The sequence below is a fragment of the Melanerpes formicivorus genome, unplaced genomic scaffold, assembly GCF_026170545.1.
Source record: "Melanerpes formicivorus ecotype bairdi unplaced genomic scaffold, bMelFor1.0.p_v2 SCAF_129, whole genome shotgun sequence".
NCBI lineage: Eukaryota > Metazoa > Chordata > Aves > Piciformes > Picidae > Melanerpes > Melanerpes formicivorus.
The window spans coordinates 691,319-795,716 of NW_027142481.1; the positions used below are offsets into that span (position 1 = coordinate 691,319).

The following is a 104,398-nucleotide window of genomic DNA, read 5'->3' on the forward strand; positions in this document are numbered from 1 at the left end:
GCTGATTGGCTGTAGCGCCTCCTGCCTATTCCCGCCGGGGGCATGCTCGCCCCGCCCTTCCCCTTCTCGTTTGGCGCCAGCTTGGGGCGCATATGGCGGTGCTCCAGCCAAGGCGCCCTCAGACTCCGATTTCCCCTCGGCACCCCAGGCCTCCTCGGCTAACCCACCCCAGAAAGATTTGGCTTGATTCTGTCCCTCCGCGAGCGGGTCGGGGTTCGAGGATTCGGGGGGCGTATCGCACTGCCGCAAGTCTCCAGGCTCGGCAGAATTGCCATCGTCTGGGGGGCGCGAAGTCCGCGTGGCTGCCCCGACTCCCCGCCTCGGGGTGACCAACAGACAGTCCCCTGCCGCCCTCCAGCTCTCCTGCTCTTGTATGGCCTTCCGCAGAGCCCGCAAGACTCTCCCCCACGACTTAAGATGTTTCCCACAGCCCGAGGACATCGTCTCCTCGGCTAAGGCTGCAGCGCATTTGTACCACATCTCTGGGTGGAGACTGTCCACCGGCTGGTCAATGACCGCCATCCGTAATAGCCTCGCCACTACGAGAGTAAAATCTTTGGGCTTACAATCAATCCCCCACTGCTTATGTAACTGCGACACGACCTTCACAAAAGCTTCCATCCTCCTTGTTGGTCCGGGAGCGTCCTCCCTGCCGGGCTGCTCCAGCCGCTCCGGCCGCCGTTCACCCGATTCCAGGCGGGTTCCCAGGTTCCGGCACTACTTGTTGCCTGGCGTAGGCGCGGCGACCGGGTTCAGGAACGGCACGGCGGTCAACCCCAGGCCGCTCGGTCCGGCAGCTTGCACACTGCAACGCAGTGCGCGGCAAATGGCATTTATTAGTGAGCGACGCAGCACTATATAGCTGAGGTTTACGTCACTTCCGCCTGCTTCCACTGTAAACTAAACGCTATTGGCCATCAGGAGAGGGGCCCCGCCTTCCCGTACAGCGCGAGATCTTCCGGCCGCTGGACCCTAACTACCTACACCCCAGCAGCCCCTGCGCGGCAGGAGCCGTGGCCGGCTCACACCTGCCCACCTCAGAGCCGCTGTTCCCCCAGCAGACCCTGCGCCGCCGGGGCCATGCCGGGCACAGGGCTCACACCTGCCCGCCCTAGAGCCGCCTCTCTCAGCAGCCCCTGCACAGCCAGGGCCATGCCGGGCACAGGGCTCACACCTGCCCGCCCTAGAGCCGCCTCTCTCAGCAGCCCCTGCACAGCCGGGGCCATAGCGGGCACAGGGCTCACACCTGCCCGGCTCAGAGCCGCCTCTCTCAGCAGCCCCTGCACAGCCGGGGCCATAGCGGGCACAGGGCTCACACCTGCCCGGCTCAGAGCCGCCTCTCTCAGCAGCCCCTGCACAGCCGGGGCCATAGCGGGCGGAGGGTTCCCACGTGCCCGCCTCAGAGCCGCCACATCTCAAGTCTCTCAAGTCAGCAGATCAAGTCCCAGTGACTCATTGTCTGGCGTGCCATTATTCCTGTAGGTCAGCTGGGCTGTGGCAGATGAAGTGGCAGCTTTCCATCCATCCGTCCTTCCGAGGGCACGGCCAGATCACAAGGGAAGCATTGTGGAGGGAGCTGTTATTGCTCAGGAGTTACAGGAAGGGCCAGGACAGCCCCAGGGGACCCCAGACAGAAACACGCAGCTCTGGGCCCTGCGGTGACGTGCCAACGCAGCTGTCTGAAGTGACTGTGCCAGTGCCCTGACACAGAGAAGCACCAAACTGTCTGGGCTGGAAGGCACCTCCAAAGGTCATCCAGGCCAAGCCCCCTGCAGTCAGCAGGGACATCCTCCACTAGATGAGGGTGCTCAGATCCTTCTCTAAAGAACATGTTAGTTAGCAGCCTTCCAGCATTTGAAGAGGGCTAGAGAAGAGTTGCAGGGGGACTTGTTACGAAGGCATGGAGTGACAACACGAGGGGCAACAGTTTCACACTGGAAGAAGCTGGACTGAGGTGAGACGTGAGGAAGTGATTCTTCCCCATGAGGGTGATAGGATAGGATGGGATAGGGATAGAGATAGGGAAGGAGGGGAGAGGGGAGAGGGGAGAGAGAGGAGAAACCAGCTTGGAAAAGACCTTTGAGATCATCAAGTCCAACCTCTCACCCAACACCATCTGATCAACTAAACCATGGCACCAAGCACCCCCTTCAATCTCTTCCTAAACACCTCCAGGGATGGTGACTCCCTGGGCAACCTGTGCCAGTCTCTCACCACCCCCATGGGGAAGATTTTCTTCCTCACATCCAATCTGAGTCTCTCCATTTCTATTTGTTTTTATAGAATCACAGAAGGAGGTTGGAACTGGATGAGCTTTGAGGTCTTTTCCAAACCAAGCCAGTCTGTTGTCTGTGTCATCATCGCCAGAAGCGTGTTCCTGTGAGCACAGCAATCCCCTACAGAAGAGGTTAACCAGCTGGGGTGATCGGAATACAATTCTCAGAGGAATGCCTGACCCCTGGCATCATGCAGCTGGAACAGGCAACAGGGAGAGTGCTTTGAACCCGTTTGTCCTGCCCCAGGAATGCTGCCTGAGGCTGGTGTCAGCACTTTAACATCCAAGGCACGTTGGCTCCCTCCAAAGGAAAGCAGAGGGAACTGCATTGCTGTACTAAAAGGTATCACAGTCTCACAGTATAACTTAGGCTGGAAGGGACCTCGAGGATCATCGAGTCCAACCTATCAACACAGACCCCATGACTAGACCATGGCACCAAGTGCCACATCCAATCTCCTCTTGAACACCTCCAGGGCTGATGACTCCACCACCTCCCTGGGCAGCCCGTTCCAATAACGAATGACTCACTCAGTGAAGAACTTCCTCCTCACCTCAAGTCTAAACCTCCCCTGGCACAGCTTGAGACTGTGTGCTCTTGTTCTGGTGCTTGTTGCCTGGGAGAAGAGACCAAGCCCCAGCTGGCTACAACCTCCCTGCAGGGACTTGGCGAGAGCAAGAAGGTCTCCCCTGAGCCTCCTCTTCTCCAGGCTAAGCAACCCCAGCTCCCTCAGCCTCTCCTCACAGGGCTGTGCTCAAGGCCTCTCCCCAGCCTCACTGCCCTTCTCTGGACACCTTCAAGTCTCTCAATGTCCTTCTTAAACTGAGGGGCCCAGAACTGGACACAGGACTCAAGCTGTGGCCTAACCAAAGCAGAGTACAGGGGCACAATGACTTCCCTGCTCCTGCTGGCCACACTACTCCTAATGCAGGCCAGGATGCCATTGGCCCTCTTGGCCCCCTGGGCACACTGCTGGCTCATGTTTAGGCAGCTGTCAATCAGCACCCCCAGGTCCCTCTCTGTTTGGGAGCTCTCAGCCACTCTGACCCCAGCCTGTAGCTCTGCATGGGATTGCCGTAGCCACTCTCCTCTGGTGCCTCTCAACCACAGGCTGCTAGAGGATTAGTTACAGTGCCACAGCTACTGCTGCGAGGAGCGCCCTTCACTCACAGACTCACAGCTTGAAGCAGGAGGGAAGGGATCCTCCAAGCTCATCTTGTCCAACCCTTCTGCAGGCAGCAGGGACACCTCCAACCAGATCAGGCTGCCTGGGGCCATATCAAATCTGATCTCAAATGTCTCTAGGGATGAGGCCTCCACCACATCCCTGTTCCAATACTGCTGTCTACAACTCCCTGAAGGGTGGTGGTAGCCAGGTGGGGGTTGGTCTCTTCTCCCAGGCAACCAGCACCAGAACAAGAGGACACAGTCTCAAGCTGTGCCAGGGGAGGTTGAGGCTGGAGGTGAGGAGAAAGTTCTTCCCAGCAAGAGAGATTGGCCACTAGGATGTGCTGCCCAGGGAGGTGGTGGAGTCCCCATCCCTGGAGGTGTTTAGGAAGAGCCTGGATGAGGCACTCAGTGCCTTGGTTGAGTTGATCAGATGGTGCTGGTTAAGAGGTTTGCCTCAGTGATCCCAAAGGTCTCTTTCAACCTGGTTAATTCTGTTCTATTCTTTCCCCCCTCCCACTGTGCAGAACTTCCTCCTGATGTCCAACCTGAATCTGCCCTGCTCCAGTTTCAAACCATTGCCCCCTGTCCTGTCACCACAGGCCCTTGAGAACAGTCCCTCCCCTGCCTTCCTGTAGGTCCCCTTCAGCTATTGAAATGTAGCTCTAAGGTCTCACCCACAGCCTTCTCTTCTTCAGGCTGAACGCTTCACAGGCCCCTCTGAGATGATTTGGGACAACATGCTTGGGTGTCCTCTCTGGTACTTGCAGCCCCCAGTTCAGATGAGTAGCAGCTCATTCCTAAAGTGAAGGCACAGGACAAGCATCCATGTCCTCCTCTCTGGGCCCCTGGCATTAAGGGGGTTGGGGATGGGGTTTGCATTTTCCTTCACAGAAAATGGACTCATAAGGGCTTTGTCTGACCTCCCATCACAAATTCAGGCTACTCCTAGCTAGGATTCCTCTCCAAACCTAGTGAGCCTGAACAGATTCAAGTGCCCCAGGGATCCTCATCCTTGACTGTAACTTTTGGCTGGTTTTGTCCCTTGCCTTGTCAAAAGAGATCTCACAACTGTGCTGCTGCTGCTTTGTTCCTGAAGAGGGACTAATGGAAGAGCAAAGATGCACTTCTGCCTCCAGAGCCACTCAGACCTTGCTCTGAGAAATGTTAAGCCCAGAAGGTGACAGCAGGGACCAGCACAACTCAATAGTTCACCCTCCCATGCCCAAGAAATCCCTGGAGGCAGTGCTGCAGGTGGGCTCTGAGCAGAGCAGAGGGGCAGAATCCCCTCCCTGTGCTGCTGCTCTCCCTGCAGCTCAGCACACAGAATCCCCTCCCTGTGCTGCTGCTCTCCCTGCAGCTCAGCACACAGAATCCCCTCCCTGTGCTGCTGCTCTCCCTGCAGCTCAGCACCCAGAATCCCTTCCCTGTGCTGCTGCTCTCCCTGCAGCTCAGCACACAGAATCCCCTCCCTGTGCTGCTGCTCTCCCTGCAGCTCAGCACACAGAATCCCCTCCCTGTGCTGCTGCTCTCCCTGCAGCTCAGCACACAGAATCCCCTCCCTGTGCTGCTGCTCTCCCTGCAGCTCAGCACACAGAATCCCCTCCCTGTGCTGCTGCTCTCCCTGCAGCTCAGCACACAGAATCCCCTCCCTGTGCTGCTGCTCTCCCTGCAGCTCAGCACACAGAATCCCCTCCCTGTGCTGCTGCTCTCCCTGCAGCTCAGCACACAGAATCCCCTCCCTGTGCTGCTGCTCTCCCTGCTCTCCCTGCAGCTCAGCACACAGAATCCCCTCCCTGTGCTGCTGCTCTCCCTGCAGCTCAGCACACAGAATCCCCTCCCTGTGCTGCTGCTCTCCCTGCAGCTCAGCACTCAGCTGGCTCTGGGCTGCCAGGGACCAGTGCTGGCTCCTGGGGAGTTTATCACCACCTGACACCCCCAAGGCCTTCTCCTCCAGGCTGCTCTCAAGATGGAAATCCACATTCTGCCACCTGACCCACCTAAGGCAAAACCCAAAGACAGTGCCTTGCAGTGAGGTTGGCACCAGTTCCTCTCTTGTTCTGCTCCCAGGTCCCAGAGGAGCCACTGGCTAACAGGCAGAATAAGGTGCAAGAGCAGCTTGCTGTGTCCTGCTGAGGGCCTTCCTCCTCCCAGTGGAAATTTCCACCATGGGGCCTCAGCTGCTCATTAAGGAAAACCACTCAGGAAAACCATCCAAGGAGTGGAGGTGCTGTGCAGAGCTGAGCTGGCTGTGGGGTCACCATGCAGAGCTGGCCCTTTGCAGGGAAGAGAAAGGCAGCAGCATGGAAAACATTAATAAAACATGTGCTGTGCACAGCCTGGAAGAGCAGCCTTTATCACCAGCTCAAACAATACCTCCCAGGACTTGCTGCTTGGAGCCATGCCCCAAAACAACCTCAACTGGTTTAAAGAGTAACTTCTTTATGGGGGTGCTGATAGGAGAGTATTTTGAGTACCAAAACTAAGGCCACTCCACAGCAGGCATTTGTCTGCACCACTGACAGGGTACTCCTGATGGTCTTGACCAGCTTCTGCTGCACACACCATAAGAGAATCACAGCATGTGAGGGGCTGGAAAGCACCTCAAGAGCTCCTCCAGCCCAACCCCCCTGCCAGAGCAGGGTCACCTAGAGCAGGTCACACAGGAACACAGCCAGGCAGGTCTTGAGGATCTCCAGAGAGGGAGACTCCACAGCCCCCCTGGGCAGCCTGCTCCAGTGTTCTTGTGATCTGTTTCCTTCAGGGATGACTGCTCAGAGGGCAGCTGTGTGCTGGGCTGCAGCCAGAGGAGTGTGGGCAGCAGGGCAAGAGAGGAGATTCTGCCCCTGGGAGCTGCTCTGCTGAGACCTCACCTCCAATCCTGCCTCCAGTTCTGGTGTCCCCAGCAGCAGAAGGACACAGAGCTGCTGGAGAGAGGCCAGAGGAGGCCACAAAGATGATCCAAGGGCTGGAGCAGCTCCTGAGGGAGCTGAGGAAGACTCTGGGGGGACCTTAGAGCTGCCTTCCTGTAGCTGAAGGGATCCTCCAGGAAAGCTGCAGAGGAAGTTTTCCTGAGGGTGTCTAGAGCCAGGCCAAGGGGGAATGGTTTGAAGCTGAGGCAGAGCAGGGTTAGAGTGGAGCTGAGGAAGAAGTTCTTCAGTAGGAGGGTGAAGAGACTCTGGCACAGGCTGCCCAGGGAAGTTGTGGCTGCCTCCTCCCTGGGGGTGTTCAAGGCCAAGGTAGATGAGTCCTTGAGCAAGCTGAGGCTGGTGGGAGGTGTCCCTGCCCATGGCAGGGGGGGTAGAAACTAGATGGTTTTTGAGGTCCCTGTCAGGGGTTGTGTTGAATCTGCTGCTGATACTCAACCCCATGTTGCTGTCCAGGATTAGACTGGAGCTGAGGAAGAAGTTCTTTAGTAGGAGGGTGGAGAGACTCTGGAATAGGCTGCCCAGGGAAGTTGTGGCTGCCTCCTCCCTGGGGGTGTTGAAGGCCAGGTTGGATGAGTCCTTGGGCAACCAAATCTAGTTGAGAGGTGTCCCTGCCAATAGCTGGGGGTTGGAGCAGATGACCTGTGAGGTGCCTTCCAAGCTGAGCCATGCTAGGGTTCCATGATTCAGCAGCTCCTCATTTCATACAGGCAGCCTTCTGCTGCCTTTTCCACTCTGTGCCCCACCAACCCTCTGAAGCAGGTGACTGGGATTTATCAGCATGCACTGCAGCCTGCTCCCATGCCCTAGGTCAATATTCAACTTTGCTTCTCAGTTGATGTGCTCTGTCTGGGTTCTTTGTGAGCTGGCTGGAGACTGTTGAGATCTCAAACAACAAACAAGCAGTCCCAGTGGCACTGGGACTCTAGGCCATTGCAGGCTCATGGTGGGGGTTCTGCCAGCCTAACACTACACACAACTTATCCACAGTCACTGAATGGGTTGGGTTGGAGGGGACTGTAATGGGTTTACATAGAAATGAAGGGAAGTAACACAAAAAACCCCTCTGGGTTGAGATCAAGAGATGAGATCAGGAGGTTTCATGAGAACAAATGAGGTAAGCCAAGGCACACTGACCTCAGCCTACCTGCAGAGACAGCAGCAGCAAGCAGAAGCCAGGAAGCTAACCCTACCCCTCCCCATCCTGCACCCCACACCTGAGACCCAAAAGCAGCAGCTGGCACAGGAAGCCTCTCATGTTACCATCAGAACTCCAGGCCCCAGGGTGCTTTGCTCCAGCCAGCACTTTCCTTTTGAAGCTGGCATGACAGCAGCATGGTATTGAGTGACAGCAACAGGGGCTGCCTGTATGAAATGAGGAGCTGCTGAATCATGGAACCCTAGGAAGGCTCAGCTTGGAAGGCACCTCACAGATCATCTGCTCCAACCCCCAGCTATTGGCAGGGACACCTCTCAACTAGACTTGGTTGCCCAAGGACTCATCCAACCTGGCCTTCAACACCCCCAGGGAGGAGGCAGCCACAACTTCCCTGGGCAGCCTGTGCCAGAGTCTCACCACCTTTGTGCTGAAGAACTTCTTCCTCAGCTCCACTCTAACCCTGCTCTGCCTCAGCTTCAAACCATTCCCCCTTGGCCTGGCCCTAGACACCCTCAGGAAAACTTCCTCTGCAGCTTTCCTGGAGGATCCCTTCAGCTACAGGAAGGCAGCTCTAAGGTCCCCCCAGAGTCTTCCCCAGCTCCCTCAAGAGCTGCTCCAGCCCTTGGATCATCTTTGTGGCCTCCTCTGGCCTCTCTCCAGCAGCTCTGTGTCCTTCTGCTGCTGGGGACACCAGAACTGGAGGCAGGATTGGAGGTGAGGTCTCAGCAGAGCAGCTCCCAGGGGCAGAATCTCCTCTCTTGCCCTGCTGCCCACACTCCTCTGGCTGCAGCCCAGCACACAGCTGCCCTCTGAGCAGTCATCCCTGAAGGAAACAGATCACAAGAACACTGGAGCAGGCTGCCCAGGGGGGCTGTGGAGTCTCCCTCTCTGGAGATCCTCAAGACCTGCCTGGCTGTGTTCCTGTGTGACCTGCTCTAGGTGACCCTGCTCTGGCAGGGGGGTTGGGCTGGAGGAGCTCTTGAGGTGCTTTCCAGCCCCTCACATGCTGTGATTCTCTTATGGTGTGTGCAGCAGAAGCTGGTCAAGACCATCAGGAGTACCCTGTCAGTGGTGCAGACAAATGCCTGCTGTGGAGTGGCTGAAGAACTTCTTCCTCAGCTCCAGTCTAACCCTGCTCTGCCTCACCTTCAAACCATTCTCCCTGGTCCTGTCTCTAGACACCCTCAGGAAAAGTTCCTCTGCAGCTCTCCTGTAGGATCCCTTCAGCTACAGGAAGGCAGCTCCAACCTGGCCTTCAGCACCTCCAGGCAGGAGGCAGCCACAGCCTCCCTGGGCAACCTGTGCCAGTGTCTCCCCACCTTCCCTCTCAATTTCTTCCACATCTCCACTCTCAGTCTCTCCTCTCCAAACCCAAAGCCATTGTTCCTCAGCCTGGCACTCCCAGCCCTTGTCAGAAGCTCTCCTGGAGCCCCTTCAGGCACTGGAAGGCTGCTCTGAGGTCTCCCTGAAGCCTTCTCCAGGCTGAACAGCCCCAACTCCCCCAGCCTGTCCCCATAGGGGAGGTTCTCCAGCCCTCTGATCATCTTGTGACCTCCCCTGGCCACACTCCACCAGCTCCATGTCCCTCTTACACTGGGGGCCCCAGACCTGGCTGCAGTGCTGTGGGGTGTGTGTGTCTTGTTTTCAACCAGGCTGCAAGCCCCATGGTCACGTTTGCTCCCTCCCTGCGAGTTCAGTCCTGTTCTTTTCTCCTCTGGAGCTGGGCAACCTTTCTGGTACCAAGGGGCACAATTAATTGAAGTACAGCAGCACACCCCCTGTCCTTGTGGGAAGCAAGCTTTAAGGCTCAGCAATCCAAAGGGCCCAGAGGCTGATTAATTTGTTTTGCTGTGCTTGCCACGCACGAAGAGTTTAATCACAACGTAAAGCTGGGAATGTGCTGGCAGCCTGCCACAGGAGCTGAAGCCTCTGCACCACTTCTCTGTGTGTGTGTGTGCAGCTCTCCACCTAGTGGGGAGCTGCTGGGTTTGGTCTCAGCATCAGGGCAAGCCCCAGCTTGAAGCAGAAAGGATACCCTGGACCAGAAGCAGCAGCCTGTGGGCACTGTCCTGTCCACATCTTGCTATGGCTCACCATGAAGTCATCCTGGCTTGGAAGCCAGAGCAAGCCACTCAGGTTCCTCCTCTCAGACCTGCTTACTGCTTTCCAGAAGTCACTCCTGGGCCCACAGAGAGAAGAGATACTCCACAAAGCACCTGGGAACATACCCAGGGGAAGCAGAAAGGATACCCTGGATCATCAGCAGTGTGTGGGTGCTGTCCTGTCCACATCTTCCTTGGGCTCACCATGAAAAGTCATCTTGGCTTGGAAGCCAGAGCAAGCCATTTGGGTTCCTTCTCTCAGACCTGGCCCACAGAGAGAAGAGATACTCCACAAAGCAGCTGGGAACATACCCAGGGGAAGCAGAAAGGATACCCTGGACCACCAGCATCGTGTGGGCACTGTCCTGTCCACATCTTCCTTTGGCTCACCATGAAAAGTCATCTTGGTTTGGAAGCCAGAGCAAGCCACTCAGGTTCCTCCTCTCAGACCTGCTTACTGCTTTCCAGAAGTCACTCCTGGGCCCACAGAGTGAAGAGATACTCCACAAAGCAGCTGAGAATATACCCAGGGGAAGCAGAAAGGATACCCTGGACCAGCAGCTGTGTGTGCACACTGTCCTGTCCACATCTTCCTTGGGCTCACCATGAAAAGTCATCCTGGCTTGGAAGCCAGAGCAAGCCACTCAGGTTCCTCCTCTCAGACCTGCTTACTGCTTTCCAGAAGTCACTCCTGGGCCCACAGAGAGAAGAGATTCTCCACAAAGCAGCTGGGAACACACTCTGAGGACTTTGTAGCACTGTCTTCTGCCTCAAGCATCAGAGTGAAACAGCAAATGCCTCTAGCTGGGAGGCATGAGTGGGATACCCACAGGATGGCACAGCTACAGCCAGCATGCTCCCAGGAGAAGGGCTGTGCCCAGAAGTCAGTGGCCTGCTTTCCAACACCAACCAAAACATCTGGAAGGCAAGTAAGAAGAAAACCAGCAGGTGCCAGACTGATAGTGACTGTGTGCACTGTGTCTCTGGCAGGCAGGGAAAATTCTCAGCCACTACCACCTGGAACAAGTTACAACTCCCCTTAGACATCCAAGGTCCAAACACCCTGCAGCCTGCACAAGGAGCAGCATTTATGCCACCACTTTTCTCTGCCTTTGCTGAGGCTGTTAAGACCAACATGCCAGGATGCTTGCATAGTGACAACTGGGGCTAAACTCACCTGTTTCTTACAGAGCAGTACTGGCTAAGTGTCTTCAAACCATTGGCATTGAGCTGCTGGAGTGTGGCCAGAGAAGGGCAGCAAAGCTGGGGAAGGGTCTGGAGAACAGAGCTGGGGAGGAGCAGCTGAGGGAGCTGGGGGTGTTGAGTGTGGAGAAGAGGCTGAGGGGAGACCTCACTGCCCTCTACAGCTGCCTGAAAGGAGGGTGGAAGCAGGTGGGGGTTGGTCTCCTCCCTAGCAACAAGCAACAGGATGAGAGGAAACAGCCTCAAGCTGCCCCAGGGGAGGCTTAGGTTGGCCATGTGACAATGGCTCCCAGTTGGTAGCATCCTTTGGTTTCTCTGGGTGGGGGAGTGGTGACAGAGCAGCTGTGGGAGCAGGAGGGAGCTGCCCACCTCTGGACAACCTGAATGCAAACTTACAGAGATTCAGTGTTTTCCAGATCCCTGTTACAAGTAGAGAGGTTGGGTGGCTGCTGTCCTTCACTGCAGGCTGGCAGATTGCAGCATGAGGGTCTTTGGCACCCTGGATTGCCACCTCTCATAACCACCAGAGTCACCTGGATTAGCAAAGAGGTGCCTGCATCACCCCCTGACAGCAGATAGGAATAACTGATTGGCTGCAGGAGAGGTCATCAACTCATGGAACTGTTCTGGTTGGCAAAGCCCTTTCAGCTCACCCAGTCCAACCATTCCCTGCCTCTGCCCAGGCTGGGGCTAAGCCATGGCCCTCAGCACCACAGCTCTGCCTCTCTGAAACACCTCCAGGGATGGGCATCCAACCACCTCCCTGGGCAGCCTGGGCCAGTGTCTCCCCACCCTCACTCTCAACAATTTCTCCCTCATCTCCACTCTCAATCTCCCTTCTTCCAGCTCAAAGCCATTGTCCCTTACCCTGCCACTCACAACCCTTGTCCAAAGTCCCTCCCCAGCTCTCCTGGAAGGCTACTCCAAGGTCTCCCTAGAGCCTTCTCTTCCCCAGGCTGAACAGCTCCAACTCTCTCAGCCCACCCAAGCTCCTCTGGATGCCCTCTCTTCCCTCCAGCACATCAACCCCAGCACAGTTGAGTGTCATCTGCAAGCTTGCTGAGGGTACCTCTATCCCACTGTCCAAGGTCCCTGACAAAGATGTTAAGCAAGTTCTGGATTTAGAGGATCCACAAGTTGTGGGTGAGGCCAAACCCTTTGCCTTGTGAAGTCTTCAGCATTCTCCAGATGTTGAGACCAAAAGACAGGATGAGCACAGAGTGAGGAGCCAGCAGCAGTCTGACTTGGCTCAAACTATGCAAGGAGCTAATAAGGTCATTCACTTCACAGCTGGAACTTCAACCTGAATGAGATCACCTCAGACAACAGCACTGGACAGGAGCAGCTCTTGCTGGAACCCTGCCTTGGCTCTCCAGCAGCAGAAGAGCTCCCTGTGAAACCCCTCCCCTACACAAATCACACCCCCAGACTCTTCTGTCTGGCAGACCACAAGGAGGGGGTGTGGAGTGCCCACCTCCAGACTGAGGAGCACCCCAAGGGCCACTCTGACACTCTGCTGCTGTGCATCAGCATTCCAAGGCCTACCTCAGAACACCTTCACCTAGTCACTCCTCTGATTAGAAGTCTGTCCTCCAGCCTCCCCACTTTCAGAAGGTGCAGAATCCCTACAGGTGCTCTCCTGTTACACCTCCAGAACCCCACACCTTTGCCCATGAGCAATTCATGCTGACCTAAAAATGCACCAAGGAGCATGCCTGGCTTACCTCACTTGGCACCTGCTAGGTTCTCAGCACTGCAACAAGCTCTCCTGGGACACTGCTCTTTCCCTCACCTCTCAGCACTGCACCCTGCTGCATCAACACAGGGGAAGGCTCAGCAGTTCCTTCAGTTAACATTCCAGACTTGGCTTTTAGAAAGAGAGAAGGGGGAAAAAAAAGGCTGAGTTTGATGTGACATAGTCAGGGCCTGAGGCTGACAACTCCAAGACTCCCAACTCATTTTTAAGCTACTAAGAAGTAGCTTAAGAAGTAACTGAAGAAGTAACCAACCAGGTCCCTTAAACACTTGACCTCCAGGGGCTTATTCCAGCCTTTATTAGAATAATTACAACTAAAAGAGGGATGGCACTGACATTTGCACAGCAGGAAGGGATGGGCTAACAAAGCTACAGCAGTGCAGCTGGGGGAGAGGGGGGGGGAAGGAAATTAAATAAACCAAACTCAAAGCTTGCTGCAGACCTCACAGCTTCTGTGTGGAAAGCACAGCCCTCAGGACAGCAGAGCAACACAAGGCAGAGGCAGCAACAGCATCACCCTGTGCTGGGAGGACTGCCATGGCCAAGTTGGGATCCCCCCAGCTGTGCCCTAAGCCAGGGTGAAAGCAGAAGGTGGGGAAATGGAAGTGGGGGATTTGTTTGCTTCACAGTCCTGCTCAGCTCCCCTCTTCCAGCACAGCAGGCAGGTGGTTGCCTCCATTCAGACAATGGCTGGACAGTCACTGAGCCATCTGGGCCTCCATTGCCTGGGCTGTCCACTCTGGGACTGTCTGACTTATCTTCTCCAGCAGGTTGTTGACCTGGAAGCACAGCGACTGAATCTGCTTGTCCCAGGTGGGCAGAGCTTCACGAGCTGCAGGAAAAGCCAAGAACACAGAGGGCCCAATGAGCACACACAGCACAAAGCTCCCAACACACACTCAACAAGCCAGGGGCTGCACTAGGGCCACAGCAACCCCAGGCAGTGCCACAGACTGGGGTCAGAGTGGCTGAGAGCAGCCAGGCAGAGAGGGACCTGGGGGTGCTGGTGGAGAGCAGCTGAACAGGAGCCAGCAGTGTGCCCAGGTGGCCAAGAAGGCCAAGGGCATCCTGGCCTGCATCAGGAAGAGTGTGGCCAGCAGGAGCAGGGAAGTCCTTGTGCCCTGTGCTCAGCACTGCTTAGGCCACACCTGGAGTCCTGTGTCCAGTTCTGGGATCCTGAGTTTAGGAAGGACATTGAGAGACTTGAAGGTGTCCAGAGAAGGGCAATGAGGCTGGGGAGGGGTCTGGGGCACAGCTCTGTGAGGAGAGGCTGAGGGAGCTGGGGTTGCTTAGCCTGGAGAAGAGGAGGCTCAGGGGAGACCTTCTTGCTCTCTCCAACTCCCTGCAGGGAGGTTGGAGCCAGCTGGGGGTTGGTCTCTTCTCCCAGGCCCCCAGCAGCAGAACAAGAGGACACAGTCTGAAGCTGTGCCAGGGGAGGTTGAGGCTGGAGGAGAGGAGAAAGTTCTTCCCAGCAAGAGGAATTGGCCACTGGAATGAGCTGCCCAGGGAGGTGGTGGAGTCCCCATCAAAACAGGCTTGGCTGTGGCACTTGGAGCCATGGTTTAGTGGTCAGGAGGTGCTGGGTGACAGCTTGGACTTGCTGAGCTCTGAGGTCTTTCCCAACCTTATTGACTCTATGAAAACACACATGCCCCAATACACACAACCCAAACCAAGTCTCAGCAATTCCCTTGCTTTTTCAACTGGGCTGTGGGGATGATTAGAGGACTGGAGCACTGCTTTATGAGGAGAGGCTGAGGGACCTGGGGCTGTTCAGTCTGGAAAGGAGAAGGCTTAGAGAGGATTTAATCAATGTCTATAAATACCTCAGGGCTGGGGGTCAGGAGGGAGGGAACAGGCTGTGCTCAGTTGCTCCCTGTGATAGGGCAAGGAGCAATGGATGTAAGCTGCAGCACAGGAGGTTCCACCTCAACACAAGAGGGAACTTCTTTACTGTAAGGGTCACAGACCACTGGAACAGGCTACCCAGAGAGGTTGTGGAGCCTCCTCTGGAGACTTTCAAGGCCCATCTGGATGTGTTCCTCTGTGACCTGAGCTAGACTGTATAGTCCTGCTCTGGCAGGGGGGTTGGCCTCGAAGATCTCTTTGGGTCCCTGCCAAACCTGACAGCCTGTGAGCCTGTGCACTGCAATCTTCTCCTCTGCCACTGCCCTTGACTGCCTCACCGAGGAAGACTTCCTTGCCACTACATCACAGCATGGCTTGGATTGGAAGGGACCTTAAAGGTCATCTAGCTCCAATCCCTCTAGCATGGCAAGAACACCTCCTGCCAGAACACTTTGCTCAAGGGCCAACCTGGCATTCAACACTTCCTGACCTGGAGCCTCCACAACCTGTTCCAGTGCCTCACCACCCTCATGGGGAAGAATTTCTTCCTCATGTGCAGTCTAAATCCAGCTTCTTCCAGCTTGGAGCCATTGCCCCTCACCCTGTCACTACAGGCTCCTTTCTGTACTTCAAAAGCTACAATGCTTTTCCTGTGACAAGCCTGCATCACAAAATAAGAGAGAAACTTCCTGGAGAACCTATGCTCCTAGGAGGAATTCACACTTCTCTGTGGGTAGGGGAATGCACAGTAGGGAAGGTGGGTGAAGTGTAGGTCTTTAGGCACAGATGCAGGCTGGGAGAGTGGCTTGAGAACACTCTGGAGAAGGACTTGGGGGTATCAGTTGATGACAAACTCACCAGGAGCCAGCAATGGTCACTGCCAGGCAGCTGAGTGCTGAGCTGCAGGGAGAGCAGGGAGAGCAGCAGCACAGGGAGGGGATTCTGTGTGCTGAGCTGCAGGGAGAGCAGCAGCACAGGGAGGGGATTCTGTGTGCTGAGCTGCAGGGAGAGCAGCAGCACAGGGAGGGGATTCTGAGTGCTGAGCTGCAGGGAGAGCAGCAGCACAGGGAGGGGATTCTGTGTGCTGAGCTGCAGGGAGAGCAGCAGCACAGGGAGGGGATTCTGTGTGCTGAGCTGCAGGGAGAGCAGCAGCACAGGGAGGGGATTCTGTGTGCTGAGCTGCAGGGAGAGCAGCAGCACAGGGAGGGGATTCTGAGTGCTGAGCTGCAGGGAGAGCAGCAGCACAGGGAGGGGATTCTGTGTGCTGAGCTGCAGGGAGAGCAGCAGCACAGGGAGGGGATTCTGTGTGCTGAGCTGCAGGGAGAGCAGCAGCACAGGGAGGGGATTCTGCCCCTCTGCTCTGCTCAGACCCCACCTGCAGCACTGCCTCCAGCTCTGGTGCCACCCAGAGAGGGTTCAGAGGAAGCCACAAAGATGCTCACAGGGCAGGAGAAGCTTCCCTGTGGGGACAGGTTGGGAGAGTTGGGGTTTTTCAGCCTGCAGAAGAGAAAGCTCCAGGGAGACCTCAGAGCTGCCTTCCAGTACCTGAAGGGCTCCAGGAGAGCTGGGGAGGGACTTTGGACAAGGGCTGGGAGTGCCAGGCTGAGGAACAATGGCTTGGAGCCGGGAGAGGAGAGATTGAGAGTGGAGAGTAGGAAGAAATTGTTGAGAGTGAGGGTGGGGAGACTCTGGCACAGGCTGCCCAGGGAGGCTGTGGCTGTCCCCTTCCTGGAGGTGTTCAAGGCCAGGCTGGATGAGTCTGAGCAACCTGGGCTGGTGGGAGGTGGCAGGGGCTTGGAAGTGGACAATCTTTAAGATCCCTTCCAACCCAATCCATTCCACGAGTCGTTCAGTCAAACCTCTGCCACCTCCCAACAACAAGCAAGGCACAGCAAGCTCACTTCAGAGGGAGGAGACCCAGAAACATAACTTCTGAGTGGCCCAGAATAGAATCATAGAATCAATAAGGTTGGAAAAGACCTCAGAGATCATCCAGTCCAACCTATCACCCATCACCTCCTGACTAACTAAACCATGGCTCCCAGTGCCACATCCAGTCCCCTCTTGAACACCTCCAGGGATGGGGACTCCACCACCTCCCTGGACAGCACATTCCAGTGGCCAATTCCTCTTGCTGGGAAGAACTTTCTCCTCACCTCCAGCCTAAACCTCCCCTGGCACAGCTTGAGACTGTGTCCTCTTGTTCTGGTGAATAGAATAGCAGAGAGCAGCCCAGCCGGGGCGGGGGGGGCAGCCCAGCCTTAACCTGGTTGGAAGAGACCTTTGAGATCATCGAGTCCAACCTATCACCCAGCACCATCTAATCAACTCAACCGTGGCACCAAGCACCCCATCCAGGCTCTTCCTAAACACCTCCAGGGCTGGTGCCTCCAGCACCTGCCTGGGCAGGCCACTGCAGCTGCCTGCCTGGTGCTGGGGCAGTGCCTGTGTGGCTGGACTCACTCTCGAAGTGCACGATGCCGTCGATCTGGTCGATGAAGCCGTTCATGCGCCCCTCGGTGATCATCTGAGAAGCTATCTTCTCTGCCTGAGACAACACAGAGAAAGCTGTCAGACAGTTCCTCCCCCTTCTGCAAGAGGTTCAAAATGATTAAGCCTCCCCAGTCCCCATGGGGTTTTCAGCATCTCCCCACACTGGGGCCAAGCCTCGTTGTGAAACACTGTGGGACTTTTAGGCTCGGCCTTTAAAGTCTTTCCACTGATCCTGAGCACAGAAGCAGTCCAAATGTCAATAAATCACTGCTGGGGGGAAAGAGGAACGATCAAGATCATTCTAAACCATCCCCACTGGAGTGCTATCTACCACAAGACTGTTTGTGGCAAACCAATTTTTCTTCTCTTCCTGCTGCTTTGCTCTGGAGGGATCCTAACTCGCTTCTGCTTGACCTGGGCTGCGCTGTTTTGGTGTTAACTCCTCTGCTCCTTCCTCCCTTCTTTTGTCCAGGGGGCAGGCAGGGAAGGAGAAGCCAGTAGCTTCCTTTGGTCTCTGGACCAGGGGGGTTCTTGTGCTGTTTGTTAATTGTAATTACCTGTCAATATTGTAAGTGCTGTGTATTCTGTCCACATTCCTTGCATCCCATTGGAGAGTGTGGCTCTGCCTGGAAACGCAGCTCTCATTTCATACAATCACAGAAGCCACCAGCTTGGAAAAGACTTCAGAGATCAGCAAGTCCAAGCTATGACCTAACACCTCCTGACAACTAAACCATGGCTCCAAGTGCCACATCCAATCCCCTCTGGAACACCTCCAGGGATGGGGACTCCACCACCTCCCTGGGCAGATCATTCCAGTGGCCAATTCCTCTTGCTGTGAAGAACTTTCTCACCTCCAGCCTGAACCTCCTCTGGCACAGCTTGAGACTGTGTCCTCTTGTTCTGGGGCTGGGGGCATGGGAGACCAACCCCCACCTGGCTACAACCTCCCTGCAGGGAGTTGGAGAGAGCAAGAAGGTCTCCCCTGAGCCTCCTCTTCTCCAGGCTAAGCAACCCCAGCTCCCTCAGCCTCTCCTCACAGGGCTGTGCTCAAGGCCTCTCCCCAGCCTTGTTGCTCTTCTCTGGACACATTCAAGTGTCTCAATGTCCTTCTTAAACTGAGGATCTTCCAACTGCTTCCAGCTGGGCTGGGTCTGGCAAAGTTCATGTTGGGAAGGGAATTTCAACACCCCACCTAAATGCTCAGCCATACCATCAAGGGCATCTAATTCCACTCCACACCTTGTACCTTTCCCTCTCCCACACTGTGCTGGATATTGAATCTCCCTCATAATTACTAAGAAATAAGGAAAGCTGCCATATTAACTAATTATTTCTTAAGAATTAACTATTTGTTTCTTAATAGTTATTTCTTAATTATTAACTAATTAATAGTTTAGGCTGGAGGTGAGGAGAGAGTTCTTCACAGAGAGAGCTGTTAGCCATTGGAATGTGCTGCCCAGGGAGGTGGTGGAGTCCCCATCCCTGGAGGTGTTCAGGAGGGGATTGGCTGTGGCACTTGGAGCCATGGTTTAGTTGTCAGGAGGTGTTGGGTGTCAGCTTGGACTTGATGAGCTCTGAGGTCTTTCCCAACCTTATTGATTCCATGACAAGGTCTCCTTTTCTGGAGACATTCAGAACCTGCCTGGCTGTGTTTCTGGCAGGGGGATTGGACTGGATGATCCTTGCAGGTCCTTCCCAACCCCCACTGCTCTGTGGGAAACTGGAATATTCCTAAGGCTGCCCTCAGCTCCCTGTTTGAACAAAGGAAGGCAAAGATTGATACCTTGGCTGCAGGGATCTCCAGCAGTGCTCCAAGCTCTTCAAAAGTGATGTTGTTGTAAAGCTTGCTCGCTGACAGTAAGTTGTGCTCAATCACAGCCCTGTCCAGGATACTGGAACCTGAAGGGTTAGATGACAAAACAATCCATCACCCCAAGGTGGAAACAGATGGCAAAAGCTGCTCTTCCCCAGGGTTAGCTGGGCAGGAGGTCCTGATGCATCTGCTTTTGGATCAGGGTTATGCTACACAGAACAAAGTGAATAAAGGGAGGCACTGTAGCTGATGTGGGGACAGGCAGACTAAAGCTTTCCTTTTAGTCCTACAACAACCACCTTGGATTTGCTACAACACCCAGGGGCCAAGAAGGCCAAGGGCATCCTGGCCTGGGTCAGGCAGAGTGTGGCCAGCAGGAGCAGGGAAGTCATTGTGCCCTGTGCTCAGCACTGCTGAGGCCACAGACTTGAGTCCTGTGTCCAGTTCTGGGCTCCTGAGTTTAGGAAGGACATTGAGAGACTTGAAGGTGTCCAGAGAAGGGCAACAAAGCTGGGGAGGGGTCTGGAGGGCTGTGGTCCAAACCACTCTCCAGCCTTGCTGCCCTTCTCTGGACACGTTCAAGTCTAACATCTCCTACTTCCAAGCAGACTAAAGGTAAAACAGCAACAAACAAACCAAACCAGAACATTTCCTTTCACCTTTTCATCACTTTTTCAACAGCAGAAACCAGCCCCAAAGCTGCAAAGCAAAACTGCACAGGGGGCCCTCTGATCACTGAGCATCCTGGAAGTGTTCACTGCCAGGAACAGTCCAGGACTGGGGCTGGTAGATTCCTTTACCTTTAAGGAAGCATGCCTAGCCTCGTGTACTAATAGCCTCACTGATCACCTGGAGGAGGGGATGGAGTCCATCAGCAGTGAATGTGCAGCTGACAGCAAGCTGGGGGCAGGAGCTGAGCTGTGAGAGGGGAGCAGAGCTCTGCAGAGGGACCTTGCCAGGCTGGGCAGATGGGCAGAGGCCAAGGGCAGGAGATTGAACACATCCAAGTGCCAGGGGCTGCACATTGGCCACAGCAACCCCAGGCAGTGCCACAGGCTGGGGACAGGGTGGCTGAGAGCAGCCAGGCAGAGAGGGACCTGGGGGTGCTGGGGGACAGCAACTGAACAGGAGCCAGCAGTGTGCCCAGGGGGCCAAGAAGGCCAAGGGCATCCTGGCCTGGGTCAGGAAGAGTGTGGCCAGCAGGAGCAGGGAGGTCATTCTGCCCCTGTGCTCAGCACTGGTTAGGCCACAGCTTGAGTCCTGTGTCCAGTTCTGGGCTCCTCAGGTTAGGAAAGAGGTTGAGCTGCTGGAAGGTGTCCAGAGAAGGGCAACAAGGCTGGGGAGGGGTCTGGAGGGCTGTGGTCCAAACCTCTCCCCAGCCTTGCTGCCCTTCCCTGGACACGTTCAAGTCTAACTCCTGTGGATGAACACCTAGTACCAGGAGGCTGTAGCCAAACACCTACCATCAGCTGTGGTTGCTTTCTGGTGAGGCATCAGCATAGCTGCAAACTCCTGCAGTTGATTCCCACGGATAATCCTGTCCAGATACATCTTCTCCAAGATACCATAGGCTGCAAGCTGCTGGCACCTCTCATCCTTGAAGAGTGTAGCAAGCATACGAGAGCGCTGCTGGCCTAGGAGAGGCAAGGAGAACCCCCAGCAACAGTCATCAAAGCTCTGAGTATGCAGAGCTGAACCACAGATGGGCAGAGGCCAAGGGCAGGAGATTGAACACATCCAAGTGCCAGGGGCTGCACATTGGCCACAGCAACCCCAGGCAGTGCCACAGGCTGGGGGCAGAGTGGCTGGAGAGCAGCCAGGCAGAGAGAGACCTGGGGGTGCTGGTCGATGGCAGACTGAACATGAGCCTGCAGTGTGCCCAGGCAGCCAAGAGGGCCAAGGGCATCCTGGCCTGCATCAGGAAGAGTGTGGCCAGCAGGAGCAGGGAGGTCATTCTGCCCCTGTACACTGCACTGGTTAGGCCACACCTGGAGTCCTGTGTCCAGTTCTGGGCTCTTCAGTTTAGGAAAGATGCCTTCACAGAGAGAGAGATTGGCCATTGGGATGTGCTGCCCAGGGAGGTGGTGGAGTCCCCATCCCTGGAGGTGTTTAGGAAGAGCCTGGATGGGGTGTTTGGTGCCATGGTTGAGTTGATCAGATGGTGTTGGGTGATCAGTTGACCTTGATGATCTCAAAGTTCTCTTCCACCCTGATTAATTCTATTCTATTCTTTGTTCAATATGTGCAGCTAACCAACCATGGAAACCACTCGGTTCAGTTAAAAACAGGAGAGTGGATGAAGGCCAATGGCATCCTTGCCTGCAGCAAAAGAAGTGTGGCCAGCAGCCCAGGGAGGAGATTCTGCCCCTCTCGTGAGATCCCCACCTGCAGCACTGCCTCCATTGCTGGGCCTCCCCACACAAGAACATGGAACTGTTAGAGCTGGTCCAGAGGAGACCATGAAGATGGGTCAGAGGGCTGGAGAACCTCCCCTAGGGGAACAGGCTGGGAGAGGCAGGCTTGGAGAAAAGAAGGCTCTAGCGAGACCTTAGAGCAACCTTCCAGTATCTGAAGGGAGCTACAGGAAAGCTGGGGAGGGACTTTGGAGGGGGTGAGGGAGGAATAGGACTGGGTGTGGTATGGAGCAGAACTAGAAATGGGGAGATGGAGATTGGCTGTGAGGAAGAAGTTGTTGGCCAGGAGGGTGGTGAGAGCCTGGCCCAGGCTGCCCAGGGAGGTGGTGGAAGCCTCCTGGCTGGAGGTGTTTGCAGCCAGGCTGGAGGTGGCTGTGAGTAACCTCCTGTGGTGTGAGGTGTCCCTGCCTGTGGCAGGGGGGGTTGGGACTGGCTGAGCCTTGAGCTCCCTTCCAAGCCTGAGAGTTCTCTGACTCTGTGTGTTTTACCTGCTGATGCCAGAATGGTGCAGTGCAGAGCATGCTTGAGTGCCTCCAGCCTCTCTGTCTCGTGGACTATGCTCTTGTAGGAGAGCTCATTGTACCTCTGGGCAGCCTCAATGAACTTCCTCCTGTAATCCAGGACTCGAGCATAGCAAACCTGCAAAGCAAAAGCTGCTGCTGAGTTACCACCCTGGGAGTCAGCTTCTGTTAGCACTGGCCTCAGAGGTGACTTTTCCCCCTCTCAGATTAACAGCCCCTAGTGCAGGCAGCATTTTCAGCAGCACTGCAGATGGTTTGAAGCCTGCATTTTGTTTGCAGTCAGCAAGGCTGAACCTGTCTAGACTTCTCTCCCAATCATAAAGGAGATACTTTGATGATTGAGTCTAGAAGACTTCTTACAGGGAGCTGCTGAGCAAACTGGGGGTGTTCAGTGTGAAGAGGAGGCTGAGGGGAGAGCCCCTTGCTCTCTACAGCTCCCTGGAAGGAGGTTGCAGTGAGGTGGGGGTTGGGCTCTTCTCCCTGCTGTCAGGTGAAAGAGAGGAAATGTCCTGAAATTGTGCCAGGGGAGGGCTAGGCTGGAGATGAGGAACAATTTCTTTGCAAGACTGGACAGGGATTGGCAGAGGCTGCCCAGGGAGGTGGTAGAGTCCCCATCCCTGGAGGTGTTCAAACAGTGTGTGGCCATGGCACTTGGGGGCATGGTTTAGTGGCCATGGTGGGTGTTTGCACTCAATGCTCTTACACTTCCCTTCCAACTGAAACAATTCCATGATTGTCTGATGGTTTAATTAAACAATCACAGCTTAGTCATTGCCAAGATGTGACTCTCAAGCCCCCACAACCACCAAGAAGTTTTCCCCTTTGTCTCTTTTCTCATGATGAAAGTTTCAGTGGCCTTGCCCAAAACCAAGCCTCCCTATGTGGAATCCCCTCCCCTGCAGAAAGAGAAAGCAGGAAAGCAAGTTGGACAACCTTGTAATGGATCTGCAGCTGTTCATTAGTTGATTCATTCTGCAGCAGGGAAGCTCTGTTAATGTAAGCTTCTGCCTGAACTGGGTCATCATCCTCCAGATACAGCCTGGCAATCTTCAGGTAGGTCTCCAGCTTGTAATCTACGTTGTATTGTCTGCAGAGAAAGAGAAGAGCAAGTGCTGAGAGCTGCTCCACAGCTGCCCTTGCCCTGAGCTGTTCTAAACAGCTAGCAGGGCTACTAAGCACCTGACAAGGCTTGCTCTACCAACACCAACACGAGTGCTCTCTGCTCAGGGTAAGGAAGTTGGGAGATGAATGCCAACATAGAACTGGCTCCCACAAACAGCAGGAGGAGTAACACTGTCCAGTAACACACCAAGGTATGTTCTAACCATCATGTGCTGCTCTGTTAGAGGGTAGATCTCTGCAGAGGGACCTTGCCAGCCTGGACAGATGGGCAGAGGCCAAGGGCAGGAGACTGAACACATCCAAGTCCCAGGGGCTGCACATTGGCCACAGCAACCCCAGGCAGTGCCACAGGCTGGGGACAGAGTGGCTGAGAGCAGCCAGGAAGAGAGGGACCCGGGGGTAGTGGTGGACAGCAGCTGAACATGAGCCTGCAGTGTGCCCAGGGGGCCAAGAAGGCCAAGGGCATCCTGGCCTGCATCAGGAAGAGTGTGGCCAGCAGGAGCAGGGAAGTCCTTGTGCCCTGTGCTCAGCACTGCTTAGGCCACAGCTTGAGTCCTGTGTCCAGCTCTGGGCTCCTGAGGTTAAGAAGGACATTGAGACTCTCTTGAAGGTGTCCAGAGAAGGGCAACAAAGCTGGGGAGGGGTCTGGGGCACAGCCCTGTGAGGAGAGGCTGAGGGAGCTGGGGTTGCTTAGCCTGGAGAAGAGGAGGCTCAGGGGAGACCTTCTTGCTCTCTCCAACTCCCTGCAGGGAGGTTGGAGCCAGCTGGGGGTTGGTCTCTTCTCCCAGGCCCCCAGCAGCAGAACAAGAGGACACAGTCTCAAGCTGTGCCAGGGGAGGTTTAGGCTGGAAGGGGAGGAGAAAGTTCTTCCCAGCAAGAGGAATTGGCCACTGGGATGAGCTGCCCAGGGAGGTGGTGGAGTCTCCATCTCTGGAGGTATTTAAGAGGAGACTGGATGGGGTGCTTGGTGCCATGGTTTAGTTGATGAGATGGTGTTGGGTGATAGGTTGGACTGGATGATCTCCAAGGTCTTTTCCAACCTGGTTAACTCTATTCTGTTCTATCTCATTTTAGTGGACTGAAGTTTGCCTGTGAGCCATTTAAGAAGCCAACTTGCAGTGGAACAAATGGGTGCTGAAGAGGCCAAACCTATAACAAGGTCTCTTCCAACCTGGTTTATTCTATTCTAAATCCTTCCACAGGCATCCAGAGAAAGGTCAGCCAGGGAGAAGTACCAGCAAGAGTTCTTGATCTAAACAAACCAAACCAATCAACCCTCCCACCAACACCTCAAGTGGATTTGTTAATTCCCAACTACCCCTACTTACTGCCATGCACAGTCATCACGCTGTGCCTTTCTCATCTGGCAGTAGTTCTGGGATCAGCTCCTGCAACCCTGGGACACCACACAACCCCCAGATCCTTCCCTTGCTGCTTTGCACATGCAGTGCCCAGGGACACAGCCAGGCAGAGCTGTGCCCAGCAGCACAGTACCTACTTTTGCCCTGTCTCCAGAGGGATGCCCACCAACACCTGTGCTGCATTTCTCCAGTCTTCTTCTTTCTCATAGATGGATGCAAGATGTTGCCTTATTGAAGCCACCTGAACAACAGCAAAATAATACAATCAGAGGTTGTGGAGTCTCCTCCTCTGGACACATTCAAAACCCCCCTGGATGCATTCCTCTGCAGACTACCCCTGGGTGACCCTGCTTTTGGCAGGGAGGTTGGACTGGCTGGTCTCTGGAGGTCCCTTCCAACCTCTAGCATTCTATGCTCCTGTGTTATCCCCCCAAAGCCTGACTGTACAAATGCAACCCAAAAGCTCAGGCATGCAGAATGGTTGGGCACTGCTGAACCTGGCCCCTTGCCCACTGTCTGAGGCAGATGATTGCCTCCTGTGCAGACAGGAAGGCAATTGTTGTGTGGACTGCAGTTGCCTCCTACCTTCAGGATCAAAGCCCCTTGCTCTTGTCAGTGTAGAACAAGAGGAGAAAGCAGCACCCTCAGGAGAGCCTGTGGCCATGGAACCATAGAATCAACCAGCTTGGGAAAGAGCTCAGAGATCATCAAGTCCAACCTATGACCTAATACCTAACACCATCTCATCAACTCAACCAGGGCACCAAGGGCCTCAGCCAGGCTCTTCCTAAACACCTCCAGGGATGGGAACTCCACCACCTCCCTGGGCAGCACATCCCAGTGGCCAATTCCTCTTGCTGGGAAGAACTTTCTCCTCCCCTCCAGCCTAAACCTGTCCTGGCACAGCTTGAGACTGTGTCCTCTTGTTCTGCTGCTGGGGGCCTGGGAGAAGAGACCAACCCCCAGCTGGCTACAACCTCCCTGCAGGGAGTTGGAGAGAGCAAGAAGGTCTCCCCTGAGCCTCCTCTTCTCCAGGCTAAGCAACCCCAGCTCCCTCAGCCTCTCCTCACAGGGCTGTGCCCCAGACCCCTCCCCAGCCTTGTGCCCCAGACCCCTCCCCAGCCATGTGCCCCAGACCCCTCCCCAGCCTTGTTGCCCTTCTCTGGACACCTTCCAGCAGCTCAACCTCTTTCCTAACCTCAGGAGCCCAGAACTGGACACAGGACTCCAGGTGTAGCCTAACCAGTGCTGGATTCTTTTCCCATTGGGAGTTTCTTAACCAAGATGAAGAGAAAAAGCTTTGGCCACGTACAGCTCCCTCCCTGACAACACTCAGAAAAGGACTGAGGTCACAGCTGAGCAGTGAGGGGCAGGGAACTAGCAGCTAAGGCTTGCCAGCACTGCCCCCTGGCAGAAAGCAGAGACTGCTTGCTGTCCCCTGCAGCATGCATAGCACAACTGGAGAACTCCACTGAGGGCACCACAGCACAGAACCTGCTGCAGCCTTCAGGGCCTGAAATACCTCCCCTCCTGCTTGCACTTCACAGCAGCCAGCACACACAGCCCCTGTTTTGAAACAAAAGCTACTTGTCAAGGTGCTTGTCCCTTTGCATCACCTGCCTGTTCCATGGGTTGGGCAAAATGCAATACCATGAGCACCACTCTGCTGCTCAACAGCAGCTCCAGCAGCTCCAGTGTGATTTTTCTTCATTGTAAGAAGCCCGTGTCTGGTAGGAGGAGAATTACATCCCCAGCACCTTGACAAGGAGCCAAAGCTTGCACTCCTTGCAGAGTTTTAAACCCTCCCTGCAGTTAGCTCAAGTTTTGCCCATCCAGGAGCACAAACCTGGACTCTCAAGCAGGAAGTAGCAGTTTTGAGCAGCTTTGGCAGACTTCAAGCAGCCAGCAGAGAAGAAAAAGATAACCAACCCAACCCCCCCACCAGCCCACTGATCTCTCACCTGCTCTTCAAATGAAATCACTCTGGGCTGTATCTTTTCCAAGGTGAAGTGGTAGATTTCCTTAGCAGTGCTGTCAGGAAGGCTTGGCAGGTGGGTACAGAAGTCTGTCAGCAGCTGACGGGAGATCACCAGGCTGACGTTTTCATTCACCACTGGTTCAGAGGGGCATGGAAGGAAGAGAGGAGATGGATGCAGTGCTCAGCAGTGCCTCCACTCACACTGCTCATTTGTACTGCATCCAACTGCAGCACTCACAATCAGAGAATCAGTCAGGGTTGGAAGGGACCACAAGGATCATCCAGTTCCAACCCCCCTGCCATGGGCAGGGACACCCCACACTAGATCAGGCTGCCCACAGCCTCATCCAGCCTGGCCTTAAACACCTCCAGGGACAGGGCCCCAACCACCTCCCTGGACAACCCATTCCAGGGCTTCACCACTCTCATGGGGAAGAACTTCCTGCTCCACTCCAGCCTGAATCTCCCCACCTCCAGCTTCATTCCATTCCCCCTAGTCCTATCACTGCCTGAGATCCTGAGCAGTCCCTCCCCAGCCTTCCTGGAGCCCCCTTCAGATACTGGAAGGCCACAATGAGGTCACCTCAGAGCCTTCTCTTCTCCAGACTGAACAGCCCCAACTCCTTCAGTCTGTCCTCACAGGAGATGTGCTCCAGCCCTCTGCTCATCCTCCTGGCCCTGCTCTGGACAACTTCCAGCACCTCCAGATCCTTCTTGTCATAGGGGCTCCAGAACTGGAGGCAGGACTCCAGGTGGGGTCTCAGCAGAGCTGAGCAGAGGGGGAGAATCACCTCCCTTGCCCTGCTGGCCACACTTCTCCTGCTGCAGCCCAGGATCTGATTGGCTTTCTGGGCTGCAAGTGCACCCAGAGAGCTCCTGGTGAGCTTCTCCTCCCCCAGCACCCCCAAGGCTCTCTCCTCAGGGCTGCTTTCCAGCCAGTCCCTGCCCAGCCTGGGTTTGTGCCTGGGATTGCTTTGACCCAGCTGCAGGACCCTGCCCTTGCTCTTGTTGAACCTCCTGAGGTTGGCTTGTGCCCACCTCTCCAGCCTGTCCAGGTCCCTCTGGATGGATCCCTTCCCTGGAGGTGTTTAAGCCCAGGCTGGATGAGGCTCTGGCCAGGCTGATCTAGTGTGGGGTGTCCCTGCCCATGGCAGGGGGGTTGGAACTAGATGATCCTTGTGGTCCCTTCCAACCCTGACTGATTCTATGATACTATTCTTACCTTCTGACACTATCACCTGGACAGGTTGGGAAGTTATGACTTCCAAATCTCAGAAGCCATTCTGCCTCAACTTCTGAAAGTGACATGGATGGCTCCCCTCCCAGCTGTGTCTGAGCTTCCACAGGAGCAAAACCTCAAGCACTCAGGCCTGACCAACATGCAAGCCCCCAGACCTCTAGCCCTGGCTGGTGTGTGCAGTCCAGGATGCCAGCAGCACTTACTTGCTTCCACAAAAGCTTTCAAAGCTTCAAGCTGCTCTGCCCCCGACAGCTGAATGGCTTTTTCCAGTATCTGACGATACCTGCCCACAGATCAGAAGACAAACAATCAGAGAGCTGTTCCCAGGGCACCTTTTGATCACTCAGCTCCACTCCTCTGCCTCGGCCTACCTTTTGTTTCTTTGAGGTGTCTGATTATGCAAAGTCTTTGTGCTCAAATGTCAGGAGCATTAACCTGGAAATTGGCTCTTGTTACATCCCAGGAGTGGATCCACAGTCTCACAGTACCTCAGAGGTTGGAAGGGATCCCTCCAGAGATCTCCCAGTCCAACCCCACCCTGCCAGAGCAGGATCACCCAAGGTAGTCCACACAGGAATGCATCCAGGTGGGGCTGGAAAGTCTCCAGAGCAGGAGACTCCACAGCCTCCCTGTGCAGCCTGTTCCAGCAGCCTCACTGGAAAGAGGTTTCTCCTCATGCTGAAGTGAAATCTTCCCTGTCCAAGTTTGTACTCCTTGTTCCTTGTCTTATTACTGCACACCACCCCACAGAGCTTGGCCTCCTCCCCGTGCCCCCCACCCTTCAGATATTGACAGACATTGATCAGATCCCCTCTTAGCCTTCACCTCTCCAGACTAAAAAGCCCCAGGGCTCTCAGTCTCCCCTCACACATGCTCAAGTCCCCCAATCACCTTTGTGGCTCTCCCTTGGATTCCCTCCAGCAGGTCTCTGTCTCTCTTGAACTGGGGATCCCAAAGCTGGACACAGTGTTCCAGGTGTGCTCTCCCCAGGGCAGAGCAGAGCAGAGGGGGAGAGAAACCTCCCTCAAGCCCAGACTGCCAGATAACACAGCTCACCAGTTTGGTGTCTGCAAAACACCTGTGCAGTGCTGAAGGTCACCAAACAAACAGGTCCCTACAACACTGCACAGGCAAAGCAGTGAAAACTCCACACCACTCATGGCTAAAGGTTAACAGCAAAATCCTCCCAGGCCCCTATTCAATGAGGATGAGAAACAGTGCTATGAGTGGGGGGGTAAATAGCATATTCTGGCCACTTGGCATAAGCACAGGCACAGAACATGCATTTTCTTAAGGCATTTTTAGGTGTTGGTTGCTGCAAAGTTTGCAGCTCCAGTTTGTATGCTCATTACAATGTGCCTGGGCCACCAGCTCAGTGTGTGCCATGGTGAAGGATGGGGCAGGGCAGAGTGGGGCAGGGCAGAAAAGACCTTTGAGATCATCCAGTCCAACCTATCACCCAGCACCATCTCATCGACTCAACCATGGCACCAAGGCATGAACACCTCCAGGGATGGGGACTCCACCACCTCCCTGGGCAGCTCATCCCAATGGCCAATCTCTCTTGCTGGGAAGAATTTCTTCCTAACATCCAGCTTAAACATCCAGCCTAAACCTCCCCTGGCACAGCTTGAGACTGTGTCCTCTTGTTCTGGGGCTGGGGGTCTGGGAGAAGAGACCAACCCCCACCTGGCTACAACCTCCCTGCAGGGAGTTGGAGAGAGCAAGAAGGTCTCCCCTGAGCCTCCTCTGCTCCAGGCTAAGCAACCCCAGCTCCCTCAGTCTCTCCTCACAGGGCTGTGCCCCAGACCCCTCCCCAGCCCTGTGCCCCAGACCCCTCCCCAGCTTTGTTGCCCTTCTCTGGACACCTTCCAGCAGCTCAACTTCTTTCCTAACCTCAGGAGCCCAAAGCTGGACACAGGACTCAAGCTGTGGCCTCAGCAGTGCTGAGCACAGGGCACAAGGACTTCCCTGCTCCTGCTGGCCACACTCTCCCTGATACAAGCCACATTTTTAAGGGAATCCTCCCAAGTTTTCGCAGGAAACACTTCAAAGGGAAGCAAACCTTCCCGTAAATAAACACCTGGAGTGGAGCTGGAAGAATCCCCCTTGACTGATCGACAGCTGATCAAACCCTCGGGGGTAGAAGGCGGCATCTGTGCGGCACATTGCACTGCGAGCGGCACAAACCCCGAGGCTTGCCACCCAAAAGCGCCACCGAATCATAGCAACGACGACAAGAACACCGATGATAGCGGAGTTCCCTATCCCCAGCCGTTCCCAGGCCCAACAGCTCCGCGCAGCCGATCCGAGGGGAGGCAGCGAACACGAGGGAGCTACGGCCAAGGGCTACAGGCCCCGGCTGGAGCCTGCGCTGGGACAGCAGCAGCAGCACGGAGCCAGCGGGCGTTAGAACAGACAAGACGAACCCACGGCAGAAGCCTGAGGGGAAACCGTTCGGCCTTGCTTCTTTTCCAAGTAAAAAAAAGCGCGACCGCGGGGCCAGAGCCGCTTCGCTCGCCCGCGGGGCCAGAGCCGCCTCGCCCGCCCCAGGCCCCAAGCCTCCCCGCCCCGGTCCCCCCCCGACCTCCCTGCACGGCCGAATCCCCCGCGACCGCCCTGCCGGCCCGGACCCGCCACGGGGAGGCCACTCACTTGCCCGCCAAGTCCTTGTGCGAGCCGCTGGAGTTCATCAGCTGCGCCAGGTCCTGCCTCACCACGGCCGCCATCTTCCCCGGCCCTCCCCTCTACCATAGAGCGGCGCAGGCCGGCGGGAGAGAGCGGCGGCAGCGGCGGCGGCGGCCGCGCGCCGGCGTCACGTGGCGGAGGGCGCCCGCCGCGGGCAGAGCCGGGCCGCGGACAGGGAATAAAGGCTAGAGCGGGCCCCTCACCCGCGCCCCGGGGGGCGACACGGGGGAGTGCAGAGGGACGGATCACGGAGAGAGACACGGAGAGAGAGAGAGCAGACCGCGCGAGACGCTGCCGCAGACCCGGCCGGCCCCGGAAGGCAGCGGCCTGGCGCGGGGCGGGCCCGGAAGCGCGGGGCGGGGCGGGCGCGCGCCGGCGGTTGCCAGGGCGGCGCGGCGCAGTATTATGGGATGCGGCGGGGGAATGGCGCGGGGCGCGTGATTTTGAACAAACACGGCGGCTTCGTCGCTGCTGCTGCTGCCGCCGCGGCCGCCGGGAGCCCCAGCGCAGCGGAGGGAAGCGGCGGCGGGGCGAGGCGCGGAGGACGTGAGGGCGAGACGGCAGCGAGGAGAGGTGGTGGCGGCGGCGGCGGCGAAGGAGGAGGAGGAAGAAGAAGAAGAAGAAGAAGAGGAGTGCCCGCCCGGTGAGTGCGAGGGGCGGGAAAGCGGCGGGAGGGTGGAGAAAGGAGGGGGGGTGCGGGCACGGCCCCGCTAGCGGGGAGGCAGCGGCGGAGTGCTGGCAGCTGCCTCCCGCCGGGAAAGCGCAGGCCCGGCCCCACTGAGCGCGCTCCCCGCGGCGGGATTGGGCTACCGGGCGGCCCTGCAGACCTCCCCGGGCAGCCGTCCCGGTTGCTCCCCTGCGCCGCGGGAGATGCCCGCTCGGCGCGACTGATCGCTGCTCGCTGACATCAGCGGGGCGGCGGGGTTAGAACGGCCCGGGGGAGCCGTAGGAGGCCGGTGGTGAGGCTTCCTCCTCCTCCTCCCCCGAGCGGGGGTCCGTGCGGGACCCGCCGCCGCCGCCCAGCTCCCTGCCGGTCCGGAAGCAGTTTGTGTTTGGCGGCAGGGCAGCGGGGGGGAGCCCGGCGGGCGGGGCGGGGCGCGGCGGCGGGGCGGCGCGGCGGGGGCAGGTGCGGCGGGGGCGGGCCGCGGGGGACGGCGGTGACGGGGTGAAAATGGCGGATCTTTCGAAATACGGCGGCGGCTGCTGGCGGAGCCCGGCGGCTCCCGGCCGCCCCCGCGCCGCCCGCCGCTGAGGTGAGGCCCCGGAGCGGGGGCGGCGTGAGGCCGGCGGGGGCGGGGGGCGGCCGTTGCCGGCGTCGCGCGGCGCCAACGGCGGCGGCCGCGGCTGGCGTCGCTGGGCCCGGGACCGGCCGGGCCCGGCCGCCTCGGCCCGCGGGACACCACGTCAGGCGATGCGGAGCCCTCGGGGGCGGGCGGGCCCGGGCCCGCTGGCCGCGGCGGGGGGACGCGGCGGCGGCGGCTGGGCTGGCTTAGGCCCCGGAACGCGCTCCCGGCCGAACTTGCGGGCGCGGGGAGCGGGCCGCCCCTCGGAGGATCCGCCGGGGCCCGGCCGCGGCAGCAGGCGTCCTCGCCTTTGTCTGCGGGGATGCTGGCTCGGGCCCCGTCCTGCCGGGAGGGCCCGGGGGGGCACACGGCGTGAGGCGCTTCCCGCTGCGAGGCCGCGCTCCTGCCCGCAGCCTGCGCCGCCCCCAGCTGCGGGGTGCGGGGGCAGGGGGGGCTGGGCTGGGATTTCGTCCTTCGGGATAGCCCCCAGCTTCCCTGTCCCTTGCGGCCGCCGGGGGTGAGGGATATCGGCGGTTCCGAATGTGTTCCTCGTTCCCCGTGGCCTTGACTTTGAAGCGCATCGTGTGCTAATTACGTAACAGCCTTTGCTGTCGGAGGGCGTTCGGGGCTCAGCGAAGCGATCCGCAGGGACGGACTCTGAACAGGAGGAAAGCCCTCAGGCTTCGAGGGGAAGAGAGGAGAGATACTTGAGCAGCCTTTTGTTAGCTTCAGTCTGCTGAGCCATGGCCTGAAATTGATTAGGTGTTGGAGGGAAAGTATCGAATAGGGACAAATAACGCCAAGGTGTGCTTTGCAGTGTTTGTGTAAAGCTGATACTGACAGGTAATGCCTTGGGGGGCCGGGGGGGGTGTAGCTTATTTACAGTAGCCTCGAGTTGCAGCAGGGGAGGTTTGGCTTGGACATTGGAAGAAACCCTTTGAAGGGGTTCTCAAAGGCTGGAGCAGGCTCCCCCAGGCAGGTGGTGGAATCCCCATCCCAAAGAGGCAGAGAGGTGGTACTGAGGGTCGTGGGGTAGCGCCAACCTTGGTACACTGAGATAATGGCCAGGGTCAGTGACCTTCCAGGCCTTTTCCAAGCAAAACAGTTCTATGCTCCTGTGTCTTTTTGGCTTGTTGGAGGCCCTAAGGATAGTGAGTTACCAGCTGGATGTTTCTTATGCCAGGGCAGCCCTTTTGTGAGATAAAATGGACTACATTTGTCTTTTCTGACTCCCTGAGACACGCTGCTTACATGTGAGCAAGTGGTAGGTGTTGGTTCTGTGCCTCCTACAGGCTCGTGTCAGCCTACAGAGATGCTTGGCTCTACTGCTCTGTAGGGCAGGCACTCAAAGCCTGGCTTGGAGAGGGTTAGAAAGCACAGCCCAGCTTCCATGAGGAGATAAAAAGGTGCTTGGTGCCTTTGGCAGTGCTGTCAGTTTCAAAAGCTTGGACCTGGGGGTGCTGATTGACAGCCACCTAAACATGAGCCAGCAGTGTGCCCAGGGGGCCAAGAAGGCCAAGGGCATCCTGGCCTGCATCAGGAAGAGTGTGGTCAGCAGGAGCAGGGAGGTCATTGTGCCCCTGTACTCTGCATTGATTAGGCCACAGCTTGAGTCCTGTGTCCAGTTCTGGGCCCCTCAGTTTAAGAAGGACGTTGAGAGACTTGAAGGTGTCCAGAGAAGGGCAACAAAGCTGGGGAGAGGCCTTGAGCACAGCCCTGTGAGGAGAGGCTGAGGGAGCTGGGGTTGCTTAGCCTGCAGAAGAGGAGGCTCAGGGGAGACCTTCTTGCTCTCTCCAACTCCCTGCAGGGAGGTTGTAGCCAGCTGGGGGTTGGTCTCTTCTCCCAGGCCCCCAGCAGCAGAACAAGAGGACACAGTCTCAAGCTGCACCAGGGGAAGTTTAGGCTGGAGGTGAGGAGAGAGTTCTTCACTGAGAGAGTTGTTAGCCATTGGAATGAGCTGCCCAGGGAGGTGGTGGAGTCCCCATCCCTGGAGGTGTTCAAGAGGGGATTGGATGTGGCACTTGGTGCCATGGCTTAGTCATGAGGTCTTTGGTGACAGCTTGGACTTGATGATCTCTGAGATCTCTTCCACCCTGGGTGATTCTGTGATACATAATCTGAGCAATCTGCTGTTGCTCTGCTTGCTTACACACTCCTGTGCTGTCTGAGCTCACAGAGTTGGTTACTAAATGCTCTTCAGGGGCTCAGCCAGAAGCCTCAAAAAACTTTAGCAGGTTTCCCATTGAGTATCTGTTAAGCACAGGTACATTTGAAGCATGGAGAGATGAAAAGCACCCCAGTGTAGGAGATCTCTTCATCTTTGGTTTTCTAATGCAGCCAAAGCCTCTCAGATTCTTTTCCCTTACTGTTGTGGGGCAGAAGTTGTTAAGGTAGATTAGGGATGGGTGTTTTGATTTCTGCTTCAGCAGCAGTCTGTGCTTTCCTGCCTGCCACACTGCTTCTTCCCTGTGTGCCCTGTCTGTGCTACAGAGGTGGTGCTTTATTATTTCACATAGAATCAACAAGGTTGGGAAAGACCTCAGAGATCATCCAGTCCAAGCTGTCACCCAACACCTCCTGACAACTAAACCATGGCTCCAAGTGCCACATCCAATCCCCTCTTGAACACCTCCACCACCTCCCTGGGCAGCTCATCCCAGTGGAAAATTAATCCTTCTGGGAAGAACTTTCTCCTCACCTCCAGCCTAAACCTCCCCTGGCACAGCTTGAGATTGTGTCCTCTTGTTCTGGTGCTGGGGGTCTGGGAGAAGAGACCAACCCCCACCTGGCTCCCACCTCCCTGCAAGGAGTTGGGGAGAGCAGTAAGGTCTCCCCTGAGCCTCCTCTTCTCCAGGCTGAACCCCCCCAGCTCCATGCTGCTGTTACAAGCACCTCTTACTGTCCTACAGAGCTGCTGTACTGCAGGGGTGGGATTCATAACCAGTACTTGGGAGACAAACTCATTGTGGGGTTTGTGGGTTGGGTCTTTGTTTGTTTGTGGGGTGGTTTGTGGTGTTGTTTGGTTTATTCTAAGCTGCAGGAGTACCCAGTGAGTGTCACTCTTCATAGAATGGTTTGGCTTGGAAGGGACCTTAAAGATCATCTAGTTTCAGTCCCTCTGCTGTGGGCAGAGAGATCTTCCACTAGGCAAGGTACTTCAAGGCCTCATCCAACCTGACCTTGAACAGTTCCAGGGAAGGAGCATCCGTGACCTCCCTGGGCAGCTGCTCCAGTGCTTCCCCACTCTCACTCTCAACAATTTCTTCCTCATCTCCACTCTCAATCTCCCTTCTTCCAGCTCAAAACCATTGCCTCTCATCCTGTCACTCCCAGCCCTTGTCAAAAGTCCCTCTCCAGCTCTCCTGGAGCCCTTTCAGGTACTGCTGCTCTAAGGTCTCCCTTCAGCCTCCTCCTCTCCAGGCTGAACAGCCCCAACTCTCCCAGCCTGTCCCCAGAGCTGAGCTCTTGGCTCAGGGGTCTGTATTTTGCCAGTCCTTACAGGAGTAGCTTGGTTTCCTCAGTTGCTTCTCAGCCCAGTGAGCAGCAGGTGGCTTTGAAAGCAGCCTGTGATTAACTTGCTCACCTGGCAACACTGGAAAGCAGGATGAGACTTGCTGGCATAATCCCTTGATCCACGATGGGGGCACAGAGCTGTGTCACCTGAGGGGCTCAGGTTCCTCCTGTGCCAGATCTGGCTGTAGATTAGTGGCTCCCTAACTCTTCCAACCTGTGTGGTGTGCCCCTTCCCAAGCCAGTTTTCTGCTACTCATGGCAGAGCTGTGTCTTTGTGGTGGGCTCTGATCTCTCTCCCATGCATACCTACTCCTCAGCAATATACAGGAAGGCTGGGGAGGGACTTCTCAGGATCTCAGGTAGGGATAGGACTAGGGGGAATGGAATGAAGCTGGAGGTGGGGAGATTGAGGCTGGAGGTGAGGAGGAAGTTCTTCCCCATGAGAGTGGTGAAGCCCTGGAATGGGTTGTCCAGGGAGGTGGTTGGGGCCCTGTCCCTGGAGGTCATAGAAGATCACAGAATCAATAAGGTTGGAAAGGACCTCAGAGGTCATCAAGTCCAACCTATCACCCAACACCTCATGATTAACTAAACCATGGCCTCAAAGATCATCAAGTCCAAAACTAAACCATGGCACCAAGTGCCACATCCAATCCCCTCTTGAACACCTCCAGGGATGGGGACTCCACCACCTCCCTGGGCAGCTCATTCCAATGGCCAGTTACTCTTTCTGGGAAGAACTTTCTCCTCACCTCCAGCCTAAACTTCCCCTGGCACAGCTTGAGACTGTGTCCTCTTGTTCTGCTTCTGGTTGCCTGGCAGAAGAGACCAACCCCCAGCTGGCTACAACCTCCCTGCAGGGAGTTGGAGAGAGCAAGGAGGTCTCCCCTGAGCCTCCTCTTCTTCAGGCTAAACAACCCCAGCTCCCTCAGCTTCTGCTCACAGGGCTGTGCTCAAGGCCTCTCCCCATCCTCATTGTCCTTCTCTGGACACCTTCAACTGTCTCAATATCCTTCCTAAACTGAGGGGCCCAGAACTGGACAGAGGACTCAAGGTGTGGCCTAACCAATGCAGAGTACAGGCCAGGATGCCCTTGGCCTTCTTGGCCACCTGGGCACACTGCTGGCTCATGTTTAGGCAGCTGTCATTCAGCACCCCCAGGTCCCTCTCTGTTTGGCAGCTCTCAGCCACTCTGACCCCAGCCTGTAGCTCTGCCTGGGGTTGCTGTGGCCAAAGTGCAGCCCCTGGCACTTGGACTTGTTCAATGCCATCCTGTTGGCCTCTGCCCATCTGTCCAGCCTGGCAAGGTCCCTCTGCAGAGCCCTTCTGCCCTCTCACTGACCAACATCTGCTCCCAGCTTGGTGTCATCTGCAAATGTGCTGCTGACTGACTCAATGCCCTCATCCAGATCATCAATGAAGATGTTAAAGCGCACAGGGCCCAGCACTGCTCCCTGGGGCACAGCACTGGTGCCTGGCTGCCAGCTGGCTGTGGCACCATTCACCACCACTCTCTGGGCTCAGCCTCCAGCCAGTTCCTAACCCAGCTCAGAGCTGCTGTCCCAGCCAGGGGCTGACAGCTTGGCCAGGAGCTTGCTGTTGGGGATGGTGTCAAAGGCCTTGCTGGAGTCCAGGTAGACTCCATCCACAGCCTGCCCCACATCCACCAGGCAGTGCCCTGGGCATGGAAGGAGATCAGGTTGGAGAGGCAGGACCTGCCCTTCCTAAATCCCTGCTGGCTGGGCCTGAGCCCTTGTTCCTGTGAAAAGCTTTTTGGGCTCTGTTGGGGTTTTTTTTGTATCACTTCTATCAGAAAGCTCTCAGTGGTGTCTGGCCTGCCTGCATAACCTGATCTGCTTTCCCCTGCCAAACATTGGAAGGAAACAGGAGATAGTCTGCAACCAAGTGAAAGCTTTCTGGTTCCAGATGTAGTTAATATTGGAGTGTCTGGGCAGAGCTTTCCTGGTAACCTTTTGTGCTTTTGTGCTTTCTTTCAGTGTGTTTTTCATCCCAAGTGTTGCTCTCCCATGGCATTGGGAGAAGATGTGGCTATGCACTGCTACAGTCCCAGGAGCTCTGCTTGCCTCTTCCCTAGCAGTGCCTTCCTTTTTCCTGCTCTCCCCCTCCTCTTGTGCTTTGTGAGCACTCAAGTAGCTACCTGGAGAGCACAACTAAAGGCTTCCTGTGGAGTAGTCTTCTGCCTGGGTTCAACACCTGTGTCAGCAGTGCTGGCAAAAGCAGGACTGGGATAGTACCCAGTTTGGTTTGGGTGGCTTACTGTGGCCCCCTGGGGTTCCCTCCTCTGGGCTGCCCTTGCAGCAGGAGGAGGAATGTTTGGAGAGGACCAGGCAGACTCCAGAGGAGGACAAGAGAGCTTTAGCAGTAGCACTACCTTAACACATGTGGGGAGTGGAGTGTGAGGGAAGCAGTGTTGCTGGTGGTGTGGTCAGAGCAGCAAAGGATGCTGCTTGAGATTAACAGTGCAATAAAGATAGGGCAGAATGACCTCCCTGCTCCTGCTGGCCACATTCTTCCTGACCCAGGCCAGGATGCCCTTGGCCTTCTTGGCCCCCTGGGCACAGTGCTGGCTCATGTTCAGGCAGCTGTCAACCAGCACCCCCAGGTCCCTCTCTGCCTGGCTGCTCTCAGCCACTCTGCCCCCAGCCTGTGGCACTGCCTGGGGTTGCTGTGGCCAATGTGCAGCCCCTGGCACTTGGATGTGTTCAATCTCCTGCCCTTGGCCTCTGCCCATCTGCCCAGCCTGTCCAGGTCCCTCTGCAGAGCTCTCCTACCCTCTAACAGCTCAACTCCTGCCCCCAGTAAATCCTGAAATATGGTACAGGGTGCTTGTGCCAACAGTATGTGAGCAGCAGTTTGACAGATAAGGGTTTTCAGCTGTTAGTCTTCCCTTTGAAATGATGATGGAAGCTTTAAATTACCCAGAACTTGCCAAGGGAAGAAGGATCTCCTCATAACTGCTATGTGGGCAAGTGGTTGGTTTGTTTTGCCTTTTTTCCTCCATCCATTCCTAAAAGGGCTTAGCACCTCTAGTAGAAGATGGAAATGATGGCATGAGCTTCAGCTTTCTTCTTATGGCAGAAAGAGCCAGCAATAAAGGCAACAAGGCTGGGAAGAGGCCTTGAGCACAGCCCTGTGAGGAGAGGCTGAGGGAGCTGGGGTTGTTTAGCCTGGAGAAGAGGAGGCTCAGGGGAGACCTTCTTGCTCTCTCCAACTCCCTGCAGGGAGGTTGTAGACAGCTGGAGGTTGGTCTCTTCTCCCAGGCACTCAGCACCAGAACAAGAGGACACAGTCTCAAGCTGTGCCAGGGGAAGTTTAGGCTGGAGGTGAGGAGAAAGTTCTTCCCAGAGAGAGTCATTTGTCATTGGAATGTGCTGCCCAGGGAGGTGGTGGAGTCCCCATCCCTGGAGGTGTTCAGTAGGGGATTGGATGTGGCACTTGGTGCCATGGTTTGGTCATGAGGTCTGTGGTGCCAGGCTGGACTCGATGATCCTCGAGGTCTCTTCCAACCTTAGGGATACTGTGACACTGTGAAAGACCCTTACCTGTGCAGTACCAAACTCTCATCTCCATACCATTGCTAACCATTACAACCATAGAATCAACCAGCTTGGAAAAGACCTCAGAGATCATCCAGTCCAACCTATGACCTAATACCTAACACGTCCTGATAACTAAACCATGGCTCCAAGTGCCACATCCGATCCCCTCTTGAACACCTCCAGGGATGGGGACTCCACCACCTCCCTGGGCAGCTCATCCCAGTGGCCAGTCCCTCTTGCTGGGAAGAACTTTCTCCTCACCTCCAGCCTAAACCTCCCCTGGCACAGCTTGAGACTGTGTCCTCTTGTTCTGGTGCTGCTTGCCTGGGAGAAGAGACCAACCCCCAGCTGGCTCCAACCTCCCTGCAGGGAGTTGGAGAGAGCAAGAAGGTCTCCCCTGAGCCTCCTCTTCTCCAGGCTAAGCAACCCCAGCTCCTCAGCCTCTCCTCACAGGGCTGTGCTCTAGACCTCATTGCCCTTACTTTTACCACAGGCCCAGAGAATGTTAGTGGTTGGAAGGGACTTCCAGAGATGAGTCCAACCCCCCTGCCAGAGCAGGACCATGGAGTCTAGCACAGGTGGCACAGAAAGGCATCCAGATGGGGCTTGAAAGCCTGCAGAGAAGGAGCTGCTGCGTTGTGCATCTCGCCAGTTGCTCTGATGTGCTGCACCCGTTGGGTGGTGTCACAGAGAGACCCTAGACAGCAGAGGATGGGAAGGGTGTGGGGGGTGTTGGCTGAGGGCATCATGGCTCTCTTGGGAGCTGTTATTTAGCACCTCTCCTATGAGGACAGACTGAAGGAGCTGGGGCTGTTCAGTCTGCAGAAGAGAAGGCTCCCAGGTGACCTCATTGTGGCCTTCCAGGATCTGAAGGGGGCTCCAGGAAGGCTGGGGAGGGACTGCTCAGGATCTCAGGCAGTGATAGGACTAGGGGGAATGGAATGAAGCTGGAGGTGGGGAGATTCAGGCTGGAGGGGAGGAGGAAGTTCTTCCCCATGAGAGTGGTGAAGCCCTGGGATGGGTTGTGCAGGGAGGTGGTTGGGGCTCTGTCCCTGGAGGTGTTTAAGCCCAGGCTGGCTGAGGCTCTGGGCAGCCTGATCTAGTGTGGGGTGTCCCTGCCCATGGCAGGGGGTTTGGAACTAGCTGATCCTTGTGGTCCCTTCCAACCCTGACTGATGCTATGATACTATGACAGAGAGACCCTAGAGAGCAGAGGATGGGAAGGGTGTGGGGGGTGTTGGCTGAGGGCATCATGGCTGTCTTGGGAGCTGTTCTTTAGAATGTTGTGCCTACAGACAGTTCAACTTGTGGGGAAGACCACCTGGTAGTGCTTGGGGGTTGGTCTCTTCTCCCAGGCACCCAGCCCCAGAACAAGAGGACACAGTCTCCAGCTGTGCTAGGGGAGGTTTAGGCTGGATGTTAGGAAGAAATTCTTCCCAGACAGAGAGATTGGCCATGGGAATGTGCTGCCCAGGGAGGTGGTGGAGTCCCCATCCCTGGAGGAGTTTAAGAAAAGTCTGGATGAGGCACTTGTTGCCATGGTTGAGTTGATCAGATGGTGTTGGGTGACAGGTTGGACTTGATGGTCTCAAAGGTCTGTTCCCAGCTGGTTAATTCTGTTCCATTCAATGAGGAAGGGCTGGATGCTTACACCAGTTATGGAGTCAGCACTTGGTAAGGAGTGAGCTTGGAGTTCTCTCCTGGCTACACTTTGGCCTTGGTATTGCGTTCGGTGAGCACAGAGCCCTGACCCCCTGGGAAGCAGGCAGGCTGCCTCCATGTGTTGTATTCTGCACGGGAAAGGGAAGGGAGATGATTTTGTCTGTGCTCCACAGGCATGGTTTTGTCACTGCCTTGGAGTGATTTGCTCTCACTCTGCTGTCCTCCCTGCAAGCATGGGCAGCAGCCCTGGCTGCTTCATTTCTCCCCTTCCCTTGGTGAATCGTAGCTTTCCTAGGGGTTCATCTTTTCTGGTGTCATGTCTCTCTTTGTCTCTGTGTGTGTGTGTGTATTTTTAAGGCCAGCTCTAGCTCTGTAAGCTGAAACAAAAGAGCCTCTGTTGGAAAACTGCTGTGCTGAGTGCTTTTGTGGCTCTTTGCTCCACGACAAACCCAACCTTTCCATTTGGTGGAGACAAAAGGCAGAGCCTCCGGAGGGCACTGGGGAGTGCAGACAATGCCTGGCCCTGTTTGGCCCATCGCTGAGCTGCTAGCAGAAGGGAAGGGGGGGCCAGTGAAAGGGCAGCTGTAGCCTAGCAAGGGCACCTGGGTGCAGCTGTGGCCTTTGATAACATGCCAGCAGCATGGAATGGATCCTGGGTATCCACCTAGCACAGAACTGAGGTGACCTTAAGCTGCTTGTGGGTCATCCAGGCAGTGGCTGAGTGGCTGAAGCATCACAGGGGGCACTCTGTCACCTCAATGCTCACCTCTGGTCCCTCCAGCAGTAGCAAGCTTCCCCCTAGTGCCTAGAAGGCTTTCACAGGTAGCTGGAGCTGGAAGCTGAGGCCAGCCCTAGGCACTTGCTGCTTTGTCTTCTTTGGAGGGAGGTGTTTGGGAGCTCCCATAGTGACCCCCTCAATGCAGCTGCTTGCAGGTCAGTCTCTGGCCTTCTGCAGGGGGAAGGCTGCTGTGTGCTTCTGAAGATCATTTCCTTAGGTCCCAGCCTCTTGCCCCAGGAAAGATTTCAGCAGTCTGATGCAAAATAACTTGCAGAGAGGGTGCTTGGCTTACATGGGCAGAGGGCTGACCTTAAGCTGCTTCTGCTGCCTGAGGTGACCTTAGGCCTCTTGTGGGTCCTCCAGGCAGTGGCTGAGTGGCTGAAGCATCACAGGGGGCACTCTGTCACCTCAATGCTCACCTCTGGTCCCTCCAGCAGTAGCAAGCTTCCCCCCAGTGCCTAGAAGGCTTTCACAGGTAGCTGGAGTTACCAGCCCCTCAGCAAGGCTGACTTGGCAGCAAGGGAGAGCAGGAGTATGCCAGAGGACCAAGGGCTGTTCATCACCTGCAGCCAATGTTTGCCCTGTTTCCTGAGCCCTGAGAGGGGTTCACTCATTGCAGACTCACAGAACTGTCAGGGCTGGAAGGGAGCTCGAGGCTCAGCCAGCCCCAAACCCCTGCAGGGACACCTCACACCACAGCAGCTTGCTCACAGCCACCTCCAGCCTGGCTGCAAACACCTCCAGCCAGGAGGCTTCCACCACCTCCCTGGGCAGCCTGGGCCAGGCTCTCACCACCCTTCCAACCCTGGCAATTCTGATTTACTTTGTTTCCTTTGAGTTGGGCTTAGGCAAACAAGTAACCTTTGCTTTAGCTGTAGGTTGTGTCTGCTCCCTGCAGTCTGTGTTCTGTGCCACCTGCTCTAGCAAGCCCCCAGGAGCCTGTGGGAACTGAGCCTTGTGTCTTTGTCTCATCAATCCTTCCATGAAGTGGGTTTCTTCTGTTTCCTGGGTTCATGTCTGGGATGTCAAATGAAGGCTCTCTCTTTTTTTTCCCCCACTTGCAAAGAACTGTTGTGGTGCCAGAGCAGTGAGCTGGCCACAGCAGAGGGACCCAAAGAGGCTGCAGTCAGTGTAGCACCTACAATGATAGCAGCAAAGGTGGTCGCCTCAATCAGATGTGAACTGCAGCTGCTCACCCAGGGGAGAAGCAGACAAGTTGGGGAGGAGAAGGCTGCTTGTGCACTTCTACCTTTGCTGCTGGAGTAGCTGGCAAAACCAACACATCCAAAGCAGCAGTGCCAGCAGATCCAGAGAGGTGATTCTGCCACTTCACTCTCCTCCAAGCTCCCTCAGCCTGGCCTCAGAGCAGAGCTGCTCCAACCCCCTGATCGTTTTCATGGCCCTTCTCTGGACCCTCTCCATCAGCTCCAGGTCCTTCCTGCATTGAGGGCTCCAGACCTGCACACAGCACTGCAGGTGAGGTCTCACCAGAGCAGAGTGGCAGAGTCACATCTCTGGATCTGCTGGCAGCACTGCTTTGGATGCAGCCCAGGCTGCCCTTGGCCTTCAGTGCTGCAAGCTCACCCTGCCTGCTCCTGTGCAGTTTCTCCCCCACCAGCACCCCCAAGTCCTTTTCCACAGGGCTGCTTTCCATCCCCTCCTCCCCCAGCCTGTGTTGATAGTGAGGATTGTTCCAGCCCAGGTGCACAGCCCTGCACTTGCTCTTGTTGAACCTCACGAGGTTCCCCTGTTGCCACCTCTGCAGCTTGTCCAGGCCCCTCTGGATGCCTTCCTGTCCCTCTGGTGTACTGACAGCACCACTCAGCTGACAATGCCCTCAAGCCCACTGCCTGTATCCCTGATAAAAACATTGAACATTGTCCCAGGAGGGACCCCTGAGGGTCACCACTGCTGCTGCTCTCCATCTGGACTTCAGGCCATGGAGCACATGGATCTGCAGCTAGAAGCTTGCTTTCTGGCCAGGCACTGCAGTAGAACTGTCTGAGCTCTGTTTGCATTGTTTACAGTGCTCCACTGGACTCCAAAGTGAAACCAACTTAGATTTCTAGGATGAGTTTCAAAATCAACATAACATCTCTCACTGCTGCCCAGCTCTTGATGGCACTGCAGGCTGTGGCTGGGGAGGGGTCTGGGACACAGCCCTGTGAGGAGAGGCTGAGGGAGCTGGGGTTGCTTAGCCTGGAGAAGAGGAGGCTCAGGGGAGACCTTCTTGCTCTCTCCAACTCCCTGCAGGGAGGTTGTAGCCAAGTGGGGGTTGGTCTCTTCTCCCAGGCCCCCAGCAGCAGAACAAGGGGGGACAGTCTCAAGCTGTGCCAGGGGAGATTTGGGTTGGAGGGGAGGAGAAAGTTCTTCCCAGCAAGAGAGATTGGCCATTGGAATGTGCTGCCCAGGGAGGTGGTGGAGTCCCCATCCCTGGAGGTGTTTAGGAAGAGCCTGGCTGAGGCCCTTGGTGCCATGGTTGAGTTGCTCAGATGGTGCTGGGTGCTAGGTTGGACTGGATGAGCTCTGAGGTCTTTTCCAACCTGGTTAATTCTGTATTCTGATTCTGTCTGCTGCCCACCTCTGTGGTGTTCTAACTTTGACAAGAGTCATGAATGCATCACATGCATAAGGACCTCAGCTTTCAGGACAAGAGTGCTGTTCTGTGCCAGCTGAGTGTGTTGTGGGGAAATCAAACACCCCCCCACTGAAATCAGTGTTGCAAGTGTGATGGACTTAGAGCCTGGATGAGGCACTTAGTGCCATGGTTTAGTTGATCAGATGGTGCTGGGCGAGAGGTTGGACTTGATGATCTCAAAGGTCTTTTCCATCTACCTCTACCTCTACTCTGCCAGAGGGAACTTCAAGTGCTGCACCTCCTGCCTGGGCAGTGCTCCTGGGTTCTGGATGTAAGGCACCACATCACCATTGTGCTGCCCAACTTGCAGAGCCTCAACACAACTCCCATGTACCAATTCTGTCCTGCTGCTCCTTTGCTCATCAATACAGTGCTGAAATGCACTCCTGTTGCACATGGCTGGCAGCAAGCCCACTCTTGAAAGGTGAGCAGTATGATAACAGCAGTTACAGGGCTGGGGGGAACTCCATATCAAGCCTCTGAGGATGTTTTTCATGCTGCTTGGTTTTAAAAGTGTTGTCCTAGAATGGTCAGGGCTGGAAGGGAGCTCAGGGACCATCCAGCCCCAGCCCCCTGCCATGGGCAGGGACACCTCACACCACAGCAGGTTGCTCACAGCCACCTCCAGCCTGGCTGCAAACACCTCCAGCCAGGAGGCTTCCACCACCTCCCTGGGCAGCCTGGGCCAGGCTCTCACCACCCTCCTGCCCAACAACTTCTTCCTCACAGCCAAGCTCCAGCTCCCCACTTCTACTTCTGCTCCAGCCCCCCCACTCCTAGCCCTCCCTCACTCCCTCCAAACTCCCTCCCCAGCTTGCTTGGAGCTCCCTGCCGCTCCTGCAAGGCCACCAGAAGGTCTCCTGGGAGCCTTCTCTACTCCAGCCTGCACAGCCCCTCTCAGTCCTCCTCCATAGCTGAAGAGCTCCAGTCCTCTAATTTAATTTAAGAAGGACGTTGAGACACTTGAATGTGTCCAGAGAAGGGCAATGAGGCTGGGGAGGGATCTGGGGCACAGCCCTGTGAGGAGAGGTCTTTTCCAACCTTATTGAGTCTATGATACTGCTCCTCCTCCTGGCCCTGCTCTGGACACCTTCCAGCCCCTCCAGAGCCTTCCTGGCACAGAGGCTCCAGAGCTGGCCCCAGAGCTGCAGCTGTGGGCTCAGCAGAGTGGAGCAGAGGGGCAGAATCCCCTCCCTGGCCCTGCTGGCCACACTTCCCTTGCTGCAGCCCAGGCTCTGCTTGGCTCTCTGGGCTGCAAGTGCTCCCTGCTGGCTCCTGTGGAGCTTCTCCTCCCTCAGCACCCCCAAGGCCTTTCCTTCAGGGCTGTTCTTGAGCCAGTCCCTGCCCAGCCTTGATCAGTGCCTGGGGTTGCCCTGTCCCAGCTGCAGGACCTTGCCCTTGGTCTGGTTGGTGTCTGCAGTTTGGGTAGCATAACCTTTATTTCAGGCTATGTTTCAAGGACACAAGCCTGTGCTCCTTGGTGTTAGGTACCCTTCTCACTTGTTTAAGCTGAGTTCTTTCAGTCAGCTGTAGAATGGGTTGGGTTGGAAGGGACCTCCAAAGCTCATCCAGTCCAACCCCTCCTGCAGTCAGCAGGGGCATCCTCCATTGGACCAAGTTGCTCTGAGACTTGTCCAGTCTGACCTTGAGTATCTCCAGTCTTGGGGCCTCAATCACCTCCCAGGGCAACCTGTTGCAGTATTCAACCACCCTTATGGTGCAGAACTTGTTCCCAACAGCCAATCTGAAGCTGTGATTCTGTAAATTCAAGCTATTGCCTCTCACCTTCTCACTGCAGGCCTTTGGGCACAGTCTCTCTCCACTATATTCTCTCCCAAGTCTCATTTCAACTTCAGATTCTTAGTGCTTCAATTTTGGCCTTCTAAACACTGCAGAAAACCAAAACAATTACAAGTTATTGTGTTTGGCCCCACCACAGTCTGTGCACAGAACCCTAGAATCAGCAAGGTTGGAAAAGACCTCAGAGATCATCAAGTCCAAGCTGTCACCCAAGACCTCCTGACCACTAACCCATGGCTCTAAGTGCCACATCCAATCCCCTCTGGAACACCTCCAGGGATGGGGACTCCACCACCTCCCTGGGCTGCTCATTCTAATGGCTAACAACTCTCTCTGGGAAGAACTTTCTCCTCACCTCCAGCCTAAACCTCCCCTGGCACAGCTTGAGGCTGTGTCCTCTTGTTCTGCTGCTGGGGGCCTGGGAGAAGAGACCAACCCCCACCTGGCTCCAACCTCCCTGCAGGGAGTTGGAGAGAGCAAGAAGGTCTCCCCTGAGCCTCCTCTTCTCCAGGCTAAGCAACCCCAGCTCCCTCAGCCTCTCCTCACAGGGCTGTGCTCAAGGCCTCTCCCCAGGCTCTTTGCCCTTCTCTGGACACCTTCCAGCAGCTCAACCTCTTTCCTAACCTCAGGAGCCCAGAGCTGGACACAGGACTCAAGGTGTGGCCTAACCAGTGCTGAGCACAGGGCACAAGGACTTCCCTGCTCCTGCTGGCCACACTCTTCCTGACCCAGGCCAGGATGCCATTGGCCCTCTTGGCCCCCTGGGCACACTGCTGCCTCCTCTTCAGCTGCTCTCCCCCAGCACCCCCAGGTCCCTCTCTGCCTGGCTGCTCTCAGCCACTCTGTCCCCAGCCTGTGGCACTGCCTGGGGTTGCTGTGGCCAATGTGCAGCCCCTGGCACTTGGATGTGTTCAATCTCCTGCCCTTGGCCTCTGCCCATCTGCCCAGCCTGTCCAGGTCCCTCTGCAGAGCTCTGCTCCCCTCTCACAGCTCAACTCCTGCCCCCAGCTGGCTGTCAGCTGCACATTCACTGCTGATGGACTCCATCCCCTCCTCCAGATGATCAATGAGGCTATTAGTACACGAGGTTAGGCATGCTTCCTTGAAGGTAAAGGAATCTACCAGCCCCAGTCCTGGACTGTTCCTGGCAGTGAACACTTCCAGGATGCTCAGTGATCAGAGGGCCCCCTGTGCAGTTTTGCTTTGCAGCTTTGGGGCTGGTGTCTGCTGTTGAAAAAGTGAAGAAAAGGTGAAAGGAAATGTTCTGGTTTGGTTTGTTTGTTGCTGTTTTACCTTTAGTCTGCTTGGAAGTAGCACACTGGGCAGGAAGAATAAACTGCAGTAGTGTAGGTTGGGAGGGGATCTGCTGGAGAGCAGCCCCAAGGAGAAGGAACTGAGAGTGCTGGTGGACAACAAGTTCTGCATGGGACAGCAATGTGCCCTGGGGGCCAAGAAGGCCAAGAGGGTCCTGGGGGGCATTAAGAGGAGCGAGTCCAGCAGATCCAGGGAGGTTCTCCTCCTCCTCCTCTAGTCTGCCCTGGTGAGACTTCACCTGGAATATTTCATCCAGTTCTGGGTTCCTTAGCTCAGGAGGGACAGGGATCTGCTGGAGAGAGTCCAAGGCTGCTGAAGGGACTGCAGCACTGCCTGGGGAGGAGAGGCTGAGAGCCCTGGGGGTGCTGAGTGTGGAGAGGAGAAGGCTGAGAGGGATCTGAGCAATGTCTCTCAAGAGCTGAGGGCTGGGGGGCAGGAAGGGAGGCACAGGGACAGCCTCTGCTCACTGTGCACAGGCCAAGGGGCAGTGGATATAAACTCCAGCACAGGAGGTTCCACCTCAACATGAGCAGGAACTTCTTGACTGTGAGGGTCCCAGAGCCCTGGAGCAGGCTGCCCAGAGAGGTTGTGGAGTCTCCTTCTCTGGAGCCTGTCAAGCCCCATCTGGATGTGTCCCTGTGTGACCTGTGCTGGATTCTCTGCTCCTGCTCTGGCAGGGGGGGGTGGATTGGATGATCTCCAGAGGTCCCTTCCAGCCCCTACCATCCTGTGAGCCTGTGTTTCCAGTTACAGAAGGCAAACCAAACTGCTTTCAAGTGCCCTGCTGCAGTGAATGTTCTTCCCAGCTCTTTCCTGGAAAGCTGCTGTAGCTTGAGGTGTGTGCTGAGCAAGGCCTTAACCCTACCCTGCTAAAGTGACCTTAAACAGCCTTTCTGGAGGGGGAAGGAGGATAGCCAGATGTGGGTGGGATCTCTCTGAGGTCATCAGTGTGCATTTGTTGGTAATCAGAGCCTAAACAGCTATCCTAATTGCTTCCGTTTCTGCCCTCCTTTAGCCTGGGCCTGCTAATCCTTGAGAAAACAACAAAAATCCATCCTGGTCGAGAATAGAATAGAGTTAACCAGGTTGGAAAAGGCCTTTGAGACCATCAAGTCCAACCTATCACCCAGCACTATCTGATCAACTAAACCATGGCACCAAGGGCCTCATCCAGGCTCTTCCTAAACACCTCCAGGGATGGGGACTCCACCACCTCCCTGGGCAGCACAATGGCCAATCTCTCTTGCTGGCAAGAATTTCTTCCTCACCTCCAGACTAAACTTCCCCTGGCACAGCTTGAGACTGTGTCCTCTTGTTCTGGTGCTGGGGTCCTGGGAGAAGAGACCAACCCCCAGCTGGCTACAACCTCCCTGCAGGGAGTTGGAGAGAGCAAGAAGGTCTCCCCTGAGCCTCCTCTTCTGCTGGCTAAGCAACCCCAGCTCCCTCAGCCTCTCCTCACAGGGCTGTGCCCCAGCCCCCTCCCCAGCCTTGTGCCCCAGACCCCTCCCCAGCTTTGTTGCCCTTCTCTGGACACCTTCCAGCAGCTCAACCTCTTTCCTAACCTCAGGAGCCCAGAGCTGGACGCAGGACTCAAGCTGTGGCCTCAGCAGTGCTGAGCACAGGGCACAATGACCTCCCTGCTCCTGCTGGTGGAAGGTCTGGTGAAAGGTGTCCCTGCCCATGGCAGGGAGGTTGGAACTAGATGGTCTTTAAGATCCCTTCTAACCCAAACCATTCTTTGCTTCTGGGGGGCTGCAAGCAGCATGTGCTTAGTGATCATGGAATCAACAAGGTTGGAAAAGACCTCAAAGATCATCAACCTGTCACCCAAGACCTCTTGCCTACTAAACCATGGCTCCAAGTGCCACATCCAATCCCCTCTTGAACACCTCCAGGGGTGGGGACTCCACCACCTCCCTGGGCAGCACATTCCAATGGCTAACAACTCTCTCTGGGAAGAACTTTCTCCTCACCTCCAGCCTAAACCTCTCCTGGCACAGCTTGAGACTGTGTCCTCTTGTTCTGGTGCTGCTTGCCTGGGAGAAGAGACCAACCTCCAGCTGGCTACAACCTCCCTGCAGGGAGCTGTAGAGAGCAATGAGGTCTCCCCTGAGCCTCCTCCAGGCTAAGCAATCATGCCTCAGCTCTGCAGTGCTCCCTGGAGTTTGCTTAGCACCAGTGAGGATGAGACCCTGCAAGGGGACTAAGTCATTGTTGAGGAGCAGATTTCTCCCCAGCTGGCAGATCCTGGTCCCTCTCCACAGCCCCATGGAAGTGTTTGGTGTTTGGCTTGCTGTGGGCCCCAGACAGCAAGCACTGAGGGTGCTGCCTGTCGCCTGGGACGTAAATATGCCAACCTGAAAGGCAGATGTGGCTTGAAGTGCAGGCTCATGCTGCTAGAATGCTATGGGTTTGCTCCCTGGACACTTAGCTAGCATGTGAGAGCTGGGTAACAGCTGTGAGCCATGCTTGGAAAGCAGTCTGACCTTTGAGTGGTTTAGTTTCCTAGAGCCTGATGCTCCTGGCTGAGCGCTGGGAGCTTTGCTGGCTGTGTTCTCAGGACTGCTGCTCAGGATCTCCCACTAGCTGGAGTGTTCTGCCTCCATCTTCAAGGTCTTTTCCAGCCTGGACAAGCCTCTGTTCCTGTGGTGGGGTTAAATCCTGGCTAAGCCCACAGCAGTGAAATCTGCCGGGGTGTGGAAGAGGCCTCTGAGGCCAGCGTCTGGGATGAGGTTTTCATTGTTGCGCTTCGTGTGTCTATTTCAGTCCCATCCCACAAGCCAGGAAGGAACAGAGGGAGTGGTTTGTGTTGTGGCTCTCTCCTTGCTGTCCTTGCTGGGGCTGGCCTGAGTTGTCAGTGGCAGCTGCTGATAGGGTAGGATAGGATGAACCAGGTTGGAACAGACCTTCAAGATCATCAAGTCCAACCCATCACCCAACACCACCTAATCAACTTAACCATGGCACCAAGCATGAAGTTCAATAAGAGCAAGTGCAGGGTCCTGCAGCTGGGTGGAGGCAATCCCAGGCACAAATCCAGGCTGGGCAGGGACTGGCTGGAAAGCAGCCCTGAGGAGAGAGCCTTGGGGGTGCTGGGGAAGGAGAAGCTCACCAGGAGCTCTCAGTGTGCACTTGCAGCCCAGAAAGCCAACCAGAGCCTGGGCTGCAGCAGGAGAAGTGTGGCCAGCAGGGCAAGGGAGGTGATCCTCCCCCTCTGCTCAGCTCTGGGGAGACCCCACCTGGAGTACTGCCTCCAGTTCTGGAGCCCCTGTGACAAGAGGGATGTGGAGGTGCTGGAAGGTGTCCAGAGCAGGGCCAGGAGGATGATCAGAGGGCTGGAGCTGCTCTGCTGTGAGGACAGACTGAAGGAGTTGGGGCTGTTCAGTCTGGAGAAGAGAAGGCTCCCAGGTGACCTCATTGTGGCCTTCCAGGATCTGAAGGGGGCTCCAGGAAGGCTGGGGAGGGACTGCTCAGGATCTCAGGCAGTGATAGGACTAAAGGGAATGGAATGAAGCTGGAGGTGGGGAGATTGAGGCTGGAGGGGAGGAGGAAGTTCTTCCCCATGAGAGTGGTGAAGCCCTGGGATGGGTTGTGCAGGGAGGTGGTTGGGGCCCTGTCCCTGGAGGTGTTTAAGGCCAGGCTGGATGAGGCTCTGGGCAGCCTGCTCTAGTGTGGGGTGTCCCTGCCCATGGCAGGGGGGTTGGAACTGGCTGATCCTTGTGGTCCCTTCCAACCCTGACTGATACTATGATACTAAGCACCCTATCAAGTTTCCTCCTGAACACCTCCAATGATGGTGACTCCACCACCTCCCCGGGCAGTACATTCCAATGGCCAATCTCTCTCTCTTCTCACCTCCACCCTAAACCTCCCCTGGTGCAGCTTGAGACTGTGTCCTCTTGTTCTGCTGCTGGGGGCCTGGCAGAAGAGACCAACCCCCAGCTGGCTACAACCTCCCTGCAGGGAGTAGGAGAGAGCAAGAAGGTCTCCCCTGAGCCTCCTCTTCTCCAGGCTAAGCAACCCCAGCTCCCTCAGCCTCTCCTCACAGGGCTGTGCTCCAAGAAGTCTGCTGCCTCCTCCAGAAGGAGCCTTCCCTTCATGCAGGCTGCAGCAGTCTGCTTTGCTTTCGTCTCCTCTGCACTTAACCAGCTTGAGTTCAGGACAGCAGTGCAGGAGTGCTGCTCCTGTCCTCGGGCACAGTCTGTGTTGTGCAGCACTAGTTAGCAGGCCTGGCACCCCTGCAGGCTGCAGTGGCATGACTTTGGGAGGCAGGCTTCCCAAAGGGGGTATTTCTGGCAGTGGCATCAGATAACTCTGTATCCTCAAATGCCTGCCAAGAAGTGAGCTGTGTGTGAGTCTGACCAGAGGTCATCTCAATGAGTTCTGTTGCAGCTTGGGCTTCTTGAGTGTGCTGGCAGCTTGTACTCTGGAGGTGAGGGCAGTCACCACAGCACCCTTCACACTCAGGAAGGCTGTGGGCTGCTCCTGAGCTCAGCATGGAAGCCAGGGTGATGACAGCAGAGCTCTTTGCCCAGACTTCCACCTTCCAGCCTCTTCTGCAGGCTAAACAACCCCAGCTCCCTCAGCCTCTCCTCACAGGGTTGTGCCCCAGACCCCTCCCCAGCTTTGTTGCCCTTCTCTGGACACCTTCCAGCAGCTCAACCTCTTTCCTAACCTCAGGAGCCCAGAACTGGACACAGGATTCAAGCTGTGGCCTCAGCAGTGCTGAGCACAGGGCACAAGGACTTCCCTGCTCCTGCTGGCCACACTCTTCCTGACCCAGGCCAGGATGCCCTTGGCCTTCTTGGCCCCCTGGGCACACTGCTAACCTCATTGCCCTTCTCTGGACATATTCAAGGATCTCCATATCCTTCTTAAACTGAGGGACCCAGAACTGGACACAGCACTCGAGGTGTGGTCTAAGCAGTGCTGAGCACAGGGGCAGGATGACAGAATTCTATACAAGGTGTTCTGTTTTGATGCCAATTTGTTGCTGTACCTCTCCTGTGCCCCCAAAATGCCTTCAGCCTGGAAAAAATACTACTGCTGCTGTTTTCCTCTCAGGTAACAGGGCTGGGAGCTGGAGGAGGGGAGATTTGAAGTGGAGATTCTTGAAAGTGAGGGTAGGGAGGCACTGGAACAGGCTGCTCAGGGAGGTTGTGGATGCTCTCTCCCTGGAGGTGTTTAAGGCCAGGTTGGTCACAGCATGAAGAAAAGTGTGGCCAGCAGGGCTGGGGAGGTTCTTCTCCCCCCCTCCTCTGCCTTGCTGAGGCTACAGCTACAATCCTGTGTCTACTTGTGGGCTCCTCAGTTCAAGAGAGACAGAGACCTGTTGGAGAGAGTCATGGAGAGCCCCGAGGACGATTAGGGGACTTGAGCATCTCCCCTGGGAAGAGAGGCTGAGAGGCCTGGGGGTGTTTGGTCTGGAGAGGAGCAGGCTGAGAGGGATCTGATCAATGTCTCTCCATAGCTGAGGGGTGGGGGGCAAGGGGAGGAGGCCAAGCTCTGTTGGGTGGTGTGCAGTGATAAGCCAAGGAGCAATGGATACAAACTTGAACATAGAAGATCTCCCCTCAACAGGAGGAGAAACTTCTCTGGTGTGAGGCTGCTGGAGCCCTGGGGCAGGCTGCCCAGAGAGGTGGTGGAGTCTCCTGCTCTGGAGACTTTCCAGGCCCACCTGGATGCATTCCTGTGCAGACTGCCCTGGGTGACCCTGCTTTGGCAGGGGGGGCTGGAGAGGTAGAGTCTCTAACGTGCTCCAACCTCCAACATTCTATGATCGTACCCCGGTGTAGCAGGAGGTGACCCTTGCCCGTGGCAGGGGGGGTTGGAAGGAGATGATCTTCAAGGTCCCTTCCAACCCAAAGCATTCTGTGGCTGAGCCCAGAGAGTGGTGGTGAATGGTGCCACAGCCAGCTGGCAGCCAGGCACCAGTGGTGTGCCCCAGGGATCAGTGCTGGGCCCCAGCCTCTTTAACATCTTTATTGATGATCTGGATGAGGGCATTGAGTCCATCAGAAGTAAATTTGCAGCTGACACCAAGCTGGAGGCAGGAGTTGATCTGCTGGAGGGTAGAGAGGCTCTGCAGGGGGACCTCGACAGGCTGGGCAGATGGGCAGAGGCCAAGGGCAGGAGATTGAACACATCCAAGTGCCAGGGGCTGCACTTTGGCCACAGCAACCCCAGGCAGTGCTACAGGCTGGGGGCAGAGTGGCTGAGAGCAGCCAGGCAGAGAGGGACCTGGGGGGTACTGGTCAATGGCAGGCTGAACATGAGCCTGTAGTGTGCCCAGGCAGCCAAGAGGGCCAATGGCATCCTGGCCTGCAGCAGGAAGAGTGTGGCCAGCAGGAGCAGGGAGGTCATTCTGCCCCTGTACACTGCACTGGTTAGGCCACACCTTAAGTCCTGTGCCCAGTTCTGGGCTCCTGAGTTTAGGAAGGAGGTTGAGCTGCTGGAAGGTGTCCAGAGAAGAGCAACAAAGCTGGGGAGGCATTTGGAGCACAGCCCTGTGAGGAGAGGCTGAGGGAGCTGGGGTTGCTTAGCCTGGAGAAGAGGAGACTCAGGGGTGACCTTATCACTCTCTACAGCTACCTGAAGGGAGGTTGTAGCCAGGCAGAGGTTGGTCTTTTCTCCCAGGCAGCCAGCACTGGAACAGGAGGACACAGTCTCAGGCTGTGCCAGGGGAGGTTCAGGTTGGATGTTAGGAGGAAGTTCTATACAGAGAGAGTGATTGCCCATTGGTATGGGCTGCCTGGGGAGGTGGTGGAGTCACCATCCCTGGAGGTGTTCAGGAGGAGACTTGATGGGGTGCTTGGTGCCATGGGTTAGCTGTTTGGGTGGGTTGCATTGGTTGATGGGTTGGACAGGATGATCTTGAAGGTCTCTTCCAAGCTGGTCTGGCTTATTCTAAAGAAAGGTTTATTCCCTCTGCAGCTGGCTGATACAGCTTTGCCAGGGTCTGGGTTCCAGCAGCCAACCCTTTCTTTGCCCTTCTTGCAGCCCCCGCCCCAGCCGCCGCCGCCACGGCCGCCGCCATGGAGGTGGTGTCAGCGGAGGTCAACAGCTTGCTCCCTGAGGAAATCATGGACACCGGCATCGCTCTGGTGGAGGAGGACGGCATCGAGGCGGTCATCGTCTCCTCCATGCCAGACTCCATCCCCATGGAGACGGAGCTGGAAGAGATGGTGACCGTGAGCTCCGCCGGCGACGCCTCCGCTGCGGCGGCAGTCACCATCAAGACCGAGGAACCGGACGTGCCGGTGAGCGCCACGGCCCCCAAAGCCGAGGTGGCCGCGGTGGTCAAGTCGGCCTTCCCCGGCGGCCTGCGCAAGCTGGGCGCCCAGAGCCCCGTCACCATCTCGGCCAACCAGATCATCCTGAACAAGGCCGGCGCCGACATCAAGATAGGCAACCAGAGCCTTAAGCCGGAGGGGCAGAAGCTGATCGTCACCACCCTGGGCAAGACCGGGCAGCCCATCGTGCTGGCGCTGCCCCACAGCCAGCTGCCCCCGCCGCAGAAGCCCCCGGCCCAGGCCCAGAGCGGGGACTCCAAGGCCCAAGGGCAGCCCATCAAAGTGGTCCTGGGGGGCCGGTCGGAGGCCAAGCCGGTGGTGGGCGTCTCGGCCCTGACGCAGGGCAGCCAGCTGATCAACGCCGCCGCCCAGCCCTCCGTCCTGCAGACCCAGCAGCTGAAAACAGTGCAGGTAACCCCGGTTCTGCTGCTGAGGCAGCGTGGGAGCAGGGGCTGGGGTTGGGGGGTGGGGGTGGTGTGGCAGCTGGTGTCCTCTTCCATCCCTGGCTGGCACCTGGCGGCTCTCCGGCTCCGTGTGGGTTCCTCGCGTTGAGGAGCGCGGCGCTGCCCTTAGCCCCCGCTGTCAGCTTGGCCTGAGCTCGCTGTCTGATGCCCTTTTGCCTCTAGAAGCTTGCCTCAGAGGAAGTCAGCAAATGGAAGGCAGTTTTCCCAGTCCTTTCATATCCATCCTGTGTGCTCTCAGGAAGACTGAAGGGAACTCTCTCTGCCTGTTGTTCTCCCTGCTGCTTCGCTCCCCTAGCTTCTGCCTGCTCCCTGTAACCTGTTGAACTAAACCCTCTGCAAAAAGCTTCCAGCCCCTGGAAGAGAGCAGAAAGGTAGAGCTGGTCTGCCTCAGGCCTGCTTGAGCTTCTCAATGGCTACTGGTAAGCTGGGTTGCTACCCATGAGCTGGACACTTAAGGGCCTCGTTCCCCATCTCTGGCAACGGCTCTTGAGGTACTTGAAACCACAGAGGGCTCTGAGATGGTGTTGCAGATGGTGTTGCTCTGATTTTCACCTGGTGCATGGCAGAAGTAAATGTGAGTGAGGCTTTTGGTGGTGGTTTGTAGCTGGCAGTGAGGCAGAAGGAAGACCTCCTGGAAGGGAAGGAAAAGTGGAACTCCCTGCAGGTGGTGGTGGGAGGAAATGGTTTCACAGCCTGAATGGAGAAAGAAATTCCAGCGGCCAAGTAAGAAATTCCAGAGGCCCAGTAAGAAATTCCAGCCTCTACCCAAACCCTCATTTGCTGCACATGAAATAAAAAGGGTGAACTTCTAAGCATGTCCTTAGCTGAATGGCAAGTCCCTGCCTCCTGCTTCGTGGCAGACAAGTGTGAGCCTCCCTCAAGCTGGCTTGAAAGGTGCAGCTCATCCCTGCACCCATCTCTGCTTTCTCCCTTTGCTTTTGTGGGTTCCTACATCCTGCCTGGGGGAAAGCTGTTGAGTGATGGCTGTGTGAAACACAGCCAGCTCCCTGAGTGCCTTTTATTGTTGGACCTTGCTCCTTGCTGCCAAGGTTGCCATTGGAGCTGTCAGAGGAGCCTCAGCTCTTGGCTCAGCACAGGAATGTTTAGGAGTGGATCAGTGCCTCCTAGCTTGGCTTCAATTAGTCACTGCCAAGTGGCAGGTACAGGAAGCTGAGGAGAGTGCCTTAGCTGAGATGTGCTCTTGCATGAGCTTAGCTGTGCCATCAGTGACTGAAATGCAGTGCCTTGGTGATTTGTCCTCTGCTTTTTGACATCCTTTGGGGTTTTTGCATCCACCTGCCTAACTGCAGTGGGAGGAAGCTGTCCTGCTGTCATCTCTCTGTTAAACCTTTGCTCCCATTTGCAAAGCTCCTGGTGTGGTCATACCATCACACCATGCACTGGTTTGGGATGGAAGGGACTTTACAGCTCACCTAGTTCCAGCCCCCTGCCATGGGTAGGGGCACCTTCCACTAGCCCAGGTTGTTCAGGGTGCAGCCTGGCTTTGGAACACTTCCCCTCCGTGGCTTTCCTGGGCAACCTTGGCCAGTGCCTCACCACCCTCACAGGAAAGAGTTTCTCCCTCATGGGGAAGAATTTCTACCTCATGTCTCATCTGAATCCAGCTTCTTCCAGCTGGAAGCCATTCCCCCTTGTTCTGTCACCCTAGGCCTTTGTGTGAAGTCCCTCCCCAGCAGCTTTCTTGTAGCCCCCTTGGAAGGCTGCCATAAGGTCTCCATGGAGTCTTCTCCAGGCTGAACAGCCCCAGCTCTCTCAGCCTGTCCCAGCTGGAGGTGCTCCTGCTCTTTGATCCTCATGGCCTCCTCTGGACCCACTCAAGTAGATCTGTCTTTCATATGCTGGAGGCCACACAGGACTCTGGGTGGGGTCTGAGCAGAGCCAAGGGGCAGAATCCCACCCTTGACCTGCTGCCCACACTGCTGGGTATGCAGCCCAGGATACAGTTGGCTTTCTGGGCTAAGATGCCACACTGCTACCTCACATTGAGTTTTCCATCCACCAGCACCCCTAACTGCTTCTCAGGGCTGCTCTTGAGCCATCTTCTACCCAGCCAGGATTTGTTTTTGGGATTGCCCTGACCCAGGTAGAGGACCTTGCACTTGGCTTTGAACTTCATGGGGCTGGCATGGGCCCACTTCTTGAGCCTGTCCAGGTCCCACTTGCTGGATCCCTTCCCTGCAGCATGTCAGCCACACCACACAGCTTGGTGTCCCTGGCAAACTTGCTCAGGGTGCCTCAGTACCACTGTCCATGTTGCTGATGAAGATGTTAAACAGCACTGGTCCCAGTACTGAGCCCTGAGGAGCACCACTCATCACTGGCCTCCACTTGAGGATGAAGCCATTGACTACAACTCTTTGAGTACAATCAAGCCACTTCCCTGCTCACTGAGTTGCCCACCTTTGAAGTCTCTGTCTTTCCCCTTTGGAGACAAGGATGTCATGGATGGTGTCAAACACTTTGCACTAGTCCAGATGCATTGCATCAGTTGCTCTTTCCTTTTTCACCAGCACTAACCACAGCCTAGAACAGTTTGGGTTGGAAAAGCCCTCTAAGGTCATGGAGTCAACCCAACACCACCATGGCCACCAAACCATGGCCTCACATTTCCTGAACACCTCCAGGGATGGGGACTCCACCACCTCCCTGGGCAGCCTGTTCCCATCCCTGACCACTCTGGCAGCAAAGAAACTTTTCCTCCTCTCCAACCTAACTCCCCTGGCACAGTTTTAGGCCATTTTCTCTCATTCAGTCACCTGAGACTAGGGAGAAGAGACCAACCCCCATCTGGCTCCAACCTCCTCTCAGGGAGCTGTGGAGAGCAATGAGGTCTCCCCTCAGCCTCTTCTCCACACTAAACACCCCCAGCTCCCTCAGCTGCTCCTCACGAGCCCTGTTCTCCAGACCCTTCCCCAGCTTCGTTGTCCTTCTCTGGACCAGTTCCAGCCCCTCAATGTCCTGGCTGGAGTGCAGGGCCCAAATCTGAAACCAGGCTGAGCACTGGGGCACCATCACTTCCCTCCTTCTGCTTTCTTGGCCACCTGGGCACACTGCTGGTTCTTCTTCAGCCAGCTCAACCAGCACCCCCAGGTCCTTTTCTGCTGGGCAGCTTTCCAGGCACTCTGCCCCAAGCCTGGAGCCTTCATGGGGTTGTTGTGTCCCAAGTGCAGGACCTGGCACTTGGCTCTGTTAAACCTCACACAAATGACCTCAGCCCATCCAGCCAGCCAGGCCAGATGCCTCTGCACAGCCTTCCTGCCCTCAAGCAGCTCAACCCTTCCACCCTGTTTAGTGTCATCTGCAAACTCACTGAGGCCACCAAACTTGTCAGGCACCATCTGCCCTCAGTGAAGCTCTGCTGGCTGTCACCATTCACCTCCTTCCATGCTCTGTGCTCTAGCATGGTTTCCAGGGGGATCTGCTCCCTGAGCTGCAGAAAAATGCAGGAAGGCAAAGTTCCATGGGTTCCAAAGACCCAGGACTGCAGGGAGGAGGATGGCAATTAGCATTTCCCAGGCACTGCCTTTTCCTGTGGGAAGCTTCCAAAGTATCAGAGAGATGGGGTCAGTGAGGGTCTGCCTTGTCAGGGCTGAGGGGAGGTAACCCTTGCTTGGAGGCCCTGGCTCATTTCCCCCTCCATCCCCAACAAGCCTCTTAACCTTGGAACAAGTGGCAAAGGAGGCTGTGAAGCCTTGTGTAAGGCAGCCAGCACTGGTCCCTGGCAGCCCAGCAGGCAGCTGTGTGCTGAGCTGCAGCCAGAGCAGGGAGAGCAGCAGCACAGGGAGGGGATTCTGCCCCTCTGCTCTGCTCTGCTCAGACAGTTCTGTACAAGAAGGACCTGGAGCTGCTGGAGAGGATCCAGAGGGCTGAAGCACCTGCCCTGTGGGGCCAGGCTGGGAGAGCTGGGGCTGTTCAGCCTGGAGAAGAGAAGGCTCCAGGCAGACCTCAGAGCAGCCTTCCAGTACCTGAAGGGGCTCCAGGAGAGCTGTGGAGGGACTTTGGACAAGGGCTAGGAGTGCCAGGCTGAGGAACAATGGCTTGGAGCTGGGAGAGGAGAGATTGAGAGTGGAGAGGAGGAAGAAATTGTTGAGAGTGAGGCTGGGGAGACTCTGGCACAGGTTGCCCAGGGAGGCTGTGGCTGTCCCCTCCCTGGAGGTGTTGAAGGCCAGGCTGGATGAGGCCCTGAGCCAGCTGGGGCTGGTGTGAGGTGTCCCTGCCCATGGCAGGGGTGTTGGAACTGGATGATCTTTGAGGTCACTTCCAACCTAAACCAGTCTCTGAATCTCCTGCAGGTTTGTGAGTCAGCTCTTGCAGATGCAAGGCAGCACAGCAGCTCCCCTGGCTGCTGCAAAGTTGATTGTTGAAAGAGTAGATGACAAAGAGCCCTCTTCAGTTCTCTTTGCGTCCTCCCTGCTGCACAGGCTTCACAGGTCATTAGAGAGACTTGTTTGGCCTTGCTGTGATCTCATTGTGAGGTCTGAAACCTCAGCACTGGAGAAGAGGCACAGCTGAGCACAGTGGCGCTTGGAATCTGCTGCCTCTCTGACTCCAGGTGTAGAGCTCTGAGGCTAGGAGGTGCCAAACGTGGCAGGGCCTTGGGCTTCACCTGGAGTACTGCCTCCAGTTCTGGAGCCCCTATTACAAGAGGGATGTGGAGGTGCTGGAAGGTGTCCAGAGAAGGGCCAGGAGGATGAGCAGAGGGCTGGAGCACCTCTCCTACAAGGACAGACTGAAGGAGTTGGGGCTGTTCAGTCTGAAGAGAAGGCTCTGAGGTGACCTCATTGTGGCCTTCCAGTATCTGAAGGGGGCTCCAGGAAGGCTGGGGAGGGACTGCTCAGGATCTCAGGCAGTGATAGGACTAGGGGGAATGGAATGAAGCTGGAGGTGGGGAGATTCAGGCTGGAGGGGAGGAGGAAGCTCTTCCCCATGAGAGTGGTGAAGCCCTGGGATGGGTTGTCCAGGGAGGTGGTTGGGGCCCTGTCCCTGGAGGTGTTTAAGGCCAGGCTGGATGAGGCTCTGGGCAGCCTGCTCTAGTGTGGGGTGTCCCTGCCCATGGCAGGGGGGTTGGAACTAGATGATCCTTGTGGTCCCTTCCAACCCTGAATGATACTATGTTCATGCAGAGATTGTCTTTTACTGTCCCTTGGCAGCTTGTCCTGGCTGAGTTGAAACCCCTAGCCTGGGTGTGTGGACCAAAGTGGATGTGTAGATAAAAGTTCCTCCCAGAAAGAGAGGTTGCCCGCTGGGATGAGCTGCCCAGGGAGGTGGTGGAGTCAATGCCCCTGGAGAAGAGCCTGGAAGAGGCACTTGGTGCCATGGTCTGGTTGATTCCCCATCACTGGAGGGGTTTAGGAAGAGACTGGATGGAGTGCTTGGTGCCATGGTTTAGTTGATTAGGTGGTGTTGGGTGATAGGTTGGATGAGAAAGTTCTTCCCAGAGAGAGTTGTTAGCCATTGGAATGTGCTGCCCAGGGAGGTGGTGGAGTCCCCATCCCTGGAGGTGTTCAAGAGTGGCTTGGCTGTGGCACTTGGAGCCATGGTTTAGTTGTCAAGAGGGGTTGGGTGACAGGTTGGACTTGATGAGCTCTGAGGTCTTTTCCAACCTTATTGATTCTATGATCTCAAAGGTCTTTTCCAACCTGGTTTATTCTATTCTGTTAGTTAAGGTTGGGTGATTGTTTGGACTTGATGACCTTGGAGGTCTCTTCCAGCCTGCTTGCTCTTGTCTGGCAAAACCAGAGAGCAAGTGGCTCTGCTCCCAGCCTGTGGCTGCTGGCTGTGTGCAGGCTCCAAAGCAGCTCTGCTGCTGTGCTGCCTCAGCCCCAGTGCCTTCAGCAGGAGGCTGACCTTGCAGATGACTCTCCAGCCAGATGTCCAGACCCATCACTGTTGCTGTCACTGAGCTAGTCTAACTTGAGCCTGCCTTGGTGTGGTGAGTGGCTCTTGCAGGGGCACAACTGCTCTGCCATGCCTGTGGCTTCATCTGCTCACAGAGGAGTGCCCTGGTGTGCTCCTTACCCTCAGAGCAAGCTCCTCTTCCTAGCTCAGCTTTTCCACCTTCTCAGGAGCAGGCTCTCCTCTTCCTGCAGGCCCAGGCTGGACTTGTCACAGTTCCCTAGGGGCTGGCCCCCATGGAGTGGACTTACAGTGTGGTAGCAGAGTGTGGCTGTTGAGTTGGTGAGAGCTCCCTGGGACAGCTGGAAGCTGAGGCCAGCCCTAGGCACTTGCTGCTTTGTCTTCTTTGGAGGGAGGTGTTTGGGAGCTCCCATAGTGACCCCCTCAATGCAGCTGCTTGCAGGTCAGTCTCTTGCCTTCTGCAGGGGGAAGGCTGCTGTGTGCCCCTGAAGATCATTTCCTTAGGTCCCAGCCTCTTGCCCCAGGAAAGATTCCAGCAGTCTGATGCAAAATAACTTGCAGAGAGGGTGCTTGGCTTACATGGGCAGAGGGCTGACCTTAAGCTGCTTCTGCTGCCTGAGGTGACCTTAGGCCTCTTGTGGGTCCTCCAGGCAGTGGCTGAGGGCTCCAGAGAGCTTGCTCCTGCTGAAGCATCACAGGGGGCACTCTGTCACCTCAATGCTCACCTCTGGTCCCTCCAGCAGTAGCAAACTTTCCCCCCAGTGCCTAGAAGGCTTTCACAGGTAGCTGGAGTTACCAGCTCCTCAGCAAGGCTGACTTGGCAGCAAGGGAGAGCAGGAGTATGCCAGAGGACCAAGGGCTGTTCATCACCTGCAGCCAATGTTTGCCCTGTTTCCTGAGCCCTGAGGGGGGTTCACTCATTACAGACTCACAGAACTGTCAGGGCTGGAAGGGAGCTCAAGGCTCAGCCAGCCCCAACCCCCTGCCATGGGCAGGGACACCTCACACCACAGCAGCTTGCTCACAGCCACCTCCAGCCTGGCTGCAAACACCTCCAGCCAGGAGGCTTCCACCACCTCCCTGGGCAGCCTGGGCCAGGCTCTCACCACCCTCCTGCCCAACAACTTCTTCCTCACAGCCAATCTCCAGCTCCCCACTTCTACTTCTGCTCCAGCCCCCCCCCCCCTCCTATCTGCAGCCCCCTGCAGATTCTGGAAGGCCACCAGAAGGTCTCCTGGGAGCCTTCTCCTCTCCAGCCTGCACAACCCCAACCCTCTCGGGCTGCCTCCATAGGAGAGGTGCTCCAAGCCCTTCTGTTCAACTCCCTTCAGGAGCAGAGTTGACCCAAAAAGCAAAGGGGGGGTTTATTTGAGCAGGACATTGCAAGTCAGGGGGAAGCAGGGTGGGCTTGTGGTGAGCAGCATTTGGGGGGGAGGGGGGTTGACTTCTGTTGTTGTTTGTGCAGTAGAGGATGTTTGCAGGCAGCTAGTGATCTGCACATGGTCATGCAAGTCATGCAAGCACAGTCATTGAGTGTTACTGGGAAACAACTGCAGCTGCCCAGAGCTGGCTGGGCCTGGGGGGGTGCTAATTGCCTTCTGAGCCAGACTTTGCCCTCCCTTCAGTGCAGCACTTCCAGTAACACCTCATGGTAGGGCAGGGCTGACTGCAGCAGTAGGAATGGCAAATCAAGCAGAGGAAAGGTGGGAAACTTATCAGGGCTTAAAATTTCCCCTCAAAATGTGCTGGGGGAAGATGTTTGCTCCTCTGCCCCCTTGGTGTGGGCTGAGAGAGCTGAGTCCTTCAGACCCTCAGGGGGCTGGGAGGTGGATTTGTCAGCTAGGCTGGCAGTGCAGCTTCCTTCTTCCAACACTCTTGTTTCCAGCCCTCAGTTAATGTGTCTTCAAGGAAGACCACAGCCTTGGCTTCTCTGTTTCATTTGAAGCCTTCCTCCTGCTGTGTGAGGCAGCTCCTGTGGCCTGAACACAGCATCTCTGGGCAAGAGACATTCACCTGCCAGTGCTCTCAGGGGGAGGATTCAGAGAGTGGGTTAGGTTGAGGGATCTTAAAGGTCATCCAGTTCCAATCCCCCCTACCATGGGCAGGGACAGCTCCCACCAGCCCCAGCCTGCTCAAGGCCTCATCCAGCCTGGCCTTCAACACCTCCAGGCAGGAGGCAGCCACAGCCTCCCTGGGCAACCTGTGCCAGAGTCTCCCCAGCCTCACTCTCAACAATTTCTTCCTCATCTCCACTCTCAATCTCCCTTTTCCCAGCTCAAAGCCATCCTGGCACTCCCAGCCCTTGTCCAAAGTCCCTCCCCAGCTCTCCTGGAGCCCTTCAGGCACTGGGAGGCTGCTCTGAGGTCTCCCTGCAGCCTTCTCCAGGCTGAACAGCCTCAGCTCTTCCAGCCTGTCCCCACAGGGGAGCTTCTGCAGCCCTCTGATCATCATCGTGGTCTCCTTTGTACCCTCTCCAGCAGTCTGTCTGTCTTGTGCTGGGGGCCCCAGAGCTGGAGGCAGTGCTGCAGGTGGGGTCTCAGCAGAGGGGCAGCATCCCCTCCTTGTTCTGCTGCTCCTTTCTGGCCCTGCCTGCTGTCAGAGCTGCTTATTGTTGCCTGGGCCCAGCTCAGGCACCCAGAGCTGGCATGGGAAGGCCAACTCAGGTGTGCACTCCAGCTTCCCTGGCCCTGCTGTGGCTGTGCTGCTGGCAGCTCCACAGCCTCACTGGTGTCCTTTGCAGGGCAGCTGGGGACTGCAGTTTGTGCTGCTGAATGCCTGGGATGTTTTGGTGTTACTCTGCTGTGAAGGAGATGTTTTCAGTCAGCAAATTCTATAAATAGGGCTCTGTGTAGGACAGCCCAGAGTCCAGCCCCCTCAGGGCCTTCCTCCAAGCACTCACAGCTTGCTGAGGCTCTTCAGAGCAGCTGGCAGCTCTGGGGCTTTGCACCCCAGTGAGGTCTCTCCAGCTGCTTGAGTCACAAAGGTGGTTCTGCACCTTGGAGAGGTGTTACAGAGCACAGTATGGAACACAGAATTAACCAGGCTGGAAAAGACCTCAGAGCTCATCCAGTCCAACCTCTCACCCAGCACCATCTGAGCAACTCAACCATGGCAGCAAGGGCCTCAGCCAGGCTCTTCCTGAACACCTCCAGGGATGGGGACTCCACCACCTCCCTGGGCAGCACAATGGCCAATCAATCTCTCTTGCTGGGGAGATCAGCAAATGTTTCAGAGTCCTCATATTTCAATCCCTCAAGGGGGCAAATTTTGTCCTGGCTGGCACAAAAAAGAGAATCATAGAATCAGTAAGGTTGGAAAAGACCTCAGAGCTCATCAAGTCCAACCTGTCACCACAGACCTCAGGACTAAACCATGGCACCAAGTGCCACATCCAATCCCCTCCTGAACACCTCCAGGGATGGGGACTCCACCACCTCCCTGGGCAGCACATTCCAGTGGCCAGTTTGTCTCTCAGTGAAGAACTTTCTCCTCATCTCCAGCCTAAACTTCCTCTGGCACAGCTTGAGACTGTGTCTTCTTGTTCTGGTGCTGGGGGCCTGGGAGAAGAGACCAACCCCCAGCTGGCTACAGCCTCTCTGCAGGGAGTTGGAGAGAGCAAGAAGGTCTCCCCTGAGCCTCCTCTTCTCCAGGCTAAGCAACCCCAGCTCCCTCAGCCTCTCCTCACAGGGCTGTGCCCCAGACCCCTCCCCAGCCTTGTTGCCCTTCTCTGGACACCTTCAAGTCTCTCAATGTCCTTCTTAACCTCAGGAGCCCAGAACTGGACACAGGACTCAAGCTGTGGCCTCAGCAGTGCTGAGCACAGGGCACAAGGACTTCCCTGCTCCTGCTGGCCACACTATTCCTGACCCAGGCCAGGATGCCACTGGCCTCCTTGGCCACCTGGGCACACTGCTGGCTCATGTTCAGCTGCTGTCCACCAGTCCCCACTCACTGCCCTTCTCTGGACACCTTCCAGCATCTCAATGTCCTTCTTAAATGGAGGAGGCCAGAACAGGACCCAGGACTCAAGGTGAGGCCTAAGTAGGAGCAACCTATTGTTTCAGAGCTTCAGATAGTGAGAGCTGTGCACTTTTTTGTTTTCTGTGTGGACCAATGGCTTGTAGGACCCCACTGCAGGGCCTTGAGGAGGAGGTTTGTCTGCAGGGAGGAAGGAACCCTAGCCAAGAAAGAAAGGCTGGAAGGGATTTGGGCCGTCCTGCTTCGCAGGCTTGGCTCTCTGAAGCGCCACGGGTGATGTCCTGAGCTCTGCAGGACCAGCCAGAGGGCTGCAGTGTGAGATGAGCCATGAGGACATGTTGGGCAGGTGTTGCCCTCCCCCCTCCCCTTTTTGCACTCCTGATGTTCTGCACAGTGATAACTCAGCTCCCACCTGCTGCAGGTTACTCTGAGACCCTCTCTCTCCTCCATCTTTCAGATCGCAAAGAAGACTCGAACCCCAACTTCTGGCCCAGTCATCACCAAGCTGATCTTTGCAAAACCAATCAATAGCAAAGCTGTGACAGGGCAGACCACTCAAGTGTCACCAGTCATTGCAGGTTGTACTCCTTTGACTTGGTTTGCTTTACCATTTGTGGGTGTTTTGCTGTTCAAGGCTTGCTCAAAGGCATGCTGGGTGCAGGCGTCGTGCTGGGTCCGTGGTGTGATGGTAGCTGCTCCTTGGGAGTGCCTCAAGCCAACTGGGGGGGAAGGGAGGGGAGAAAACCCAACCAATCAGCTGTGAATTTTGTTGGTAGAAGCAGGTGAATGCTGCTGTTGGTCCCTCTGCACACAGCTCACTCAGAGTTACCTTGGGGACTGCAGAATTGGATGGGGTTTTGCCTTTACTCCCAAGATGATTTTACTGGCTGGAGCCTGGGGAGGAGGGGAAAGAGGAAGACCCTCACAAAGAGAGGAAAGGCTGCTTGAGAAGCAGGCAAGCAGTTGTCAGTCCATTGTAGGAGCACCCAGGGGAGCAAGGAGGCACCTGCTCTTGTGCTACTTGTACCCCTTTGTAGCTGGACTTCAATGCAGAAGTGTTGGGAGTGAAGCTGTGTGGTTTCTGTTAAGCTGCTCCCCTACTTCAACCAGAATCACAGAATGGGAAGGGTTGGAAGGGACCTCCAGACAATGAGCCCCATCCCCCTGCCCCAGCAGGGTCACCCAGGGCAGCACACACAGGAACCCATCCAGGTGGGGTTTGAAAGCCTTCACTGAAGGAGACTCCACAACCTTCCTGGGCTGCCTGCTCCAGGGCTGTCACCTTCACCACAAAGGTTTCTTCATGTTGAGGTGGAACCTCCTGGGTTCCAGTTGGTTCCTGTTGCCCTTGTCCTGTCACTGGGCAGCACTGAAAAGAGCCTGGCACCTCCCTCCTGCCAGTCACCCCTCAGATATGTATAGACATTGATAAGATCCCCTCTCAGCCTTCTCCAGACTAACCACCTCCAGCTGTCTCACAGGAGAGATGTCCAAGTCCCCCAGTCACTCTTGTAGCTTTCTGTTGGACTCTCTCCAGTAACTCTCTTGAGCTGGGGGAGCCTAAAACTGGACACAGTCTTCCAGGTGTGTTCTCACCAGGGCAGAGCAGAAGCATCCCAGAATCACCAAGGTGGGAAGAGACCTCAAAGATGATCGAGTCCAACCTGTCACCACAGACCTCAGGACTAACCCATGGCACCAAGTGCCACATCCAATCCCCTCTTGAAGCACCACAGAAGAGGCTGAGAGAGTAGTTCAAGCAAACAATGGCAGGTTTATCTCTTTGGGAACCAAAGCCATGTTTGCCTCCTTTAAAAAGAAGCACCATTAGATTAACCTCTCCTCTCCCCTCCCCTCCAGCAGCTGCTTGCAGCAGTGGGCCTGATGTGTCCCTTGCTAAGTGCATCATTAGCTCCAAAGGAGAAGCCAGAGTCCCCCTCAGACCTTTGACAGATGCCTTTAACTGCTTCCAGGGTGAGCAACCCCAGGAGGCCTAAAACCTTTGCCACAGAGGTAACCATTTGTTAAGACTGGGCAGGACTGGGCCTCAAGGAGCTTTTAAACAGGATGCTTCTGTCTCCTGCACTCAGACCTTTGCTAGGCACAAGAGAGTGGCACAGGACTGAAGCAATCATTTCCTTGAGTTGTCAGCTTTGCCTGCAGCCTGAGGCCCAATTGGTATTTCAGGTGCAAGAGGGATCCCTCATTCTCCTCCCTAGCTTTTACCCTTTCTCAAACAAGCAAACCAAACCCACTTACAAAGCCCCAAAGGAGCCACTTGGAGCTGCATCACCTGGTCACAGAGTCACAGACTGCAGGGGGTTGGAAGGGACCTTCCCAGGTCATCTTGTCCGACCTTCCTGCAGGCAGCAGGGACACCTCCTGCTGGATCAGGCTGCCCAGGGTCCCATGGAGTCTAATCTTGAATGTCTGCAGGGATGGGGACTCAACCACCTCCCTGGGCAGCCTGTTCCAGTGTCTCCCCACCCTCCTTGTGCAGAACTTCCTCCTGATGTCCAACCTAACTCTGCCCTGCTCCACTTTCAAACCATTGCCCCTTGTCCTGTCCCCACAGCCCCTCCCCAGCCTGCCTGTAGGTTCCTTTCAGCTGTTGAAATGCAGCTCCAAGATCTCCCCAGAGCCTTCTCTTCTCCAGGCTGCACAGCCCCAACTTTTTCATCTGGCAGTAGATGAGGGCTGGTAAACAAAAAGGAGACACACCAGAAAGCATGGTTGGAAGGACAGAATAGAGTAGAATTAACCAGGTTGGAAGAGTCCTTTGAGACCATCCAGTCTAACCTCTCACCCACCACCATCTGATCAACTCAACCATGGCACCAAGGGCCTCAATCCAGTCTCTTCCTAAACACCTCCAGGGATGGGGACTCCACCACCTCCCTGGGCAGCACATTCCCATGGCCAATAACTCTTTCCATGAAGAACTTCCTCACCTCCAGCCTAAACCTCCCTTGGCACCCTGTGTCCTCTTGTTCTGGTGCTGGGGGTCTGAGAGAAGAGCCCAACCCCCACCTGGCTACAACCTCCATTCTGTGGTGCAGAGAGCAAGAAGGTCTCCCCTGAGCCTCCTCTTCTCCAGGCTAAGCAACCCCAGCTCCCTCAGCCTCTCCTCACAGGGCTGTGCTCCAAGAAGCTTGCTGCCTCCTCCAGAAGGAAGGGTCCAAATCCACCCTTGCCTACCTGACATTTACAAGCATGCATGTCACCAGGTGCACCACTGCCCAGCTTATAACTCACTGTGTTGGAAACTCCTCAGTGCCTGCCCCTGAGCCTGTGGGAGAAGCATCACTGGGAGGTGTTGATGCTGCCCTGCTGGAGAGGCAAATCTTTTCAAACCTCTGCTTTTCCTCTTGCCACCCCAAGCAGCCAATGTGGCTTGCCAGCTTTAAGAGGGACATTGAGATACTTGAATGTGTCCAGAGAAGGGCAAAGAGGCTGGGGAGAGGCCTTGAGCACAGCCCTGTGAGGAGAGGCTGAGGGAGCTGGGGTTGCTTAGCCTGGAGAAGAGGAGGCTCAGGGGAGACCTTCTTGCTCTCTCCAGCTCCCTGCAGGGAGGTTGTAGCCAGCTGGGGGTTGGTCTCTTCCACCAACAGAACAAGAGGACACAGTCTCAAGCTGTGCCAAGGGGAAGTTTAGGCTGGAGGTGAGGAGAAAGTTCTTCCCAGAGAGAGTTGTTAGCCATTGGAATGTGCTGCCCAGGGAGGTGGTGGAGTCCCCATCCCTGGAGGTGTTCAGGAGGAAATTGGATGTGGCACTTGGAGCCATGGTTTGGTTGTCAGGAGGTGTTGGGTGCCAGGTTGGACTTGCTGCTCTCTGAGGTCTTTTCCAACCTTGTTGATTCTGTGATTGTGTTCTGTGCTCATTGTGGGCAGGGTGTAAGGTGGGTGTTGTGCTCTGGATTGCTGTGGATGTTTCTCTCAGCCTCCCCAGTGTTTCTGACTGCCTGGGCACCCCTGCAAGCTGCACCTTGGCAGTGTGAGCAAGGAGATTCTCCTGGGGAAGCTGATGCCAAGGGGTGCAGAGGGGATGTAGTGAGAAAGGGAAAGGTGCCACCAAGGGGAAAACAACCTCAGAGCATTCAGTAGTGTGGCTGGTGGAATTCCCCCCAGACTGACACTCTTCAGGTTTGCAGGTGGTCTTAGCAGCTCCTGGTGCCCCTCTGCACTGTTCCTTAGGCTATTTGAGAGCCACACAGAGCTCAGCTGAAGGCAGCTTCCCACTTGGATGATGCTTTTGCTGGTCAGTTCCAGCTGACTGAATTGTCACCCCAGTAGCCTGGGCTGCTGTGTGTTATGTTGCTTGTCTTGAGACATGCAGTGCAGGAGAGTGGCTGACAGAGAAGCTGGGACAGAAGGGGGTCTGAGAGGAAAGCTCAGTGGTGGTGGTGGGCTGAAGGACTACCCCAGTGGTCAAGCACTCTTAGGAAAGAAAGGCAGGAGTGTTGTTGGGTAAGAAACTGCTTTTCCCTCTGGGAGGCTTCTGGTGTTGCTAAGACTGATGCCAGCATTTGGAGCTGCTGGGCTTTGTGGAGGTAAAAGCAGGCAGCTTGAAGATGAGGCTTGCTTGCAGAGAGAGGGATCCTAACCCCCCCCACCAAACTGTTCTCAGGAGGATCATGATGCTGTTAGGCAGTGAAAAGAAAACTCAGCACACAGCACAAGGCAGGGAAGCAGCAAAACCTCAGGGGTGAGTGGAGGCAGAGCCAACAGCTTCACCTTGGTCACTGCCAGGTGGTTCACTCCTGGTGGCTGAGGACTTCAAAGGAAGCAGTCTCTCAGAGATGTTCAGTCTCTTTGGCCACTGGCAGCAGCCCAGGGAGTTCCTAGGAGAGTCCAGCTGGGTGTTGGTGCTCGAGGCAGGTGCGTAGGAGGGCTGCACACCTCAGGATGCTGCCCTGGCTTTAAGGAGTTTTCAGCTGAAGGGCTCAGAAAGCCAAAGGTGCATCTGGGGGGTTTTAGGCACGAGGAAACTGCCTCTTTACTGGCAAGAATGCCAATGATTTTCTTCTTGCCCATGTCCCTCCTGGCTGGTCACACTCTCAGCAGCAGGGCTCAGGTGTTCTATGTGCAGAGAAAAGCTTGCTTGAGAAGTGGGTGTGAACAGGGCTGACTCTGAGCTGATGGTGTCTTCATTGTTTGTAGGTAGGGTTCTTTCACAGTCTGCTCCAGGAACACCACCAAAGACAATAACCATCTCTGAGAGTGGAGTCATTGGATCATCCCTGAGCACACCACCACAGCAGACACCAAATAAAATAGCTATCTCACCACTCAAATCCCCTAATAAGGTAAGGACCTGATTCTGGCTGCAGCCTCCCATCCCTCCTGCACAGTCAGCTGCCTGGGGCTCCCTGTGTCTTTGCTCCAAGCTGCTTAGGATCTCCCTGCTCCAGAGCCTCCACTGCACATCCTGCTGCTCTGCAGCAATGGCCTGAGATAGACTTGGTGCTCCTGGTTCCCCTTCTGTGGTCTCAATAACCCTGCCTTCCTGGCTTCCCATCCCTGCCATTCCTTCAGCACCCATCCCCAGAGCAGCTGTTCTCTCTTAGCCAGGTGCTCAAACCTTTGTCTGCCTTCCTGAAAGGCCCCCAGGCTGTTGAAGAGGAGACCTCAATGGCACAAAGAGGTCAGCACTCACTGCCCATCACCTGCAGCTGCAGGAAGAACTTGGTCTTCTCTAAGCACATCTGGAGGCAATTTGTAATGGTCCTGGACAAGTAGTGAGCTGGAGACTGGCACAGGGGGACAGGAGCTCATCAGCCATCCTGAGCTGTGCTGCAGAGGAGTGTCATGGTGACAGCTTGTATTTGAGACTTGATCCCATTTGCCTTGGGAAGAGGAATATTGCTGGAGAAAGGAAAGGGTCTGGAGGGAAGCCTGGAAATGCTTTAGGGAATGACAGAATCACAGAGTGGTTTGGGTTGGAAGGGGCCCCAAAGGCCACCCAGTCCAACCCCCCCTGCAGTCAGCAGGGACATCCTCCACTGGATCAGGGTGCTCAGAGCCTTCTCCAGCCTCACCTTGAATATCTCCAGGGTTGGGGCCTCAACCACCTCCCTGGGCAACCTGCTGCAGTGTTCCAGCACTAACAGTATAAACATCAGCTACAAAATCTAGCCTGAGATGAAAGAATTCCTTAGTCTGCCTGTGTTGTAGCTGTGGAATGTGACAGGAATGGAGTGCAGGGCTTCTGCTTGAGAATCGTTAGTGAGGGGAGCACGCTGAAGGAGGGAGGAATAACATCTGGAACCAAAGCTATCAATGAGCAAGGGTGAAAAGACTTCTTGGGGTTGCATCTTGAATGTAGACTCATAGAACTGTCAGGCTTGGAAGAGACCTCAAAGATTAGCCAGTTCCAACCCTCCTTCAGGGACACCTCACACCACAGCAGCTTGCTCACAGCCACCTCCAGCCTGGCTGCAAACACCTCCAGCCAGGAGGCTTCCACCACCTCCCTGGGCAGCCTGGGCCAGGCTCTCACCACCCTCCTGCCCAACAACTTCTTCCTCACAGCCAATCTCAGTTTCCCCCCTTCTACTTTTGCTCCAGCCCCCCCACTCCTAGCCCTCCCTCACCCCCTCCAAAGTCCCTCCCCAGCTTGCTTGCAGCCCCCTGCAGATCCTGGAAGGCTACCAGAAGGTCTCCTGGGAGCCTTCTCCCCTCCAGCCTGCACAAGCCCAACTCTCTCAGGCTGTCTCCACAGGAGAGGAGCCCCAGCTGCAGGGAAGTCATTCTGAGTATCTTCTGAAAGCAAATGGTTTCAAACAATAGGAGCTGGCTTCAAGTCTAAAGCACCAAGTGCAGAACTCAAGAGTATAAACCCAAGCTGGAAAGGGTTGTGGCTCCCCAGCACAGGGTGCTCAGACACTGTGCTCTGCAGCAGGGCTCTCAGAAGCCTCTGGGGGAATCTGGGAAGTAGACTGGGACATGCAGATGTGCATTCCCTTCAGCTGAATCAGGAGTGTGAGGGGAGACTTCTACTGCTGTCCCCCAGCTCTTCTTTTCAGTTGTCCTTTGTGATGCCAGCTGCCAAGCCGGGGTTAGAAAATCCACACCCTGACAGTGTTCAAGCTTCAATGGGCTGCTTCCCTTGCCAAAAACCAAACCCCTCACTCAGCCAAACAACAAAACCCAGCCAAGCAAGACAGAGAAGCTGTGCTAGCTTTCTGCAGCACCTCTTGGTGCTGTGCTGGGAGCCAGCAGCGCCTCGAAGCTCCTCCTGCGTCAGACCTGTGCCGGCTGTGATCTCCTTCGCAGACAGGACTCCTTTGTCCTGCCTAGGGAGCTGTGCTTCCTCGAGGAAGGGGAAGTGTGTGTACAGAGTGTGGTGTCCTGTGCAGAGATTTAAACTGCTTCTTTGTTTTGCCAAGCAGCTAACAGTGGTGTCAGTGGCCTCCCAGCCTCCCAGCTCCCCCCAGAAGACGGTGGGCGTCCCACTGAATGTAGCGTTAGGACAGCAGCTCCTGACAGTGCAGCAGTCAGCACCCTCCTCCCCTGGGAAAGCTGTAGTCAACCACACCAGCACCCAGGTACAGACTGGTTTTTTCCTCTGTGTTCTAGCTTGCCTCTGTCTGATCACTTGTGTGCAGCTGGAGCCCGAAGGGGTCAGTCCCAAGGGGCTCCTGTGCCGGGGGCCTGGCAGAAGCGCCGCCCTGAGGAGCGCAGGCTGCTCCGGGCCAGGGCTACAAACCACTGCAGCAAGCAGCTTTCCAACCTGGAAAGCTCCCCTTGCTGCTGCTTCCCATCTCCCAAGTCCTCTGGAAGGAAGGCTTCCTGTGGCACAAGGAAGAGTTCTTGTGATGGTTCTGTCTCTTCTACCAATGTTTCTATCTCGCTGACCAGAGCTGCTTGGGAGTGTTCCTGAGGTTCCACAGCATGCATCAGGTTGGAAGAGACCCTCAAAGGTCATCTTGCTCAACCCCCTTGCAGTCAGCAGGGACACCTCCAACTAGATCAGGTTGCTCAGGGCCTTATCAAGTTGGACCTTGAATCTCTTCAGGCAGGAGGCCTCAACCCCATCCCTGGGCAAGCTGTTCCAATGTTTCACCACTTCCCTGGTGCAGAACTCCCTCCTGCTGTCCAACCTAACTCTGCCCTGCACCTGCAGTGGTGGAATCACAGAGTCACCAAGGCTGGAAGAGACCTCAAAGATCATCAAGTCCAAAACTAAACCATGGCACCAAGTGCCACATGCAGTCCCCTCTTGAACACCTCCAGGGATGGGGACTCCACCACCAACCTGGGCAGCACATTCCAATGGCTAACAACTTTCTCAGTGAACAACTTTCTCCTCACCTCCAGCCTCAACCTCCCCAGGCACAGCTTGAGACTGTGTCCTCTTGTTCTGCTGCTGGGGGCCTGGGAGAAGAGACCAACCCCACCTGGCTACAACCTCCCTGCAGGGAGTTGTAGATAGCAATGAGGTCTCCCCTGAGCCTCCTCTTCTCCAGGCTAAGCAACCCCAGCTCCCTCAGCCTCTCCTCACAGGGTTTGTGCTTGAGGCCTCTCCCCATCTTCATTGCCCTTCTCTGGACACCTTCAAGTCTCTCAATGTTCTTCTTAAATTGAGGAGCCCAGAACTGGACACAGGACTCAAGCTGTGGCCTCAGCAGTGCTGAGCACAGGGCACAAGGACTTCCCTGCTCCTGCTGGCCACACTCTTCCTGACCCAGGCCAGGATGCCCCTGGCCTTCTTGGCCACCTGGGGGTAGAGGTCTGCAGGAGCTTGACACTGTGGTCTGAGACCTGCAGATTAGAAATGATGAATGTCCTGTGTCTCCTTCCTGGAACAACAGCAGGAGCTTCCCTAATGGCTTTGATAAATGGCTTTGCATTGATGAACTGCAGGACCAAAGTGACCTTTCTTACAAACCACTCTTCTTAACCTTTTCCTTCTTTGGTAATCTTAGATGAGATATTCCCCCCCACCATCTCTTAATGCCTTTGGTCCTTTCTTTGGTACCCATGAAGGGATCATAGAATCAATAAGGTTAGAAAAGACCTTTGAGACTGACTCCAGCCTATCACCCAGCACCATCTGATCAACTCAACCATGGCACTGAGTGCCTCATCCAGGCTCTTCCTAAACACCTCCAGGGATGGGGACTCCACCATCTCCCTGGGCAGCTCATCCCAGTGGCCAATCTCTCTTGCTGGGAAGACCTTTCTCCTCCCCTCCAGCCTAAACCTCCTCTGGCACAGCATGAGACTGTGTCCTCTTGTTCTGCTGCTGGGGGCCTGGCAGAAGAGACCAACCCCCAGCTGGCTACAACCTCCCTGCAGGGAGTTGCAGAGAGCAAGAAGGTCTCCCCTGAGCCTCCTCTTCTCCAGGCTAAGCAACCCCAGCTCCCTCAGTCTCTCCGCACAGGGCTGTGCCCCAGACCCCTCCCCAGCTTTGTTGCCCTTCTCTGGACACCTTCAAGTCTCTCAATGTCCTTCTTAACCTGAGGAGCCCAGAACTGGACACAGGACTCAAGCTGTGGCCTCAGCAGTGCTGAGCACAGGGCACAAGGACTTCCCTGCTCCTGCTGGCCACACTCTTTCTGGATGCTGCCCAGGATGCCCTTGGCCTTCTTGGCCCCCTGGGCACACTGCAGGCTCCTGTTCAGCTGCTCTCCCCCAGCACCCCCAGGTCCCTCTCTGCCTGGCTGCTCTCAGCCACTCTGTCCCCAGCCTCTAGCTCTGCCTGGGGTTGCTATGGCCAAAGTGCAGCCCCTGGCACTTGGACTCAGGATGTGCCTGAGTGAGAGCAACTAGAGTGGCTGTAGCAGGGAGTGGACACAGCTGTATGCACAGCACAAGACCAGAGACTCAGCCAGATTTTACCTGGCTTGCCTTGCTGGTGCAGGTGATAACTAGAATGCTGGATGTGGACACCAGCATGATCTGAAATTGGGGGGAGGGGGGGAGGGTTTCAGACCAAAACTGTCACAAGTGTCATCTTGAAACAGTCATTCAAAAGTGAAGTCACTCTGGCTGGAGCCAGATGGAGATGGCTGTGCCAGAACACATCCTGAGTTCTGATCCAGAGCTCTCTGCCCCAACACAAGGTTCCCACCTGTCTCTTCACTGCCTTCAGGAGCTTGTCTTTAGCAGGAAGTGCCTCTTGAATCATCCCATGGAGCTGGTTGCCCTTGGATGGCAGCCACTAGTTTGTGTGCTAGAGCGAACTTTGGCCCTGCTGCTCTCCCTGTGATAACCCTGAGGCTGGCACCCTGCTTGCTTGGGATTGCTTTGAGTGGATCAAAGAAGACTTGGCTTGTACTGCTGCTGGAAGATCTGCAAACTGGCATTGCCTTTGTGCTGCTGAAAGCTGGGGAGCTGGGCAAGTCATAGAACTGGCAGGGTTGGAAGGGAGCTCCAGGCTCAGCCAGCCCCAACCCCCTGCCATGGGCAGGGACACCTCACACCACAGCAGCTTGCTCACAGCCACCTCCAGCCTGGCTGCAAACACCTCCAGCCAGGAGGCTTCCACCACCTCCCTGGGCAGCCTGGGCCAGGCTCTCACCACCCTCCTGCCCAACAACTTCTTCCTCACAGCCAAGCTCCAGCTCCCCACTTCTACTTCTGCTCCAGCCCCCCCCACTCCTGTCCCTCCCTCACCCCCTCCAAAGTCCCTCCCCAGCTTGCTTGCAGCCCCCTGCAGCTCCTGCAAGGCCACCAGAAGGTCTCCTGGGAGCCTTCTCCTCTCCAGCCTGCACAACCCCAACTCTCTCAGGCTGTGCTCAGAGCAGAGCAGCTCCAGGCCTCTGCTCCTCCTCCTGGCCCTGCTCTGGACACCTTCCAGCCCCTCCAGAGCCTTACTGTGATCCTTCTGTTTGAAACCACATCATCCTCTCCACCCCACTTTAGCATTCAATCTTAATGCCAAGGAGAGTGATGTATTTTATATCTGTGTCTAAAGAGACTGGGAATAAAGAGCTGAGCTCCAAAGGAAGTTAAGTGGAAGGAGGAAAGGGAAGAAGAAGGCAAGGTTTGAGGTGGTCAGCAGTGCAGCTTCATGGCTGTGTATAAATGGATTCACTAACTGCTTGTTGGCAGTCTGAGAGCAGTTGGAAAGCTGAGTGCTTGCCAGGTCCAGGTGTGTTCTTATTCCAACAGATTTCCTTCCCCCTTTTTGCTTTGCTCCTCTTCCTTGCTCTTGCTTCTTCCCTCTCCCCCCCCCCCTCAGGTTGTGCCTTCCCTGCTGCCCTGAGGGATGTGCTCTCTTGCACTTCCCTCTGAGGCACTGCACAGCCATTTCCCTGTGTTAATGCAAGCTGCCTGAGCAGGACAGGTCTGCACCCAGAGCTGAGTCATGCCAGACTCCAGCACCAGCAGTTCTCCCAGCTCTCCCCAGGTGTTTTCTTAGCAGGGATGTTTCTCCCTTTGGTCATGGCTTGGTTTCCAGGCCTGAGCAGTGCTCTCTGTAGTCACCTGCAGTGGGTTTGGCAGGCAGTGTGGCTGGGAACCTGGAGAGAGTCACCCTGCCTGTGGCAGTGGTGGAGAGCAGTGAAAATGGAGCTGTCTGCTCTGAAGCAGTTAATCCCTTCCCATCTCTTCTGCTTTGGAAAGCAGAAATGGGGATAACTGACTCAGAGATCTCAGTGGAGGGAAGAGTTGTTCCCCAGCAAACTGAGGAAGGAGCCTACTGATCAGAGAGCCACAGTATGGTTTGGATTGGAAGGGACCCCCAGGATCACCCAGTTCCAACCCCCTGCTGTGGCAGGGACAGCTCCCCCCAGCCCCAGCTTGCTCAAGGCCTCATCCACCTCCAGGGAGAGGGCAGCCTCCCTGGGCAACCTGTGCCAGAGTCTCCCCAGCCTCACTGGCAAGAATTGCTTCCTCCAGTTTCAGTTTCCCCTCTCCCAGCTCACAGCCCCTTGGAAGCCTCTTGTTTCAATTGGAAAGGCTCTCCTGTCCCTAAGCACCCAGAATCCTGCCCTCCCCAGGGCTCTCCTGTCCCTAAGCACCCAGAATCCTGCCCTCCCCAGCAGCTCCCAGGGCTCTCCTGTCCCTAAGCACCCAGAATCCTGCCCTCCCCAGGGCTCTCCTGTCCCTAAGCACCCAGAATCCTGCCCTCCCCAGCACCTCCCAGGGCTCTGCTGTCCCTAAGCACCCAGAATCCTGCCCTCCCCAGCAGCTCCCAGGGCTCTCCTGTCCCTAAGCACCCAGAATCCTGCCCTCCCCAGCAGCTCCCAGGGCTCTCCTGTCCCTAAGCACCCAGAATCCTGCCCTCCCCAGCACCTCCCAGGGCTCTCCCTGTACCTAAGCACCCAGAATCCTGCCCTCCCCAGCAGCTCCCAGGGCTCTCCTGTCCCTAAGCACCCAGAATCCTGCCCTCCCCAGGGCTCTCCCTGTCCCTAAGCACCCAGAATCCTGCCCTCCCCAGCAGCTCCCAGGGCTCTCCTGTCCCTAGACACCCAGAATCCTGCCCTCCCCAGCACCTCCCAGGGCTCTCCTGTCCCTAAGCACCCAGAATCCTGCCCTCCCCAGCAGCCCCCAGGGCTCTGCTGTCCCTAAGCACCCAGAATCCTGCCCTCCCCAGCAGCTCCCAGGGCTCTCCCTGTCCCTAAGCACCCAGAATCCTGCCCTCCCCAGGGCTCTCCTGTCCCTAAGCACCCAGAATCCTGCCCTCCCCAGCAGCCCCCAGGGCTCTCCTGTCCCTAAGCACCCAGAATCCTGCCCTCCCCAGCAGCTCCCAGGGCTCTCCTGTCCCTAAGCACCCAGAATCCTGCCCTCCCCAGCAGCCCCCAGGGCTCTCCTGTCCCTAAGCACCCAGAATCCTGCCCTCCCCAGCAGCTCCCAGGGCTCTCCTGTCCCTAAGCACCCAGAATCCTCTACAAAATGTCCACTGTCCTGCTGGGAAGGAATCTCACACTGGCTGAGTCTCTGAAGGCTTTACTCTCTGCATAGGAAGAAACAGCAGTAAAGCCTTCTGTTCTCAACTGTCCTGTGCAAACAGCATCCAAAGTTGGCTTGTTTCATAGAGTACTCACAATGGTTTGAGTTAGTAGACACCTTCAAGCTCATCCAGCTCCATCTCCCTGCCATGGGCAGGGACACCTCCCACCAGCCCCAGGGTGCTCAAGGCCTCATCCAGCCTGGCCTTGGACACCTCCAGGCAGGAGGCAGCCACAGCCTCCCTGGGCAGCCTGTGCCAGAGTCTCCCCAGCCTCACTCTCAAGGATCTCTTCCTCCTCTCCACTCTCAGTCTCTCCTCTCCCAGCTCAGAGCCACTGTCCCTCACCCTGCCACCCCCAGCCCCTTGCAGCCAAGCTGGTGTTGTTTGTGCCTTAGTGCAAGTAACTCTGTGCTCTCTGTGTTGGGTTAACAGGCTGTGAAATCAGCAGTGCAGACCCTCACTGTAGGAGGAGTGAGTACATCTCAGTTTAAGACAATTATTCCCTTGGCCACTGCACCCAATGTTCAGCAGATCCAGGTCCCTGGAAGCAAGTTCCACTACGTCAGGCTGGTCACTGCCACCACAGCCAACACTTCCAGCCAGTCAGCCAGCCAGACCCCCAGCACCAACACACAGCCTCTGCAGCAGGGTAAGTGCTGGTGCCAATGCTCTGTCTGAAGGAAGCTTCTGTGGATTTTGCTTCTGTCCCCCCCCCCTCCCCCTTCCCCTGCTCCCTCTTTGTTTTGTAATGAGTGGCTCAGAGAGATCTCCCAGCACTGCCAGCTGCCCTTGGGCTTGTGGGGCACTCCTGTGAATCTCCCCCTGCTCTTCTTCCCTTTGGTCTGGGGGTGGTTGTTCTGTATTACAGTGTCACAGTATCACTAAGGCTGGAAGAGACCTCCAGGATCATCCAGTCCAACCTATCAACACAGACCTCATGACTAGATCATGGCACCAAGTGCCACATCCAATCCCCTCTTGAACACCTCCAGGGATGGGGACTCCACCACCTCCCTGGGCAGCACATTCCAATGGCTAACAACTTGCTTGGTGAGGAACTTTGTCCTCACCTCCAGCCTAAACATCCCCTGGCACAGCTTGAGACTGTGTCCTCTTGTTCTGGTGCTGGTTGCCTGGGAGAAGAGACCAACCCCCTCCTGGCTACAACCACCTCCCAGGTAGTTGTAGAGGGCAATGAGGTCTCCCCTGAGCCTCCTCTTCTCCAGGCTAAGCAACCCCAGCTCCCTCAGCCTCTCCTCACAGGGCTGTGCTCCAGACCCCTCCCCAGCCTTGTGCCCCAGACCCCTCCCCAGCTTTGTTGCCCTTCTCTGGACACCTTCAAGTCTCTCAATGTCCTTCCTAAACTGAGGAGCCCAGAACTGGACACAGGACTCAAGGTGTGGCCTAAGCAGTGCTGAGCACAGGGCACAAGGACTTCCCTGCTCATGCTGGCCACACTCTTCCTGATGCAGGCCAGGATGCCCTTGGCCTTCTTGGCCACCTGGGCACACTGCTGGCTCATGTTCAGGCAGCTCTCAATCAGCACCCCCAGGTCCCTCTCTGCCTGGCTGCTCTCAGCCACTCTGACCCCAGCCTGTAGCTCTGCCTGGGGTTGCTGTGGCCAAAGTGCAGCCCCTGGCACTTGGACTTGTTCAATGCCATCCTGTTGGCCTCTGCCCATCTGCCCAGCCTGGCAAGGTCCCTCTGCAGAGCCCTTCTGGCCTCTGACCAACATCTGCTCCCAGCTTGGTGTCATCTGCAAATGTGCTGCTGACTGACTCCATCCCCTCCTTCAGATCATCAATGAAGATATTGATCAGGCTGGGGCCCAGCACTGCTCCCTGGGGCACAGCACTGGTGCCTGGCTGCCAGCTGGCTGTGGCACCATTCACCACCACTCTCTGGGCTCAGCCTCCAGCCAGTTCCTAACCCAGCTCAGAGCTGCTGTCCCAGCCAGGGGCTGACAGCTTGGCCAGGAGCTTGCTGGGGGGGACGGTGTCAAAGGCCTTGCTGCAGTCCAGGCAGACCACATCCACAGCCTGCCCCACATCCACCAGGCAGTCCCCTGATCATAGAAGGAGATCAGGTTGGAGAGGCAGGACCTGCCCTTCCTAAATCCCTACTGGCTGGGCCTGAGCCCTTGGCCACCCTTCATGGGTGCAGTTATTGCCCCCAGGACAATCTGCTCCATCACTTTCCCTGGCACTGAGGTCAGGCTGCCAGGCCTGGAGCTTCCAGGTTCCTGTAGCTGGGCCTGGATCCTTAGAGCATTGTAGGTTGCTTTTCCCTGCTTTACCAGCTTTGTTGGGTGAGTCATGGCAAGTCCCAGGTCCCCTGTGTGACAAGTGTGAAGCCAGGGCAGCCCCCAAACACCCTCCCAAAACTCCTGCAACATGAAGGTCCTTACAGTTCAAATGCTTTGGAAGGGCAAGACATTTGTGCTGCTTCCTGGCCAGGCCTGCCATGGACTAAGATGGCAGGGTTTGGAAGGGACCTCTGGAGAGCAGCAATTCCAAGCCCCCTGCTCAGGCAGGTCACACAGGAACACATCCAGGCTGGCCTTTAAAGCCTCCAGAGCAGGAGACTCCACAAGCTCTCTGGGCAGCCTGCTCCAGCACCCTCACAGCAAGGAAGTTTCTCCTCCTGTTGAGATGGAACTTCCTGGGTCCCAGTTTGTGTCCACTGCCCCTTGTCCTATCACAGACACCACTGAAAATAGCCTGGCCCCTTCTTCTTGCCTCCCACCCTTCAGATCTCTATAAACATTCCTGAGCTCTCCTCTCAGGCTGCTCCCCTCCAGGCTAACCAGCCCCAGGGCTCTCAGCCTTTCCTCATCAGACATGTTCCAGGCCCTTCCTCATCCATAGCCTCCATTGGACACTCTCCAGTATAACCCTGTCCCTCTTGAACTGGGGAGCCCAGAACTGGACACAATACTCCACATGGGGTCTCACCAGGGCAGAGCAGAGGGAGACAAGAACCTGCCTTGGCCTGCTGGCCACACTGCTCTTCACGCAGCTCAGGAGACCATTTGGCCTCCTTGGCCACATTGGTGGCCCATGGGTGACTTAGTGTCCACCAGCACTCCAAAGTCCTTCTCCATGGAGCTGCTTTCCAGCAGGTCAACCTCTAATCTGACCAAGCTGTGGTGTTTGTGTTCCTCCTGCCAAGGGCAGTGCAGTGTCCAGAGGAGCTCTGCAGCCAGGCCGGGTTCTAAGCCATCGCTGTGCACACAATCCTGTCCCCAGAGCTGCTCCCAGCACTGCTCTTTAGCTCAGGGGGGTGCAGGGTGAGGAACCTTGCTGCCACCTTCTGCTGGGAGCTCTGAGTCAAGGCTGTCTGTTAACCTGTTCTTGTTTCTTGATCCTAGCAAAGCCAGTGGTGGTGAATGCCACCCCCGTGAGGATGTCGGTGCCCATCGTGCCAGCACAGGCTGTCAAGCAGGTGAGCACACAGGGACACAGGGACAGCCCTGCCTTGCTCTGCCTGGCCAGCACAGGCTCCCAAGCAGCTGAGCACACAGGGACACAGGGACAGCCCTGCCTTGCTCTGCCTGGCCAGCACAGGCTCTCAAGCAGCTGAGCACACAGGGACAGCCCTGCCTTGCTCTGCCTGGCCAGCACAGGCTCTCAAGCAGCTGAGCACACAGGGACAGCCCTGCCTTGCTCTGCCTGGCCAGCACAGGCTCTCAAGCAGCTGAGCACACAGGGACAGCCCTGCCTTGCTCTGCCTGGCCAGCACAGGCTCTCAAGCAGCTGAGCACACAGGGACAGCCCTGCCTTGCTCTGCCTGGCCAGCACAGGCTCCCAAGCAGCTGAGCACACAGGGACAGCCCTGCCTTGCCCTGCCTGGCCAGCACAGGCTCTCAAGCAGCTGAGCACACAGGGACAGCCCTGCCTTGCCCTGCCTGGCCAGCACAGGCTCTCAAACAGCTGAGCACACAGGGACAGCCCTGCATAGCCCTGCCTGGCCAGCACAGGCTCTCAAGCAGCTGAGCACACAGGGACAGCCCTGCCTTGCCCTGCCTGGCCAGCACAGGCTCTCAAGCAGCTGAGCACACAGAGACAGCCCTGCCTTGCCCTGCCTGGCCAGCACAGGCTCTCAAGCAGCTGAGCACACAGGGACAGCCCTGCCTTGCTCTGCCTGGCCAGCACAGGCTCTCAAGCAGCTGAGCACACAGGGACAGCCCTGCATAGCCCTGCCTGGCCAGCACAGGCTCTCAAGCAGCTGAGCACACAGGGACACAGGGACAGCCCTGCCTTGCTCTGCCTGGCCAGCACAGGCTCTCAAGCAGCTGAGCACACAGGGACACAGGGACACAGGGACAGCCCTGCCTTGCTCTGCCTGGCCAGCACAGGCTCTCAAGCAGCTGAGCACACAGGGACAGCCCTGCCTTGCCCTGCCTGGCCAGCACAGGCTCTCAAGCAGCTGAGCACACAGGGACAGCCCTGCCTTGCTCTGCCTGGCCAGCACAGGCTCTCAAGCAGCTGAGCACACAGGGACACAGGGACAGCCCTGCCTTGCTCTGCCTGGCCAGCACAGGCTCTCAAGCAGCTGAGCACACAGGGACAGCCCTGCCTTGCTCTGCCTGGCCAGCACAGGCTGTCAAGCAGCTGAGCACACAGGGACACAGGGACAGCCCTGCCTTGCTCTGCCTGGCCAGCACAGGCTCTCAAGCAGCTGAGCACACAGGGACACAGGGACAGCCCTGCCTTGCTCTGCCTGGCCAGCACAGGCTCTCAAACAGCTGAGCACACAGGGACAGCCCTGCCTTGCTCTGCCTGGCCAGCACAGGCTCTCAAGCAGCTGAGCACACAGGGACAGCCCTGCCTTGCCCTGCCTGGCCAGCACAGGCTCTCAAGCAGCTGAGCACACAGGGACAGCCCTGCCTTGCTCTGCCTGGCCAGCACAGGCTGTCAAGCAGCTGAGCACACAGGGACAGCCCTGCCTTGCCCTGCCTGGCCAGCACAGGCTGTCAAGCAGCTGAGCACACAGGGACAGCCCTGCCTTGCTCTGCCTGGCCAGCACAGGCTCTCAAGCAGCTGAGCACACAGGGACAGCCCTGCCTTGCTCTGCCTGGCCAGCACAGGCTCTCAAGCAGCTGAGCACACAGGGACAGCCCTGCCTTGCTCTGCCTGGCCAGCACAGGCTCTCAAGCAGCTGAGCACACAGGGACAGCCCTGCCTTGCCCTGCCTGGCCAGCACAGGCTCTCAAGCAGCTGAGCACACAGGGACAGCCCTGCCTTGCTCTGCCTGGCCAGCACAGGCTGGCAAGCAGCTGAGCACACAGGGACAGCTCTGCCTTGCTCTGCCTGGCCAGCACAGGCTCTCAAGCAGCTGAGCACACAGGGACACAGGGACAGCCCTGCCTTGCTCTGCCTGGCCAGCACAGGCTCTCAAGCAGCTGAGCACACAGGGACACAGGGACAGCCCTGCCTTGCTCTGCCTGGCCAGCACAGGCTCTCAAGCAGCTGAGCACACAGGGACACAGGGACAGCCCTGCCTTGCTCTGCCTGGCCAGCACAGGCTCTCAAGCAGCTGAGCACACAGGGACAGCTCTGCCTTGCTCTGCCTGGCCAGCACAGGCTCTCAAGCAGCTGAGCACACAGGGACAGCTCTGCCTTGCTCTGCCTGGCCACCAAACACAGCCAGCTCCAGCCCTGCTGTGAAGTGTTCTGTTCCTGAGAGCTGCCTTTTGGAGCCCCCCAGCTGTGATCTCATCCAGACCTTTCTCCTCTCCAGGTGGTGCCCAAGCCAATGAACCCCACTTCCCAGATAGTCACTACCAGCCAGCCCCAGCAGAGACTCATCATGCCAGCCACTCCACTGCCACAGATCCAGCCCAACCTCACCAACCTGCCCCCTGGCACTGTGCTGGCACCAGCCCCTGGCACAGGGAACGTTGGCTATGCAGTGCTTCCAGCCCAGTATGTCACACAGGTATGGTGGCACCCTGCAGAGACTGGTGGAAGCTGTGCTGCACACTGCCTTCTTCTGGAAGGTTCTTGCTCCCCAGCTGTCCACCTGGCACTGAGGGGACAAAGAGCTCCTTCTAGGGAGCTTAGGCAGAGTGCTGCCTGTGCACTAAATCCCAAGTTACAGCTCCAAGGGTTCTCTTCTCTTCCCAGGGATGGGTTTGTTCAGCACAGCATAGCAGTGATCATCAGAGCAGCACAAGGCTGTGTCAGCAGGAGCAGTGGGCTGCAGTTGTATAAGTAGCATGGTACAGGCTTTAGAATAGACCTTCAGGCCTTTCCTGATCAGCCAGGCTCTCTACAAACCTTACTACATGGTTTGCTTTACCAGTGTGACAGCCTCCATCCAGCTCTGAAAGCCATGTGAGAGAGGAAGAGATGAGACACAGGAGGGTCTGAGTCAGTCCTTGGAAGCAGAAGATCATAGAATGGTTTAGGCTGGAAGGGAGCTTAAAGATCATCCAGTTCCAACCCCCCTGCTGTGGGCAGGGACACCTCCCACTACAGACCTGCTCAAGGTCCTGTCCAGCCTGGCTTTGAACACCTCCAAGCTTGGAGCCTCCACAGGGCAACCTTGTGCCAGTGCCTCACTAGCCTCCTGGAGGAGAGCTGAGAGTGGAGCTGATGGTGGAGGTGGCCCAGCCCGTGGCAGGCTCACAGGTCTCCCTGTCCAGCAGCAGCTCTGGTCCAAGCTCCTGGCTTAGGCCTGGTAACCAAATGATTTCACTGACAGCAGCCTGAATGCTGCTGTGCTTCCCTCTTCTGTGTCAGGGTCACCACCTCCTGCTGCTCTGGGTGCCTGATACCTTCATGGCCCCTAAGGGAGGGACCAGGCAGCCTGCTGCCTAGGAACCTTGAGGCCAGTAGGGAATGCAGGCCAGGAAGGGAGGAAGAAATGTGTTTGTGTGTGTCCTGTTGGCTGACAGCACCTTCAGGGCAAAGGCCCAAGCCTGGGAAGGGCTGGGTCACAGCATGCCTGTGTGTCTGTGCTGTAACCACCTTGCCAGGGCTCAGGAGCAGGCAGTACCAGGCTCACACCAACCCAGACCTAGGGATCAGCTCTCTGCCAAGGGCTGACCAGCACTCAGAATGCACAGGAGGCTCCATGAACCGTTCTGCTGAGGCCCAAGGAGCCAGTCTGTACAGACCAGGCCTCTGCCAGCTCCTGGCTTGACTCCCACCAGCCTCACTGCTGCTTCCCTTCTGCTTTTGCCACAGCTGAAGAATTCTGCTTTCCTTCCAGTCCACTTCCACCAATCTAAACCAAGTGACACCACTGGCCCTCTCCTCAGAGGTTCTGTGCCCTGGACACAGCCTGTGTCCTCTTGGGGCTGGTCCCAGCAGCTCCCATACCTTGTTGGCTGCCCCAGCAGGAGGGAATGGCTGCACCTCAGCCACACAGCAGAAGGCAGTTTGGCTCTTAGGGGGCTGGGGGTTTCTCCAGGTGCTGAAGCAAACTGTGGCTGCAGGTGTGCAGAGCAGGTGGGATGGAAAACCTTCCCCTGGTTGGGATTTCATCCTGCACTGAGTGGCTCTGGCAGTAAGGGTAGTTAGTGCTCTGTGAGGGACAGGGCTGCTTAGCAGAAGGAGAGGGACAAGGAGCAGGGTTGTAGGAGCTGGAGCTGTTTGTGGTCTGAAGATTGCTTCTGTGTGTGTGACCTGTGGTACCTGTATGGCTGTGGACAGAGTGATGGAGAACAAACCCAGCAGCTAACACCAGGCTGTCATGCTAAGGCTAGAGGCAGGAGACTGCTGCCTGGGCTGCAGGGGTCTAAAGCTCTGCTTGCAAGGTGCACTTTGGCAGCAGCCTGTTGGTGAGAAGATGAGCCCCACCTCCTCCTCTTGAGCAGCAGGGACTGTGCTCAGCACTGATGGTTCTGTTTTGCCAGCTCCAGCAGTCCTCCTACGTCTCCATAGCCAGCAGCACAGGCTTCACAGGCAGCTCCAGCACCCAGTCCCAGGCACGCCTGCCCTTCAACGGGTGAGTGCTCCACAGCCTGCAGGGGGCCCCAGGACCTTCCCTCCCAGCCCCTGCCATGCCCACACACACCTCCCCCCAGCCCCAGGATGCTCCAAGGCCTCATCCAGCCTGGCCCTGAACACCTCCAGGGAGGGGGCAGCCACCCTGGGCAACCTGTGCCAGAGTCTCCCCAGCCTCACTGGCAAGAATTGCTTCCTCATCTCCAGTTGCAGTTTCCCCTTTCCCAGCTCACAGCCCCTTGGAAGCCTCTTGTTTCAATTGGAAAGGCTCTCCCTGTCCCTAAGCACCCAGAATCCTGCCCTCCCCAGCAGCTCCCAGGGCTCTCCTGTCCCTAAGCACCCAGAATCCTGCCCTCCCCAGCAGCTCCCAGGGCTCTCCTGTCCCTAAGCACCCAGAATCCTGCCCTCCACAGCAGCCCCCAGGGCTCTCCTGTCCCTAAGCACCCAGAATCCTGCCCTCCCCAGCAGCTCCCAGAGCTCTCCCTGTCCCTAAGCACCCAGAATCCTGCCCTCCCCAGCAGCTCCCAGGGCTCTCCCTGTCCCCAGCAGCTCTGTGTCACTTCTCAGGCTGACAAGAGCAGCTCCATGTGTGCTCCCTCCCCTTTGCCAGCCCAGCAGGCTTTGCTGTGTTACTGCTTGCTGGCAACTGTCAGTGCCAAAGGTGCTGCTTCCTCTGGTGGTTGTTGCAACCTCAGATGATGCAACCTAATCCCAAACCCAGCTGCAGCTCTTCAGCTGAAGGGCTTTGATTTAATCTCCCTGCTGTGAGCTGCAGCAGTTGCTGGGCAGGGCTGGGACCCCATCTCATCCCAAGTGATTAGGGACACACAATCCCAGCTTGAAGAGCAGTCTAAAGGCTCTGGCTGCTGGGGGGAAATGGCTTTTATCCACTCCAGACCACCTTGTGCTTTCCTTTCCCATTTCCTTCCAGCCCTCCCAAGGCTCTCCCTGTCCCCAAGCACCCTTCCTCCCAGGATAGACACAATCCTGCAGTGTCAGCCTTGGCTGCATGCAGAGGGATTCTGGGCTGAGGGCTTTTTCCCCTCCTCACCCCCCCAATTCCAGCCTCCAGTAGCTTTTAGCCTCACTCCTGTGCTTCAGGCACACAGCCAGGCTTGCAGCAAACAGCTCCTTCTGGGCTGGAAAAGCTCTCTGAGCCTAATGGTTCCTCAAACAGGCAGAAAGGGGAATGGGAAAGGCAGTTTGTGAGGAGGTTTTGTGATGAGCTCTTGGCTAGGATGCAGCCTGAGCACTCTGGGGTGGGCAGAGGAGCACTCTGGGGTGGGCAGAGGTGCACTCTGGGGTGGGCAGAGGAGCACTCTGGGGTGGGCAGAGGTGCACTCTTCTGTTGGTTGGTTTGTTTCCCTTCTGCCTTCCCTCCACAGCATCATTCCCTCCGAGTCTGCAAACCGCCCCAGGAAGCCTTGCAACTGCACCAAGTCTCTGTGCTTGAAACTGTGAGTACAGCTGGGGCTTGGCTTCTTGGAGCCCCCCCTTCCCACAGCCCCTTTCAACAGCCTGCCCCCAGCTGTCAGGATGTCAGCTTTCTGAAGTGGCTCAGAAATGTTGTGTCTAGCTGCTGAGCTTGGGGCTGCTGCTGCTGCTGGTGGAGAGCTTCCAGTGCCTGTGGAACTCTGCAGCTCCTGGGAGCTCTGTGGATTCACACATTCACAGACTGCAGCAGGTTGGAAGGGACCCCAAAGATTCTCCAGTTCCAACCCTCCTGCAGGGACACCTCACACCACAGCAGCTTGCTCACAGCCACCTCCAGCCTGGCTGCAAACACCTCCAGCCAGGAGGCTTCCACCACCTCTCCAGCAGCTCCTCCAGGTCCTTCTTGTGCTGGGAGCCCCAGAGCTGGAGGCAGTGCTGCAGGTGGGGGCTGAGCAGAGCAGAGCAGAGGGGCAGAATCCCCTCCCTGTGCTGCTGCTCTCCCTGCTCTGGCTGCAGCTCAGCACTCAGCTGCCTCTGGGCTGCCAGGGACCAGTGCTGGCTCCTGGGCACTTTGTCACCACCTGACACCCCCAAGGCCTTCTCCCCAAGGCTGCTCTCCAGCCACTCCTCACCCAGCCTGGATTAGTGCTCAGGGTTGTCCTGACACAGGCACAGGACCTTTGACTTGGCCTTGTTGAGCTTCATGAAGTTGGATTGTGCCCACCTCTGCAGCCTGTCCAAGTCCCTCTGGATGTATCCTTCCCTCAGCTGATGCAACCTGCAGTCAGTTGCCTTAGATAGCAGCACTGAACTCTGTTGGCACTGCTGACCCACAGAGCTGGCAGGGTTGGAAGGGAGCTCCAGGCTCAGCCAGCCCCAACCCCCTGCCATGGGCAGGGACACCTCACACCACAGCAGCTTGCTCACAGCCACCTCCAGCCTGGCTGCAAACACCTCCAGCCAGGAGGCTTCCACCACCTCCCTGGGCAGCCTGGGCCAGGCTCTCATCACCCTCACTGTGCAGAGCTTCCTGCTGATGTCCAACCTAACTCTGCCCTGCTCCAAGTTTCAAACCCTTGCCCCTCATTCTATCCCCACAGCTCCTTCTGAGCAGTCCCTCCCCAGCCTGCCTGTAGGCCATAGAATCAATAAGGTTGGAAGAGACCTCAGAGCTCATCAAGTCCAACCTGTCACCCCACACCTCCTGACAACCAAACCATGGCTTCAAGGGCCACAGCCAAGCCCCTCCAGGGATGGGGACTCCACCACCTCCCTGGGCAGCTCATCCCAGTGGCCAATTCCTCTTGCTGGGAAGAACTTTCTCCTCCCCTCCAGCCTGAGGGCTGAGGTCCCCTTCAGCTATAGAAATGCAGCTCCAAGGTCTCCCTGCAGCCAGCTGCTAGCCTCTTGTTCTGGCTGGCTGGGAGCTCCTGGAGGCTGCCTTGCACTGGCTGTGAGGTATCATAGTATCATAGTAACATTCAGGGTTGGAGGCCAGGCCTCCACCTGTGGGTCAGCCCCCCTTGGAGATGCCCTAGAGAAAAGCCTCATTAGTATCATAGTCTCAGTCAGGGTTGGAAGGGACCACAAGGATCATCCAGTTCCAACCCCCCTGCCATGGGCAGGGACACCCCACACTAGATCAGGCTGCCCAGAGCCTCATCCAGCCTGGCCTTAAACACCTCCAGGGACAGGGCCCCAACCACCTCCCTGCACAACCCATTCACAGTCTCACAGTATAACTTAGGTTGGAAAGGACCTCGAGGATCATTGAGTCCAACCTATCAACACAGACCTCATGACTAGACCATGGCACCAAGTGCCACATCCAATCCCCTCCTGAACACCTCCAGGGATGGGGACTCCACCACCTCCCTGGGCAGCACATTCCAATGGTGAACGACTCTCTCAGTGAATAACTTCCTTCTCAGCTCGAGTCTAAACCTCCCCTGGCACAGCTTGAGACTGTGTCCTCTTGTTCTGGTGCTGGGGGCCTGGGAGAACAGACCAACCCCTTCCTGGCTACAACCACCCCTCAGGTAGTTGTAGAGGGCAATGAGGTCACCCCTGAGCCTCCTCTTCTCCAGGCTAAGCAACCCCAGCTCCCTCAGCCTCTCCTCACAGATCTGTGCCCCAGACCCCTCCCCAGCCTTCTGCCCCAGACCCCTCCCCAGCCTTGTGCCCCAGACCCCTCCCCAGCCTTGTTGCCCTTCTCTGGACACCTTCAAGTCTCTCAATGTCCTTCTTAAACTGAGGAGCCCAGAACTGGACACAGGACTCAAGCTGTGGCCTAACCAATGCAGAGCACAGGGCACAATGACTTCCCTGCTCCTGCTGGCCACACTCTTCCTGACCCAGGCCAGGATGCCCTTGGCCTTCTTGGCCCCCTGGGCACACTGCTGGCTCATATTCAGACAGCTCTCAATCAGCACCCCCAGATCCCTCTCTGCCTGGCTGCTCTCAGCCACTCTGACCCCAGCCTGTAGCTCTGCCTGGGGTTGCTGTGGCCAAAGTGCAGCCCCTGGCACTTGGACTTGTTGAATGCCATCCTGTTGGCCTCTGCCCATCTGCCCAGCCTGGCAAGGTCCCTCTGCAGAGCCCTTCTGCCCTCTAACTGACCAACATCTGCTCCCAGCTTGGTGTCATCTGCAAATGTGCTGCTGACTGACTCCATCCCCTCATCCAGATCATCAATGGAAGATGTTAAAGAGCACAGGGCCCAGCACTGCTCCCTGGGGCACAGCACTGGTGCCTGGCTGCCAGCTGGCTGTGGCACCATTCACCACCACTCTCTGGGCTCAGCCTCCAGCCAGTTCCTAACCCAGCTCAGAGCTGCTGTCCCAGCCAGGGGCTGACAGCTTGGCCAGGAGCTTGCTGTGGGGGACAGTGTCAAAGGCCTTGCTGGAGTCCAGGCAGACCACATCCACAGCCTGCCCCACATCCCCCAGGCAGTCACCTGATCATAGAAGGAGCTCAGGTTGGAGAGGCAGGACCTGCCCTTCCTAAATCCATGCTGGCTGGGCCTGAGCCCTTGGCCATCCTTCAGGGGTGCAGTTATTGCCCCCAGGGCTTCACCACTCTCATGGGGAAGAACCAAGCATTAGCTTCTCTTGCTGAGGGCACTTGAGCTAGGTGACCATAGCATCACAGAATCAGCCAGGTTGGAAAAGACCTCAGAGCTCATCAAGCCCAACCTGGCACCCAACACCTCCTGCCTACTAGACCATGGCTCCAAGTGCCACATCCAATCTTCTCTTGAACACCTAAACATCATCTCAGCCCTGCTGGAGCTGCACTTCAGCCAGCACAGGGCTCCGCGCGGCCCTGACCAGCACTGCAGCACACACAGCCCCAGCTGCCAGCAGCCCTCCCAGCAGTGCCACAGCTCCAAAAGCCTTCTGCCCCTTCTCTTCCAGGTACTGTGACTGCTTTGCCAATGGTGAGTTCTGCAATAACTGCAACTGCACAAACTGCTACAACAACCTGGACCACGAGAACGACCGGCAGAAAGCAATAAAGGTGAGGGGCTGGGAGCTGCTTCCTGTGCAGCCACAGCCTGGCTGGGCTTGGAATCCACCTCAAAGATCAGCCCCTTCCAGCCCCCTGCCATGGGCAGGGACACCTCCAACAAGCCCAGCTGGCTCAAGGCCTCATCCAGCCTGGCCTTCAACACCTCCAGGGCAGGGGCAGCCACAGCCTCCCTGGGCAACCTGTGCCAGAGTCTCCCCAGCCTCACTGGAAAGAATCTCTTCCTCATCTCCACTCTCAGTCTTCCCTGTCCCAGCTCAAAGCCATTGCACCTCGGCCTGGCACTACAATCCTTGTAAAACATCCCTCCCCAGCTCTCCTGGAGCCCTTCAGGTGCTGGAAGGCTGCTCAGAGTTCTCCCTGGAGCCTTCTTCAGGCTGAACAGCCCCAGCTCTCCCAGCCTGGCCCCACAGGGGAGGTTCTGCAGCCCTCTGACCATCTTCATAGAATCACCAAGGTTGGAAAAGACCTCAGAGCTCATCAAGCCCAACCTGTCACCCAAGACCTCCTGACTACTACACCATGGCTCCAAGTGCCACATCCAATCCCCTCTTGAACACCTCCAGGGACAGTGACTCCTCTGGAGCCTCTCCAGCAGCTCTGTGTCCCTTTTGTGCTGGGAGCCCCAGAGCTGGAGGCAGTGCTGCAGGTGGGGGCTGAGCAGAGCAGAGCAGAGGGGCAGAATCCCCTCCCTGTGCTGCTGCTCTCCCTGCAGCTCAGCACACAGAATCCCCTCCCTGTGCTGCTGCTCTCCCTGCAGCCCAGCACACAGAATCCCCTCCCTGTGCTGCTGCTCTCCCTGCAGCTCAGCACACAGAATCCCCTCCCTGTGCTGCTGCTCTCCCTGCAGCTCAGCACACAGAATCCCCTCCCTGTGCTGCTGCTCTCCCTGCAGCTCAGCACACAGAATCCCCTCCCTGTGCTGCTGCTCTCCCTGCAGCTCAGCACACAGAATCCCCTCCCTGTGCTGCTGCTCTCCCTGCAGCCCAGCACACAGAATCCCCTCCCTGTGCTGCTGCTCTCCCTGCAGCTCAGCACACAGAATCCCCTCCCTGTGCTGCTGCTCTCCCTGCAGCTCAGCACACAGAATCCCCTCCCTGTGCTGCTGCTCTCCCTGCAGCCCAGCACACAGAATCCCCTCCCTGTGCTGCTGCTCTCCCTGCTCTCCCTGCAGCTCAGCACACAGAATCCCCTCCCTGTGCTGCTGCTCTCCCTGCAGCCCAGCACACAGAATCCCCTCCCTGTGCTGCTGCTCTCCCTGCAGCTCAGCACACAGAATCCCCTCCCTGTGCTGCTGCTCTCCCTGCAGCCCAGCACACAGAATCCCCTCCCTGTGCTGCTGCTCTCCCTGCAGCCCAGCACACAGAATCCCCTCCCTGTGCTGCTGCTCTCCCTGCAGCCCAGCACACAGCTGCCTGTCCCTCAGAAGCCCTGGTGCAGCACATGGGGTGTCCACGCTGCCCCCATCTCCTGCCAGGCTTCATGTCTTCTCTTGGACCTGTACATTCTGCTCCCCCCACATGCAGTGACTGACCCTTTGGGTGTGCATTGACAGGCCTGCCTGGACAGAAACCCTGAAGCCTTCAAGCCCAAGATAGGGAAGGGGAAGGAAGGAGAGTCGGACCGGAGGCACAGCAAGGGCTGCAACTGCAAGCGCTCAGGCTGCCTGAAAAACTACTGCGAGTGTTACGAGGTAGGCAGCACCACCTCCCCCCCAGACACAGCCTCCTTCCCTTCACTTCTGGCCCTGCTCACCTCCTCTCCCTCTTGCTGTGATGTTTGCCATTGCTGTAACGTCATCTTCCAGCCCTTTGCATGTAGGCAGTCAAGTTGGGTGGCAGAGCTGAAGGCTTCCCTTGGGTGAGTTGGATTTGCCTTTTTAAAGCATGCAGCAGTGTTGAACTCAGGCTTGGATTGGGCCTCTGAGAGCAGAGTTGGAAGAGCTGTGCTCCCTACAGGGAGCTCCACCAAGGAGCTGCTGAAGCAGCATAGAATCACAGAATCAGTAAGGTTGGAAAAGATCTCAGAGCTCAGCAAGTCCAAGCTGGCACCCAGCACCTCCTGACAACTAAACCATGGCTCCAAGTGCCACATCCAAGCCCCTCTGGAACACCTCCAGGGATGGGGACTCCACCACCTCCCTGGGCAGCTCATTCCAGTGGCCAATTCCTCTTGCTGGGAAGAACTTTCTCCTCTCCTCGAGTCTAATCCTCCCCTGGCACAGCTTGAGACTGTGTCCTCTTGTTCTGGTGCTGGTTGCCTGGGAGAAGAGACCAACCCCCAGCTGGCTACAACCTCCCTGCAGGGAGTTGGAGAGAGCAAGAAGGTCTCCCCTGAGCCTCCTCTTCTCCAGGCTAAGCAACCCCAGCTCCCTCAGCCTCTCCTCACAGGGCTGTGCCCCAGACCCCTCCCCAGCCTCATTGCCCTTCTCTGGACACCTTCAAGTCTCTCAATGTCCTTCTTAAACTGAGTGGCCCAGAACTGGACACAGGACTCAAGCTGTGGCCTAACCAGCATCCCACAGATGCTCTGGGCCAGAACATCTCTGTGCAAGACAAAAGACAAAGTTGCTCTACGTCAGGCTGCTGTAGAGGTAGCTACAGAGATATATGTCATAGAATTGTCAGGGCTGGAAGGGATCTCAAGGCTCAGCCAGCCCCAACCCCCTGCCATGGGCAGGGACACCTCACACCACAGCAGCTTGCTCACAGCCACCTCCAGCCTGGCTGCAAACACCTCCAGGCAGGCAGGAGGCTTCCACCACCTCCCTGGGCAGCCTGGGCCAGGCTCTCACCACCCTCCTGGGGAGGAGCTTCTTCCTCACAGCCAATCTCCAGCTCCCCATTTTTGGTTTTCCTCTATGTTTTATGTGCATTTCTAGTTTTGTTTTCCTGCTTTCACATGCACATAGCAGATGGAGAGGCAGAGGCAGGCTCACCTCTCAGAGCTCACCTGCAAAAGCATCCTGGGGAAGACAGGGATGAGTGGGAAGCCCCTGATCTGCATTGGCTTCCAGGATCCATTCTGGGGAAGGCTTCTGACTTGGAGAAAGCTCCTCCCTGGGGCTGCCTTCTGGTGGCTAATTGCCTAGAGATTCCAAGCAGACCTTCTCTTTGTGCCTTGCCACAAAGGGAGTCCAGGCTGCAGCAGGTTCCTCACCTTTCGTTTGTTCCTCCCAGGCAAAAATCATGTGTTCTTCCATCTGCAAATGCATTGGCTGCAAGAACTTTGAGGAGAGCCCAGAGAGAAAGACTTTGATGCACCTAGCAGACGCTGCAGAGGTCAGGGTCCAGCAGCAGACTGCTGCCAAGACCAAGCTGTCTTCCCAGATCTCAGACCTGCTGACAAGGCCAGCACCAGCACTCAGCAGTGGTGGTGGGAAGTAAGTGACTGCAGTGCTTCAGTTCCTTTAAGGTCTTCTGTCTGGTGTGGGGGGGGCAGGGATTCACAGACCCACAGAATGGGAGGGCTTGGAAGGGACCTCCAGTGATCATTGAGTCCAAGGCCCCTGCCAGAGAAGGGTCACCCAGGGCAGGCCACACAGGAACACACCCAGGTTGGCCTTTAAAGCCTCCAGAGCAGGAGACTCCACAACCTCCCTGGGCAGCCTGCTCCAGGCCTCCAGCAGCCTCAGAGCAAAGAAGTTTCTCCTCATGTTGAGGTGGAACCTCCTGGCTTCCAGCTCACATCCATTATCCCTTGCCCTGTTAGTGGGTGCCACTGAAAAGAGCCTGGCCCCTTCCTCTTGCCCCCCAGCCCTCAGCTATTGATAGCATTGATCAAATCCCCTCTCAGCCTTCTCTTCTCCAGGCTAAACACCCCCAGGGCTCTCAGCCTCTCTCCACAGGGGAGATGTTCAAGTCCCCTCATGGCTCTCCCTTGGACTCTCTGGTTCTGTTGAACTGGGGAGCCCAAAACTGGACACAATATTGCAGGTGGAGATTGCCCAGGGCAGAGTAGAGGAGGAGGAGGAGGAGAACCTCCTTGGACCTGCTGGACACGCTTTTGCTATAGACCATTTGCCTTCTTGGTCACAAGGGCACATTGCTGTCCCATGGATAACTTACTGTCCACTAGGCCTCCAAGGTCTGTCTCTTGGGAGCTGCTTTCCACTGGTGTGGTCTGTGTCAGCTGGAGCAGCAGGGGCACACAGGTGGATGGAGCAGCCAGCCCTGCCCTCTGGAACCTGGGCTCTTAACAGCTGGCCTCAGGGATTTGAAATGTCCTTTCCAACCCAAAGGGTCCAACAGCTCTGTGGAACTAAGAGCTGTCTTCTCCTGGCTGCCCATGTGCTCACAGGAAGCATCAAGCACCCCATTTGTGGTGAGGATGTCACCCTTCAGCTGCCCTGGCAGCAAAACCTGGGGCTCTGTGTAGCTGGGCATTTCAGAGTCCCCTTTCCAAAGGCACATTGCTGGAGGCAGGCACCACAGCACAGTGGCCTGCCAGTTTGTTTGAGCCTGGCTGTTTTCCCTCCCTCTTGGTTGGCTCTTGGGATCACAGAATTGCTTCAGCTGGAAAAGCTTCAGTCCAGCACCACCATGGCCACCAAACCATGTCCCCACATCTTGCTGGAACACCTCCAGGGATGGGGGCTCCCTGGGCAGCCTCTGCCAATCCCTGACCACTCTGGCAGCAGAGAAATTGTACCTCACCTCCAACCTAAGCCTCCCCTGGCACAATGTCAGGCCATTGCCTCTCCTTCTATCACCTGAGACTGGGGAGCAGAGCCCAGCCCCCACCTGGCTCCTGTAGAGAGCAAGGAGGTCTCCCTCAGTCTCCTTCTCCACACTCACCACCCCCATCTCCCTCAGCTGATCCTCCCCAGCCCTCTTCTCCAGACCCTTCCCCACCTTTCTTGCCCTTCCCTGGCCCTGCTCCAGCTCCTCAGTGCCCTTCTTGCAGTGAGTGCCCCAAAACAGAACCCAGCACTCAAGCTGTGGCCTCACAGATACAGAGGGAGAATCCCTGCCCTGCTCCTGCTGGCTGCATCACTGCTGATCCAGGCCAGGCTGCTGGTGGCCTTCTTGCCCACCTGGGCACACGGTGCCTCATCTTGCCCAGCCCTGCAGCTGGCAGCAGTGGGTGCTTTGCCAATTGGGAGCCAATTGGGTTGAAATTTCACCCCCCACCATTACCTTTGCCAGCCCAGCCCAGTTGGAGTCCTGTCCCTCCCTCACCCCCTCCAAAGTCCCTCCCCAGCTTGCTTGCAGCCCCCTGCAGCTCCTGCAAGGCCACCAGAAGGTCTCCTGGGAGCCTTCTCCTCTCCAGCCTGCACAAGCCCAACTCTCTCAGGCTGTGCTCACAGCAGAGCAGCTCCAGCCCTCTGCTCCTCCTCCTGGCCCTGCTCTGGACACCTTCCAGCCCCTCCACAGCCTTCCTGCCACAGAGGCTCCAGAGCTGGCCCCAGAGCTGCAGCTGTGGGCTCAGCAGAGTGGAGCAGAGGGGCAGAATCCCCTCCCTGGCCCTGCTGGCCACACTTCTCTTGCTGCAGCCCAGGCTCTGCTTGGCTCTCTGGGCTGCAAGTGCTCCCTGCTGGCTCCTGGGGAGCTTCTCCTGCCCCAGCACCCCCAGGACCTACACTTCAAGCCAGTCCCTGCCCACTACTTAACTACTTTTGTGTTCAGGATGTGTGGGGAAACGTTCTGGAGGCGCAGGCTGCAGCTGCCCGGCTGTGTGTGCCGAGGGTGAGTGTCTGTGTGTCCCCTGCAGGCTGCCCTTCACGTTTGTCACCAAGGAGGTGGCGGAGGCGACCTGCGAGTGCCTGCTGGCGCAGGCGGAGCAGGCGGAGAAGCTGGGCAAGTCCAAGGCCGAGGCCGAGAGGATGATCCTGGAGGAGTTCGGGCGCTGCCTGATGAGGGTCATCAACTCGGCAGGGAAGTCCAAAAGCGACCCCGGAGCCCTGAACTGCTGACCGCGGGCAGGGCAGCGCCCCCCCCGCGGCGGACTGCAGCGCCTGCTTTCAGCGCAGGGACGCTGGGGCCGGGCGCGCAGGAGCTACCCAAGAGCTGCTCCCCCTGGTGCTTGGCTGTGCCCCCACCTGCCCGAGCCCCACAGGAGGGTAAACCTTTTCTAATCGAGGTGTAGAGCCTTTGAAACCTTAGCTTGAAACCCTCTTCTCCTTCAGGCAAGGCCTCCAGCTCATTCTTCTTCCTAATGTGCAGCTTTTAACCTTCAAGATTAGTGGTGGGTTTCTTCACACTTGGCTGTGTGCTCCCTCTCCCTCCCCCCCCACCCCCCAGACCCCCTGCCTGAAGGGCAGCTATAAATTATTCTAATGTATGTTGTTGACAGTCTGTGGAGCTGATGCCAGCAGCCAGGTGATGCTTTGGGGTGCCAGGCCCGAGATGAGGAGGAGCCAGTGCTGAAGGGAAGGGTGGGACAAGGAGCATCTGAAGGGAAGGTGGCAGCTGCCACGTTCCTTGGGGCACACAGCCCTGTGCAGGCAATACCAGAGGGGCTGGCTTGCAGGTCTAGTAGTGGGGGACCACCCCCCCTGCAGCAGAGCCCAAGGAGTTGAAAGGAATGAGTTTGATAGGAATGTGGCTGAGCTCAGATGGCTCTGAGGCTGGAAGCTGAAGGTGAGGACAGTGAGTGGCCTGTCCTCAGAGGTGAGGAAGAGCAGCCAGGGCAGTGTTACCAGAGTGGGTGCTGCTGTGGAGGTGAAGCTTGGTTTCCCAGAGGCTCTGCAGCAGCCTGATCCCTCACTGGAGGCAGGGCTCTGCCATCCCTTGGTTTCTAGGATCAAGCTGTAACCCTGCAGGTGTTTTTAAGTCTGAGGTAATGGCAGATGGTGGAACCACAGCTGCCTTAGTGAGGGCTGGAGACAATCTGCATTCAAATGGCCTTGCAAACTCAGGTAGGGATCATGTTCAGCCTGGGTGTTGGTCCACGGGATGCTCCTTCCCTCTGTGCTGACAATTTACTTGGCCTAAGGCCTTTTTAGTGTTTAGAGTGACTGAGAGCCATGGTCAGAGAGGGTGCAGGTGCAGAACCAGGAGTGGGCACCAGACAGACAGCTGGATCCTTTGGCACAGAGCTGGGGGCAGCTGTGTGAGCACTGGGGCAGAGAGCTGGTGAGTCCTGGCTACAGGCAACCTCAGGTCACACTCCTCATAGTGCAGCACATCTGCACTGCTCACCTGGCAGGTGACTGCCCTGCCATGCACACCAGGAAGGATGTTTTATGCCAGGCAGCGTTGCTGGGTGTCTCCCTTCAGCCTGGCAGCTTCTTCCCAAAGGGATTTGCTCATTTCTGGTGTCAAACCCTAAACACAGAGAAAGGCAGTGGAGCTCAGCCTCCTGGGGAAGGGCAGGGCCCAGGCAGAGCAGCAGCAGAGCCAAGTGTGATGGTGAGGAGGTGGGAGGCGGTGAGGAGATGGTGAGGAGATGGGAGATGATGGTGAGGAGATGGGAGGTGGTGAGGAGATGGGAGGTGGTGAGGAGATGGGAGGTGGTGAGGAGATGGGAGATGGTAGTGAGGAGATGGGAGGTGGTGAGGAGATGGGAGGCAGTGGGGAGATGGGAGGCGGTGAGGAGATGGTGAGGAGATGGGAGGTGGTGAGGAGATGGGAGGTGGTGAGGAGATGGTGAGGAGATGGGAGGTGGTGAGGAGATGGTGAGGAGATGGGAGGTGGTGAGGAGATGGGAGGCAGTGGGGAGATGGTGAGGAGATGGGAGGCGGTGGGGAGATGGGAGATGGTGAGGAGATGGGAGGCGGTGGGGAGATGGGAGGTGGTGAGGAGATGGGAGGTGGTGGAGAGATGGAAGGTGGTGGGGAGATGGGAGAATGCCTCCCCTCCTGCCTGCACCCCCCAGTCCTCTGCACCGAGCCCTCCCTCCTCATCTCTTCTCTGCCCCCTCCTCCAAACGCTCCAGGGCACGCCAGGCCTGGGGGGCAGCCCCTGGCTGCCTTTGCAGACAGCCGGCCTCCGCCATCCGCATCTCCCTGAGCACAGTGCACCTGTGCACAGCTCCAAGAAGGGAATGCACCTCTCCTGTCAGTCAGTTCTCCTCAGGAGGAGAAGAGGAGGAGGAGGAGGAGGAGGAGAAGAGGAGGAGGAGGAGAAGAGGAGGAGGAGGAGAAGGAGGAGGAGGAGGGGGGGCCTGGCTTTGGCCAGCTGGCGCAGGCGTTCGCCGGACTCCTGGGCACCTGTACAGTGTGTTGTACAAATGTAAAGTAGTGTAAGTGAACTGAAGTCAGAGCTGCTTCGGGGCATTTCTCACCTTGCAGCCTGCCTTCTTTGGGTGGGTTTTGTTTTTGCTTGGTTTGGTGGTTTGGTTTTGTCTAGACTCCAGTGTTTATTTTGTACATAGCTCCCCTCCCCTCTCCCCCTCCCCGGCCTCCTCTCAGCCGCACCTTTCGTGATGTGTATTTATACCCGGGGTGCAAAAGCAGCCCCTGGGATGTAGCTGCCAGCTGTAATTATGTATGATGGGTATTGTGGGAGAATATTTTTGCTTGTAAAGACTCTGGAGGTGCAATCAAACGCTCTTTAAGTTCCTTCTCCCTTTGGTTTTGACCGAGCTTTCTCAGACAGGAAGCTTGGGGGTTCCCCTCTCTCTCTTTCTCTCTCTCCCCTGGTGTACAGAGTGTGTGAAGTGGGTTTTGTACTTCCTCAGCCACTTGCATCAAACTGCTGGACAAGATTGGCAGGAGCCAAGAGCTCCTCCAGCTCCATCCCAGTGCTTGGGAAGGGGGCAAGGGTTCATTTTCTAGCTCTGTTTACATCTGAGGGTGGACAAAGGACATTTCTATTTCCTAGGCCTTATGCAGAGAAGACAACTTTTCTATCTTGTACAAATGAAGCAGTCAGGTGAATCACCAAGGGGGGAGGGGGGGGGGGAGGGGAGGGGGAAACAAACCATAATAAACATTTATACTATTCTGTAACTGTGATCTTTAGGTTTGGTTTTGCACTCCTTTCCTGCAGCACTGCCAGAAGATGGGTTGGTTTTCCACCTGCACTAGCCCATGGGTAGCACCTGAAGCAAATATTGGCTTGGCTTGTCAGGATCAGAACAAGTCCTGCCACCAGAGACAGCCCTTGCTTCCTCTCCTGTCCTGTCCTGCCACCAGAGACAGCCCTTGCTTCCTCTCCTGTCCTGTCCTGCCACCAGAGACAGCCCTTGCTTCCTCTCCTGTCCTGTCCTGCACAGCAGCTGGTGCTACATGGCAACCAAGCTGAGCCACAGAATCACCAAGGTGGGAAGAGACCTCAGAGATCAGCAAGTTCAACCTGGCACCCAACACCTCCTGACTAAACCATGGCACCAAGTGCCACATCCAAGCCCCTCTTGAACACCTCCAGGGATGGGGACTCCACCACCTCCCTGGGCAGCTCATTCCAATGGCTAACAACTCTCTCAGTGAAGGGTAGGGTTGAGAAAGGGACCCCTGGAGATCATAGAATAGAATCATAGAATCGATAAGGTTGGAAAAGACCTCAAGGATCAAGTCCAAGCTGTCACCCAACACCTCCTGACAACTAAACCATGGCTCCAAGTGCCACATCCAATCCCCTCTTGAACACCTCCAGGGATGGGGACTCCACCACCTCCTTGGGCAGCACATTCCAATGCCTAACAACTCTGTGAAGAACTTTCTCCTCCCCTCCAGCCTCAACCTCCCCTGGCACAGCTTGAGACTGTGTCCTCTTGTTCTGGTGCTGAGTGCCTGGGAGAAGAGACCAACCCCCAGCTGGCTACAACCTCCCTTCAGGTAGTTGTGGACAGCAATAAGGTCTCCCCTGAGCCTCCTCAGGGGGTTGTTGAGTCCAACCCCTCTGCCAGAGCAGCATCACCCAGGGCAGGTCACACAGGAGCACAGCCCTCTTGAAAGCCACCGGAGTCAAGTCTCCGGGGGGGCAAGTGCCTGAAAGGGTTGATCTGGCAGACTGCAAACAGACACCGGCGGGGGCCGAGCGGTGATGACGCACGGGGGGGCGGGAGCGGGGCCGCAGCTCTGTTCCTCTCTGCGGCAGCTTTGCTCTCTGCCAGGCGCACGCCAGGGCAGGGAGGCAGGACGCGAAGGCAGAGTCTGGCAAGCAGGGGCTCCTCACGGCAGGCAGGCAAGCAGGCAGGCAGTAACCGCCCTTCCCCCAGCAGACAGCTCTCAAGCAGCTCCCGAAGCAGACCCTTAAGCAGTTTCCCAAGCAGCTCCTTCAGTAGTCTCCCAAGCAGCCCCCAGGCAGTCTCTAAGCAGCCTTCTGTCGTTCCACCCCTCGCCGCCAAGCAGCTGCCACTGCCCGGACTGGTCAGCAGAGGGCGCCCCTAAAGCCCTCCCTAGGGCTCCTGCCCCTGCTCCAGGGCTTTCTGTTGCCTTCGCCGCCAGGCAATCCGCAGGCTCCCAAGTCCCGCCCGGGGGGGCTCCCGCCTTCAGAGCCCCTCGTTTGACCCCAGGGGGCCAAGTGCCAAACTCCTGCACCCCAAACGATTATCCCAAATGATTCTGAGCCGCAGGTCTAATCCCGGCCCCTCACACCACCCCCCATCGCCACCACCATCGGCAGGGCTCCTCACAACAGGAGAGAACAGCAACTGTTGTGCAGCGCGGAGCTCATTCTGCACTGCGTGCAGCCGTGCCGTGAGGGGCACGCACAGCTCTCCCCTGGCAGGGTGCGTTGTGCCCATCACAGCTCCGATTAGGTGCATGAAACAAGGGACGGTTCCAAACACCAGCAATGCCAATCCACCTAACAGACAGACAGAGTCGTTTCGCCCGGGGTCCTGCTGGCACCGGCATGTGGCCATTGGGCTGAAAGTATGTGGCATTTAGCGGCCCCAAAGGATTGCAGTCCCATCCCCCAGAGTCTCTTCCACACCATTTGCACCTCCAAGCCCCAGCCCGAGGCCGCCAAGTGCGATGGGTGCCTCCAGCTTGACACCCACTTGACTCCCTCTTCCTGTGCCCACTCCCGTACCCATTGTCTGATCGGATAGAGCTAGGCTTCGGGAGGGAGCTGAACCAATTCCTCGAGGCTTGCATTGCTTTCCTCGGTCCTACAGCTGCTGTGATCAGCAAGTCCCCTTTGGTATTCACGGGGACTTGCCTGATCCATCCTCTGCTCCTCACCTCCCGGAGACCGAGGGATTCATTTCCTGCCGCCGTCTTTAACCGGCTTCTCCTCAAGGGTGGAGCATTAGGGATTGTTTGAGGGCTACTTTCCTGCAGTGCCCATGTCTGGATGAAGCTTTCTAATGTCTGGGTTGGGAGCCCGTCCATGAGGCCCCGGGGAATGACCTTCTGAAGCTCCCTCTGCCACCGTCCCTGTCGGGCTAGGGACCTCTCTCTCCCGAAGCTGTCGCGGCACAGCCCCAAGTCCTGACTTCTCCCGACGGATGGTGGCTGGCTGCCAGCCTGCTCTGTAGCCCCTACTGCCCTGGTTTCAGCTCTTTGGGGCAGCCCACAAGTGGGACCATCTCTCCTCCCGAAGTCAATCAATTCCTGAGCTACCTCTTCCTCTCCCCATAGAATCATTAGGGTTGGAAGGGACCTCAAAGATTATCCAGTTCCAACCCCCCTGCATTGGCAGGGACACCTCACACCACAGCAGGTTACTCACAGCCACCTCCAGCCTGGCTGCAAACACCTCCAGCCAGGAGGCTGCCACCACCTCCCTGAGCAACCTGTGCCAGGCTCTCACCACCCACATGGGCAGCAACTTCTTCTTCACAGCCAATCTGAACCTAACCATTTATAGTTTTATTCCATCCCCCCCAGTCCTATCCCTCCCTGACACCCTCCAAAGTCCCTCCCCAGCTTGCTTGCAGCCCCCTGCAGATCCTGCAAGGCCACCAGAAGGTCTCCTGGGAGTCTTCTCCTCTCCAGCCTGCACAACCCCAACTCTCTCAGGCTGTGCTCACAGCAGAGCAGCTCCAGCCCTCTGCTCCTCCTCCTGGCCCTGCTCTGGACACCTTCCAGCCCCTCCAGAGCCTTCCTGGCACAGAGGCTCCAGAGCTGGACACAGTGCTCCAGGTGGGGTCTCAGCACAGCGGAGCAGAGGGGGAAGAATCACCTCCCTCAAAAGCTGATTCTTGAGTGCCTCCTTAAGATTGCCTTTGTTCCCTTTCCTCCTTTAACGACTGTTTATTTTCCTCTAACTGCTCCTGCCGGGTCCTTACGGCTAATTGATTCCTTTCAGGCTGTCCCTGCGACGTCTTTCCCGCAGTCTGCAGGGAGTCTATCACCGCGTGGGTCGGACAAAGCTGTTGCTCTTTATCTTTCCTGCCTTTAATTCCACTCTCCCTCCACACCGCACACACGCCAGCTTTTCCCTTTCCCCGCTGAACCCGAGCCCCTTGCTGTAACATCCGTATCCCACCCACCGCACTCTGTGCTTGAAACCGGTGGGGTTTGGCCCAGCCTTGTCCCTGAACCCAGGGGATGGCATCGGTGCGCTTCTGAAAGATCAATGCATCGATCTCATCGGTTGCCTCTCTGCCCTGCCACTGTTTCTATCACAACAGGGAGGTGGTGTCCAGGGAAGGGAGGTGGTTAGGGCACCGTCCCTGGAGGTGTTTAAGCCCAAGCTGGATGAGGCTCTGTCCAGCCTGATCTAGTGTGGGGTGTCCCTGCCCATGGCAGGGGGGTTGGAACTGGATGCTGCTTGTGGTCCCTTCCAACCCTGACTGACACTATGATACTATGACTTCTCAGGGTATCAGTTAGTGATAGGACTAGGGGGAATGGAATGAAGCTGGAGGTGGGGAGATTCAGGCTGGAGGTGAGGAGATTCAGGTGGATGTGAGGAGATTCAGGCTGGATGTGAGGAGGAAGTTCTTCCCCATGAGAGTGGTGAAGCCCTGGGATGGGTTGTGCAGGGAGGTGGTTGGGGCCCTGTCCCTGGAGGTGTTTAAGGCCAGGCTGGATGAGGCTCTGGGCAGCCTGATCTAGTGTGGGGTGTCCCTGCCCATGGCAGGGGGGTTGGAACTGGATGATCCTTGTGGTCCCTTCCAACCCTGACTGATTCTATGATACTATGATAGCAGGGGCAAATCCGTCCCGTGGAGGCTACACCTCATTGCCCACTATCCCCTCTTTAGCCACAGGAGGTCACACCTGAATTAAACAGCTTCACGCTTCAACGAGGCACCTTCTACCCTGGGGCAAACCTTCCTGAAGGGGCCACACCACCGTAGTTTACCCTTTTCTCCTTCAGGAGAACACATCTTAGACACCCTGTACAAGCAGGCAGTATTTCTCCCGGGGCGGGGGGCTGGTCACACCTTAGTACCCACTGCCCCCTCTTCACCCCCAGGAGGTTACACAAGCACTTTTCTATTCCCGGGCAGTATCTCTCCTGGGGGTGGGAGGTCACACCTGAGTAGTCAGTGCCACACGATCGTACCTAAATTAGGCTCTTTGTTCCCCGAGAATCCCGTGCCCTGACGCCAATCAAAACCCTCCCGGTGCCGCGGTGGGTAGGGCGGCAGAAGTTACAGCCCCTGGCCTTCCAGCTGGGGCTGCCTGCGGCTGAGCCGAGCTCCTGCCTGCCGCCCAACCGCGCCTCCCGTGTGACTGAGCTGGCACTCTCGGGAACAGAACTCAGACCCCAGCGGAGTCAAGCGCCTGAAAGGCAGACTGCAAATAGACACCGGCGGGGGTCGAGCGGTGATGACGCACGCAGGGGGCGGGAGCGGGGCCAGGCAGGACCGCAGCTCTCTGCCCTTCCCTGCGGCAGCTTTGCTCTCTGCAACCAGGACAGGGCAGGCAGGCAGTAACCGCCCCTTCCCCCAGCAGACAGCTCTCAAGCAGCTCCCGAAGCAGACCCTTAAGCAGTTTCCCAAGCAGCTCCTTCAGTAGTCTCCCAAGCAGCCCCCAGGCAGTCTCTAAGCAGCCTTCTGTCGTTCCACCCCTCGCCGCCAAGCAGCTGCCACTGCCCGGACTGGTCAGCAGAGGGCGCCCCTAAAGGCCTCCCCAGGGCTCCTGCCCCTGCTCCAGGGCTTTCTGTTGCCTTCGCCGCCAGGCAATCCACAGGCTCCCAAGTCCCTCCCGGGGGGGCTCCCGCGTTCAGAGCCCCTCGTTTGACCCCAGGGGGCCAAGTGCCAAACTCCTGCACCCCAAACGATTATCCCAAATGATTCTGAGCCACAGATCTATTCCCAGCCCCTCACACAGCTGCCTTCCACCTCTGTGGTACAGCTGCTAAGGGGAGCTTCTGAGCAGCAGCTCTGCCAAGCTCAGCTCTCGATGCCAGGGCAGCTTCCTCGCCACTGAAATGAGCTGCCTGAGGGAGCCTCTCTCACTTGGTGGCATTCAAGCCACTAGTGGAAACATCTGAGAGCCTGCCTCACGCCCTGCACTGCAGGCAGCTGGAAGGAGGAGGCCCTGTGGTACAACTGAGTGGGTA

At 56.8% G+C, this 104,398-nt stretch overlaps 2 protein-coding genes across 6 annotated transcripts; one reads left to right on the top strand and one right to left on the bottom strand.

Annotated features, from left to right (window-relative positions):
* Positions 1-12,865: 12,865 nt before the first annotated feature.
* On the bottom strand, positions 12,866-30,393 carry COPS4 (COP9 signalosome subunit 4). Of its 2 annotated transcripts, XM_068168018.1 has the most exons (11): positions 30,039-30,391; positions 27,755-27,818; positions 27,587-27,666; positions 26,127-26,278; positions 24,303-24,406; positions 22,616-22,769; positions 21,650-21,800; positions 20,211-20,381; positions 18,718-18,833; positions 16,902-16,986; positions 12,866-13,422 (listed from the first exon to the last, which is right to left on the bottom strand). In XM_068168018.1, coding segments are annotated over exons 3-11 (1,068 nt in total). In that variant the 5' UTR covers positions 27,588-27,666; positions 27,755-27,818; positions 30,039-30,391; the 3' UTR covers positions 12,866-13,288. The 2 variants fall into 2 exon arrangements, with proteins under 2 accessions (XP_068024119.1, XP_068024118.1); XM_068168017.1 differs by lacking the exon at positions 27,755-27,818 and having other exon boundaries at positions 30,039-30,393.
* Positions 30,394-30,529: 136 nt separating this feature from the next.
* LIN54 (lin-54 DREAM MuvB core complex component) lies at positions 30,530-98,903 on the top strand. 4 transcript variants are annotated; one of them, XM_068168014.1, is made up of 14 exons: positions 30,530-30,714; positions 53,619-54,322; positions 64,688-64,808; positions 69,390-69,535; positions 71,621-71,776; positions 77,563-77,779; positions 80,501-80,574; positions 82,873-83,070; positions 84,995-85,086; positions 86,471-86,542; positions 89,936-90,038; positions 91,603-91,740; positions 93,227-93,429; positions 95,760-98,903. In XM_068168014.1, exons 2-14 carry the CDS (start codon positions 53,654-53,656, stop codon positions 95,959-95,961), a joined length of 2,391 nt encoding a protein of 796 aa, XP_068024115.1. In that variant the 5' UTR covers positions 30,530-30,714; positions 53,619-53,653; the 3' UTR covers positions 95,962-98,903. The 4 variants fall into 4 exon arrangements, with proteins under 4 accessions (XP_068024115.1, XP_068024113.1, XP_068024114.1 ...); XM_068168012.1 differs by lacking the exon at positions 30,530-30,714 and adding an exon at positions 31,216-31,324; XM_068168013.1 differs by lacking the exons at positions 30,530-30,714; positions 71,621-71,776 and adding an exon at positions 31,216-31,324.
* Positions 98,904-104,398: the final 5,495 nt, after the last annotated feature.

What these genes read in the sequence shown, in the direction of transcription:
- LIN54 (XM_068168014.1), top strand. Translation starts at nt 53,654, where the DNA reads ATGGAGGTGGTGTCAGCGGAGGTCAACAGCTTGCTCCCTGAGGAAATC. An exon ending in AAGTCTCTGTGCTTGAAACT is followed by an intron (nt 86,543 to 89,935) that starts GTGAGTACAGCT and finishes CTTCTCTTCCAG; the next exon opens with GTACTGTGACTGCTTTGCCA. An exon ending in CTCAGCAGTGGTGGTGGGAA is followed by an intron (nt 93,430 to 95,759) that starts GTAAGTGACTGC and finishes TGTCCCCTGCAG; the next exon opens with GCTGCCCTTCACGTTTGTCA.
- COPS4 (XM_068168017.1), bottom strand. Translation starts at nt 30,112, where the DNA reads ATGGCGGCCGTGGTGAGGCAGGACCTGGCGCAGCTGATGAACTCCAGC. An exon ending in GAAAGCTTTTGTGGAAGCAA is followed by an intron (nt 26,279 to 27,586) that starts GTAAGTGCTGCT and finishes CCTCTGAACCAG; the next exon opens with TGGTGAATGAAAACGTCAGC. An exon ending in GAAAGCAACCACAGCTGATG is followed by an intron (nt 18,834 to 20,210) that starts GTAGGTGTTTGG and finishes CTAACCCTTCAG; the next exon opens with GTTCCAGTATCCTGGACAGG.